Below are 144,179 nucleotides of genomic sequence, written 5' to 3'. Positions count from 1 at the left end.
GCTCATGCACGCTAGATGTGCATGAGTCACTTTTTAGTTGCTCGCGTTTTCCTATAAAATATTCACGCACTCTAAAAATGCATGATTTACCTTTTAATAAAGGTAGGCACAAATAAAGAACTTATAATTATTAAATCTATTTGTATAACACTAAAGATAAGGTAGCATAATGGTAAAGTTGAGGTTTGGTTATGTGGAGGTATAGGGTTCGAATCTTGCCTTATGCATGTGATAAATATTTTGATATATTATTTATTTATTTATATGTATCTAAAATCGGATATATTATTTTATGGTTTTCACGTAGTGTGTGGAATACACTAAGACACTCGCCCCCTCCGAACCCGCACATCCTCCAGTATGTGCCGAAGTTCTCGATTCCTCATATCCGTCTTCACCCAAAGCTTCCTCCGATTCTCCCCTAATGTCGACTATGGGTTGTAATTCACTTTCTTCGCTTCCCGCATACCGTGGTCTTCGTCCGATTCCTCCTCGTTGTCGGCCTTGGCTTGGATCACATAGGGTTTGTCGTCGGTCCGCTTCTTGAAAATCTTCACCCGCTTCCCGACTATAGGCACTCGTAGTATTGTTCCATCCAACTCGGACAGTCGGTACGTTCCGTTGTCGAAGAATTTCCGAACCTCGTATGGCCCGAACCACCTTTTCGCGAATTTCCGCATCGTTGTATGTTGATGGTCCAAACTACTGTCATAGACGACCACCCAATCTCCTTCTTCAATCCTCCTTGGTCGTAGTCGGTGCTTTGTGTCGAACCGGCTTTTGTTCCGGAACCGTGCTTCTTGTTGTCGGCGTATTGCTTCCGCTATGTCTGCCAGTCTTCCCTCTAGTTGTCATATCCGGACCGCTAGTAGTTCTTCCCGGCTCATCTCTTCCTTCCACGGTAGCACTGTCCATGTTGCGATCGCGGTTTCCGTCGGCATTACCGGTGCTTGTCCGGTCATGAGTTCTACCGGCATGTAACCGGTTACGGAGCTATGCGTCGTCTGATCCGCCCATAGTGCATACGGAAGCATCTGCGGCCAGTCCTTCACCTTTCCATCGCATGCCTTCGCAAGTGCTTTCACAATCGGACTATGTCCTCGTTCGATTTTCCCGTTGGCCTCTGGATTGTATGCCGTTGTCAGCGATAACCGAACTCCGTGTTTGGTGAAGAATCCCCTAGCTTTGTTCGAGTCGAGTTCTCCCCGGTCCGCAATCACTTGTCCTACGCACCCGTACCTGCAAAATACTTCCTCCAAAAGAAATTGCCATACCGCGGAACACGTTTTCCTCTGAAGCGCTCGACCTTCTACTTGATTCGTGAGATCTTCCCGAGCTAATACCAAGTATTTCTTTTGTCCGATCCCGGTCGGCATGGCCACTATGTCAACCATCCACTTGAAGTTGATTGTCGGTGAGAATGTCGGATGTAACTCATCTCGATGTCGAACCCCGGAGTAGACTTGACATTTCTCGCAGCTTTTCGTGAACTCCGCGACATCTTTATAAATTTTCTTCCACCAATATTTTTGCTTGATCTTCACAAATGTTGCCCATGTTCCTCAGTGTCCAGCCCAATCGGATTCGTGAAACTTTTGGACTTGCCTCTTGTTCCTTCGGATCTCGGCTCTTCTTCCTTTATCGTTTGTTGAGTCCTCGGCCTCTTGTAACATCTTTCCGATCATCAAACTTTCTCCCTCGTATTCTTCTTCCCGAAATTCTCAGATTACGTTCACTCGGCATATGTGCTCCGAAGCGAAGTAGTCTTCGGAAACTTCTTCATTATCCGATTCGGTTATGTCGTCTCCGAACCGAGCCCTTGATAACATATCCGCTACCGCGTTGTCCTTCCCCGAGATGTGTCGAACCTCCGGATTAAGCGACTTGACATATGCAACCCACCTTAGCATAGCTACATCCGGTATCGTACAACACCGCATCATCCCGAGTATCGGAAGACAATCCGTCTCGATCACCACTTCGGCTCCGATCAAATAATCCCGATCCGATTTTATTGCCGACACGACTCCCCACAGTTCTCTTTTGACTTGTGCATATCCACGTTGCCTTTCGTTGAGAACCTTTGCTCTGAATCGGATCGGATACCGCGAACCATCCAAGTCGGCTTGATTGATGACCCACCCGATACCGGTTGGACTTGTATCAACCGTTACTATGATCGGTCGGTCGTAGCTCGGCTTCTTAAGTGCTTCCGCCCTCCGAAGTGTCTTCTTCAATTTCTTGATGGCTTTGGTGTGTTCCGGTTTCCATTCGAATTTCTTACCTTTCCGCAACAAGTGGTAGAGCGGATCCGCTATATGTGCATAGTGCGGAATCCATATGTGATAGAATGCACATGCACCGAGAAACCTTCGGACTTCGGATGTTGACTCGCATATTTCCTCCATAGCTTGAATCGCATCGATCTTTGTTGGTGACGGTCTTCGGCCGTAGGGCCCACATAGATGTCCGACCACCAATATTTCTTCTTGCCCGAATGCCGATTTCTCCCCGGAAAGTGTTAGGTGCACATCTTCTAGCTTTCGCAACACTTTCTCGCAATCATGAATATGGTCGACCACGAACTTTCGGCATCCCCGATCATCCATAGTCTCATCTTTTTCTTCTACCGTGCATCCTTTCATCGGAATGTCATCGAGGAACGCCATCGTTATCTCCGGAATGCAGTCTCGAAGCACCTTGTTCATCGCGTTCATCATATGAGCAACCGAGTTTGTCGCTCCTTGTGGTAGTGTGCACATTCGGACTAATCCTATTGGTGTTCGCATGGTTGTGATGTCTCGGCTCTCCACGGCTAGTTGGAATTGGTCATACCCCGAGTATAGGTCTCCGATGGAGTATATCGCACGACCGGCAAAAGCTTCCGCAAATTCGTCCACTATCGGACCGACTCCTGAGTTCCGGATCGTGACCTTATTCACCAGTTGCAAGTCTTGGATAAATCGGAGTGACCCATTCTTCTTTAGAACCGTAAACCATCGATTTGAGTACGGAGCAGTTGATGGCTCTAGAATCCCCATCGCCACCTTCTCCTTGAGCAAGTCAATGACTTTCGGAATATGCGCTCGTGGCACCGGAATCGGCTTCAGGTTCCACGGTACATGGTCAATCGTGAAGATCACCATCGGCTCCACTATTCTCGGATCGACGCACCCTATCTCCCTTGATGTAAATGCAAACGCTTTACCGTGTTGCTCCAACATCTCGCGGAACCGTTCTTCTTCTTTTTGTAATAGGAACCCACCTCCACCGATCCGAAGTTTCTTCCGGGTCTCATCCGTGAAGGCATGTCCGATATCCACGGACTTCCGAAGTGTCGGATCTCCCGAGACTTCTTTCCTCTTTTGTTCGCTATCGGCGGGTAGTGGTCCCGCGGTCAGTTTCACCTACTTCTCCATGGTCTTGTATTTCGTACTTACCATTGCTTCTTCTTTGCAGAGCGTATCTGGCTCCATTTTCGCAATGATCTCGTACATCTCGACTGATTCCACCGGGACTACCCGGTTCCCTTGGCTTTTATCTTCCGCAAGCTCTTCAAGTCGTTGTAGCGTGCTCCCATAGAACACTTCTTCGACTATCCCCATGATTTCTTCATCTTCTTTTATTATTGATGCCGACCGCAACTTATCCTCCACTTGTCTGGTTACGGTCGTGTACGTAGATGCCCCATCCGGACCGATTCGTACATGTTTTGCTCCGAGAGTTTTCTTCCTGTGTGGGGTATCAGGACTTCTCGGACTATCACTTCCCCACTCCGCAACAGTCCGCTTTAAAAATCCATTCTCACTTGGGACAAGAGTTCCCTCTTGTTCCTTTCGTGATTTTCCGGCACCGTTAGGAATTGGACGGATTTCCCACCATTTTGGCTCTGAATTCGCGCAAAAGCCGCACCGCTATCGAGCACCTTCGTCTCCATCTGTGATGCTGTGATAAAGGGTTGGCCGAGGATGAAGGAATGTGAAACCTCATCTTGCAAGAAGAAATTTTGGTCGATCTCGACATCCCCGATCTTCACCGTCACATCCGGACAAGCCGCAAATAGATCTTTCGTTGCTTTGGTGGCCACCCAAATGTTCCATCCATGGTTGGTGTTAATAGGCCACTTCCCCTTCCGGTAGAACTCCTTGGACATCAAGTTGACCTCCGATCTGTGATCAATCAATGCTAGCACGGGTTCTTTGATGTTGCTGATTCGGACCGGAGTCTCCGTAGTCGCGCGTGCCCAATGTGGCCTTGTATAGTGGGAGTTCGGAATTTCTTCCTCCACTTCGGTGTCGTTCATTAAAACGGTGTTCACATTCACCCTTGGAGCATTTTCCTCCGTACTTTGTCTTTTTCGCTTCACAAGATCGACGAGAGGATCGTGGAACTCCTTCTTTGCTATTCCGAGTAGCTCCCGAAGCGAGAAATCTACCCGGCTATCCAAGATCCTTTCCTCGAACACTCTTTTCAAGTCGGTTTGTTGTTCTATGTCCGAGGCAAGCTTGAATGCCAGAGTTTCCTTTTCTTTTCCCTTACCTCCGGAGTTCCAGCTTTCCGGTATCTTCGATGGCCCGCCCGCATCCTCCGTGCGTCGTCGTTTCTCGTCCACATACACCTTATGCAATTGACACAGGGCGTATACGCTATTCTTGTCGACAGGGCACTCCCATCCCGTAGCTTCCCGGACGCCTTCCGCGGTGCTTCGGATCTCGTTGGAGTCGGTTTTCTCGGTGTTTTCTAGAACTTCCGGCCAAAAAGACGTCTTTGCTCTCGATGACTCCCCGACACATATTCCCGTGGTTGTCGCATAGTTGCTTCTTGCCGCCAATTCCTCCTCGAGCAACTTCTTCATGCCGCCTTTCTGGAAGTTCGGTCGGAGTAGCTTCTGAGAGTCCATCGAATGAATCCGGTTTCCCTCGTAGTAGATGAGATCCCGCCGTAGCGCCTCCTTATGCTCGTCGCAATCCCTCCGATCGTGTTCGGTGCTATCGCACCATATGCACCGTCGGTCCGTATACTTGGAGCTTGTGGGGCAGTCATCCGACTTCTTCACCATCGCGATCTTAAGATTCTCCATCTCCTTCAATAGTTGCTCCACCGTAGATGCATCAATCCCCTTCTCGGTTGTAGTCTCCTGAGCCCTCGGTTGATGGTCTTCCAATCCGGTTCTCGGTTTCGGAATCGGTTCCGAAACCCTCTTTTCCTTGTTGGCAAGCCATTGCCCCCGCTTCGTGTATCGCGCGACGATATCCCGCACGCTTTCCCATGTTTCGGTGAGGCCACTCTCCGTGGTCATGTCCTCCAAGAGCACTCCGAGATCTTTCCGGTCCCGAACGTCCACGGCTCGCAAGAACATGATCACCTTGTCCGGTACGAGGATAGCTTGATCTCTCGCGGACAACCTCCCGAACCGGCTTTCGAATGTCGAAAACACATCAACGACCTTCAATCCCTTGTCCGGCGTCTCCACCCAATCTTCGAATCCCCTTCGCGTCGCCTTGGAGGAATCCTCGATAGTGAACGTCCTCTTTAGCTCTTCTTCAAACACCTCCCATGTCGGATTTTGTTGTTGTAGCCCATGGATGCTTGCTTGAAGCCCGTCGGTCGCCACCCGGTTGAAGGACGTCACTTGCAGTCCTTCCGATATTCCGCACCGTAACATCTCCGCCTTGTAGTCCCGAAGATACCGCGGCACATCTTTCCCGTTGAATTGCCTGTTTGGTTGCACGAGCCGCTCCACTGATGCCGCTATCTCCGATATCGCGCGTTGTTCTTGTAGCATGCGCTCAAACATCATCATCATGTTGCTAGCCTCCGGTTGATTTTCCATCTCCTTGTCACCCGGTTTTCACGTCGGGTTCACCAACTGTGTCGTGCCTTTCGGCTCCGGATCGTTGCGTGAGTCGGGTGGGAACCGTCGAGGTTTTGGACTAGGAGGAAGAAAAATACAAATAAGGCTAGTAAAGAATAGGTATAAAGAGTTATAAGATAAGAATCTTGTGAATCCCACGAGTTTAGTATATTTAGTCAATATTTAGGTAGTAAGAGAGAATTATTTTAGCAAATTCGTGAATGCCACGAATATTTTAGATTGATTGATCATTATAGAAAAAAAATCAACAAAACTACAATGTGCTCCCCATCCTTATATAGTGATGGGAGAGACTAAGCATAGCTACATGCTTTTTTCTAATATGTTCATGCACACTAAATGTGCATGTGATGCTTTTCTAATCCTTGCTTTTATTTGTTAAATATAGTGCTCATGCATGCTAGATGTGCATGAGTCACTTTTTAGTTGCTCGCGTTTTCCTATAAAATATTCACGCACTCTAAAAATGCATGATTTACCTTTTAATAAAGGTAGGCGCAAGTAAAGAACTTATAGTTATTAAATCTATTTGTATAACACTAAAGATAAGGTTGCATAATGGTAAAGTTGAGGTTTGGCTACGTGGAGGTATAGGGTTCGAATCTTTCCTCATGCATGTGATAAATATTTTGATATATTATTTATTTATTTATATGTATCTAAAATCGGATATATTATTTTATGGTTTTCACGTAGTGTGTGGAATACACTACGACAACGGCTGGATATACGAGCAGGTTTGAGCATCGCACCTCATTCGAATGCTGCTTGATTCTTTGCTTTTTGATCTCGTCATAATAACCAACTGTTATATATATTCCATTGCGTTGATGAACCGAAAAGTCGGTCCCCTATTTACGTTGGTTTTAATCCTGACCATTGACAAAATAGTTATAAGCAGTTTAAATTATAATATATAATTCCTATTGAGATACAATGCTTTCGATAAAATCCTTACCAAGCAAGGTTCTCAATTCCATGGCAACGAGATCTCAACGCTTGAGCCATGGAATATCCCTAATCCATGCTATGAAATATTACAATTCTCCACAAGGAAGCGATGGTCAAGTCGGCGAAATCTTTTACCATTTTTTCCAACTGCTTGAACCTAAAATGTTCGTCATCGTAGATCGAACCAGCCATATGAAAACCGTATGGAATATCAGCTACCATTAACGTATACACTTTCTTTGGCAACTTGTGGATCTTGTCAGCAACATCCCCACAATAAACATTGTAGTACAGATCTCTGGTGATGTCTTTTCTATGGCTAAACTTCTTGAAGGTACCATCATCTTCCACCTCAAACGCCCTTACCAAGCGTCGATCCTTCTTTTTTCTAGCCCTTTCAAGATGCGCAAGAAAGGATGTTGGAAAGTCATGTATATCCTTTATTTCACCAGGCCTCTTACTCCGACATGGTTTCTAAAAAAAATAAGACATCAACAAAGTGATAGTGATACACAGGATGGACCACCAGAAATTGATCAAACAAAGAGTTATACTCACCCAATCCTTAAATGCAATGAATATTCCGATAACGCCTTGTGCGAAGACGTTATCGGATATTCTTCAGTCACTTGTTCCCACGATAAGCAACCTAGTTGCTTCATCATTACTTCTTGTATTTTCATATAGACTTTGTCGCTGAAAGTTTATAAACCAACATTAAAAATTCATTTCTTAAAACAAGATAAACCATAAAAAATTTAGTGAGACCTTACTTGTTGAACTCCGTAACCATTTTCTCTAGGCTCAGCTCCTTCGCTACAACTCTTGAAAGCACGGATATAAGAAGTTGCTCATCTTTGATCCCTTGCATTGCCCTCCATAAAGACTACTTCATATCATCTGCCGCTTCCTCAATGGTAAGCTCTATCTTCTTCGCAGCTGAGCTCTTCAATTCTAATTGAGGGTCAACTTTCAACTTCTTCTGTCTTTGACCCTTTACTTCCTTATTCTCCCACATCGTAAATATTTGATCTTGGAGTTCCTAGACTCCTCCATCCCTAAATGCTAGTTGAAACTACGGCTCATACTTTCTGATTCCATCAGACTTCACCGCATCGTCCACCACAATTCCCACTTCGTGGAGACATTGACGTCGTAGAGCTGGATATAATTTCGCTCCATATTTGGTTTTCCCGTCGAGGTACTCGTGGTGAAAAAATCTAATGCGTTCGATGGAGGACATCGTCTGCCAATAGTCATTGTCGTTATTGTGGTCCCATGCTAACAACTTCGCCTCCTCAGTTATTAACCCCACATAAATTTTGCATTCCGCATATTTTAAGAAGAACGTTGTGGGATGCTCGCGGACTAATTGTCGTCTGGCCTCCGCCGAGTGAGATCCTCCAATCACAAAATCATTGTATTGGTCGTGCTTCTTAATATCAAAATCCTCTAACTTAGAGCACTCAAGAGGATCCACCATTACAATAAAAGGCATGACCGTTGCATGAGGGTTGATTTTCATCTTCTTCTTTAAATTTTGGACGTGCAACTTATGTGTTTCCCTGATCTCCAAAGGGCAACGTCTTGTATGGTCATCCACCGGGGGGCGATGAATATGGGTTATCGGAAGGTTAAAAACTTGCCCCTTCTGCACTAGTTTTCTATGTATTAAGTCCCTTCTAATTTTATTTTGTTCTGATGAGAACACACCAGATGCCAGCTCTGCTCTTGGTGTAGCTTGAGCCTCTTCATCCTCTATTGAACTCGATGAATCAGAATCTGACATTCTCATCACCTTCTTGTTTCAGGGCCTGGACTGCACCGCAGATTTCCTTATTGGTGCTTTTTTGGGCGATAAGGAGGCTATCTTCAAATTAACATGACCTTGAATATATGGCCTCAGTGTTGTTATTAAGTTAGTACTTGTCTCAATAGCATGTCGGAAGGATTCTGGCCCGCATGAATCCTTCAACAAGTAGTCCTTGGAGACCATCATCTGTCAGACTCCTTTCGTACAATTGACTGATACAATCAAATTAGTTGAGTCTGCATCTTCATAGTCTACCCGCAAGATTTTGCCATAGCTAAATGCACGATCTTGAGCAAGCATACCACGTCCAACTAGTCTGGTAACTAACAGTACTACCTTCTTTTTCGAGTCTACATATTGCATTGCCCGCTCATATCCAGTTAAGTCTATATCTAATTGGTCATCACTTTCTCCAACCACGGCAGATGTTTTCTGACTAACCTCGTCAGACGGCTGCCTCACGACTTCGTCTTCAAACATGAGTTTCTTTCCCTTTTGTGGATATGTCACAACAGGGATCTTTGTGTTGTCTGGAGGTGAACTTTGATATTTGATCCAAATTCGGCTTAATGGCCTCTCGTCCTTAGTGTCAGCCGACCTGCATAAAATAATACAACAAATGAACCTAAACCTATAAACTCTCAAATTATGGGGTGACAAATTATATACAGTATGCAGATTGGTAGTTTGGAACGTCAAATTAGCAATCCAATATACTTATGGATGTGAAACCTAGGGATTGGATAGAGGAAAATGTATATTTAACGTCTCATAGTCCACCAGACACTAAAATCAGTAAGATTTTGGTATCCCCAGCAGTACCTAAATATCAACTGTATTTACCCAATTTGACCGTATTTTGACCTAATTTAGAATTGTTGAACCTATTATACTACTTATTTTTGGTCTAATATGTGTTATGACCCCCAACTCGATACGGCGTATCGAGTTTAAGTCCTGGGAGCCCCAACTCAATACGCCGTATCGAGTTAAGGCCCCCGCATATTGAGTTTTAGCATTGGGAGCCACAACTCGATACGGTGTATCGAGTTAAGACACCCAACTCGTTACGCCATATCGAGTTTTAGCCCTAGGAGCCACAACATGTTACGCCGTAATGAGTTAAGTCCCCGCATATCGAGTTTTAGCCCTAGGGGCCACAACTCGATACACTGTATCGAGCCGAAATGAATTGGGAGGCATAACTCGTTACGGCGTATCGAGTTATGTCCCCCAACTCAATACGGCATATTGAGTTGTTGCCCTAGGAGCCACATCTCGATACGCTGTATCGAGCTATGTCCCACAACTCGATGCGCCGTATCGAGTTGTAGCCCTAGGAGCTACAACTCGATACGGCGTATCAAGATATGTCCCCCAACTCATTACAGCGTATCGAGTTGTAGCCCTAGGAGGCATAATGCGATACGCCGTATCGAGTTGGGAGTCTTACCTCGCTACAACATATCTAATTCTAGCCTTAGGAGGCACTAGATACGGTGTAACGAGTTCTAATACGAAATAAAAAGCATGTAGATGGTCATATGTCCGTACAGTTTAGGGTTTAGATCCTACCTGCTGTCAGAACGGGTAGTCTTTTTGCTCGACATGATGATGGTGTCGGTTCGGGGATGCGTGAGGTATCTTGGGAGTTCTCGCGTCTGTGCTTTGGCGCTCTGGGCAGTGGTTACACTCAACTGTGGGGAATGAAAAAGAGAGGTCGGTTCTATTTATGGGAGGGGAAGGGATCATAGCTAAAAAGGTAACCTCGGTTAGAATTAAATGCCAATAGTGCCTTTAGTTATTTATCTTAGAATTCGTATTTATTATTATCATAAAATAATGATTACCTTTATACTTTATGTGTAATATGATCATTATGATCTAGTAATTATGATTTCATACTTATGTGTATTATGTTTTAGTACCTATTATGAGCTAGTACTTATTATGATTTAATACATGTGCAAGGTCAGTCCTATGATTGAGTATACTTATCTACATTTATGGTAGTGTAATGATTTTGATTTTCAGAACATTCACTAATTGGGTGAGGATAGTGGTATTATGCAATTATGTGACGTGTACACGTGATCAATTTTTATTTATAACTAATAGAAATATAGAAAAAATTATATAATAAAATATACAAAATACATATATACTTCCTTGGAATTCTATTTGTAGTTTAAGTATGTCTTACAATATGTATGCTTAGGGAATGAAATATAAAGGATATTAGAACCTCAAACAATGGGAAATAATTCACCCTTTTCTGTTGAGGAATATCAACTGTCATCGTATTCCTCACCTTCTCTGGGGTTTTCAGTAGAAGAATACCATTGGTCTCAAGATTCTAATTTCTCCGTTGAGGAGTATATAATCTCCGACAGTCCAGTCAATATGACAAGATGCCTTGAATTCTCAATTGAAGAGTATGACCCATACGCGGACTCGGGTGAGAATGTAGGTGATTGTCAAAGTCTCGAAAGTATTTCTACCCAGCAACAGAGAACAAATGTGCGCCAAGAGGAGGACACACCAATATCAACTAAGGATGACAATAAGTTAGTGAGCCCCTTATTTTTCAAAAGGGTCTCAAGACATATTAGTCGAGAAAGATTTGCTTTAGTGACATCTGAGGCCCAACTTACCGTAGATGTTAAAAAGACATGTTGCGCTCGTGGGTGTATGGCGATTATTAGAAAGCAAAACTTGCGGTCTTTGAGACGTTACTATTTTTCACTCACTGGTGATGAACAAGACACCTATCTTATGACACACTTACAGATGGTGTCAGACAAAGCCTCAGATATCTCAATCTCTTTCGAGTATTACCTTTTTACGGCACGACAATGTTGTAGAGTGGCATTCAAGATCGCACTTTGTGTTAGCAACATGAGATTACATAGAGTGAAAGAGAGAGTTTTAAATGGCAACAATCCCATTGAAGTTGATAATTTGCCAAGTATGACGGGTGCATCAGGTAGAAATGCGATCTCCTGGATGAAGACATACTTCAAGTTCAATTGTGAGATAATGCCAACTACCGGTAAGTTGCATCTCTCTGACAATTATACACGTCGAGAAGTTTATGATTCCTATAGATTGGAAATGTCAACTTGTTGCGACAAGTATGTCACCTATTGTCAGTTCACAAGGTTGTGGACATTGCACTTTAGTAATGTTATTATACCTCGTAAAGTATGTATGGGGTATTGTTCAATATGTGCAAACCTAAAGAGCATGTGTAAAGGGGCAAAGACAGCGATAGAGAAGGAGCTAAACAAGAAATTGTTACAAGATCACCGAGAAGCCCGAGCATTAGAGCGAAAAAGAGCTATGCACCATAGGGAAAAGTCGATAAACAATCCAACTAAGTACATGTGTTTAATGATAGATGGAATGGACCAAAAGAAGATTTGTCTACCTCATCTTAAATGTCTTCCTAAAGATGTCAACGATGATTGTCTCCTGCAGATGCACTTGGTGGGTTGATTAGCCTATAATGGAAGTGTAAAGCCTCATGTCTTCGTCACCTACCCAAATGTCCACAATGACCCTAATTTAACAGTCACTGTGATTCAAAAAGTATTGATGTCTTGGGGGCAGTCTTTGCCGCCGGTTTTACATATTCAACTAGACAATACTACTCTGGAAAACAAAAATTCTATGGTGTTTGGTTATCTAAGTATGCTGGTGAACCAAGGAATTTCTAGGAAAGTGAAAGTTAACTTTCTATTGGTTGGTCACACACATGACCATATCGATCAGATGTTTAGTAACTTCTCTAGGCAGTTATCACGATATGATGCTTTTACGTTACCTAAGTTGTTCAACATCATTCGTGATGCATATACGCCACGCTCAATCGTAGAACACTTAAAGAGATTTCAAGAGATACATATTAGATGGTGGTGAGCGAAATGCCAAAGTGTTAGCACCCTTAAATAATATAAGCTTCAACCACATATTCTTAATAAATAAAAATGATCATAGTGGTTGTACATTATTATATGCAAAGCAGTATTCATCCTCCCCCCAATGGGAGCCTGAAGGCGGCTGCCAGTTTCTACTTCATATGCCTTCCACTTTTGTTTATGGTGTAGGACAAATGCCGATTGAGACTAAGAAATTTGTCACCAATGTACTAGCTGATAATCCAAAGGATGTTTGGATGCAAGCGCTGCAAGACAAACGCAAGCACATTGGGGTAAAAGCATGCGAGTGGAAACACTATTATAGCTAATTAGCTACTAAAATGGCCATAGCTAATTAGCTATTTGTTTAGCTAGTCTTTTTTGTGGGAAAATCAAATATTTGAAAAACTAATTTATGAAAAAACTCAAATATTTGAACTTCTGTTTCAGACGTAGTGGAACTTGGGGAATATCACCATCATCTAAGGTCGACTTCAATGTCATCAATTTCCTGTTTAGCCTAAGTCTGATTTTGAACGCAGATGGAGTACTCAGAGCACGAACGCAGACGTAGCTCCCGCAACAGCAAAAAATCGACATTGCAGATTGAGAGCTACAACACAGAACCCGCTCGATCATCGTCCAGGTATGTTTCAGTTACAGAAACCCCAAACATTTGTTTTTTCTTTTTGACTACTGTCTGAACTTTGGTGCCGATTCATATTTCCCCAAAATCGAATAGGGCGAAGTCCTTGGAGTCCCATACAAGGATGTCTCGCAAATCGGGGAGTAGCAACAGGTGTGTTTATATTACTTTTTTTGTGTTTAATCCTGTCTTTAGTGATTAGGGTTTGTGATTGAAATTTCTGATTAGGGTTTGTGATTGAAATTTCTGATTAGGGTTTTTGATTATAAATTTCTGATTAGAATTTTTGAATAGGGTTTCTGGTTACAAATTTTGATTACAAATTAGAATTTCTGAATAGGGTTTTTGTTTATAAATTTCTGCTTAGGATTTCTGATTAGGGTTTGTGATTGAAATTTTTTATTAGGGTTTCTGATTGAAATTTCTGATTAGGGTTTTTTATTATAAATTTCTGATTAGAATTTCTGAATAAGGTTTCTGGTTACAAACTTCTGATTACAGATTTTGATTAGGGTTTCTGATTTCAAACTTCTGATTACAGATTTTGATTAGGTTAAGTTAAAGATTTTGCACCATTTTTGTTGTTGTTGATTGGGGTTTTTGATTCTCACATATTCTGATTTTGCACTATTTCTGATTTCTGAAATGATATTTCAGATGGCTCGTTCCTCCGTATACGAGAGTGCTAAACTTCGCAAAATTTTGCGAGACAAAGGAGGACTTCCACAACACCTATGGTCTGTCACTCGAGGGTGTTGACCCTGCTGTCCTAAGTGATAAATTGATCAGTGATATAGACTGGATGACAGTATATACAGTGCCTAGAGTCAAAGGCAAGGTCAAGCTGAAGCATGTACGAGCCGACTTGTACGATGACTGCATGAGACTGCACCAGAAAGTTCATCAGGAGATCCCAGTCAACAATGAGTTGTCAGTTTCATTTGCTAGAGCATTTGCATATGAGTACTGCAAAACAGCGAAGGAATCTAGAGACCCTGAAATGTATAGGGTAGCTTGGGCAGTCTATGGTGAGGCATCGGTAAAAAGATGCCGAAAGATGGGGACCTTGGCACAAAAAATAGACAGATTTTGGAGCATGGCAGCTGTTGATGCAACTGCCGACTCCCAGCAAGACCGGGGGCATACACCACACCGACACCCAAGGAAAGCCAATGTCGATGATACAGGTGAGACATTGGTTAGCTATATGCTAAAAAATGTCCATGAAGCCTGTGAGACATTGGCATTTTTTAAGACTGATTTAGAGAAAGCCACAATGGCTTCTGCAATGGAGAGCAAAGTTACTTCTGCTGTTACAACAATTAGAAATAAGATTCAGGTAACTATTGTTTTGCTGGTATGTGATTGTGTTATAAATAACGGGTAAAATGTGCTAATCAAGCATTATCTGGAATAGGTTGCGCAACAGGAGCTTGAATTAGAGGGGCCACTGGATCCCCAGCGTAAAATAGAACTGCAAATAGAGATCCAGGTTCTTTTAATGAACCTGGACCTTCTAGGTGTAAATACTGTTGCAGATTACAATTTGGATAAGCTTCAAGTAAGTTAACGATTCCTGAGCAAAGTTGGTGTATCTTTCAACAACAAGAATAATTAATCGGTAAATTTCTCTGTTGCGTTGAAGGAACAATACATTCATCAAGAACAGGTAGTTAGCTGCCTTAAGAAGAAGCTACATTTTGTGGAGGGAATGGTAAGGACCAGACAGGATTTGGACCTGAACATTCTTGCTCCCTTACCAAATGAAGTAGAACCAGAAAATGATTTATTGACAGTTCAAGCACGTTGCATCGCTTGCGGATTAGGTGTGGAGGACAAAACTGCGTCTTTGTTGGTTCACCTACAACCATGCAACCACACATACCATCTGCTTTGTTTTCAACATGCCTGTCGAATTGCTGCATTCTGTTTGGGAGATTGCAGTACAACTCTACCAAATGAGTGGAGAAAACAAACAGGTATACCATACTGTAGCTAATAAGCTTAGTCTTTTCTAATTAGCTATCCTACTAGCTAATTAGCTACTGGCAGCTAATGAGCTACTAGCTAATTAGCTATCCTAGTAGCTAATTAGCTATGGTACTAGCTAATTAGCTAGTACCATAGTTGTGTAAAAAAGCTAAATAGCTATCCTACTAGCTAATTAGCCACTGGCAACTAATTAGCTATCCTAGTAACTAATTAGCTACTGCCATAGTTGTGTAAAGTAGCTAATAAGCTATCCTAGTAGCTAGTTAGCTATGGTACTAGCTAATTAGCTAGTACCATAGTTGTGTAAAAAAGCTAATTAGCTATCCTACTAGCTAATTAGCTACTGGCAACTAATTAGCTATCCTACTAGCTAATTAGCTATCCTACTAGCTTGTGTAAAGTAGCTAATAAGCTATCCTAGTAGCTAGTTAGCTATGGTACTAGCTAATTAGCTAGTACCATAGTTGTGTAAAAAAGCTAATTAGCTATCCTACTAGCTAATTAGCTACTGGCAACTAATTAGCTATCCTACTAGCTAATTAGCTATCCTACTAGCTAATTAGCTATCATAGTAGCTAATTAGCTACTGACATAGTTGTGTAAAGTAGCTAATAAGCTATCCTAGTAGCTAGTTAGCTATGGTACTAGCTAATTAGCTAGTACCATAGTTGTGTAAAAAAGCTAATTAGCTATCCTACTAGCTAATTAGCTACTGGCAACTAATTAGCTATCCTACTAGCTAATTAGCTATCATAGTAGCTAATTAGCTACTGACATAGTTATGTAAAGTAGCTAATAAGCTATCCTAGTAGCTAGTTAGCTATGGTACTAGCTAATTAGCTAGTACCATAGTTGTGTAAAAAAGCTAATTAGCTATCCTACTAGCTAATTAGCTACTGGCAACTAATTAGCTATCCTACTAGCTAATTAGCTATCCTACTAGCTAATTAGCTATCATAGTAGCTAATTAGCTACTGACATAGTTGTGTAAAGTAGCTAATTAGCTATCCTAGTAGCTAATTAGCTACTGGCAGCTAATTAGCTGTCCTAGTAGCTAATAAGCTATCCTAGCTACTACATAGTTGAGAAAGTAGCTAATTAGCTATCCTAGCTACTACTATAGTTGTGTAAAGTAGCTAATAAGCTATCCTACTAGCTAATTAGCTATCCTAGTAACTAATTAGCTACTGCCATAGTTGTGTAAAGTAGCTAATAAGCTATCCTAGTAGCTAATTAGCTACTAGCAGCTAATTAGCTATCCTACTAGCTAATTAGCTACTACCATAGTTGAGTAAAGTAGCTAATTAGCTATCCTACTAGCTAATTAGCTACTACCATAGTTGAGTAACGTACCTAATTAGCTATCCTACTAGCTAATTAGCTACTGGCAACTAATTAGCTATCCTAGTAGCTAATTAGCTATCCTAGTAGCTAATTAGCTATCCTAGTAGCTAATTAGCTGCTGGCAACTAATTAGCTATCCTACTAGCGAATTAGCTATCCTAGTAGCTACTGCCATAGTTGTGTAAAGTAGCTAATAAGCTATCCTAGTAGCTAATTAGCTACTGGCAGCTAATTAGCTATCCTAGTAGCTAATTAGCTGATGGCAACTAATTAGCTATCCTACTAGCGAATTAGCTATCCTAGTAGCTACTGCCATAGTTGTGTAAAGTAGCTAATAAGCTATCCTAGTAGCTAATTAGCTACTGGCAGCTAATTATGTATCCTAGTAGCTAATTAGCTACTGGCAGCTAATTAGCTATCCTAGTAGCTAATTAGCTACTGGCAGCTAATTAGCTGTCCTAGTAGCTAATAAGCTATCCTAACTACTACCATAGTTGAGTAAAGTACCTAATTAGCTATCCTAACTACTACCATAGTTGAGTAAAGTACCTAATTAGCTATCATACTAGCTAATTAGCTATCGTACTAGCTAATTAGCTATCCTAGCTTCTACCATAGTTTAGTAAAGTAGCTAATTAGCTATCCTAAATAACTGTCATGTTATTGTAGAATCTTGTGGATTAAGGACGGCACATGATGTGTCTGGTGCTGATGATGCTGCAACAGATGAGGATACTACTGCCAATGTGGCTGAAAGTAAGAGTCCTGCTATCACATCTCCTTCAGATCAGCTGCACCCTATTCTTTTGGAACAGTGTACTGAATTAGGCAACGATGTGAAATGCCATGAAATAGTGGAAACAACATGTAAAACTGAGGTTCACAACAACAGTGTTTATGAACACTTGATGCAACATTTCTTCGAGTCTCAAGACCTTGATTCCACCCCACCGAGCCCAACTACTGAAAATGTCCAAACAGATCCCTCTGTACTTGAAAAGCTAGTTCAAGAAACGGCTGATGTGCAATTAGCTGCTGAGGCGATGGGAAGGTTGTCGGAGGAGGACACACTTGCGCATTGGGTCCTAGAAGCAAGGCTAAATGGGGAACCAACCAGAAAAAGGCTGAAGAAGGGGCCACGATCGGGAACAAGACCAGTTACTCGGTCAAGGGGCCCAGACGTAGTGGAGCGAAATACTGTTTAGTTGGATATGATTGTTAGCTTAGGGATTTTGCTAGGGTTTTATGAAGTTTTACTATCCTGTTGGACAAGTAAAACCTCAGATTGGTTGTTGCTTGATCCACATTATGTAATGGAACTCTATGATGTTTTTCCAAGATAATTTGAAGAGTGTTGTTCTATGACTGAAACTCTTTGATGTTCAGGATATTGTTTTGTGAGACTAGTAGTTACTTTGTGAGTGTGAATATGTTGGTGTTTTCTGATGTTGCAGAGTCTAAAGGGTTTGATTCTATTGCTCGTAAGGCCAATGGCAGTGTGGATACTGTTGATGTTGCGGCATGTTTAAAGGGCCCCATCTTGAAAGTAGATGTAGCAACTGACACAAGTGATCTGGTCACACAAGTTGATCAAGCATGTAGCACGGATGACTTGGTGTTGCAGGTAGATGCAGCATGTAGCACGGATGACTTGGTGTTGCAGGTAGATGCAGCATGTAGCACGGATGACTTGGTGTTGCAGGTAGATGCAGCATGTAGCACGGATGACTTGGTGTTGCAGGTAGATGCAGCATGTGATACCAGTGGATTGATATCGAGCAGAACAGTAGCTACATGCACTGAGGTAATCCAAGGATTGATAACTAAGTCGACAAAACAAGAGCACCAGAATGTGAAGCTAGGCCCAACACAGTCGACTAGGGGTTTAAAGAGGAAAAGGACACCAGTTGTGTCAGCCGAACCTGAGCTGATTGAGATTGATCGTATCCTACCAGAAAATGGTGTAACAGCGGCTCAGTTTCAGGAATGGAAACCTAAACCACTAGAAGTCGAGCGAAGAGCCTTGATCTTGGAGCTGGATAAAGTCTTGATGAGTGTGAGATATATGCAGCCAAGGAGGGATGCAAATCAGTTTCTAGAGTGGGCTGCGGAGTACTTCGATTTGTTTATTTGGAGTGAGAAACCAAAATCAGATGTGTGGAAGTGTTTGGCAAGATTCTTCCCAAAATGGCGAAGTCGTTTTAAAGGTCAATGGGCACGAGAAAATTGTGAGCAGATGGAAGCTACAAGATTCAAGAGGCTTTCTGATTTTTGGGCTACTTGGCCTGAATATAATGCTGACAATACATTGATTTTGGATACAGAACATTTCCGACACTACTTCAATATTCGGAGATGCTGTCTCATTCTACCCGAGGAAATGCCTGAACAGTACCTGGTGCAAACAGTGAGCTGCCAACTAGGTGCATGGTTGTGGACTCCATACCGAGCTCAATATGCGGATAATATATGTAGACTCGTTCCACTGACTAGCAAGAGCTTAGCTGTTTATAGGAGATTTGTAGACATTTCCAATGGTAATTTATAAATATGTAAAGAGATGACATTATTCAATGAAGAATTTTGTTCCCACTGTACTTATCTACTATGTAATTTGAGGAATATGTTGCAGATTGTTGATTTCATTCTATTGATGACTATTTAGCTATTGACAGCTAATTAGCTACATTTGTACAGCTAATTAGCTGCATTTGTACAGCTAATTAGCTACTGATGAGTCTGTCGCTATAACTTATAACTTAAAACTTAACAAAAAAGACATGATTTTATTGAGAAAGAAGCACAGAAAGCAGACTGTATACAAGAATTTGATTCCAAACGAATTTATTGATCTGTTTTCGCGAAATACATGTTTGTTTTACAAGAGAACATGGTAAGTGCTACTTGTAGCTACAAATTCCATGGCATACTATTGTAAATACATTTGTACAGCTAATTAGCTACTGATGAGTCTGTCGCTATAACTTATAACTTAAAACTTAACAAAAAAGACATGATTTTATTGAGAAAGAAGCACAGAAAGCAGACTGTATACAAGAAACTGATTCCAAACGAATTTATTGATCTGTTTTCGCGAAATACATGTTTGTTTTACAAGAGAACATGGTAAGTGCTACTTGTAGCTACAAATTCCATGGCATACTATTGTAAATACATTCATACACATTAGCACCAACAGTGTATAAACCGGAGCAGCTATTGTATTCTGACATTGGGACGTTGATGCATCTGACCAAATGAGAGTACATATACGCTGCTGGTTTGTCTTCTAACAGCCTGTACACATATTCGTAGTCATCTAGTTTTGCATAAAAAATGCCTTCGATGTAGAATGTCCCGGCAGATACAAAATTTCCCCATGCATCTACAATATTCTGCCTTGCACACTGTTTACTAACCGTGCACTTTAATATATAGAAATCAGCACCCTCTGAATTGCCTTCTTCAGCATTTACAGCGAAGTTATCCCCAACGTTCAGGACATCACTCAAAGTATCTCCAAGTCCCTCATATGTGAAGTCAGCATTCTGCCCTGTTTCTCCATCAACTGCTTCCTTATCATTCAGAGTGTGATACTCCCAATTCTGAATGTATGCTTTGTTTAGACAATATCTCCAATTTCCCTGCACACAATGGAAGCAAAAACAAGTCAATTCTCTAACCGCAATACAATGACCATCCAACCTGGAATAACCGCGAACAGCATGCAGAGATCGCAATTCGGGAATTCCTTGGCACTCCCAGGTCTTCTCCCTATTTACTTCATCTATCTTCACTTCCCAAAATTCACGTTTGATATCTCGAACTTGCGAGGAATAAACACCTGTGGCACTCGTCGACATATTTGTTCTTAAAAATTCAACTACATGTGATGCACAATTCATGTGCACACCATCTGTCTTTAGTTGTTCATGGGTAAGTGCCCGCTTTATAACAGCCCCTGCACCATCATGTTCACCTTTACCATGGCCAGACCCAAAAAAATTCCATCTCATCTCCAAACCTGTTATAGCAGGATACCTCCCCACAAAATAAAATGGACGTCGAGCCTTGAATTGTGACGCAGCTCCGTCAGACCAGACCCAATGTTGAGTAAGCTCCAAACGTTGAGCTAATAACCACTGCCAATGTAACTTAAAACAGTGTTGGACGAACAAGGTATCATGCTTCTTATCATCGGAAATAAAGAAATGAATTACTTTTTTAACATCACCTGAAACTCGAAAATATGTTATGTGCACAAAAATGGTTACCTGAACTGAACACCAATGCATAGATTGAATTTCATTCTGCTGCTTGAAAGTATAATTCTCTGCGAAATCTACTACTGAGACTACTACATCATTTGGGAAATCAGATATGCAAGTCTTAAACTGATGGGCCTGCCATGAATAAATGAAGTTGTGTTTAATGAACTTTCCTAGAGATACTACAAACAGAGACACCAAATCCCTTGGTTTAAGCATCTTCCGAACTAGATCCTTTCTTTTACACAGCTTTCCTTCGAAATTGGTGTTCACTGACTCAAATAACTTCACAGAGATCAATATTTCACTACTCAATTCTTTTGGACACCACCTAAATCTAGTAGGGCCACAATCTTGACATAAACCCATGACACATTTATGAATATGGAAGATAGTGTCAGATTCTCTCGGACACAATATTGAATCTAATAAATAACTCATGGAAGAGATAACGTGCTCAGATGATTTACACTCCTCTTGCGGGCTTGATCGACAGATTTGGCACCCACATGTGCAAACTGTATTAGTTAGGGATGCGCTATGGTGACGTAGTAGATTAACAGAGTCCTTCAGAAAACCCATCTGTACATGGTAAATGCAACAACATGTGTATCGATCCTTTAAGCGTCTCACAAAGTGTGGCTTAAGAGACTCGAATGTTCGTAGTTGAACTTTGATAGTTGGATGCATTCGTTTGAACCTAATAAATAAATCGACCTGCGTAATAAAGGGGAATTAGTTATTCTCGTAACTAGCTAACTATCCTAGTAGCTAATTAGCTATTCTAGTAGCTAGTTAGCTATTCTAGTAGCTAGTTAGCTATTCTAGTAGCTAATTAGCTATCATGGTAGCTAATTAGCTATTCTAGTAGCTAATTAGCTATCATGGTACCTAATTAGCTGTCGTAGTAGCTAATTAGCTATCATGGTAGCTAATTAGCTGTCGTAGTAGCTAATTAGCTGTCGTAGTAGCTAATTAGCTATCATGGTAGCTAATTAGCTATTCTAGTAGCTAATTAGCTATCATGGTAGCTAGTTAGCTGTCGTAGTAGCTAATTAGCTATCATGGTAGCTAATTAGCTGTCGTAGTAGCTAATTACCTATCATGGTAGCTAATTAGCTATTCTAGTAGCTAATTAGCTATCATGGTAGCTAATTAGCTGTCGTAGTAGCTAATTAGCTATCATGGTAGCTAATTAGCTGTCGTAGTAGCTAATTAGCTATCATGGTAGCTAATTAGCTATTCTAGTAGCTAATTAGCTATTCTAGTAGCTAATTAGCTATCATGGTAGCTAATTAGCTGTCGTAGTAGCTAATTAGCTATCATGGTAGCTAATTAGCTGTCCTAGTAGCTAATTAGTTGTCCTAGTAGCTAATTAGCTATCATGGTGGCTAATTAGCTTGTCTACTAGCTAATTAGCTATCATGGTGGCTAATTAGCTTTCCTAGTAACTAATTAGCTATCATGGTAGCTAATTAGCTGGTCTAGAAGCTAATTAGCTATCGTGGTAGCTAATTAGCTAGTCTAGTAGCTAATTAGCTATAATGGTGGCTGATTAGCTTTCCTAGTAACTAATTAGCTATCATGGTAGCTAATTAGCTGGTATAGTAGCTAATTAGCTATCATGGTAGCTAATTAGCTATCACGGTGGCTAATTAGCTGTCCTAGTAACTAATTAGCTATCATGGTAGCTAATTAGCTGGTCTAGTAGCTAATTAGCTATAATGGTGGCTAATTAGCTATCCTAACTAATTAGCTATCATGGTAGTAGCTATTGAGAGTAGCCAGTTACCTATGTAGTAGCTATCATAGTAGCTAATTAGCTATCATGGTAGCTAATTAGCTTTCCTAGTAGCTAATTAGCTGGTAATAACGAAATAGCTAACTAGCTACCATGATAGCTAACTAGCTAGCAGTACAGCTAATTATCTGGTAGTACCTAAATTAGCTATTGAGAATAGCTAATTAGCTATCATGGTAGTAACTATTGAGAGTAGCTAGTTACCTATGTAGTAGCGATCCTAGTAGCTAACTGAGGTAAATGTAACTGATAAGCTAATTAGCTTTTCTGCTAACTGAGCTAATTAACTTTCCGAGTAGAGTCAAAACAAATGTTGAGATAAATGTAAATACCTGAGGTACATCAAGAAGATGAATGGGATGCTCCTCGTATTGATTTCTTCCAACACGTTTCCTGCATAAATCCTTTTTATTGGGTGAAACCCTACTCTCATTAGTCCAAAACATTGTGATTACATCCTTGATTTCAAATGTTATGGGTGTCATTGGCTTACATCTTGTAGTTAGCTTTAGTAGACTAGTTCCTTCACCCGAGGAAATTATACGGTTCATTGTATTGTACACTGTTTTTCTACTAACACCAATTACCTTAGATAGCTCACTGATGTTTATATCGTCAACATCACTATTAAGTAACATCATTAGACTAGACCTTTTTAAGACAAGATCATCTTCTGACCTGCTCATGGATACGAAACTATTACGAAGATTATTTACTAAAATAGATGATATGTTTGCATTAAGACCATCACAATCAACTAAGTCCTTTATCGATGGATCATTACATATTCCATAAAGTACTACCTTCTTTTCTTCATTGCTGATGTGCTTGGTTTGAACATTGAAATAGTCTACAACCTTTCTCTCTATGATGGTAGTCGCATTACTTACATTCTCATCTAAACTATCCTTACCTTTACTGAGTGTGGCTTTCGTATCCTTCAACAATTGACGATGTTTCCTTTTTTTTTCTGCCCAATAGTTTCGTATGGCTTGTTGTGTCCTGATAACATCATCCCTATCCTTATGATCATTGAGGGGTAATTCTAAACACCCTTCTTCCCCTTCCATTTGGCTAGACATGTTAAAACCCTAAATTTCCAGAAAAAAAAACAAGTATTAAAGATGGCTATGGGCAACAACAATACACAAAAATATTCCACACAATACACAAGATTAGACACAACAATACACAAGATAATCAATAGACAGAAAAGTTATTGCAATCCAAGACCGAACAGTAGAGGATTTCACTCTGTTGGATCCAACAGTTGAGGAGGCGATCCAAGACCGACCAATGGCAACAACTGAGTGTAGAATGTTGCCGTTGGATGAGTGAACTCCGTCAAATCGAAATGTGGAAGCAATCCGGGACTGGACAGTAGTGGCAACTGAGTATAGAATGATGGCAATGGAGGAGAGAACCCCGTCAGATTGAACAGTTACCGATGATGCTTGAAACGCACATAGAAGGCACTTGAGAATAGAGTGGCATAGAGAAGAGAACCCCGTCAGATTGAACAGTTACCAATGATGCTTGAAACGCACAGTAGCGGCCCCTGAGTGACAGTGGAAAAGAGAAGAGAACCCCGTCAGATTGAACAGTTACCAATGATGCTTGAAACGCACAGTAGCGGCCCCTGAGTGACAGTGGAAAAGAGAAGAGAACCCCGTCAGATTGAACAGTTACCAATGATGCTTGAAACGCACAGTAGCGGCCCCTGAGTGAGAGTGGAAAAGAGAAGAGAACCCCGTCAGATTGAATAGCTCTTCGATTATGCTTGGAACGCACAGTAGCAACCCCTGAGTGTAGAGTGGCAAAGAGAAGAGAACCCCGTCAGATTGAACAACTCTTTGATGATGCTTGGAACGCACAGTAATGGCCCCTGAGTGTAGAGTGGCACAGAGAAGAGAACCCCGTCAGATTGAACAGCTCTTTGATGATGCTTGGAACGCACAGTAGCAGCCCCTCAGTGTAGAGTGTCACAGAGAAGAGAACCCCGTCAGATTGAGCAGCTCTTTGATGATGCTTGGAACGCACAGTAGCAGCCCCTCAGTGTAGAGTGGCGGCAGGTGGACTCGATAGGGTTTAGCAACAGTGGTAGCAACTAACCCACAGTACTCAACTAGAGATGGCCTACGTGATGTGGCAAAGGATCATGCATAATGGACCTAGGAATTCGATATATAATTTATGGTACACATTTATGGTGCACACATCAATTTATGTTGCACATTTATGGCACTCATTTACATATGTAATTAAAACACTCTAGTATTTTCAATGGTAGTTTTTTGCATACTTAATTTATTAATGATGGCTTTTTACTAAAATGACTATTTATCAATGGTAGCTTTTTGCATAGCTAATTAGCTATGTCAAGGACATAGCTAATTGTTTCCACTCGCATGCTTTCACCCATTGACAATGCGAAGAAGTATGCTGGGGAACAAGAGACATCATGGTGGGATGTGTTCTTTAAAGATCAAGAACAAATTGTTGACAATTGTGTCCTTGGTACTTGGACCGTGCAAATACCCTTCACCTGGAATATACAACAGTGTCGTAATTCTCAGACTTCTCCTCTTGCACCTAATGTGATTAATGATAGCTTGCTCCATCCACCACAAAGGGACATATATGTTGGACCCAGGTTGACAAAAACATCGGAAGCAAGGTGGCAAGGGAACTTGCAAGAATTGAAGATGGGTATGTTAATTGCTACACTTGCTGATGATAATGAGCTGGGACATCAATTTTGGATTGGTAAGGTTTTAGATGTGGTGATGCATGAGAACCAAAGCCAAATCCAGTCTATAAAGGTGCATTGGTACAACACTAAAAGCAAAAATGCCTTTACCGACAAGTATGCTTTAGAGATGATGGAATGTCCACGGTCAAGGGGGAATAGAAAGGGGAAAAGAAATATTCGTAGAACTTCATGCCTAAACATTGGTGGCGTAGATATTATTGTTTATGACTTCACACTAACAAAAGTTGGACGTCTCAAGAAGTCTACAATAGATATTATCAAGGAGAAATTACCTATTCTACAAGGGGTCTCATGTCGAAGGCAAACAAGATCGTCTATACATAACATGGAATGTCAACGTCTAGTTTTAGATGAAGACAATGCCTTAATAGGTACATCCGAAGATGACGAGGAACAATCTGCATTGTATATTAGTTATAGTAGCGACTCTAGATCATGATACGAGTGACTTTTGTAAATTTTACACTCCTCAATGATATTTTGGTATCTAATGTAAGAGAGTGTCGTTTGTAATACTCGAAATATGCATAAATTATGTTTAGAAATATTATTGCTTTGTATAGACATTGTTTGTTACAAAATACATTACTTCTTGACTTCTCAGTGATAGTGAACATTGTACCATTTCGATTATAGCATAATTTTAGCGTTTTTCCAAGTTTAGGAAATGATGATTTTTTGAGGTTTTCCAACGACATTTTGAGAACATGTGATACTGGTATCATTACGTTTTGTGAATAGAGTATATAAACCCCAAAATTTGAGGGAATATTCCTTATCCTTCCATTTTTGCGCGATCCTTCCACTTCTGAACGCGAACATGTTAACTCCTCTTTAAATAGAAGCTCCCTCAATATAATGTCTATATTATTTAATATTATATTAATACAATACATTAAGATATTATTCAACATAGTAATATTAAACAGATAAAGATATAATTGTATTTAACATATTAATAATTACTTAAACTAGTCTGTATAAAGTTAAATCAAGTATAATATAATTACAATCATTATGAAGCCATATATATGTTGGATTAAAGTTAAAATCATTGGTTAATTAATGGCACCCATATTTAATATAGAACTTCTCAGTCATTGGTTCATTCATGCCCACCAATTTAAATATAAGAATTTTCAATCATTGGTTCATTCATGCCCACATCTTTAATACAAAGCAATTAAGAGTCATTAAAATGTTGCTTTGAGTAATCAATCATTGGTTCATTTATTAACCTCTATCATTGTTTCCTTCATGACCTTCAAAGTCATTGTATGTTATTTTGACTATAAAACAATCATCAATATGTTAGTTTGACTTTGTAATCATTGATGCAATCATAAGTAAGTCTGGTTAAAGTGACTGTGGTTACTAACTAACTAACCTCAAGCTTGCCAACCCTGGTTAAAGTGACTGTGGTTACTTTAACCATTGTGGTCAATCCCTATAAATAGGAAGACCTCGTCATATTTCAGTCACACAAAGCACAAGAGCACATAGAGCAAGCAGAGCTAGCAGAGCTAACAGAGCACACAGAGCACGAAGCACGAAAGTGGGATCTCTGCCTAAACATCGACAAGATCAACCATGTCTTCAAAGAAAATCGAGCGCCAGGACTCCAGGTAAGCCTCTCACACTGTGGACATTTTTGTAAATATGTTTTAGCACTCAAGAACTCGATACGCCGTATCGAGTTCCTGTATAAAACCCAAACTTTATATAGGAACTCGATACGGCGTATCGAGTTCTTGTTTGAAGTTTAGGTTTTATACAAGAACTCGATACGCCATATCGAGTTCTTGTATAATGTTTGTGTTTTATACAAGAACTCGATACGGCGTATCAAGTTCTTGTTTAAAGTTTTTGTTTTAAAGAGGAACTCGATACGCCGTATTGAGTTCCTGTATTATGTTTGCGTTTGAAATAGGAACTCGATACGCCGTATCGAGTTCTTGTATTATGTTTGCATTTTAAACAGGAACTTGATACACCGTATCGAGTTCTTGTATAATGTTTGTGTTTTATACAGGAACTCAATACGGTGTATCGAGTTCATGTACACAGTTTGTGTTTTAAAGAGGAACTCGATATGCCGTATCGAGTTCCTGTATTATGTTCGTGTTTATACAGGAACTCGATACGGCGTATCGAGTTCTTGTACACAATTTGTGTTTTCTTGTATATATTATGCGTTTTAAACAGGAACTCGATACGGCGTATCGAGTTCCTGTGTAAAGTATGTGTTTGATACATGAACTCAATACCCTGCATCGAGTTCATGTATAGACACAAACTATATACAAGAACACGATATGACGTATCGAGTTCCTGTATAAAACACACAATTCAAAGAGGAATATTGTGTCTTTGGGGCAACAATTTAGTATTGTGTGAAAAGATATCAAACTTTCTGTCAAAATCAGCCTTTTTTTATGGAGATTTGCCATATTTTGTAACAAATAGGGGCCTTAATTATAGAGGTTTTATGACCTAGTATAGCTTAAAATAGTAGCAAATAACCCACAAATTACCTTTAGGATACCAAAATCAAGTCTATCATATGCAGATTCTCTAGAATATGGATATGGAATCAATATAAGCCATACCTACCCTGCAAGATAATATATATCCTTGTATACTTGTTAAGATATATATTTTCTAAGTTGAATAGCTCTTACTAGAATGGATTTTTGAATAAAGGACTACCATGTTCAATCAATACATGATTGATATTTATAGTTTATCACAAATTGCCTACTAGTTTTTGTCTTCATCTAATTATTTGTATTTTAATATACAACCTTAGTCTACGTGACCACCTAAGTTAAGTTTTCGCATGTCCTTTCTTAAATAGGTCGTTTGAGAACTTGTCAGGCCGACCTGTGAAGAAGATAAAGCTCCGCATACAGGGCTCTCCAATTGAAACACAAACCCTAATAGCTCCCGAGAACATGAAGAGAGGAGAAAAGCTTCTCTTCAACAAGGAGACAAAATCTCAACCACCCAATGAGGTTAGCCAAAAAAAACTATTAGCAGCTACTGGTGGTGAAGACCTTCCTAACCGTGATCTAACGGACCAGGAATGGTGTATGCAATACGTCGACTCAAAGAAAAAAGTTGTGTTGTATACAACAAAGAAGAAGGGCGAGGGGTAGCTTGAAAATGAAACCGCATTTATGTATGGCCTGTATTCTACGATTTGACTATGAAGATTCAGATTCGGCCAACATACTTGTAATGATAGAGTGCTCTAAGGGGGTATGTAAAGTGTTCCTTTCTGAAGATCTTCTAGTAAAGGAATCTTGTGGGCTAGAAGCATTTAAAAAAGATCTAGAAAATGTCATCGATTGAGCGTATAAGGTTCTTCCACCACGAGTATTTGGATGTCAAACAAAAGTTTGGTGTGAAGCTACATCCAGGCCTACGACGTCAATGCTTGCATGAAGTCGGCATTGTGGTAGATGATAATGTTAAGTCCGATGGTCTTCGAAAATATGAGTCTTGGTTTCAACTGGCCTTTAGAGATGGAGAAGTATGGGACCTACAAGATCAAATCTTCTCAATTTGGGAGAATAAGGAAGTCAAGGGTCAATGACAAAAGAAATGTAAGGTAGACCCTCAACTAGAATTAAAGTCACAAGCGGCCAAAAAAATTGATTTGACAATTGAAGAAGTGGTTGACGACATGAAGCTATCTCTGTGGAGAGCGATGCAAGGTATTAAGGACGAGCAACTTCTTGTGTCTGCTTTGTCAAGGGTTGTGGCCAAAGATTTAAGCCTTGAAGAAATGGTCACTGAGTTCAATAAGTAAGTCTTTCAAATAGTGATATTGAAGTCGATATGCTGCAATTGAAAGTTCTAATCATGTTTTCTAATTTCACAGTCATAAGGTGTACATGAAGATCCAAGAAGTTATGATGAAACAACTTGGATGTATAACTTGGGAACAAGTGACTAAGGATTATCCTCTAACGTCTTCATATAAGGCATTATCGGAGTATTTTATTGCATTCAAGGATTGGGTTAGTATTGGTGGTTTTTCATTAAGCTTTCATTATATGTAGAGCTTGTATAATAAAACTTGATATCCTATTGCTTCTATTAGAAACCGTTTCATGGCAAGAAACAAGGAGAAGTTAAGGATATACACGATTTCCTGACATCCTTCCTTGCACATCTCGAGAGAGCTAGAAAAGAAAAGGATCGTCGCTTACTCAAGGCGTACGAAATGGAGGAAGATGGCTCCTTCAAAAAATTTAGCCACAAAAAAGATATTACGAGAGATCTTTACTACAACGTGGTTTGCGACGATGTCGTTGACATGATCCAAAAAGTGCCAAAGAAGAAATATACGCTAATGATTGCGGATATTCCTTACAGATTTCGAATGGTAGGGTCATCATACGACGATGAACCATTTAGGTTTAAACAATTGGTGAAGATGGTCAAGGATTTTGCTGAGCTAACAACTGCATCGTTGTGGAGAATAGTTGTCTTTCATAGTATGGACCAAGGGTACTTGGTAGCTCAAGCTTTGAGATCTCGTTGCCATGGCATCGAGAACCTTGCATGGTAAGGATTATTTATATGTCTCATTCACTATATTGTCTTTCTTAAGATTGTTCAATCTATTCTTAACTCGATGTAATATTTGTTATAGGATAAAAACCAATGTAAATAGAGGGCCAACCTTTCGGTTCGTTAATACCATTGAATACATCACGGTTGGCTACTTCGATGAGATTAAGAAAGAAAGAATCAAGGAGCATTCTAATGAAATGGAAGGTTCAAATCTGCTGATATATCCAGTAGTGACACGGAAATTGCGACATGTCACCACGATAGAATGGGGACTTCTCAACCCATACCAAAAACCTCAACGACTTATGATGCGCTTGATCGAGATGTTTTCTATCGAAGGAGACTGGATATTAGACCACTTTTTTGGCACAGGTATTCCTCGAACTAGGGTAACGATCTTGAGACAACCAATACTGAATCTTTTTTGTTTGAGAACTAATTCTTCTTGTTACTTTCTTCACAAGAACGACGTCCGCATGTGCATTGAAGCTCTTTAGAAACACAGTTGCATTGGAGAAGGACGAGGAGCAGGTTATATTTATAAACATGAGGATTAAGGCTTTGTGGGAGTGCCTAGACCAGGACGAGGAGGTCAGTGCAAAGAACCTCGCTAATATTGAAAGGTTTCAACATGCTTCACGAGAGCCTATTCCTCCGTTGGCCGGGGAACCGGGGGAGCTAATCGAGCTTGATGATGAGCTTATAGAAGAAATTTCATTGGCTCGGCTAACACGGGAAGCCAATGCACGTATAGCTGAAGAGACTTCTATATAGGATGATGAAGAAAATGACATTGATGATTTGATTGCTATGTAATAGACTCTTTTAAAAACGCGAAATGTATTGTTTGGATTTCACATTATTAATACAAATTTTGGGTTTTACTTGGTGGATTCTATTCTTTATAATCTTCTATTTGTTTCAATTTTATTTTTATATACTTGGTTAGTAGACTTATGACATTGGTTTCACTACGTGCATTGCTGACTACCAAATTTATGGAGAAACATGAATTAGTTTAAATTGAGGCTGATTTTGGTCAAAGTTTACCTTAACATAACATGGTCGTAGAATTGTTGCCATGACTGTCCATGTTGTTATTATGGATCTTTGTCTTCTATTGTTAAAACTATTATGTTTCTCTTCCATTGCTGCTGAGATTGTGTAGTGTGTTGATAATGGTTCCACTAGCGTTATCCACATGTTTTTATACGCTTGTAGTTCCACTAGCGTTATCATTCGGAGTTTGATCCCGTGTGAATCACCTAAGCAATATATTAGATCAATTTTAAATACAAGTATGAAAGCCTTAATAGGTTTGTTATTTCCACCACATTATTTCCACAATTATATACATATGGTTTGATCCCATAGGAACAAATTGAGGAATAGATTAGATCAACTTTAAATACAAGTATTAAATACTTTAATAAGTTAGTTATTCCAATCACATTATCCTAAAGTGCACTATCCTACATTGTCCACAATTATATACATGCAAGTATGGGTCAAAGTATAAATTATAACTCATTTTATTAGTATGGTTACAAGTACACCTCATATTTTTGTAAAACTTACCAAATTAATATAAGTCTTTAACTTAGTGTTTCCCATGTCGCACATTAGTGACATATTGAGCCATTGTTGAACTTTATTATGCCTACATTAACTTATCAATATGTCCAAACTTGCATGATTTCTAATGATCTCCACTCGTAGACCTATCATGTATTTTTATATTTGCAAATTCTAATCAAGTTGTGGAACATGTGATACTAGTGCATCCAATTTTTGTAGAGAGGGTATATTTGGATAGTTTCAAGAAGATTCTACAAGTGGAATGCGCAATCCTTCCACTTGTGAACGCGAATGTGTTTCTTCCTCTAGGGGCATGTCAGCCTCACTAGCCTCATCCTCAAAATTCAGAATGGAGTGGATTGGGGTTGAAGGTGAAGGCAAGTAGCACGAAGCCGACTCATTGAAAACGACATCTCAGCTTACTCGAATGAGTCTTTCATTTGGGAACGATAACACTTATAACCCTTCTGCTCATCTAAGTAGCCGACCAAGATACACTTCTCAACTTTCGCGTCTTGCTTCCTCTACTTCTCCTTCGGCACATGCACATATGCAATACTACGGAATACCCTCAAGTGTGCCAAATTCAGCTTCTTCCTGAAGTACAACTTGTGTGGTAGTTATCTCTTCTTTGGAGATACACCTTTGATTACTTCCTGGGTAATCGGGTCAAGGAATCATGGTTACGTAGGAAGGAAATAGGGTTGAACAGCCGATCAACTATGAGAATGACTAGCCACGACCAGTCTTATGACTTATACCTCTAAGTTGGACAGAAAACCCAATAGTAAATATGAATGTTTAATCACATGAAAGATAGACCCACAATTGTCTATTATAAGATTACTGTGTAAACGAGTACACGGCTCACAGCCGAAATTTCTATTCACTTCCTATAATAGGGAAACAACAGACATACATATAAAAATTCTCTCTTCCTAGTATAATAAGACTATTTCCCTCTCTTAAAGGTATATAGACAACTATCTTAAAGGTATATAGACACCTATCCTTCCTGCTACTGTTGCTCGCTTTTTATAGTTTTTGTTTTCCTCTCGTCGCGCTGTCGCGTTTTTGGCCTCCATTCATGGTTGCCCATATTCCATTTATCTACCCCTTCATGCTTGGTTGATTCTCCTTTTCACCTACTTTACGTACTTGTTTCCTTAGATTTGTTTCATACTTCATGCCCTTTGTCCTACGGAGAACACCTAGCACACCTGTAGAACTGTGCCTTTGCACGTCGAACCGAATCAGTCTTCTTCCAAAATGGCCAAGTTGGCATGGTTTGGAGATTGGTCGTGTCCTCGGATGTTGGCTTGGTACTCGAAAGGGCAGGTGGTTGCGTCAGGGTTTGGGACGGCTCTCCAGTTGAACATATGTCGGCGTGTACTCGATTGCTACATCGAGCTGTTGATCTTGAGTGACCATCGTGGATGCTGGAGTTGGTCCCTCCTGTTGGAGTTCTATGGTATTTTCAACCCCTTGTATGGTGTCTACTCTCAGTTGTATTTCCTATTCTTCTTTCTACTCTTGGGTTGCTTCCTCGGTCTTGGGGCCTGTTGATGTCTATGTAGTGACTGTTGCTTCATGTTCAGCTTGGATGCGTTCGCGTTCATAGGCTTCCAATTCCAGTCTTAGTAGCATCTCAACGTCGTTGAATTCCTCAAGGAGGTGTCTGATTGCCGTGGTGTGCGTTTGTGCCAGGGTGTGGAATTCCTCGATGAGGTCTTCGCGAAGGAGCTAGATGTTGTTCTCATCCATCTTGTAGAAACCACGACCCTCTTTTCTCCTATTTTTGGCGTTAGCTTAGAAGACCTGTAATTCGGCTGCTTTAGACGACCATTCATCCCAGGCGCGAGCGAGTGCCTCTTTGACTTTGCGATTCAATTTAAACTGGTGTTTTGCCAATATTGCCTTGATTTGTGTTTCGCACATTTCGTATTTGACATGGAGGGTGTCTAGTTCCTCCTTTGCCTTCGTGGCGTCCTGTTGGAATTTGACTTTGAGGATCTCGCACGATGTGGTAATGTTGGCGAGCTTTCCCTCCATCTCCTTCGTATGTTGGTCATAACGCTGGAAGAAATGGTCCGAATTGTCGGTAGCTCCTGCATATAATGGTTCTGCTGCCGTTCAAATTCTAGGGTCGGGAAGATGTGAAGCTGGTGAAGGGACTCTGCTAATGTAGCTCACTGCTTCTCGGTTTCATCTAAGAGGTGAATGTGCCGACTGGAGCGGACCTGGAGTTCCGAGAGTTCACTCTGCATGGAGTCAATTACTTCGGATTTTTGGTGAGATGCCTTTTGATACTCTTCCTCTGCTTCCGCTAACTTTGCTTATGCGAGGTCCTGAGTGGCCTCGAGAGTCGCAGCGGCGTTCTTTTCTGCGTCCTTGAACTTGGTCGTCGGTGCCTCTAGTAATTGTTGGAGTTCGACCTCGCGCTTTATGGCATGCGCTTGGAATTGGTCCGCTTTGGCTTTGACGATTTCGTATCGATCCTTGGCCATCTCGGCACGATCATCTCTTCGTTGTAGTTGCAGCTTGGGATGACAGCCATTGACGTGGCCAGGGCCGAGTCAGTTAGTTCTTCAGTTTGAGTGGACACATTCATCGGCGTGCGAGGGTTGATGTCATCCTTTTGTGTGGATACTTCAACGGAATTGGAAGCAGGGGGTGGTAAGCCAGGAAGATTTGGTTCGCCGATTTCTTGGAGCCATTGTTGAAGCTCGGTCAGCCAGCTTTCAAAGGTCTGCCATAACTTCGTGGCTGTTTTGGCTTCTATGTGCGCTTGTTTGCTGGTGATGGCCATATCTTTCGCAAAGCAGGTTGCTTTGTCCAATTCACGGTAAACCTCGACCAAGGCCGTGTTGACGTCTGGTAGCTCGATCCGACCGCGTCGGGTTTTCGTTACGCTTTTTTGGCTGGTCTTTTGTAGCTGCGACCCTTATCCAATTTGAGCTCGTTGGCTGACGCCTGCTAGACCATTTGTTGTTCGGCATGGTCTTCAGCCATACCTCCCACGGTAGCAACCTGGAGGCGAGCGAGGAAGTCAATTAGCTCGTACATCGTGCCGTGTTGTAAAATACATGAAGGTCATGACTTCCTCCTCCGAAAACTGGGAAGGTTGTCCTTGCTTCGCAGTTCCTGTGAAGGACAAGGACTTGTCTATGACGACCGCGATGATTTTGTCAGGAGCAACAACGAGTTGCAGGTCCTCGGCCCCTTGAGTTTTTTCTTTGTTGTGGCGTTGCAACCTGCAGTGTTGCTTGGTAGGACTCCTCTATGTATCCGTTGATTCTTCTCGACACCGTATCGATTGCTCTTCGGAGGATTTTCTCCTATTGCCCATGGTTGTCCGAGTCTCCTCCCGGTGGTGTGGTCGCGAGATGGCCATCTTTAGTTTCGGTTTTTCCACCAAGGAAGATAACTTATGTTTTCCGTGCCCTCTTATGGTGATATTGTCTTCAGCTTCCTAGGTCTTGGCATCTGGTATCGGTCGTGGCGATGCAGGGTTTCGAGCATGTGTGTTATCCTGCCATTCCTCCTGAGCTAACTAAAGAGCTTGTTGGCGTTTCACATAGATGGGTAAAATAGGGGGGCTGAGGTTTCGGCGGCATGTGGTCATGGATTAGGGGGGGGGGAGAGGAACCTTTTACCTGCCTGAAAAGCCGTTAAGGCGGCACGAACTCCCTCCCTGATGATGATGCCCCAATCGATTACACCGCCTCTGTATGTCATGATGATGATGCCTCCCTTTTTCTGTGGCATGCTATATGTGTTAGCGTGTATGCAACCAAACTCCAAAAGTATTCTGGCGAGATCGCCAAAGAACTTGTTACATTCACCATGAGTCTGATACACCTTGGCCGAAACCGAGTACTCGCCGAAATATTCTTCGAGGATGTTCTGGGGCGAAGCCTCAATGTCAGGTTCTCCTCCTTGTTGGAGGCCCAATACGGGCTGAATTTTATTGTTAGTGATGGTGTCGGGATGCACTCGGTGTGTGATCTCCTACACCTCAAGGTGGGGGAGTGCATCCACTACATGGACGTATCATCCACTACATGGACGTATCTGCCCAAGCTGTGCCTGTTCAGCCAGGTGTGGATGTCTTTGGACACTTCGAGCGGCATGATCATTTCGGAAGAGGAAAAGGAAGAGTCAGTATGGGGGTAAAGAGGTAGGGAACGGGAGAAAGCTTCTGTGCAGAGAGTCTGAGAGCAGGATAGCATTTTTGCAAAACGCAATAGAGCTTGAGGGCTTTGTGCGTCTGTGCGTGAGTGAGTATTCTGTTAGTAGTGCCCTCCTTTTTTTAGGTATCTCGTTTCTCGAGACGTGGCCTTGTGCCCTAGATTCAGAATCTCTCCTACTATGATAAATTTTTTAATATCACGCATCTCTAGAACTGTTTATACGTTCGTTTCTTGTGTGGTGTGCATGCTCTTTAAATACTCTAGTTATGGGGTCATTTTTTTTCATTTCTGTTTTCCTAGTATACAATTTCGGGCAGTAGGTAGAGTAATTGAGGCGATGGGACCTTGAAATCCTCCATTTCACCTACCTCGGGCTAGTCACGATCGTGTTGTTGACCATTGAAGGGATTGGGTGGGGTCTTGCCAAGGTACGGTATCTCGGAAATCCACACACGCGTGTCGGATCGAGAGGGACCACGGGGGTCACGGACCTGGGAGAGATGGTTGCCGAAAGGTGGATTTCTCTTGGGCCGGTTACACCGGCTATTGCACCAACTAGGACGGTTCTGGATGTGAGCCGGAAGCAACCGGATGGGCCCGGATGCATTCCGGAAGGAACCAGATTGAAGAGAGGGAGAGCACGTGCACGCACACCAGCTTTTCTCACCCTCTTATATACAAATCGACGAGCCTTCGGACTGAAAGAGGAGACATGCCGTGACATACAACGACTCAACACACACACACTATAGAAAGAATGTCAAAACAATGTCAAAAACCTATAGAAAGAAATTTCCTATATGGCTCTTGTGGCGAGGAGAATATGCAAATTTTCAGTTCATGAATCGGAGTTCAAGAGCTCAAGATACAAGCTTCGGAAGGATTAATGTTACTCAGGACACAAATGTAATTATGTTAAAAGAGGGAGGCAAAATTAAATGAGGGCTATTTCTATAATTTCTCAAATGTACAACTACAAAATCGATTTTGTAGAATCAATAAATAATAATAATAAAATATAAAAATACAACCGCCTCAAGAGGGTGGTAGGGCAGTTGACCACCCTATATAAGCCATGCCAATGGTGGCTAAAGGGGAGAACGCGAAGGAGGAGAACGGGAAGAAGAAGAGCAAGGAAAAGCGAGTGAAGAAGCTTGCGTGGGTGTGGGATGCAGAGCTTGCCAAAGAAGGTGGCCTGCATAAATCAAGGCAAGACTTAAAGAAAAGAAAGGAAATACAACAAAAGGAAGAAGTTGAAGTGGTGTATCTCAGACACCTTGTTGTAAACAAAAGGTTGTGAGTTTGAATCCTCTTAGAACAATTTCTTTTTGTAATCAAAATTTGAAATATAAATTTAGTATATATAAAGTCAAAGAAAAAGACAAATAAATAGAAACCAAAGAGATTGAAGTGGTCTATCTCAAACGCTTCCTCTCAAATAGAGTTCGTGAGTTCAAGTCTTGCAAGTAACTTTTGGCAAATTAATATTGTAAGTGGTCATTTTACAAATAAAATTCTTTTCGCAACAACATCGCATCTATCTTGCCTTCTCGGCTTTTTGTCATCGCACCATCTGCAATTAAGCCTTGTCACCCCGATCATCCCCGAGTCACAGAATCCCGGCGGTTGCAACACACAACCACAATCTTCTCCACAAAATTTGGTCAACCCGTCATGAAGTGTTGCTGACAACGGGAGTTTTGGAGTTAACATTTTCCAAAGAGAAGGTTGGAAAATCAAAGAAAATGGCGGATAAAGGTGCCAACATAGAGATGGCGAATAAGGGCTTCAATGATGACGATGATGAATCGGATGCTGCAAGAGCAAAGTGAGATGAATCGGATGGAAAGTGAGTTAACACTCGCCGTACAAACAATCATCGAGAGGATAAGCAGATTTAATGGGGAGGACATCACTCGGTTCCTCGAGGTCTACGAATACGAGATGGCCAATAGAGGGGTCCCCAGGGTACAAATAGTGTCACATATCAACCGGGTGTGCACACTAGATGTCCGAGCAAGGCTAACAGAATTATCGGAGAAATTCCATGAAGATTGGCCCGGGTTTCGTCAAGCATTGCTTGATGAATATATGCTAGATGACCGGACCAGAATGTCAAAGAAAAGCTTTCTCAAATGGACTGAGAAAGGGGGTAAAGGACTCTCAGTGTCAGAGTTTTTGACAGAGTTTGAGAAAAGATATAATGAGCTCTTAGTGAAAGAGCGAGAACTATTACATTTAGAAAAGGTGGATTTATTCATCCAAGCGGTAGATAAATCTTTTAGAAAAGATATCACTATCCTTCTAGGAGACTGGACAAGCACAACTGGTTTGGTGTCCGATTGGGCGAAAGTACCCGAGGCTTGTCGAGTACTAAGAAGGAGGGAGCTAAGGATGGAGGATGGCTATGACAATAGAATAAAGACAACAACCAAAGAACATCCAAAACAAGAATCGGGAACCCGAATGGATGTTGGCAAAGGTGCCAAAATCTGCGATTGATGAACTCGTAAAGGGAATGCGGGATCTACAACTCAAGTTCACAAAGCTTGAGAAGGGTGAAAGCTCAGGTTATAGACAAAAGCCCAATGAAGGAGAAAAGGGTGACTTCATCCGCCGATGCATATGGTGCGATAGCACGGAGCACCCAAAAAGGGATTGTCCGAGCCATATGGAAAAATTAGAAAGAAATGATATATTCTATCAAAATGGGAGAATCCACTCCTCAGAAACCCGACAACCCCTAAAAACCAACTTTGGGAAAGGTGGGATGAAGAAAATGATGGAGGACGAAGAGTCGAAGAATGTTCAAGCAATGTACTTTTCGACTACCTCCGGATTGAAGGTCGATGATCCCTAGATTGGATTAGGATTCTGGTGAAAAGTGATAAAGTCCTCTACTGACAAAAGAGCCCAACCACTGGACTTACGAAAGGCCAGCGACGAAATCAGGAATAGTACTGGGTGGGATGACCCAATACATTCACTCACAACAATCGCAAAGATAGCATGGGTGAATGCCCATGAAGGGACAGTCGAAGAAAAGAGAAGGAGAACTAAATAAACGGGACCTTCAAGAAAACTTGAGACCCCAGAGCAAAAGAGACAGGAAACAGAATGAGCTGCAGTGGAGGCGATGATAGAAGAGAAGGGTAAACAGAAGGTCACCCCGTCATTCAAACTCGCCTCCGACTTAGAAACATCCATTGACCTAAAGCATGTGCTTGAATCTAGGATTCTTGATAGTAAAGTCGAGTTAACACTCCGAGAAGTACTAGGGATCGCGAAGAATGAATTTCATGAAGTGATCATTGATGTGATTTGGAGAAAAAGACAAGTGATTGAAGAAACGGGTGGAGTAAATACCATCATGATACGGGAGGAAGATGAAAATATGGAGACTGCATTGTTAGCCAGGGTACAGAGTGCTGACACACAATGTAGTCATGAAGAGGAACAAAGCCATTACACCCACACACATAGGGCTCGGGCGATCACTGAGGCTCCAATCAAAATTGGAGATCAGATGGAACCATGTGTCAGAGTCATTGACCATGGCTCCTAGATAAATATCATATCATCTGATTTTTACAATCATGGGAGATGGCCAATAGAAAGGAGCCACGGTTGGAAGGTGAGAGCAACGACTGAGATCAAAACTTTATGTGGCGCATGCCGAACTATTAAAGTTACAATTGGGGATGTGTCAGTAGATCAAAACTTCTTCATCCAGGAGAGGTCATTTTATCCAGAACCGTACATCACAGCAGTACGAATGGAGACTAAAGGGATTGATAATGGAGCGGCATTTGCCAGGATTCAGAATCAAGATGGGAAGAGGTCGGTATAGTTCCTTACTGTTCGACCAAATCATGAAAGGAATAGGGAGCATCTACGGGATCATCCACTACGAGATCTGGGGCATTTCGTACACGATTTCTAGAGTGGGCCCTTACTAGAAGAGGTTGTAATGGTACAAGGCAAAAACTAAGGATGAATAATTTTTCAAAAGAGGATCAAAATGAAGTGGTGTGAACTCACCCACAGGTGTGCAAGTTCAGAGGGGGTGGGTGTCGTGAAATTATTACTTCATGATGTGAAAACAATGTCAGAAATCTATAGAAAAAAATTTCCCGTATGGAGCTTGTGGCAAGGAGCCTATGCAAATTTTTTATTCATGAATCGGAGTTCAGGAACCCAAGTTACAAGCTTCGGAAGGATTAATGTTACTCAAGACACAATTGTAATTATGTCAAAAGAGGGAGTCAAAATTAAATGAGGGCTATTTCTATAATTTCTCAAATGTACAACAACAAAATCGAATTTGTAGAATCAATAAATAATAATAATAAAATATAAAATATAAAAATATAAAAATATAAAAATACAACCGCCTCAAGAGGGTGGTAGGGTGGTTGACCACCCTATATAAGCCACACCCATGGTGCTAAAGAGGAGAAGGAGGGAAGGGGAAGAAGAAGAGGAAGGAAAAGCGAGTGAAGAAGCTCGCGTGGGTGTGGGATGCAAAGCTCGCCAAAGAAGGTGGTCTGCAAGAGTTAGAGAAAAGAAAAGAAGTATAAGAAATGGAAGAAGTTGAAGTGGTGTATCTTAGACACCTCTTTGTAAACAAAAGGTTGTGAGTTTGAATCCTCTTAGAATAACTTCTTTTGGTAATCAAATTTTGTAATATAAATTTAGTATATATAAAGTGAAAGAGTATTTAAAACAAATAGATGCAAACCAAAGAGATTGAAGTGGTCTATCTCAAATGCTTCTTCTCAAATAGAGTTTGAGAGTTCAAGTCTAGCCAAGTAAATTTTGGCAAATAAATATTGTAAGTGGTTGTTTTACATAAAATTCTTTTTGCGACAATGTCGCATCTATCTTGCTTTCTCAGCTTCTTGTCATCACACCATCTGTGATTACGGTGTCGTGCCTTTTGGCTCCGGATCGTTGCGTGAGTCGGGTGGGAACCGCCGAGGTTTTGGACTAGGAGAAAGAAGAATATGAGATGAGGCTAGTAATGAATAGATTATTAGAAAGAGAGATAGAAATTTCGTGAATCCCACTAGTGTATTTTATTCGATTAATCAATATTTAGATAAGAATATGTATTTAGATTGAAAGAAAGATATAAGAAACTTGTGAATCCCACAAGTATATTAATCGGTTGGTGTTTTCGGAAATATATCCAATTTCCAAATATTTCACACGCCTATTACATTGTTCTCCCCATCCTTATGTAGTGATGGGAGAGACTAAGCATAACTACATGCTTTTTTTTCTAATATGTTCATGCACACTAAATGTGCATGTAATGCTTTTCTAATCCTTGCTTTTATTTGCTAAATATAGTGCTCATGCACGCTAGATGTGCATGAGTCACTTTTTAGTTGCTTGCGTTTTTCTATAAAATATTCACGCACTCTAAAAATGCATGATTTACCTTTTAATAAAGGTAGGCGCAAATAAAGCAATTATAGTTATTAAATCTATTTATAGAACACTAAAGATAAGGTAGCATAATGGTAAAGTTGAGGTTTAGCTATGTGGAGGTACAAGGTTCGAATCTTGCCCTATGCACATGATAAATATTTTGATATACTTATTTTATTTATTTATATGTAATTAAATCGGTTATATTATTTTTACTTTTTCACGTAGTGTACGAAATACACTACGACACTCGCCCCCTCCGAACCCGCACATCCTCCGGTATGTGCCGAAGTTGCCGATGCTCGTTGTCTCCCCTTCATCCTCCCGTCTGTCCCGCTATGTCAACTTTGTCTCTCCATTTTGAGTAGACCCATTCTTTCCACCCGAACCATTGTCGCCATCCGATCCACCATATTCTTTGTTCTCTCTCGTCATATTCTTGGCCCTTGTCATTCGTGGTAGTGTCTTTTACTGGCCTCTTTCTTGTCTTCATCAACCTTGATTTTTTTTCGGATCGCTCTCGTCCGATCGACTTTCGGTTTGATCGGCTTCCGATCGGATTCGTATTCGGCCGAATCGGAATCGGTTGTTCGGTTTCGATTGAGTCGGTCTCCTTCTGGCCCGGTTTCGATCTATCGGTTTCGGTTTCGGTTGGCTTTCTTTTCCTCGTTTTCACCAGCCTCGACCGGTCCAACCTTCGATTGAGTCGGATTAGCTTCTTTCCGGATCGGTCTCGTCCGATCGGCTTTCGGCTAGGTCGGCTTCCATCCATATTCGCGTTCGGCCAAGTCAGACTCGGTCGATCGGTTTTGACCGAGTCGACCCCTTTTCGGGTCAGCTTTCTTTCGGGTCGTCTTTCGGTCGAATCCTCATTCACCCGGTTCGGCTTTCGTTTGTGTCGTCTTTCGGCCGAATTCTCTTCCTTTCGGTTCGGCTTTCTTTTAGTTCGTCTTTTGGCCGAATCGTCTTTTACCCGGTTCGGCTTTCTTTCGGATCGGAATCCCGTCCGGATCACCTTCCATCCGAACCGGCTTCCGACTTTACCTTTCTTGCCGCCACCTCCTGTCTCTCCGATCTCACGTTGGTTCTCGAATACAACCGCCGAAGTCTCTAGAATTAGTGGACAGGAATCCACGGTATTATCGTCCTCCGTTGTTTCACCCATAGCCACCTCCTTGGCTATCTCTCCTTCGTATGCATCGGCTTCGACCTTCGTTTCGTTGCCGCCACTTTCCTTATCTTCGGTGTTATGTCGACACACGGGCTCGACTACCGAAGTCTCCGAAACAATGGTGAAGGAATCCCTTCGTTCGTGCTCATTTACTTTGTCTTCCTCGTCGCCCTTCCGGTCCTCCACCTTTCCGCCGACACATTCCGTCTCTCCGATCTCACGTTGGTGCACGGGCACAACCGCCAAAGTTTCTAGAACCGGTGTGGGGATACCCTTTCGTCCTCGATCTTCCTCCTCCTCGTCCTTTGTTGGCCTCGACTTTGGTTCGGTTTTAAGCTCCCCTTCAATGTCGACTTGCGACTTTTCATGCATCTCCGAACCCTTCCGCATCAAGCTCTCCTTCAGTGGAAGTCGGTGGCCGCTTCTCACCCACTGTTGACCGCCGTTCATGGACCATGTCCTCGTCTGCTTCGGTCTTAGATAGTCATATGCGTCTCGTATAGCTTCTTCAAAGGACTCCCATGTTGGATTTTGTTGCCGTATCTTGAAGATTCTTTCTTGTAACTCATCCGTGGCTACCCGACTGAAGGATATCACTTGCAATCCTTCCGGTATCCCACATCGCATCATCTCCGTCTTGTAGTCATGTAGATAGCGTGACACATCCTTTCCGTCGAATTCCCCGTTTCTTTGCACAAGCCGCACTACTGCCGATTTCATCTCTGACATTGTGTGTTGCTCTTCTTGCATCCGCTTAATCATCATCATCATCATATTCATCGCTTCTTGTTGATTCTCCATCTCCTTACCACCCGCCTTCACGTCGGGTTCACCAACTGATGTCGCGAAGATTCGCGCGTGTGTGTGCTACTCGAGCGACCACCGGGGTCTTGGACTGGGGAGGACGTTCGCGGAATTATCGAAGAGATGACGATCAATGTAAGATTAGACGGAATTTGTTCACTTGAGAAGAAGAAAGCTTGTACACTTGAGAAGTAGAAAATAATGAAGAAGATAAAAACAAATATAATTTATATTGATGATAATGGTGTTGGTGATATCACATATTGAGCCCCCCTTACACAAGCCCAACTAGAGGCTTTTATAGGTCTTTCCATGCTCGTGACATGCACATAACCATGGGCTAAAACCATGGTTTTGTGCACACGGTTTTGCTTATGTCATGCACAAACCATGGGTTTAAAACCATGGTTTTGTGCACATGGTTTTCTATGGTTGTTTCGTCTATAATTTGTATATGAAAAGGAAATACATAAAATTTACACTATATGATAGTTGTCCTAGTGGTAAGGCAATTATCTTGTATCTTAGCAGGCAATTATCTTGTATCTTAGAGGTGCAAGGTTCAATCCTTGCTTGCACCCCTCTGTATGAACTCAAGTGCCACTAGGCTAGGTTTATTTGCTAAGTGCATGTGCAATGTTGCACATCCTTGGTTTATTCGTCTCACTCGGTTTCACACCGTAGCCGAAAATCGTCACGACAACGCCTTGTCACCCCGATCATCCCCGAGTCACAGAACCTCGACGGTTGCGACACACAACCACAATCTTGTCAACACCGTCAGCCGCCAAGCTGCCAGGTGGGGAGCACACGGTGTCGTGAAGAATTTCGTCCAGAGGCGGAAACCGGGAAATATTGGCTACATCGGCGGGGTGCACCATGTGCACTCACCCTCATGTAATTGTGTGAATAATAAGAGTCAAGTCGGGACGAAGAATCCCATGTAAATCGGGATTTATCCCACATTGTAACGCATCCCTCTCCTTGTTCTATAAAAGGAAGGGATGGTCCCTTGTAGAGGGGTTGCCCATTTTGTGTTAGAGGGTATACCGTTAGATTTAGGGTTAATTCTTCTACTTCTTCTTCCTCTTCTTCGCGGTGTGGGTGGACTATGGAGGGTTCTTCCCACTCGGTCTCCTGTGCAAGACCCCGCTCTACGTGACGAGCCCGAGAGCTCCCCGAACGGCGACATGGCTACAGACTGTTGTTGTAACCTACCCTAACTTGGTCCGGCTCGAAGCCGGGGTTGTATTCTTTCCCTTGTAATACATACTTTTGCATCTGTCTATGTATACTCGTGTCTCTATTGGTGTCGGGTGCTTCACCTTTCCTGCGTTCCTGCACATAAGGGCGTGAGTCGGGTCTGTGTGTGTGTGTGTGTGTGTGTGTGCGTGTGCGTGAGTCGGTGTCAAGCGCACGCTCCGTCTCTATCTCCCTCTCTTTCTCTCTCTCGTTTGGTTGCTTCGGTGTGCTCCTTGGGTGCCCCGAAAAGGGTGAAGCACGACTTCCTACGCTCCGTCACTCCCTAGTCCAGGACCCCCGTGGTCCCGCCTTTCTACACACACGCGCGTAACAACGCGACATATTTGGTGAACCCGATGTGAAAGGCGGCAAGGGAGGATGGAGCCCGAAGATGATGACCTCGCGGAGATGGTGGCCGAAGTGGTGTTGGAGTCTGCACGAGTGGTCATGAGGCGAGAAGCAGTGCAACAATCTATTGAACGAGTGGTCGAAAGAGTTGGCCGTTTCAATGGGGACAAGGTCCCATTTTACTTGGAAGCCTACAACGCGGAAATAGAAGTGCGTGGCGTAGACAAGGCGTTGAAGCTGGAGTTCTTCTGTCGGGTCGTAGTTTTCCGGATGCATGCGGAAGTAAAGGAGCTCCGTGAGGCTCATAGTTCGTGGGAGGCCTTCGAAGAGGCGCTCCTGAAGGCATACGGAGGGTGGCCGAAAGGCCGGGGAAGGCGTGACTTCGACCAATGGATATCGTCGGCAAAGACCCACCGGGGCGCAACGAAGGCATTCCGAGAGTTCGAGCGACAGCTTGCTCGGCTTCCGGAGCGGGAACAAGGTTTGGTGGGGGCGGACAAAGTCCTATTGTTCGTCAGGTCGATTGACCGAGAGGAACGGGAGGCCATCGGGATTGAGCTCGAAGACGACGATGGAGTGAATGGGCTTACGGAGGACTGGTCAAAGGTCGGAAGGGTGTGCCAATGGCTAGATAAGGAGCGAGCCGAGAGGACTAAGAGGAAGGGGCGCGACGGCGTGCCATCATAGCGGGAAGAGGCCGAACGGCAAAGAGAGTCGGCAAGGGTCGGCGTTGGGGCCAGGATTGCGGAGGCATACGCAGCTCTCGAGGTGATGCTCGAGGAAGAGGAAAGATAGAGGCCGCAAGCCGACACTGAGGAGACAGACTTGCCCCACGCAATGACGGAAGGTCGGTACGATGGTACCACGGGAGAGGGTGCGGAACAAAATGCCCTCTCGACTTGCGGAGATAGAACGGCCAAGGACAAGGTCGAGATACCGATCGCGGGATCGGAACATTGGAACCAGCGGTGTCAAGCGTGTCAGCCCGAAACCCCGGTCATTGGAGAAGCAAGCCCAGACCGGGCTTGCGCGATCAGTAAGGAGACGACCGCCGACCACGAAGAGCCGGTGGCTACGGACAAGGGCGTAAAACAGATGGGCGATTCTTTGTGTCTTCCCACACTTGCTCCCGAGACGATGACAGACGGGCCCAAGTGCCCACGTGAGTCCAAAGAGGAGGAAGGCGGTGGCGAGAGACCAAGAATCACCAGCGAGACGATACGGGGAAGGAGCGGACGAAAGCCCACGGACCCGATTCCGGAGAACTCGGCATTCGGGCCCGTATGCCCATGTAAGACCGAGGAGATGGATGGCGGTACCGAGGAGTCCTGGCACGATGCCAGCGAAGATGGATGGGAGATGGCCAGCGAAAAGGGCGACGAGGAGACCAAGGAACGACCTGAACGGGGACCTAACCACACAACGCTCCGATACGGGTGGAGCGTGATCCGATCGCGGATTGTTCGATCGGGGCCGGATTCGACATAAAGGTGCCGATATGGGAGAGGGTGCGGGACGAGCCGCCCTCTTTTACATGGGGAGAAAAACCGACCGGGCGAAGGTCGGGAATTGGAAGGAGGGTGATCAGAGGTTCGGAACGAGTCTGGCAAGATCGGCGTCGGAGCCGAAACTCCGGACATTGGAGAATCAAGCTCAGGCGGGGCTTGATTGATCACAGAGCAGATGCTATCCACCGACACCACTAAAAGGGGCGGTGGCCCGGACGAGTTGCCAAAAGACGTTGCGAAATCGGTTACGCCACATCCTATCCGGAGACTACGGCTGTTCGGCCGATGGGGCAAGACCGAAAGAGATGGAAGATGGAGGCGGGAACGCAGCAAGGAGAGCGACGACGAGTTACGGAGAAGTACGGGGGATGAAGAGGAGAACAAAGACCAGTCCCATGAGATCTTCACACCAATCCGGCTGTCGGCCCGAGTGCTGGCGTGAGTCCTATAGGAGAGGTCGGTGGCGACAGGAAAACGGGTCCCGGCAATCCGGAGAATGACGAACGGACCCGAACGAGAATCGGGCGGAGCGGACTCCCAGATAACCATTCTGGGAGGGAGGAAGAGAGCAGGCCTAAGAAGAGGCCGGGAACACGGTACGTCGGTACCACGGGAGAGGGTGTGGAGTAAGCCACCCTCTCGGCTTGCGAAGGAAGGAAGACCTGGGAGAAGGGTCAAGGATACGAGGATCCCAAGGAGGATCCTTCACACCGAATCTAGAGACTCCGGCAGTCGGCAGCACGGTCGGCGTAAGACCAAGATACTGACGGTGGCGGCGGGGGGACAAGGGCGGGCAAACCGAGGTCCCACGAAGATCCTCACACCGATCCGGCGGTCAGCCCGAGTGCCGGCGTGAGTCCTATAAGGGAGATCGGTGGCGGCAGGTGAACGTGATCAGACAAGGGAAGTAGAGAAAGAAGGTATCAGGCCGGCTAGGCGGCTACAGACCATCTCAAACCTTCTGGCAAGGTGAGTGGGCGTAAGGAAGTCTGGTCCTACGGGATCCCCACACCGAACCAAAGACTTCGGCTGTTCGGCCAACGTGGCAACATGAGACCAAGAGAGGTTGGTGGCGGCAGGAAACGGGACCCGATTACGCGGAAGACATGAGGAGAATCCGCGAGGGACTCAAACAAAGACACCCTAAATTTCGACAAGCAACGAAACGAAGATCGGTCCTATGGGATCTTCACACCGTTCCGAAGACCACGGATGTTCGGCCGACGTGGCAACATAAGACCGAGGGAGAAGGAAGGTGGTGGCAAGGGACGGGACTCGGCATCGACAAAGGTCGGTAAGACGGGATGGACGAAGTGCGGAGCCCTTACCGGCCGGTTACGGTTTCGGAAGGAGCTAGTAGGGGCAAACACGGGAAGGTGTGTCGGGCCAGAAAGGCACACCTAGGGCAGAACAAAAGTCTCGCAAGTGGCCATCGCGGGCCGGATCGAAGCGTGACTACGGGACGGTGTTCGGCACGGGCGGCTCCGAACAAAGGAAGCGGAAGACGGCACACGGAGGTGCTGAACCAGAAAGGCGAGCGCGAAGAATGGGTCGCCCGGTTCGGAGGTCGTGCGTAGAAGACCGGAGGAGGAACCTCCACACTGTTCCGAAGGCCTTGGCTGTCCGAGCCGACGTGGCGACATAAGACCAAGGAGAAGGAAGGTGGCGGTGAGGGGACGAAGGTGGCGGGGAACAACGTGGGACAACGATCAGGACCACACGAATGGTCAACGGAGGCCAGGTGGGCCACAACGGGCGTTCCTCAAGCGAAGGACATCGGACGTACGGTGGAGAACGGAGCGTGCATACGGCCAAACAAGGGCCAGCGGAAGTACGTGTACTACGGAGATCACGACGAAGGACCCATCGACAGGTCGAACGAGCCTACGGAGAGGTAAGCGCGAACGGAGAACCGAAGCCGACGGTTCAAACCGGCAGTGAGCCGGGATGCGGATTACGGAAGACCGGTTTCTCACTGGCCGAAATCTCTCACCCTTCACCGGATTTGGCACGTACCGGTGGACGTGCGGTTAGGTGGGGGCAGATGTCGTGAAGAATTTCGTCCAGAGGCGGAAACCGGGAAATATTGGCTACATCGGCGGGGTGCACCATGTGCACTCACCCTCATGTAATTGTGTGAATAATAAGAGTCAAGTCGGGACGAATAATCCCATGTAAATCGGGTTTTATCCCACATTGTAACGCATCCCTCTCCTTGTTCTATAAAAGGAAGGGATGGTCCCTTGTAGAGGGGTTGCCCATTTTGTGTTAGAGGGTATATCGTTAGATTTAGGGTTAGTTCTTCTACTTCTTCTTCCTCTTCTTCGCGGTGTGGGTGGACTATGGAGGGTTATTCCCGCTCGGTCTCCTGTGCAAGACCCCACTCTGCGTGACGGGCACGAGAGCTCCCCGGACGGCGGCTTGCCTGCAAACTGTTGTTGTAACCTACCCTAGCTTGGTCCGGCTCGAAGCCGGGGTTGTATTCTTTCCCTTGTAATACATACTTTTGCGTCTGTCTGTGTATACTCGTGTCTCTGTTGGTGTCGGGTGCTTCCCCTTTCCTGCGTTCCTACACATAAGGACATGAGTCGGGTCGGTGTGTGTGTGTGTGTGTGTGTGTGTGTGTGTGTGTGTGTGTGTGTGTGTGTGCGTGAGTCGGTGTCAAGCGCGCACTCCCTCTCTATCTCCCTCTCTTTCTCTCTCTCATTTGGTTGCTTCCGGTGTGCTCCTTGGGTGCCCCGAAAAGGGTGAAGCACGACTTCCTACGCTCCGTGACTCCCTAGTCCAAGACCCCTATGGTTCCGCCTTTCTACACGCACGCGCGTAACAACGCGACAATGGGCTCGCCTTGCAAGTGGGGTCTTGCATAGAGGATGGAACTACGAACTAGAGCCTCAAAGCACACGAACTAAGCAAACCCTGGCAGAGATGAAGCAACAAACCCTAATAGAGGAAACTAACAAGACTCCACTCAGAAGAGAAACCCAACCCACATGACGAAGAAGAAGAAGAAAAACCCAAATGAAACCCTAAACGAAAGTAAGAAAGTAAGAAAGTCAGAAGAAGAGACAACTACCAAACCCTAGATCTAAGTGGTATACCCTCCTAACTCCAAATGGGCAACCCCTTTTACAAGGGACCCTCTCTTCCTTTTATAGCACAATGAGGGAGAGACGTTACAATGTGGGATAAGTATTCCCCCCCTCTTTTATTCTACATCCATCTTCCAATGTACATGTGCACATGTTCCAACTTGCCGATTCCGTTGACTTGTCTAGTTTTCTCACTTTGGCCGGGAATATTCATGACAACAGTTTTAACCAAACGCCATTCACCCAACTCCGCAAGACGTTGCCGCCTAAAGTACCTAGCTGGAATGTGCCATTAAATTCATTAAAAATCCAGAAAGGCCGATCCACTGGAAACAGAGCTTCCTCGGCATCGAGTCGAGTTGTGTTTGAAAGATGAGGACTGGTTTTCCAATTCCGAATTATTTCCCTAATTCCTTTCGATGACAATCGACAAATGATTTTCATTTCCATTACCCTTGTTCTAAATGGGCCAGGCTAGCGATCCAGTGTTCCCTGAGTTCGAGTAATTGTTCGAGTCGTTTCCGTTCAAACTCTGACTCGGGCAATCGTTCAGTAATTTGGACTCATAAATTTGGCACCTAGAACTTGATTGGCATGACTACTTCCAACCCAAAAGCCATCCGAAAAAGAGTAGATCGGATACTCGTTTTGAATGTCGCTCGGTAAGCCCAGAGAGCATATGCAGTTTGTCATCCCAATCGGTTCGATTTTTGTTCACGATCTTTTTGAGGATGGTTTGCAGAGTTTTATTCGTTGATTCGGCTAGGCCATTTGCCTAAGGGTAGTATGGTGTGCTTTTCTTATTTCTTGAAATTGATCGGAGGGAGATTCCCCGATCTATGTTTAAGCCTCCTTGTACAGTCTCTTTGTAATAATCCTACCTAACTAATGGGAAAGTAGCTTAATTTTGGAAAAAAGAAAAGAATAGATTTCAATATATTAGGTTTTGCTCTTATGAACATTCCACCTTATTGATATAGTCCCCTTGAAGAGGATAAGGTCACAAAACAACTTCAAGATTACTTAAGGATGGTCACATTCATCATAGTAAATCTTCTTGGATTTGTTAGTTATCTTAGTCAAGAATAAAGAAGGAACATGATAAATGTCATCACCATCTAAAGAATATTCATTGCCACACGTTGATAATTTGATTGACCATTTGCATGGTGCTTAATACTTTACCAAAAGTCGAACTAGCTACCATCAAATAAGAATTATTCAGGAAGACGTTCATAAACCCCCATTTCATATATACTATGGCCATTATGATTTTTCTGTCATACCATTTGGCTTGTCTACTACTCTAACCACTTTTTGAAAAGAAATAAATGACACTTTTCGAGACAAAATAGTCATTTTTTTGTCCATTCCTTGGATGAATTCTCCTTTATAGGCATGCATTGGATGACCATTATCCTTGTACTATCCGAGAACTTTGTTCATTCCTAGGTTTTGTTTGTTTTCTACAAAATTCTATTCATGACTTTCCTTGGTTGAGTGTTGTTGTCCGCCAGAATAGTAACTGACGGACAAGAGCGCAGAAATATAGAATATAGTAAAAACATAACGCATGTAAACGGTTCACGCGTGAAGCGTGAACGGCTAAAAGACCCTGTGTATATAAAGGGCAGAAATCCTCTGATAGAGGTAGCGTGTAATTTTGAATGCAGAAAGCGTATCTTAATAGAGTTCTATCTTCTCTGATCCCTGTGCGTATCTGTGGTTAATCTACTGTGTGTCTATGCTTCTTGGTGGCGTAGCGTAATCGTAAGAGCGTAGGTGTGAGTGACAGTGCGGTTACTAGTGCACGGTCTAAGGAGTTCGGTTGTAACCCTCTCCCTTATACGCTACTAGGATACGAGAGGTATCCCATTAAGTATTACGGTACGATGGTACCATTCGTTGCAACACAGTCACTTTGAGGTCTAGCTCGAAGGACTGACTGTAGACCATGTTCCTAATCGGTAACACTTTTGGCACGCCTGGTGATCTGTGTCTCCTCACAGACGAATAGCGACGAATGGATGTTTAGTCATCGACATCCCAGAGAACCAACACGACAAGACCGACCTATCACAAGGTCCATCACACGCCAGGCAGAGGAACGCGCATGGCAGAAACCTCACCTCAATGACCTCAGAGATACCTGTTGGGACCACAAAGACGATTTCTCGCTCACCAAATACCTCGACGACAAGATGGAAGCGTGCTCATCACATAAGCACTGTGGTCTTTCCTTGCCCGTTGTAGCGTCCAGCATGGCCTTCTCTTATCCCTACTTCAATGGCGAAACCAACGCTACAACCCACATTCGTCTGTTCCTGAATGTTTGGAATGCAAATCACATGGCATAGAAACTTTCCGAAGAAGTAGTGCACCAGTCCAAAATTATCGAGTTCGGATTAACCCTGGATGGGAGAGCGGCGTTTTGGCATTCCCAGATGGATCTACTAGCAATCATGACCTTCGACCAACTACAATCGGCCTTTCTGCGTTTCTTTGATCGGAGGGTGCCGCAACGCGAAATCCTCGGGCAGTTTTATGCAATTAAACAATTGTCGACCGAGACTGTAGTGGATTTCAGTTTACGCTTCCAAAATCTACGGCGGAAATTAGAACGAGGCCCAATGGAGGACGAGGCTCGGGAAACATTTCTAGCAGCTTTACGACGACCGATACGGACAACGGTCAACAACAATAGCGTGAAAGGAGAAACGGTCGATATGGTCATAGAACGAGCGCTACAGCTCGAGTTGGACAAAGAAGAGGAAAGGTTTTCCATGTCCTCATTACGGCAAGCGTTACCTCAGGACGAGGAATGACATTTTTGCCAGGCAATCCAGTGCACAATTTGCTTAAATTCTGGGCATTCCACAGTTGAATGCAACATGCGAATCCACTACCCAATCTGTCACTCAAAAGCTCACACGATCGATCAGTGTGAGTACAATATGTTGAACAGATCCACACCCACAGTACGAAGCGTGGAAACACAACGCCCCCCTCGCCGTAATGAGCAAAAGCGCCAAGAAGAACGACCCCGGTATACAGATCGAAACCCACGCGATGACCGACTGTTATTCCTTAGGGCCAGACAATGGCCTAACTTAGGGTGTCTCCGGAAGACACTTCACCAAAGGGTGTTACGGCAAGATAACTTACGACACAACGATTACTTCGACTTAATTAGCTACTTAGCAATAAGGCATACACTTAATACACGCGTAAGATATAACAATTAATTCAGAACGGTAATCAATACGTGAAGATAAAACAAGAAGCTTATATTAATTCTCCGTTAAAGTTATACATTGTAACCGGGCCTTTATATAGGTCCCCGGTGCTGCGTACAAAACGGTGCCAACCGGAAGCTATTTGGAATAGGTCTGGATCCGGATCGGCATACCGATTCCGGCTCGTCCGTTCCCTACATAATTATAATCTAATCTACTTAATTAAATATCTTCCGAATAACCATCCCTTTCACATTCTGGTCTCTGCTCCTTTGTCGGCCGGGTAACACATAGCACGCCCATGGGACAGTACCTTGTACGTCGAATCCCACTATCTAGCCCTTAGCTTTCGTCCAAGATGTCCAGAATACTCTGCTCCAGGGTATCCAATGGTTGTTCAGAATTCGGTTGTTGCCGCGGCTGTTGTTGTTGTTGTTGTTGTTGTTGTTGCGGTGGCTGCGGCTCCTCCGACTGTTGCTCCTGAGCGGGCGTCTGTTCGGCTCTCGGTACCGGCGATTGTGGCGGTGATTCCTCCGTTAGCTGCTCCACCGGATTTGACTCCGGTTGAGTCGTCCCGGCTTTGTCTCCGTCCGGTCCTTGCTCCGGTGATGGCTCCTCATCGCTGAGGTTGACGGTCGCCGCCTGCTTTGCTTCTTCTCTCCGTAGCCTGGTCCGCTCATAGCTCTCAAACTAGATTTGAGCATCCAGTCGATCATCATCTAGCTGGGCTACAAGTTGTCGGACCACTGCTGCCTGCTCCTCCGCCATAGTTATAAAATCTTCAGCTAACTCCTCTCTGATGGCAGTGAAGTCCTCCTTCGTTAGCATGTAACAGTCGTCGCCATCCTTCTGCCAGTTTTCCGCATCTGCCCGTAGCAACTGGAGCTCAGCTGTGTGCTTTGCCCATTTGTCCCACCATTGCGCAGAGCTTTCGTCAATCAAGCGTTTGATCTTGTTCCTCCATGCCTGGACAATGAACTGGATCCGCTCCAATCCCATCTTTGATTTGTCCTTCGCGGCTTGTCGTTCGTCCTTCAACTGCTTGATGAGTGCCACCGTATCCACCTCCTACTCCCGGTAATGTGACAGTTGGGTTTCATAAGTGGTCTACAGCCTTTGCAAGATCATCGTCGCTCTTTCCTTCTCTTCCTAATGTTGCTTATGCAGCTCCATCCATTCTTGCGTGGCTTCCTCCAGCAGCGTGGTTTTTTCAGCCCGTTCCTCCGCCAGCGTCGTCTCAACCCGATGTACCTCCTACCCGAACTCTACCATCTTCTCCCGCTATTTCTTATGCTCCGTATCCAGGTGCTTGTAATCACGATGCAGGTGCTCAAAATCATCGGTTTTCTGCTTCAGCTTTTGGTTGAGTTGCCGACGAGCGCAGTCTACCCGGTCCTTTTGCTGACGGAGTTCTTCTTTCAGCCTTTCGATCTCTATTTCCGCCATCCGTCGCAGCTTCTCCTTTTCTTGCAGCGCCTTCTCTTTCTCCTCCTTCAGCCGGTCGTAGGCCTGATGTCCTTTCCGCAGATTCTCTTCTGCTCGGCGAAGGTTCTCAACAGTCTTTCGTTGCTCTTCTTCTACCGCTTTCTTCAAGTCCCGCTCTCGGGTGTGTAATGCTTCCTGTGCAGCCAGTTCATCTCTTAATTCAGCAAGCTCTTTTGCTTGCGCTGCCACTATCTCCGGGGTCTTATTGCTATGTACAGGTGTTGGTGCTTCTTTATTTTGTACATCGACCGGGGTCACCGGTGCTTGGAGCTGTGGTCCGGTTAAGGCCATTTTGGCCAATTCTTCTGTGGTCAGGTCCAAGTCCTATTCTAGGCTCCGGATCCTTGACCGGGCCGTCTCTAGTTCTCCGGTTGTGACGAGCAACTGGTCCATCTGCACTTTCTCTTCCGCCTCTATGTAGTGTACCACTCCAGCAATCTATTCTCCAATCCACCGGAGCCATTGGCTGCCGGTGCCTTATTGTTGCGTCTGCCCGGAGGGTTGGCTGTTAGTGTCGCTGGCCAGTGGTTGGTTTTGTCCAGTTGCGTCGAGCTGCAACTCTGGCTCTTGTTGGTGACCACTTTTCCGTTCAAGTTGCAGCTCCATTGGCCGCTCCACCTCTGAATGCTCTTGGCTTGCTGGTGGGGTCAGCAACTGTACTTCCGGCGCTGGCATATCGGATCTTGTCGTATCCTGACCCGCCAGTAGAGGTTGTTGTGCAGGGGGCTCTGTGGCCGGTTCTGTCCAAACCGGTTCCGGTTCCGGTTCCATCCTTGGTGCGGGCTGCTCAGGGCGGGGTACAGGCGTTCCATCCTTCTTTGGGTCCGAACGCTCCCCGGCATGTTCAGAGGTGCTTGCCTTCTGGCGCCCTAACGGTTCCTCATCCGTTTCCTCCTCCTGAGTCCCGATGTTGATTTTCGCTACCAAGGGGTCCGGCGCTTGTTGAACCAGTCGGCTAAGCCTGATCTTGATTGGCCACACCAGTGGCTCCTCCTGCGTTTCAGCTTTCCGCTTCCTGTTGGCGCGCTCCTTTGCCGCCTGGTCCGTGTCGTCCGCCTTCCTTTTGGTTGCCTTAGATGCCCACAATTGCTGCCGTTTAGAGGCCGTCTTCGGGGTGCCCTTAGTTGTTCTTCCCCGCTTCGTGGTCTTGACGGGCTCGATAGGTGGCGCCAATAGAGTGAGCCATTGCGCCACCGCCGTCCATATCTTCCGACCCTCTTTGCCTCTGACAAAGTCGATGACCGCACAAAGGCCATCCGCAATTAGTACCGCCCAGTCCACCTTCACGCCTTCATATGTGGCTATGATTAAGCCGGCCCGGTTCTGGGGCATGTAGGGGGGTCGAGGGTATACATGTCCAAATTCATGGAGCACCCGGGCAATCTCTTGAAAGAGAGGATCTTCGCCGCCCTAAGTCCGGTAGGCCTTGCTTGTCAGAGAGTATTCCCCAAAGTATTTTCGGAGTTGTTCCAAGGTAGGGTTATCGATAGTGAAGATTCCCCCTTCCGGAAGGCAAATCAACGCATGGATGGCCTCCTCAGTAATCAGCTCCGTGTCGATTTCTTTGACTATCTTCTCCGCCTCCCGGTGCGGTGGCGCCTCCATGATGGTGAGGAAACCCTCTAAGCTGTGTTGCCTTAGCCACTTCTTGGCTGCTTCAGAGAGTGTTTGGCAGTCCATGGCTTCATCGAGGTCGGTGAGCGCTGGTGAGGGTTGTGTGTACGGAGTCTCTGTGTGCGTGGGTTCGCGTTTGCTGATCTTCAATCACCTGTCTGCGTTTGTGCTCCTCTGTTCGCGAAATGTAAGGGTTTCTATGTGGCGGGGGTCTTCTTGTTGCATGTTCGCACCTGTTTTTTTTTTTTCATTACCCGCACATGTGATAACAGTACTTTTAGCGCCCGGTAAGCCTGGTTTTTTGTGTTCATCCATTGGAACGGTGTCCGATGTACCGCGGCATGCAATGGTGTAGCCAGGTCTATCCAGATACCAGAGCATTCGGCTATGCCACCGAATTTGTCCTAAAAACCCGCTTAATGCCTTTGCCGTGGCTGGTGCCGGTGCCTCCAGGATTGCTTTTACTTTGTCCAGATCCACTGCGATACCGTCCTTGCTCACTATGTGGCCCAGTAACATTCCGTTGGTTACTCTGAACACGCATTTTGTCGGGTTAAGGCTTAGCCGGTAAACCCTACATTTCTCCAAACATAGTCGGAGGTGCTGAAGGTGATCCCCTTCCCGACTATAAACAGCAAAGTCGTCCAAGAACACCTGCATGAATGTCGGAATGAATTCCCCGAAAATTTCCATAATGATCCGTTGGAGGGTTGCCAGTGCCGTTTTCAGTCCGAACATCATCACTACGGCAACAAAGACTCCCCATTCGGTGACAAAAGCGGTTTTCTCCTGGTCGACGGGGTGCATCCGGATCTGATTATAGCCGCTGAAACCATCTAGAAAACTGTACACCTTATGACCGGCAACTTCATCCAGGACTCCATCCGTGAATGGAAGTGGGAAGGTGTCCGTTACCGTAGCCGCATTCAATTTCCAATAGTCGACGCACACTCTGATCTTACCGTTCTTTTTGGGTACTACCACTATCAGGCTGAGCCATGTGGCTTTCTTTACCGGTCGGATGAAGCCTACTCTCAGCAACTTGTCGATTTCTTCTTTGACCTTTGTTGTGTAATTCGGGTTCATCCAACAACGTCGTTGCGCTACCAGTTTGGCGTCTTTGCTCAGATATATCTGGTGTTGATATAACTGAGGATCGAGTCCCGTCATGTCTTCATAGGACCAGGCAAACACATCGTGAAACTCTTTTAGGAGTGTGATCATTTCCGTTTTGTTCTCCGAAGTCATTTCCTTGGCGATGTGCACCTGCCTTGTGTCCTCTATGGTACCTAGGTTTACCTCTTCTAGTTGGGATGCTTTCACGCGCTCGGATACTGCCATTTCTTTTTCCAGTGCCTCCTGTGCTTGCCGTAATTCCCGGATTCCCTCTTTATCCGGTTCCTCGACGGTCCCATCCGATGGCAGTACGTACAGTGATACTACTTCGACTACATCAATCTCGAACAGAGGTACGATTTTCGGATTTTCTTGTAAGTATTGATCGACCTCTTCGTCCGCCAATCCTTCCAGCATGTTAACACATTCCGCATATAGTGGTGTTGATTCCTTGCCGGTACCGGATCATGGTTGAGTCGGTACTCGTACTTTCGCTTTTCCACGCCGGAACATAATTATGTTCTTCCTCCAGTTTTGTTTTATGTGTGCCGTTTTTAACCAGGGCCGTCCCAACAATAGTGGGTAAGCTCCCTAAGCTTGTAGCTGGAGAACTGTAACTGCGGAAATGCGAAATGTGTGACCCCCGATGGTCACTTCCAGATCGCGTAATAATCCGGTCGGCCGTACTGAGCTAGTGTCCGCCATCCGAAACCAAAACGGACACGGTTCCCAGTCCTGGATTCCTAGCGTGTTACACGTTCGGAGGCTGATCACGTTCACGCCAGATCCTCCATCGATAATCGTGTCGGGTAACTCTTTTCCCTTCACGATGGATGTGATTGTTGGACTGCTTGTGTCCACCACTGTCGGTCCTTCCTCCGGATTTGAAAAGAATGTCGGAGCCGGTGGTGTGTCAGCTGTCGTCCTTCCGGTCTTCAGTCCTTCCGTAAACTATGGTACCAGTTGCAATAGTCGGCCTAACGGCAACGTGATTTGGCATTCTTGTAACTCCTACCATGTTTGGGTTTTTGGGTTGCCCCAAGCCGGTGAGCTCTTCGGCATTCTCCTTTTGTTGTTCGAGCTCGGCCGCATTCCATTCATTTGCCTTCTTCACCCATTCGGTTGCCTGCTTCCGGATGGCTTCTTGAGTTTCCCACTCCGTGACTTTGCCTTTTGATCTTGTAGTGACCTGTTGTATGTCTGCGACTTCCGCGTCTACCATGTTCACTGCCGGTCGTTTGTCGTAGCTCTTCGCCGGACATTGATTACTATAGTGACCCTCTTGCCGGCAATAATAGCAGTACGGCTTCCGGGCGTTCCTGGATTCCGCGTGTTTGCTTGGTGGCGGGCCAGGGGCAAGTGCTTGGTTTTGGTCGGGTTGGTTGCTCGGAGCACCCTTTTCCGGTTCTCGTGGATGACCCCCCTTTTTGTTGAGATGACGTTTCTTATTGAAATTCTTTTTGGTTTGGTATCCTTGCCAGGGCTGGTCGTCATCCTTGCCATAGTCGTCTCATCGGTGGTTGTAACCAGGGGAGTGATCCCGGTTATATCTTTCATACCGTCCATTATAGTCTCGATATCTATCCTGTCTATCATACCGGTCATACGCGTCTCTTCGGTCACTATACCGGACATCTTGTGCCGGCCAGTAGCGCTCCTCTCGCCGCCAACGTTCTTCTTCTTCCTCCCGGTTGCTCCGTGGTTCAATTTGCCGGACCGGTGGTGCTTGTCGATTTAACAAGTTATACTCACACCGTTCCATTGTGTGACTTCTGGAGTGGCAGAGCAAGCATTGGGAACGCATGGTGCATTCCAGCGCCAAATGTCCGACATTCAGGCATACCGTACATTGAACTGCTTGTTGGAAACGGAGGTCCTCTTCCATCGGTAGCGTACACTGCAGTGCGCCCATGGTTAGCCATGAACTTGAGTTTTCCATTTCCCGAACTCGGTCAATCACTTGATCTATGTTGTTGGTGCGGAAATCGATGATGGTGCACACCGTCCGTAAGGGTTCCCGGAGTGCTGCTAAGAATATGGCCTTTGTTTCTTCCTCCGGTGGTGTCCGACTGAGCTGACTGTATATCCGCTGGAACCGGATGACAAACTGTTGGATGTTCTCCGTTGGTTCCGGCCGGATACTATGAAATAACCCGACCATTTCCCGTTGGTCCATCTCCTTGTGGAAGAAATGCAAGAATTTTTTCTTTAATGTTTCAAACGTGGGGATGGTGTTGGGATCCTGTGTTCAGTGCCATCTAGCGGCCGGTCCCTCCAAGGTCATGCCGAACTCTGCCCGTTTTGAGCGTTCCTCTTCGGTTGCATTTAAGCGTTGGGACACATGGTTCGCTTCCCAGGTCTGCTGAAACACATGAACGTGGGCTTCCGCGTCCGGATCATCCCGGTATCTGGGATATTGAAACGGCATATTGTCGTCCGGTGTTGGTACACGGGCTGGTGGTGTCGATGGTCGCTCCTCTAGTGGTGACGGAGGTTTTCCCCGGTCTTCTGTCGCCGTCGGAGGTCTTTCCTGCTCCCCTTGTGGTGTCGGAGGCTTCTCCTCCTCGACTTCCGATGTCGGAGTGTGGTCGACTTCTGGTACCGGAGTTTCCAGCCTTGTTGATTCGGGTTCTGGTGTTGGCAAAGTATCCGACTCCTCGTCCTCTAGTCCGCCTGGGGTGCCGTTACTGCTGCGGTAGTTCGTCTGTGCGTTGTATTCCCCGTCTGAACCTGATTCAAATGCTGAAAATGCTTCGGATTCGCCTTCCCCCGCTGCCAATGCCTGGAGAAGGGATTCTGCTTCCCAGAGGCTGCTTAGGCTGCTTCCTTTGTCCGGGTAGGCTTTTTGTGGTAGCCGAAGTGATTCCTTGGCCACTCTCCGGATCACTTTCAAAAATGAGCGATCCGCTCTGATTTCTTTTGCCGCTTGCTGGAAAGCCTCTCGCTTCCTCAGCCGTTCAGCATGTCGCCTTGCTCGCTCTGTAACCGGGTCGTTCGTTGGTCGCGTCATCCATTCCCGCCGTTGTTCGCTACGATTGTGCAGGAATCGTGGTCGCCAAAAACTGTGTTATTCCTTAGGGCCGGACAATGGCCTAACATAGGGTGTCTCCGGAAGACACTTCACCAAAGGGTGTTACGGCGAGATAACTTAAGACACAACGATTACTTTGACTTAATTAGCTACTTAGAAATAAGGCATACACTTAATACACGCGTAAGATATAACAATTAATTCAGAACGGTAATCAATACGTGAAGATAAAACAAGAAGCTTATATTAATTCTCCGTTAAAGTTATACATTGTAACCGGGCCTTTATATAGGTCCCCGGTGTTGCATACAAAACGGTGTCAACCGGCACTTGTTCGGAATCGGTCCAGATCTGGATCGGCATACCGATTCCGGCCCGTCCGTTCCCTACATAATTATAATCTAATCTACTTAATTAAATATATTCCAAATAACCATCCGGCTATTAAGTTGATATTACACGGTCAAGAAATCACAGGATGCGTAATCGACGGCGGCTCTAGCGTCAATGTAATTAGCGCGAAGACATGCGAACAATTGGGAATTTCAGAATGGGAAGCTTGCCCGTTTTGGCTTCGCATGGCGGATACCCGCTCCGTACGGCCTTTAGGCTTAATACGCAAGTTAGGCATTATCGTTGGAGGACATCGCTTCGACATCTCAACGGTGATCCTCGCCCTCAACGCCCCAGGAGCGTATCCTATGTTGCTTGGCAGACCGTGGCTTCGTTTAGCAAATATCAAACAGAGCTGGCAACATAAGTGCATGAGCTTTCAACGCAGACACACCAAGGTTCGCATACTAACAGAGGAAATGACGGCACAACCCAAGGGCATCACACTATTATACGTGGAAGACATAAATATGTTGGTTGGGGTGGATGATACGGAATTAGAAGTATACTTAGACAAGCACCCCCGGATCATTCCGTTATTCGAAATCGACGTCATAGAAGCCGTGTCGGAATACGCCACGCCCGCTGCGCTCCACGACAATGCTTACAAACCAGACCCGGAGTCAATATTAGAACTAAGCAGAGCACGGGCAGCATTCGAGAGGGAAATGGAAATTTCACGACGAGTCACTACCTCAGCCCTAGAAGAAGTAAACGTGGGTACGGCGTCAAAACCCCGATTCCTCTCCATCGCAAAAGAATTATTGCCAGATCAGAGAGACGCGATGGTAGCACTACTCAGGAAGTATAAAGATGTGTTCGCCTGGTCCCACGAGGACATGAAGGGGTTGGATCCAATGTTCTATCGACATAAGATCAATTTAACGACCAATGCGAAACCGGTCCAGCAACATGGATACTGCATGAACCCAAACTACACGGCTTGCGTAAAAGAAGAAATTGACAAACTCCTCAAGGCCGGATTCATTCGACCAGTCAAACAAGCTACATGGTTAAGCCCAATAATAGTCGTCCCAAAGAAAAATGGCAAAATACGTGTATGCGTGGACTACCGGAAATTGAACGTCGTAACCATTACCGACGCATTCCCTTTACCGTTCACTAACAGCGTATTGGACATCGTCACAGGGCATGACATGTACAACTTTTTAGATGGCTTTAGTGGGTACAATCAAGTACGCATGCACCCCGACGACCAAGAGAAGACGGTGTTTGTCACGGACTGGGGCGTCTATGTCACACTCGTCATGATGTTCGGGCTAAAGACGAAGACGTCGGCTACATTTCAACGGACAATCACGGAAATTTTGGGGGAATATATACCGGCCTTCATGCAGGTTTTTTTAGACAATTTTGCGGTATATGGGACAACAACCGACCATTTTTCGCATCTATAGCTTTGCCTGGAGTGTTGCCGAACCGCGCACTTAAGCCTGAATCCCGCCAAATGCGCCTTCAGCATTACCAGCGGGGCTCTCCTCGACCACATAGTCAGTAAAGAAGGGATAGTGGTCGATCCGAACAAAATCTCCGCGATTACTCACCCGACAACACCAACAAACGCGAAGGCACTTAGCCGGTTTCTAGGACAAATATGATGGCACAATCGGATGATACGCTATTTGGCGAACTTCGCCATGCCATTACATGTCGTCGTTCATCGTACTCCTTTCAAATGGATAGCAACGGAAGAGAAGGCGTATGATGCGCTAAAGATAATGCTAACGCAAGCACCCGTCGTACAGCCACCAATTTGGGCAAAACCATTCCACACGTTCGTGGATGCCTCGAACATAGCAATAGGTAATGCGTTAATGCAACTCACGGAGCCGAATTGGTACCGATCAGTGTACTACGCTAGTCGGAAACTATCAACGGTTGAGCGTAACTATTCCACAATGGAACGTGAAGCATTGGGTATGATATACAGCATCAATAAGTTCTGGCATTATCTGCTAGGGCGGAAATTCATGTTTCACGTGGATCATTCAGCATTGCTATATTTGGTAGGGAAACAGGCGCTGACGAGGAAATTGGCTAGATGGATGTTGCTGCTTCAAGAATTCGACTTTGTAATTTAGCACCGACCAGGTACGCAGCATGGCCATATTGGTGCAGGAACAGCGGCAGCGCAAACCATTCATGGACCGACACCAGCATGCGCAGGAAAAAGATTTGACAGTTGGGAAAGCGATATTAGTTTTCCAAACACACATGGGGCATATGCCAAGAAAATTAAGATTCTGCTAGACAGGCCCATACTGGATAGTGGGAACAAAACTGGGTACGTTTCAACTTGGCACGTTGGCCGGGGAAGTGTTACAACAAAAAGTGAATAGATTTCACCTTAAACCTTATCTGGGACCTGCGCCACCTAACCCGTTGCCCGCCGGACAGGACAAAGCCGAGAAATCCGCGGAGTAAGTATGAGGCTCCATTTGTACTATAGTGTAAAAAGAATATTGTATGTAACCGTTACAAAAAAAAAAAAAGAGAAGATAGTGACTCTATTAAAAGGACTTAAGGCATGCACAGACTTCTAGGCCAAGAACACGCAGCACCACGATGGCTCACCGACCAATGAACCCTAGGCCACAAAAAGAAGGAAATAGAAGGTTTTCTGCACAGTACAGAAACCAACCTTCTAATTCTCATTGCTCTCATCGCTCCCCTCCCTCACCCTCTTCTCCTTCCTATCATAGAGCTCAAGTTCTTCATAGCCAGAAGACCTCACCCCTTAGCCACGAGCCTAACCATCCGACTATGCCGATACCTATTTCTGCCACCTTGCGTCGATGGCTCGTGGAGAAACACTTGGATGGATACATCAGATTCACCAAGGCACCTCCCCACCCTGACGCACTGAACATCGCTAGGAAGCTCAATATCGACACGGTCACTAACACATCCATCCGAAAAAAGCTTGACCTGTCATCACTAGGAGAAAGGCCTTTCGAAATTCCTCCTGTGGAAACTTTGCAGAGATATTTTGGGCCATATTCAACGTCCGCCAAGGCATACAAAACGAAGGAAATCTCCGACCCCTTTTTCCGCGAAATAGCCAAGTTCCTGTTGGAGGTCGGATGCGTACATAATGCATATGGGATGCCCAAGCAGAAGGCGGGTATCATCATTGATACCTTTGAAGGGCGCACAGTCGATTGGGGGGTCATTACGGGACCAGCGTTACGGGAAGGCCTGCACGCATATCAAGGAGGCAAAAAGCTCAAGCCTATCATACAACAATATCTGACAATACTATTCCCACCCTGAGGACTGTCGACACTGCAGCCCAGCAAACCCACGCCGCCACCACGATCCGCAAAGCGAAGGTTAGTGGAGTTGGCCACCACAGAGTGGGAAGATGAACCCCAATTAGCCTAGACAAACACGTGAACAACACAAGAAGAACAGGTGGAGCGCAGTGAGAAAGCCATGCAGGAGCCAGAAGCCGACCCAAGTCAAGGAAACCCGAGGCCAAAACGGCGGAGCTTGGACAGAAAAGACTGGGCGCGGGTTAGTTAAAGACATACTCGCGACCACAGAGACAACGACCGTGATCGACAACTCCGTAGCTACGGAGCCCAACACCACCTTCGAAATAATCCGAGAACCACGGTCGATCATTACGGCCCAGTCACAGAGGGGGAAAGGCGTATTTACGGCGGAAAGCGAGGTCCTAGCGTACCCGAACATTCCGGACACGGCCCATGAGTTCGGCGCACTATTACAATTCGGAACCACTTTTGAACTCATGGAATTTTTGGTAACACAACAAATAAAGGTCTCACAACGAATGGCTGAGGAGCACGCAGAGTGCCAAATGATCGAGCGTGCGTTAACACAAACAGCGGAAAGCAATTATGAGAAGCATTAGGCCATAGTCGGTAGACAACGGAACGCCGGTATACGCCAAATGGGGATGGAACTACCCCCATTAAACGCAGCCCTTGTCGAAGTTCATAGGGAACTAGCGAAGGTCAGTATGGGCGCCAAGGATGTGGCGATTAAAAATAAAAATGTCTGGAAGACTGTTAAACTGACCCAAGCCGAGCTACAGAAGGCCAACGCACGCATCGCGGAGTTGGAACGTAACGCAACTACGACGCAGCAGGTAGCTCAACCAACAGCCAACACTGTCAAGGCCCTGAGAGAAGAAATTGAAGCCCAAACCGCCATTGCCTCGAAAGCAAAACGGGTCGTGCAACTGGCGGACCGTCTCCACTCCGAACTTTGCCAGTCCTCGGACAGAGAAAAGGACATCCGGGCCAACGGCCGAAAGGCAATTAAGACCCTTGAAGAGAAACTCGTAGCGGAGGCAACACAACACACCCACACGAAAGAAGAAAACGCCAAACTATGGGAAGAAGCGAAAAAATCGGAAGCGGCGATTACGGGATTCCGAGCGTTATTAGACAAGAAGAAAGCATGGTTCGACGAGCAGTTAGTAGGGGAACATGAGAGGAGGCATCAGCTCGAAATCTACCTGAACAATGAAATGGGAAAGCTAGAAGAATTACATTCGAAGGAATCTCAACTATGGGCAGGAATGAGGAGCACTTATGAGGAAGCGGTGGCGGCTAGTAAACAAGAAATCGAGAACCTCAAGAAAACCGTAGAAGAAGCACGCAACTGTTGCCAAATAATATACGACAACGTGCGCATACTTCTTCAAACAAATCGGGAGAGGTTTACGGCGCAATTAAAAGCAACGTTAGACAAAGGCTAGATGGCATGGGCCGCACAAGCAGCGGAATTGCATACATACGGGGCGGACTGGGAGAACCGAAGGAAAGACGGCCGAGGGTTCTACAAACTCAATGAGGAAAGCATTGCGGCAGTACGCGAGGACCTAGCGTAGGACTATCGCACGCTAGCGGACCAACATTCCGAGGAACTCGCGTACTTCCTCCATTGCTTCTTCACCATATTTTGTTTTCTTGTAGCAGAGACAGAGCACATCATATGGAAATCATCCTTGTGAAGGACTTGAATACTAATCAATGCTTCAAACAATCCTTTATCTTCTCTTGTAATAATCAGTTGTTCCATCCTCACCCTCATCATTATCAATGTAGTTGTGATCAGGATGAGCTGAATCTCTTCTTGGAAGGCCCAACCTTGGCATCTGCATGGGAATACCGCCACCAGATAAGGCCACCCAAGGATTCATCATATCTACCGGAGATCCATGAGTTTAAATTCAGCATACCTTTCTCCGAAGAAATGAGCGATTGTTCGAAAATGGGAGCCCTCGGAAGAAGTGAGCAAGCTCGATCCGTTGGGTTGGGTTATGCGGTAGACCATAATGCACCTTCTAAGGATCATATATGGGCTCTAGGTATGGAGAGGTTCAAAGCACGGCCTAATGTCCTAATCTCTACAGAGGACTGCAATGGTTCTCACCCCCAAGAACATGTCTGTGTACAAGAGGCTTGTGCTTCCAAATCATTCATCACTAAGGGAGAGGAGTTGGGAAATACGGTTATAGATGCCAAACATGTTACAAATGGCACAAAGTTTGAGCTGGGTTCAGGTAAATCACCATCACCATCATGCAAGAGAAAGTGTGGTGTCAGATTAAGCAATCATGGAGAGAAGCTGAGAGGAGGACACCATAGATTTCTCATAAGGAGGAAAGGAGGCCTATGCAATGATACCGGAAATCCGAGCGCATTCTATGAATCTCCATCATTCCGCAAGAGAAAATGTGGTGCACGATTAAGAGATGATGGGGAAGGACGTTCTAAATTTGTCATGAGTCGGGAAGGAAGCTCAGCTCAGCTCATGAAGTATGTGGCAAGGCTTAAGTCCTTGTTTTCACTCAAAAAGCATCATGAAATACCAAGAAATCCTCTGTTTTCCATTTCACCTGAAGCAGACAATGTTGATGAGGATCATCCCACGCCGTCCATTGGAGCATGCTCTCTAACCTCTTCATCATCCTCATCTTTCTCAAGTTCTTCTCATAAAATCAAGCAAATACCACTGATGTTTGATCAGACCTTGTTCCGTACAGCATCAAGCAAGAAAAAACATTCCTTCAAATCCCCGAGCAGATATCGAAAAAGAGATGAAGCACAGATTCAACGAGGTCTGAATGCTGGGTCCTCATACATCGATGTCGAGGACTCCATCAGAGGAGCCATTGAACATTGCAACAAGTCTTCCTCTACCCAAACAGGTAAATTCCTCATTTGGGTAACCCTTAAATCCTTTGGGTAGATGACCATTTGGAATCTGAAGGTGGATGTACGTTGATATTAGATTCAGTTCAAAATTAGCCTGCATCTTTTGGAAGGTTTATGTTCTGTTTGGAAAATGTAAATGCTGTAAACAGGAAGACACAATTTCATTTTTATTTGATTGAACATGTAAGAAAACATGCTCATACGGCAAAGAACAGCTATTAAAAAGACATCTCATTCTTGGCCCTTCAGCCAGTTAAAGATTTTCATTCAGACACCTTCCGTTGAAGGGGTTTATTAATTCTCCGAATTTATAAGACATATAAAAGGAAATAAACCTCGAAGAATAATTGAGTTTTTACAATTTGTACATAGCTTGTAGTTTAGAAGAAATATTCCATAACAGTGTGGTAGAAATACCAGCGCTTTTGGTGATGGATCCCTGCAGCATTGTGGCTAGAATCTCACATCAGATCTACAACAAAATGGATCCCATATCCACTTATAATGAAGTTCATCTTTATTCTTGAACTGTTGGAAACCCAACTGGCACTCAGAGTGTGATCCATCACGAGCATCTACAATAGATGATCAGAAAAAGGAAAAACCATTGGTTAATCATTCCTTATGGAAAAAAATAGCTTAAAATGAAACATCTGGCTCGTAAATGTGGATAGCCCATTTTAAGATCAATGGTAGTTACTCTTAACAAGAAGAAAGAAGACACCACACCAGCTTATGAACAACTCAATCTGCACAAGCATTTGGGAGGAAATAATTTGAAAGAACTTGTCTATACCTTGGTGTAGGTTTATTATTCAGCTTTGTTGAACGTATTTCAGGTACTCAAAGCTTTTACTAGTTTTGTCTTCCCATTTATTTTCCAGCGCCAATAGTCTTATGCATTAGTTTCAAGCTCAGGGCTCTCTTCTAGAATGACCCCTGGCTCTCTTCTTGAATGGCCTGTATGTATGCCATTCTTTTTGTAAGCATCATTGAAGCAAAAAACAAAGGATGTTTGCTAGGCAGAAGCAAATGTTGATATCGCTGAAAAGAAGCAATACCTAGAGGTATTTGTATGCACCTTTATAAGGTGGACGTTTGTAACATTGACCTGCTGCCCTTATTCCTCCTGTTATAGACCAGAAGAACCATTGGTTTAGATTTCAATGCTCAAAGCATGGTCATTGTAGTGTATGTTTTTTTATGTTAGTAGTCGTGATCTCTGGCTTACATTGACATGTATTCTCCCTGAAACCATATGAAAATCTGTCCTCTGGGAGTTTTTGACTGGGCTGGAGTGGTTGTTACTGCTTTCAGGATTGCTTGCTGCAGAGGAACCAACGCACGCTTTGGAAAGACCTTGATCTCTATGTTTGAGCTTTACTGAAATGGATTCAGATGCAGGCCAACTGTCTTCAGAATCTAGAACATTGACATTGCGACTAGCCATATTGTATGCTTTCTTGTTGGATCATCGTTTCCATGTGACCTAGTGTTTTGGCTCTCACTGCTTCACCTTCTCTGTGGAGAGCAGAGAGTTCACTCTGCATTTCACTGATAACCTTCTCCTTTCCTGCACAAGCAGTCTCCATGAGAAGTGAGAATTGCTTCTCGAGTTTTCCCTCCAGCATTAGGTTTAGCTCTGCTGCTGCTCTCTCACAAATATTTTCCTTAGCCATCTTTTCTTTTAAATCCAGCTCAATGTCTTTCTTCAAATTCCCTACATCAATCTTGATGCTTTCTTCAAATTTCTTCATAGATTCTGCCACAGCTTCATCAACTTGCTGCTTTATCTTGGTCTGTAGATTGTTCGAAAACCATGAATCAATGTGTCCCTGAGAAGAGACATCATGACCACAACACAATAAGCTAAAATTTTATCTACAGGCTTTGGGTGAGCTTTTAGCTAAGAATTACATGCATGAAAAATGCAGTTTCTCTTGTTCGGAAGAAACAAACATAAGCCTCTGAATTAAAGTTACTACAAGAAAGAAAAGCAAGTCAATAATAACCTAGAGATACTTACTTCAATAAGAAAATTTGTGGAACCAACAGTTGATTTGAATTCATCTGCAAACAAGAAAGGACATGAATTTCTTTAGTATTCCATGCTCAATCAACATAAAAAGATAAATGAACTCTTCATCAAACAAGCCAACCTAAGAAACTGTATTGTATCTAGTACATTAACAGCTGTATTAAATATAATCAGACATGCCATATATGAATATGTAGTTCACCAATATACAACAAACAGCTATTTTGATCATCAAACAAGCTATCTATAGCTATTATAGCATCATCAAAATATATTCACACAATCTTTGGAGGATAACCTTCTCCTTTCCTCTGAGAGGAGTCTGATTGAATCTGTTTCCTTCTCTGCTTTCGACTGAGTAATGTGAAGTCTTTCTAATTCATTTTCAAACTCTTGCACAACTTTGTTTATCTTCTTCTTTGCTGTAGTTGCAGCTCCAAGAGCAGCTTCTTTCTCTCTATGGATATCCTCACACATTTTCATCACCTCAAGCTGTACAGAGGATGTGTCTTTGTCAATGTTGAGACCATCCTGCAATTTCCCACTTTTTTTCTCAATGTTATCTTCAAGCTTATCCTCCAAAGATTGTGTGAATATATGGCCCTGCTGAAGCTCAAGAATTCTGGTTTGTAAGCTTTGAGCGGAAGTTGTCTGCATGGACTCTTCTCTTTTCTGTTTAGAAACTTGAACATGCCTTTCAAGTTCATTAAACCTAGCTTGAACCTGTGATTTGAGATCTTGGATTTGGGTTCTTACTTCATCTAGCCCGCCTAAGTAAAGCTGAGATAAGCTCTCTACCCTCTCCATGATCAATGTTCCTTGTCTTGTTGTGAGTTCACTGTTTAAGAAGCTTCTTCGCCCTTTCTCAACATCATCCTTGAATTTTTTCAATGCCTCCAGATCAGAGAAGCCTTGCTTAAATGATTTCTCTAGGGTTTGCACCACATGCTTCAGCTCTGAGTCCCTATTCCACATGCTTCTGCCTTTCTTAACATCAGCAATGAATTCTTTCAATGATTCTACATCATATTCATCTTGCTTGCATGACTTTTGCAAGTCCCCTACCCTGTTCTTCAAGTCATTTTCAGTATTAAAATGCGCCTCTTTCCATAGTTGGTCTAAATCACCTATCCTGTCTTTCAACTCTTTTTCAATCTTCACGATGTTCAATCTATTTTTTTCTATATCAGAATGACTGTCTTTCCATGACTTTTCCAAGCTCTTTGTCACTTTCTTCACATCCATGTATTCTTTATAAAGCAATTTCTCAAAGCTTTGCATTCCTCCAATTTGATCCTTGCATTGCATCACACCTTCTGTGTTGATCTTATCAATTGCCAATCTTATCTCACTCATTTGAGCCTCGGTTTCTTTCTTCAGACCATCAAGAATGCATCTGGAGTTCATTCCATCTTTTCTTATGGTTTCCAACTCTTCTTTGAAAGCCTTATCATCTTTACACCTCATACTCTCTTTATCTAATTTGGATTTAACTTCTTCAACCAAATTCATCATCGTTTCCATGTGACCTAGTGTTTTGGCTCTCACTGCTTCACCTTCTCTGTGGAGAGCAGAGAGTTCACTCTGCATTTCACTGATAACCTTCTCCTTTCCTGCACAAGCAGTCTCCATGAGAAGTGAGAATTGCTTCTCGAGTTTTCCCTCCAGCATTAGGTTTAGCTCTGCTGCTGCTCTCTCACAAATATTTTCCTTAGCCATCTTTTCTTTTAAATCCAGCTCAATGTCTTTCTTCAAATTCCCTACATCAATCTTGATGCTTTCTTCAAATTTCTTCATAGATTCTGCCACAGCTTCATCAACTTGCTGCTTTATCTTGGTCTGTAGATTGTTCGAAAACCATGAATCAATGTGTCCCTGAGAAGAGACATCATGACCACAACACAATAAGCTAAAATTTTATCTACAGGCTTTGGGTGAGCTTTTAGCTAAGAATTACATGCATGAAAAATGCAGTTTCTCTTGTTCGGAAGAAACAAACATAAGCCTCTGAATTAAAGTTACTACAAGAAAGAAAAGCAAGTCAATAATAACCTAGAGATACTTACTTCAATAAGAAAATTTGTGGAACCAACAGTTGATTTGAATTCATCTGCAAACAAGAAAGGACATGAATTTCTTTAGTATTCCATGCTCAATCAACATAAAAAGATAAATGAACTCTTCATCAAACAAGCCAACCTAAGAAACTGTATTGTATCTAGTACATTAACAGCTGTATTAAATATAATCAGACATGCCATATATGAATATGTAGTTCACCAATATACAACAAACAGCTATTTTGATCATCAAACAAGCTATCTATAGCTATTATAGCATCATCAAAATATATAATCAATCAGCTGTATTGTATCATGAGTGGTAAATCTCAAGGAAAAGATGTATCACCATCAGCATTACGAGAATTGAACATTGGTCTTGAAAAGTTGTCATAATCAGGCAGCTGATGGTTGAGAGTAGAATCATAGTCAAAAACAGGATTGCAAAATGTCATTTCTTTTGAATTAGAACCGGCACCCATACTGCGATAAAACTCATGCGATAAGAATTTGAAAGGCTGGTGTTGGGAAGTGCTGATAAGAGATGAATCTGAAGCTGGGGGTGAATTTTTTCCTAATGAATCACTCAGGCTTCTAAAACTCTTATTATTATTGCATGGTTCACATTTCACACCACATGAAGCAGAGGAAGACACAGAAGAATCTGACATGGCATCTTGTGAGAATGAATTTCTAGATATAGTGAATCCTTGTTTCCTGCATGGCTTTTCAACATTTTCATCAACATCACCATCATTGTGATGTCGTGTGTATCTATCAATATCCTTGTCTATGAAATCCTTCACTTGAAGCTTCCCTAATTGATCATGTTCCGATTTGAAACTCGAGAATGTAGTATTCATACCTTCTGCTTCTCCGGCTTCAGATCGTATTTGGTCATTGGGGGGATTACTAGTACTACTCCGCTCAGGATGATCGTCAAGCTCAACATTTTTTGCTAAGTTCCAATTACCCTCGTTAAACTTCACCTTTTTCTTTAACACAAGAAGCCAACGACACCATGGGAAGCCTTACCGAGCAAGTAGTGGAACCACACAACAACGTGTCCCCGGACCCGGACACTAGAGCAAAACCAAACATCAGGGCCTTTTTGGAGGAAGATTAAAGGGGTGGGTCCAACGTGCCATGGCACTGTCCCACAGGCATGCCAGGTGTTGTCCGTCGGAATAGTAATCGACGGACAGGAGCGCAGAAATATAGAATATAGTAAAAACGTAACGCATGTAAACGGTTTACGCGTGAAGCGTGAACGGCTAAAAGACCTTGTGTATATAAAGGGCAGAAATCCTCTGATAGAGGTAGCGTGTAATTTTGAATGCAGAAAGCGCATCTTAATAGAGTTTTATCTTCTCTTATCCTTGTGCGTATCTGTGGTTAATCTAATGTGTGTCTGTGCTTCTTGGTGGCGTAGCGTAATCGTAAGAGCGTAGGTGTGAGTGACAGTGTGGTTACTAGTGCACGGTCTAAGGAGTTCGATTGTAGCCGTCTCCCTTATATGCTACTAGGATACAAGATGTATCCCATTAAGTATTACGGTACAACGGTACCATTCGTTGCAACACAGTCACTTTGAGGTCTAGGTCGAAGGACTAATTGTAGACCGTGTTCCTAATCGATAACAAGTGTAACATCATTTATTGATCATTTAACATGTCAAAAGCATACATCTACTAAAATAATTCCTTAGAATGATCATTTGCAAGAATTCTTTACATCCATACTCAAGGAACATGTTTGTGTTGCCCATACGATTACACTATATAACCCCATCTAATGAGTAAGCAATGGGCATCGTTCTTTACAAAAGCGAAGAACCTATTGCTTTTGGGAGTAGGAAATTTTATTCTACTCAATGTCTCTATGTATTCAATTCAAGAAAAAAACTTCTAATGGTCATTCATGCACTTAAAACTTGGATGTACATTATTTATATTGAAATTGTTATGTAATCAAATGTTTGCAATGTCAAGTGAAATAGGTTTTAGAGTATATTATAGGCGTAAACTAAGGAACATTCTATAACTAGTTTTAATGAGTTAAGTGTAGGATAGCTGGGAATATAAGTGAATAAGCTTGAGTATATTATAGGCATAACCTAAGTACCATTCTATAGCTAATTTTAATCAATTGAGGGTAGTAGAGTTACGAACATATGTTGGATAGTTGGGTTAACTAGAGTAGGATCGCTAATTTTGCATTACCAAGAAAAAATTTTGTGCAGAATGTATGTAGTCGCATCAACATGATATGCCAATCAATGTATCGCGTGAGACACGCACATTGTAACTTTGCTAATGCAAAAATGAACCTACATGATGCCATTCGCTAAATGTACGGTCGTAGACATTCGCCTGTTGACTCCACCAATATCAGGGCAAATGAACCTATGAAATCTCATCAGTCGAGCAATATATACCTGTCAATATGGTTGTTAGAATCGTAATTAACATTAAGCAAAAGTTAAGAGGAAGATTAGGAAGAAAGGGCGCCTAAAACATCTGATCGCCTCCTAGCAAAGGTGAGAGACGGATTCAAGGACGCGAGGGACGATTGTGTGTGTAGGTAGATGCGGGCATGAAGATATGTGAGCTTGTGAGGCCGAAACCATGGTGTCATCCTCCGTGAAACATGCATGTGGCAGGCCATTGAGACAACATTTGAGGTCGTTCCTCAAAGGCCGTCCATCCAAGCTAACACTGCAAATGCATGGCCCATTTTTAATTACAATCTCTCTTTCTTTCTTTTTATCGTAATTAGCTTACCCTATTCGTAAGTTGTTACGAACTACAAGCGTCTACGTCCTGGGTTCTCGAATCGAGACCCGATTTTCTCGCCCTCTCTATGATATACACGTCATACATATCTCTTAATTCACTAGGTGCTAGTGTGGAAGGTAGCGAGGGGTTGAACCCAAGACCTCGCGGTCTCTCCACTGGGTGACCTTTTACCAACTGAGCTCTCTCTCTCTCTCTCTCTCTCTCTCTCTCTCTCTCTCTCTCTCTCTCTCTTTGTCTCCATTTCCTATTACAATTTCTTGATGGCGGCAAAAAAAAGAGAAGGTTTCCTCTTCTTCTTCCTTTTCTTCATTCATGTCTTCCTTTCCCATGGAGAAGAAAAGCAACCGTTGAAAGACCGTTGCCAGCTGACATCCTTCTCTCTCTCTCTCTCTCTCTTCCCCTGTTCTTAATCCTCCCTCCCCTGTCGTCTTTAATCAGCACAGCACAGCCCAGCCGCGGCTTAGCTCTCCATGGAAGCTCCATTCCTTCATACGACGCTTGCCTCTCCTCCCCCTGCTGCATCCATCCTCCACAGTGACACTATGCTTCATGACCTAGCCCTAACCCTAACCCTAACCCTAACCCTAGCCCTAGCCCTAGCCCTCTGATTATGATGATGATGATTCATCATGAGGACTCTTCCCCCTGACCTCCCCTCCCTCGTCTCCAATGCTCGCTTTTCTCTGCAGAAAGCAGCTGCTGCCCGGAGCTCCCGGATCATCTCTGAGGAACTCGAGTACCTTCGCGATTTCCAAGCCCTTGTCTCCAACACGTTGCCCCTGCACCCCCTCTACTCTACCTCCAAATCCAGAGGTGAAAGGGACATTGTAGAGCTAGAATCCTACCTTCAGGACGTGCAGAAACGGGTCTCCGAGATCCAAGGGACACACCCTTCCTTATCCTGGAGATGTCATCATACTAGAGGTGGGCCTACTAATCATGTGAAAAGATCATTCGCATCCTCGCCTGAGATTCCGAATCATCGTCCTCTGCAATTCAGCAGTATACGTGGGTCTCATGTAAAAAGATCATTCACATCCTCAAATGAGCTTCTTAAGCCATTAAAGAAGCAGATTAATCTAAGCCCACCTCATTCGCATTCGCATTCGATGAATAATAATATATTAAACCCTCCTTCCTATGCAGCATCATCTCCTCACACTCCTAGAACTGCTAGAACAAGGTCTAGATCTCCACCTGCATATGATACGAAAACAGCACCTTTATATCATAACGAGAAGAGAAGCCACATGACTCGACCTCGGTCTTGCTCTTGCTCGCCCGCAGGTACCACCCCAAGCGAAACATCAACTAATTCCGACCAATCAACTAGCTTTAGGAATTTCAAGAGGTCCATGTCATTGAATGAGGCCACATCGAACAAGTATATTGACAAGATCACACATAAAAAGAACTTCTCATCACGAGCATGTGGATATCCTCTATCATCGGCTGCTGAAATGGAGAATGAAATAGCCACAGAAATGTCAGGTGGTGATCACTTGAGGGGAAAGGTATTGTACATTGTGGATGATGAATCCAATCGATGTCCTCATGATTCCTTAAGTGGTGATTCAGTGGCCTTGAACCTTTGGCCACTAATGCCCCTTCGAAAGCAAGTCACGGATGACTATAATGATGATGATGATGATCTTAACTTTCCCTTGTTACCGCCTGGACCCTCAAAACAAACAGAGAAAGAGAGAGAGAAAACAAAATTAAAAGAGAAAACTGAAGTGGAAGCATGTTTTTCGGGAGACAATGGGTTCAAATCCATGGTGCTACCAGATGGTTCGATAAGGCGGTTGAAGTCCCAGGTTGAACTTGAACGAGGCTTTGCTTCTAGCCTACAAATCCCTGCTTCATCTTCTGATGATGATTGTGCAAGTTGGATAGCAGCTGCTACTTGTGGATTGAAGACCAATTCAGAAGACAATCATGTTTCTCTTGAGGAAGAGCAGGGCATCTTCTCAATGGACGAAGGAAGAGATACTCATTATTCATTAAGCCACCCAAAGATTGGTAACACAAGGGTATCTCCATTTCCACAGGTACATGTTCAGAGGAGATCATCTCCCTCGTTACAGTCAATTAATAACAATGCCAATCGACAAGAAGAAGAAGAAGAAGAAGCTGTTAATGCTTTGCAAAATAGATTCCAGGAACTCTTCTATTCTAATGAAGAAAACAATTTATACACTGCAAAGGGTGTAAAAAAGTTAAAGAAAGTGGACATAAAAGACTCTCTAAAGCTGTCTGCGAATATGGAAAAAACCCTAGAATGCCTCGAGTCAAGTTTGCATGATAGTGAGGGTGGTGAAAGTTTATATCAAGAGATTATGAATGTGGAGAGGAGGCTTGCCTTGAAAACGAGCTCATACAGCTTTCCACCCGAGGTTCCATCAAAGGATATCATTGAAGAGATGCTCAAAGGAGATAGAGCTACTCAACGATATGTTTCGTCTTGTGCAGTCACACGTGGCTCAAGAAGGGAATTGTTTACTAATGATGACAATGGCAATGATGATAACGGTGATCGTGCCAAAAGAATGCATCAGTATTATCCAACTTCATGCCAAAATGAATCACAGAATGGATTACCTCTTCAACATCTTGAAGGTAGTGACTATGATGAGGTAAGGGCATCAGAAAGCTCTTCGAAAGCAAGGTTGCAGCTAGGCAAAGAAATTCAAGCAGAAAAGCTTAGATATGATTTGAAGTTAAAGAAAAAGGTGAAGTTTAACGAGGGTAATTGGAACTTAGCAAAAAATGTTGAGCTTGACGATCATCCTGAGCGGAGTAGTACTAGTAATCCCCCCAATGACCAAATACGATCTGAAGCCGGAGAAGCAGAAGGTATGAATACTACATTCTCGAGTTTCGAATCGGAACATGATCAATTAGGGAAGCTTCAAGTGAAGGATTTCATAGACAAGGATATTGATAGATACACACGACATCACAATGATGGTGATGTTGATGAAAATGTTGAAAAGCCATGCAGGAAACAAGGATTCACTATATCTAGAAATTCATTCTCACAAGATGCCATGTCAGATTCTTCTGTGTCTTCCTCTGCTTCATGTGGTGCGAAAGGTGAACCATGCAATAATAATAATAAGAGTTTTAGAAGCCTGAGTGATTCATTAGGAAAAAATTCACCCCCAGCTTCAGATTCATCTCTTATCAGCACTTCCCAACACCAGCCTTTCAAATTCTTATCTCATGAGTTTTATCGCAGTATGGGTGCCGGTTCTAATTCAAAAGAAATGACATTTTGCAATCCTGTTTTTGACTATGATTCTACTCTCAACCATCAGCTGCCTGATTATGACAACTTTTCAAGACCAATGTTCAATTCTCGTAATGCTGATGGTGATACATCTTTTCCTTGAGATTTACCACTCATGATACAATACAGCTGATTGATTATATATTTTGATGATGCTATAATAGCTATAGATAGCTTGTTTGATGATCAAAATAGCTGTTTGTTGTATATTGGTGAACTACATATTCATATATGGCATGTCTGATTATATTTAATACAGCTGTTGATGTACTAGATACAATACAGCTTCTTAGGTTGGCTTGTTTGATGAAGAGTTCATTTATCTTTTTATGTTGATTGAGCATGGAATACTAACGAAATTCATGTCCTTTCTTGTTTGCAGATGAATTCAAATCAACTGTTGGTTCCACAAATTTTCTTATTGAAGTAAGTATCTCTAGGTTATTATTGACTTGCTTTTCTTTCTTGTAGTAACTTTAATTCAGAGGCTTATGTTTGTTTCTTCCGAACAAGAGAAACTGCATTTTTCATGCATGTAATTCTTAGCTAAAAGCTCACCCAAAGCCTGTAGATAAAATTTTAGCTTATTGTGTTGTGGTCATGATGTCTCTTCTCAGGGACACATTGATTCATGGTTTTCGAACAATCTACAGACCAAGATAAAGCAGCAAGTTGATGAAGCTGTGGCAGAATCTATGAAGAAATTTGAAGAAAGCATCAAGATTGATGTAGGGAATTTGAAGAAAGACATTGAGCTGGATTTAAAAGAAAAGATGGCTAAGGAAAATATTTGTGAGAGAGCAGCAGCAGAGCTAAACCTAATGCTGGAGGGAAAACTCGAGAAGCAATTCTCACTTCTCATGGAGACTGCTTGTGCAGGAAAGGAGAAGGTTATCAGTGAAATGCAGAGTGAACTCTCTGCTCTCCACAGAGAAGGTGAAGCAGTGAGAGCCAAAACACTAGGTCACATGGAAACGATGATGAATTTGGTTGAAGAAGTTAAATCCAAATTAGATAAAGAGAGTATGAGGTGTAAAGATGATAAGGCTTTCAAAGAAGAGTTGGAAACCATAAGAAAAGATGGAATGAACTCCAGATGCATTCTTGATGGTCTGAAGAAAGAAACCGAGGCTCAAATGAGTGAGATAAGATTGGCAATTGATAAGATCAACACAGAAGGTGTTATGCAATGCAAGGATCAAATTGGAGGAATGCAAAGCTTTGAGAAATTGCTTTATAAAGAATACATGGATGTGAAGAAAGTGACAAAGAGCTTGGAAAAGTCATGGAAAGACAGTCATTCTGATATAGAAAAAAATAGATTGAACATCGTGAAGATTGAAAAAGAGTTGAAAGACAGGATAGGTGATTTAGACCAACTATGGAAAGAGGCGCATTTTAATACTGAAAATGACTTGAAGAACAGGGTAGGGGACTTGCAAAAGTCATGCAAGCAAGGTGAATATGATGTAGAATCATTGAAAGAATTCATTGCTGATGTTAAGAAAGGCAGAAGCATGTGGAATAGGGACTCAGAGCTGAAGCATGTGGTGCAAACCCTAGAGAAATCATTTAAGCAAGGCTTCTCTGATCTGGAGGCATTGAAAAAATTCAAGGATGATGTTGAGAAAGGGCGAAGAAGCTTCTTAAACAGTGAACTCACAACAAGACAAGGAACATTGATCATGGAGAGGGTAGAGAGCTTATCTCAGCTTTACTTAGGCGGGCTAGATGAAGTAAGAACCCAAATCCAAGATCTCAAATCACAGGTGCAAGCTAGGTTTAATGAACTTGAAAGGCATGTTCAAGTTTCTAAACAGAAAAGAGAAGAGTCCATGCAGACAACTTCCCCTCAAAGCTTACAAACCAGAATTCTTGAGCTTCAGCAGGGCCATATATTCACACAATCTTTGGAGGATAAGCTTGAAGTTAACATTAAGAAAAAAAGTGGGAAATTGCAGGATGGTCTCAACATTGACAAAGACACATCCTCTGTACAGCTTGAGGTGATGAAAATGTGTGAGCATATCCATAGAGAGAAAGAATCTGTTCTTGGAGCTGCGACTACAGCAAAGAAGAAGATAAACAAAGTTGTGCAAGAGTTTGAAAATGAATTAGAAAGACTTCACATTACTCAGTCGAAAGCAGAGAAGGAAACAGATTCAATCAGACTCCTCTCAGAGGAAATATCTAGTTTTTCCATGAAAGCTAAATATGTTCTCCATGACATGACTGAACTGAGACAGAAGACTTTAAGGCTTTCTGATGAAGTTCTCTCCGAGTTAACTCAAACAAAATGGAAAAATGCCTCCACAAACCATCGGTATATCATTCTCAGCACATAAAATGAGATTCATTGTCTTCTCTTTGATTATGCTTCGTTTTCTAGTTTTCATGGCCATGGCATCATTATGTTAACTGTGCCATTCAGAACATCATTCATTCACTTAACATTTGAGAAAGAATTGCATCTAGCATGAGCCTACAATTTATGAATCTCAAAGATATGCAGATAGATGTCCATATTGTTAAGTTCACAAACATAACCTTGATTAGGAACCAATATGAAGGCTTGTCCTACTATCTCTAGCCTTATATTGAGTCCTAAACAAGGCCTTATATGAGCACATATCACATATCCATCAACTCAACATACTAGATCTATAAATTTCTCTGGAAGCAGTTACTGTGATACTTAAGAGCACCTCATTGAGCAATCCTACTATGAGTTAACATAGGAACCTTTATTAGGCTTTTAAACCATTATTCCAAATTTTCATAAAGCATTAGAAGAAATATAGCAACAGTTGGATCAGAAATATAGCATATATCTTGACAATACCTCTTCAAAATCATTTTCTGTATTCACTCATAACTACCAAAATTTTCCAGCATATCATTTTTCTTATCATATTTGTCATTTGTTTGATCAGATGTGATGATATGTATAAAAAGGTTCTGAGCTTGGAAGGATCACAACTAGATTTATCTAGTAAGCTTGATGAATTTTTGGATAAGATGGAAGGATTAGAGAAATCTGTTGCAGAATGGGTTCCGAAGTATGATACAGCTGCAAGGGTTTTGAATGAAGTTGAGACTAGACTAGGAATGCTCGAAACATCAAGCACGCATGATGTGAACATTGAGAAAAGATTATCCGAATTAGTTGATAAAGATCCCTTTGTAAGCTACTACAAACATATGTCAACAAAAATAAATTCAGATGAAGGCAGATGGTCGCCACTAGAAGCAAACAGGAGTTTAACTAACTTGGATACAAGGGAAAAGGGGGTTGGAATGTCTGTTGACACAAGGATAATTATAGTTGAGAGCCGTATCGAGCACGTTGCATCAGCCACTTATACAAATCTTCGGTAGGTTGTGAAAACATTGCTTGATAACTATAATAACTTTGAAATTGTATTAGTTTGTCTTATAGAAAGAAAAGGATCACGTGGTGAGGTGAAACAAACCATAAACCAGCAAATTGCTCATGCAATTTTTCTTACATAATAAAACTCAGAGATCTGGTTTTAAAGAAGTCAGTCTTATGTTAAAGGTTGTTGCATTATGTGAGTCGATTAATGTCTGCTTATTTAAACATCGGATATATTTGATTGCAGTATACTTGACACAAAAGTTCAGCATATCAATGGAAATGTAGAAACAGCTTTGAAATGTGCGACAATGGCAGAGAAAAAGTGTAAAATTATTGGGGCAGAACTTGTCAAAGTCTTCCGGATGCTAGCAAATTCTGCAAAATCCTATCCTGGAAAGAGACATGTGTCCCCATCAAGAGGTGGCGGTGGTGGTGATAGTGAACACCACCATCACCTACCCAAGACGGAAGCATTCAGAATTAGAAAAAAAAGTCCACTTTCAAGAGTTCAATTAAGTCAAAAGAAGCACCTTCCAATTGTTGAAAACAAGCACTCGGATGGAAGGAGTATTAAGCTTTCCGAAAAGAATGATGATCGAAACAGGGTGGCAATAAACAAGAATGAAGCTTTTGGTACTAATTCATCCACTAGAAAATTTACCACACCAAAAGCTGGAGCAAATTCGCAGCCTTCTCCGATGTCTGTACAAGGAAATAGTGTGGAGGCCAGATCCAACAAGAAAGCATACAATATGGCTAGTCGCAATGTCAATGTTCTAGATTCTGAAGACAGTTGGCCTGCATCTGAATCCATTTCAGTAAAGCTCAAACATAGAGATCAAGGTCTTTCCAAAGCGTGCGTTGGTTCCTCTGCAGCAAGCAATCCTGAAAGCAGTAACAGCCACTCCAGCCCAGTCAAAAACTCCCAGAGGACAGATTTTCATATGGTTTCAGGGAGAATACATGTCAATGTAAGCCAGAGATCACGACTACTAACATAAAAAAACATACACTACAATGACCATGCTTTGAGCATTGAAATCTAGACCAATGGTTCTTCTGGTCTATAACAGGAGGAATAAGGGCAGCAGGTCAATGTTACAAACTTCCACCTTATAAAGGTGCATACAAATACCTCTAGGTATTGCTTCTTTTCAGCGATATCAACATTTGCTTCTGCCTAGCAAACATCCTTTGTTTTTTGCTTCAATGATGCTTACAAAAAGAATGGCATACATACAGGCCATTCAAGAAGAGAGCCAGAGGTCATTCTAGAAGAGAGCCCTGAGCTTGAAACTAATGCATAAGACTATTGGCGCTGGAAAATAAATGGGAAGACAAAACTAGTAAGAGCTTTGAGTACCTGAAATACGTTCAACAAAGCTGAATAATAAACCTACACCAAGGTATAGACAAGTTCTTTCAAATTATTTCCTCCCAAATGCTTGTGCAGATTGAATTGTTCATAAGCTGGTGTGGTGTCTTCTTTCTTCTTGTTAAGAGTAACTACCATTGATCTTAAAATGGGCTATCCACATTTACGAGCCAGATGTTTCATTTTAAGCTATTTTTTTCCATAAGGAATGATTAACCAATGGTTTTTCCTTTTTCTGATCATCTATTGTAGATGCTCGTGATGGATCACACTCTGAGTGCCAGTTGGGTTTCCAACAGTTCAAGAATAAAGATGAACTTCATTATAAGTGGATATGGGATCCATTTTGTTGTAGATCTGATGTGAGATTCTAGCCACAATGCTGCAGGGATCCATCACCAAAAGCGCTGGTATTTCTACCACACTGTTATGGAATATTTCTTCTAAACTACAAGCTATGTACAAATTGTAAAAACTCAATTATTCTTAGAGGTTTATTTCCTTTTATATGTCTTATAAATTCGGAGAATTAATAAACCCCTTCAACGGAAGGTGTCTGAATGAAAATCTTTAACTGGCTGAAGGGCCAAGAATGAGATGTCTTTTTAATAGCTGTTCTTTGCCGTATGAGCATGTTTTCTTACATGTTCAATCAAATAAAAATGAAATTGTGTCTTCCTGTTTACAGCATTTACATTTTCCAAACAGAACATAAACCTTCCAAAAGATGCAGGCTAATTTTGAACTGAATCTAATATCAACGTACATCCACCTTCAGATTCCAAATGGTCATCTACCCAAAGGATTTAAGGGTTACCCAAATGAGGAATTTACCTGTTTGGGTAGAGGAAGACTTGTTGCAATGTTCAATGGCTCCTCTGATGGAGTCCTCAACATCGATGTATGAGGACCCAGCATTCAGACCTCGTTGAATCTGTGCTTCATCTCTTTTTTGATATCTGCTCGGGGATTTGAAGGAATGTTTTTTCTTGCTTGATGCTGTACGGAACAAGGTCTGATCAAACATCAGTGGTATTTGCTTGATTTTATGAGAAGAACTTGAGAAAGATGAGGATGATGAAGAGGCTAGAGAGCATGCTCCAATGGACGGCGTGGGATGATCCTCATCAACATTGTCTGCTTCAGGTGAAATGGAAAACAGAGGATTTCTTGGTATTTCATGATGCTTTTTGAGTGAAAACAAGGACTTAAGCCTTGCCACATACTTCATGAGCTGAGCTGAGCTTCCTTCCCGACTCATGACAAATTTAGAACGTCCTTCCCCATCATCTCTTAATCGTGCACCACATTTTCTCTTGCGGAATGATGGAGATTCATAGAATGCGCTCGGATTTCCGGTATCATTGCATAGGCCTCCTTTCCTCCTTATGAGAAATCTATGGTGTCCTCCTCTCAGCTTCTCTCCAGGATTGCTTAATCTGACACCACACTTTCTCTTGCATGATGGTGATGGTGATTTACCTGAACCCAGCTCAAACTTTGTGCCATTTGTAACATGTTTGGCATCTATAACCGTATTTCCCAACTCCTCTCCCTTAGTGATGAATGATTTGGAAGCACAAGCCTCTTGTACACAGACATGTTCTTGGGGGTGAGAACCATTGCAGTCCTCTGTAGAGATTAGGACATTAGGCCGTGCTTTGAACCGCTCCATACCTAGAGCCCATATATGATCCTTAGAAGGTGCATTATGGTCTACCGCATAACCCAACCCAACGGGTCGAGCTTGCTCACTTCTTCCGAGGGCTCCCATTTTCGAACAATCGCTCATTTCTTCGGAGAAAGGTATGCTGAATTTAAACTCATGGATCTCCGGTAGATATGATGAATCCTTGGGTGGCCTTATCTGGTGGCGGTATTCCCATGCAGATGCCAAGGTTGGGCCTTCCAAGAAGAGATTCAGCTCATCCTGATCACAATTACATTGATAATGATGAGGGTGAGGATGGAACAACTGATTATTACAAGAGAAGATAAAGGATTGTTTGAAGCATTGATTAGTATTCAAGTCCTTCACAAGGATGATTTCCATATGATGTGCTCTGTCTCTGCTACAAGAAAACAAAATATGGTGAAGAAGCAATGGAGGAAGTAGCACCTGAAATGGGTCTATATATATGTGTGTGTGTTTGTGTGTGTTAAGATGCTTTTTCATAGAAACCATGAAAGGAAGGAAGGAAGGGATTTGAAATAGGTTTGCTTTTATGAGGTGGAAAGATGGGTGGGGTATTCACGCATTCATTCATTCATGTGTGATGGCGATGCTTTCTGAATTAACAGAGACTAAGGAAGGATGAAAAGGACGTCCACTGCAACTGCAAGACAAGTCACAAATTACAATACATACATATGTACATATATACATATATGTAAAGAAAACACACATTAAATAAAAAGCCTTGAACCAAATGCTTTCCAATTCTCAGAAATAAATACCGAGAGGCCATTAAAAAGCTATTACATATATATATGTGGGCTTTAAATGCTGCAGCAGAAGAAGAAGAAGAAGAAGAAGAAGAAGAAGAACAGAGTGTATTATTTTCAATAATAATAATGTCTCTAAAGCAGACTGAGACAGAGAGAGAGAAACAGAGATTTGGCAAATCCATGGACCAGAATTTTTCTCTTCCTTCCTCTCAGAATTTGAGTCAATCAATGGACATTCCAGCAAATCATGTGTAGTACTACCCAAAACTATATATACTTACAAGTTAGATGCATACATACTGATACATACATTGAAATTTGAAGCCTTGGTTGGTTTTTTTATTTCCAAAATGAAGTTACTTTCCCATTAGTTAGGAAGGATTATTACAAAGAGATTGTACAAGGAGGCTTATACATAGATCGGGGAATCTCCCTCCAATCAAGTTCAAGAAAATGAGACTAGTTACATCGCCATTCGGACTGAATACTTAATGTAAGTACCCAAGCTAAAAACGGTGCCCTTCGGTGATGGCTAGTACGAGACAACTCCTGAGGGTGGTAAGTGAGTCAGAAACAGCCAGCGTGGGGGCTGGTAGTTCCACCTCGGTTACTCACCATTTATGTTATATACATGTATGTGTGTTCTCCCTTCTAAGACTCATCAAATTGAAACACTAATGAGCCATTAAAAGAGAAGACATAGAAAGGAGGCCAGAGAGTTATGGAAGCCTCTCTCTTTATAAGTTCCTAAGCATATGTTGTTGGCGTTCACGTGCACGTGTGAAGGCATTAGCTTTGATGTTTGTCATAGATGTAATGTCCTTCTGCCAAGCTCTATTGAATCTATTGTACTCACTCACTATTGTATCAATCCTTTCTATTGTCTTCTTGCCTCCTTGTTCCTTCAAAGGTTCCAATCTCTAGTTGCCTTTTCCTGTAGTGACAACGATCGAACATGACCTATAAAATCTATCACAGTTGTTGCATGTGAGTATTTGTTTTTAATATTCATCAATTGATTGTTGGGCATTCAACAAGGAGATGAACTTATGTTCTGGTCAAAGGGGAAATTGTTCATGTCAAAATAACTTATGAGATGAGTTCTATTCAGGACCATTGCAAACAACCATAAACTTCTTATTTTGTTGGAGATGTGGCCTTAGTGGGACATAATTATCAGATGAAAGAAGGATGGAGGACACAAACCTTGCACAAGAATCTAGCTATCTAGGCGTGTTCAAGGAAGAGACACACTAATTTTAAGTTGATGGAAGGCTCAAACATTGACAAGAGAGTCTAACTCACCTCTCAGTAGTCGAATTTATAGCCATCTTCATCCAATTTAATGTTCTCGACTACTAACAAGTTGTGTTTCCTTGAAAAACAATCCTATCTTCATGATCTTCGTAGAAATACATAAAACTAAAATCAATTGAACACCGTTGCCCATGAAATTGAATTGTTTGATAGTACCTTGATGAAACATTTCATTGTTCTTATCTGCCGTTTAGTAACCGAAACCTTCGTAGTCATTAATCTTGTAATAAACATTGAACACATTATTCTCTTCATTGTTTTTTTCACTTTATGGATCATTAATGACACTTTGTCGTGCAAGGTCAAGCTATTCAAATAAATTTATGCTTCTTATAAGTTGATTAATAATTGACACCACCCCCTCATCATCCTCTTAATGAGCATTCAACATTGGTACTCATTTCTCTCTTTATTGAATTCTTTTACTTTACGGACGTCAAAGGGTTCTATGCAAAATCCCTCATGTCACCAATGAAAAACGACGAGAAAATGGACTATGTTATCTAGAAACCATGACAATACTTAGTGCTTGCAATAAACTTCGAAAAAAAGATATTCGTAGTTCGCAAACCATCGTAAAAAGGACCAATCTTATTCGAGAGACTTAAGCCTTACGGTCTTCTATAGCTCCTATTTGTGTCTTAATAATTCGAGAAATCGTGCAAATCGATGGACCAAAACTTATTAAGTAACATTTAAAGCCTTGTCAAGATTTGACAGGGTACTCTCGCTTCTTGCCTTAATTGAAGTTTTTAAATTAGTGGACATTTCATATGTAATAAAGGTCTCCTTTTTCTTTAGTATGAGGATAATACTTGCACGCGAAACCTCGGAATAAATGATACTTTATCTTAGAAGGCCTTTTGAAAATTACAGCTTATGAAGCCATACGAGAAAAAGAGAGATTCATATACTGTAAAATCTCTACTTGCTTCAAGTCTCATTAATGATAGCAAATTGTATTTATTCTTCAAAATGAAAATTTATTAGTAATATTCTACAATGACTTAAGTAAATTGTTTGTTAGATAGAGAGAGAGTGTGTGTGTGTGTATGATATATTTCATGAACCCAGAAACTACATCACAAACATGCACATGCGCACACACACACACACACAAATTTTATTAGAGCTATCTAATATTTTGAGAATGTGACCTTATTTTCTACCTACCATCATGCTTTACAAATTGTAACTTATTTACTCTCCATCTTAAATTGTTACTTTGTAGCTTACTATGTTTTGGACAAGGTCTTATCTCTTTATGACCTATGAGGGCCTTTAGACATTTAAAGTGTTCACATATATGAGAATAACTTATTGAATAACCTAAAGATGTTAGAATTCAAAAGGGTGGGTAAAACAAAGTTTCATCAAGACATGGACTTAGAGCATATCTCTAAAAGCTGATGGAATATTGGTGTGGAAGTTTTGTTTATCAGAGCAAATCAAAATTCTTACATTAGTGGAGTGTTCACCTTACCTATTGGCAATTCAACATGTCCCATTACCCATGTTGTGGTACTATTGTAGTGTTTTTACTAACATTTATTAATATAATTGTATGTTTTCACCCAAACAAACATGGAGAGAGAGAGAGAGAGAGAGAGAGAGAGAGAGAGAGAGAGAGAGAGAGAGAGAGAGAGAGAGAGATTCTATTATCATCTTGGGAGGTCAAATATGACTTATGAGACCAAAAATATTGCATTTCACATAATACATGTGAAAGTGGCGGCAACTCTCGATGTTCAAGAACTTTAGCAATGAATGTTGTAATCGAGAGTGCCCATTGTGGTTGTGCGAGGATTTCGTACAAATATTGGGTTTGGCTGAAGATATGTGGAAAGCATGGACAAATATGATCAAAGGTAGAGCATTGTATCAAAGTGTGATCCTCATTGATGTGACATGGAACGATGTCCCACTATCAACAACCCAATTACTTTCATTGTAAGAAAGATTAATTAGGTTTTCATCATAAACAACGAGCAAATCATCTGAGGAAGTTTTATTAACACAAGTAGAATTATCATCATTACCTTTCTTCTCATGCTTAACACCAGATGTGTGGTTTTCATTTTTCCATTTGAAACTATACCTCAAAAATGACATTCTAAATCTTTTATACTTGGGCTTTGATTTACTCCTACTCCTCCCTCGGTTGTTTTGACCTTGGCTTGTATGCTTACTCCATTTGTCAACCATCAAGACCTCTGAATGTGGTGATGTCCCTTGTGTCCTTCATCACATCTCTTCATTTAGCACACCGCTCTTTGCATACTCCATAATCACAATTCCGTTCGAGGTTGCATTAGGAAAATATACCCTAAAAGTTTCCCATGAATTAGGAAGGGTGTTTCACAACCAAAGTGCAAGAATTTCATCATCCAATTTTACTCCCATACCAAAAAGTTGTCAAAACATCCTTGAAATTCATTTAAGTGATTAGAGATGGAATTACCTTCTTTATACACTAAATGCATCACTTGTTTACGCAAAAACAATTTATTGTTACCTATCTTAGATGCATAAATGTTTTGAGTTTGTTCCATAGAACTTCGACATCTATTTCATTCACAACATGGTTTACGACATTATCTACTATCCATTGTCGGATATAAAACCACATATCTATTGGTTCTCAAAAAACCATTCCTCGGTGGTTTTGCTCGCAAGTTTAGTCGTTGCAAAAACAAGGAAGTGTAGATTTTTAACAAAAAGAAGATCTTTCATCGTACATTTCCATTTGTGATAGTTTGTGCCATTCAAGGAAACCATTGTGGTAAAATTTGCCTCCATAAGAAAGTGCTAAAATCCTACTCCAATACCACTTGATTAGAATCTCAATAGCACGTTATCACTTATTTGAGACAAAGATTACGTTGTGCAAAATTATTCAAAGAAAACAACAAGATACACAATGAAAACTATGCACGATACATTTTTAACGTGGATAACCCTCAAGAAGGTAAAAACCACGGAACCTAGTCTAGAAATAATTCATTATCAAAGTAAAACTTGTACACCAAAGTTCTACTATAAACAAGTTAGAGTACTATGTGTTAAGCACTTGGATTGCATCATGATCGGTTGTGAAGAAGGGCGCATTAACAAGGACGTTGTACGGCGAAAGGAACTACAAAGAGGAAGTAGTAGGAAACAATCAAGGGAAAAGGAAGCCAATAGGTAGCCAAATGTGAAAGGGCCAGACCCTAAACGTAAAACCTATATAAACCACACTATGGAGTCTTTGTAAGGGTTCTTCCATTTGTAAGCTCAAGCTTCCTCTCTTCTCTTCGTATAATCTTTAAACTTACGAGACATTACTAATAGTGTTTAGTAGAGAAACACTAATCTCTCTTCCTTGTTGGTGCTAGATGCCATGGTTCGTGACACTAGAACTCTTAGTAAGACGGGTAATAAAGATATTCGTTGCTTCTATTGTCTATGAGAGTGAGTGAGGAGAGATATTGTTCTTAAGCATCTTTTAATTGTTAAGTGAGTGTGAGGCTCAAAGGTGTTCAACAACCATCTTTGCTTGATTCGCCATCAAAAGAGTATAGGCCGGTCCGAGCCCTGCAAATGACATCAAGGAGAGATTAACTCCGTCGATACATAGATCCTACACACTATGTAAAAAGGAATGTCATATTTCCTCTAACAACTAAACCCAACTAACAAGACACAAAAACAACCACCAAAGACTCACAACACATGGTTATGGGGGCCATTATTGAAATGTTGGCATTCAATCGTGTACACAATAGTGTTGATGGAGCAGACCAAGAAGGAGAGTATAATGTCTACAATACCCGCTTTTCTTTTCTGCAATAGAAAAATACCCATTCCCCCCCTTTATCTCACTTTCAAAAGTGAGTATAGATGTGTAAATACATCTAAGTGTGACCCCTTTTCACACTGTATTAAAAAATAAAAAGATTTGGGCATCCAAGGTCCATCTACACACCAAAACAATGGCCAGAAATGCTAACAATCCCATAGTATAACATAAACACGGCTAATTGATAGTTTACTCTATGTTGTGAAACAGGTCCCTCCGGATGGGAAGCGAGCACAAGCCGGATCAGTTGGATTCGAGGAAGAAGAAAGACCGGATCTGAACCAGTATCCGGATCAGTATCCAGAAATGGCCATATTTGTAAATAGGTTTTGTCGCACTAATTTTGGGCCAAATTTGTAAATAGCCTTAAAGTTGTAATAGTATAAATACAACTAGGGCAACTCATTACATGGAGAGGCCTATGTAACTAAGAGTAGGAGAGCGTTATAACTTTGTTGTAACCGTCGTCTGACAAAGAGGAGCTCAAGGTTGTTGCTTGAGAGTCTCTTGTGTATTTTTCCTTCTACCATAATAATATTGTTTGGAGTTTGTGGCCTCCTGTGGTTTTTCCCTTTTAGATTTTTCCATGTAAAATATCTATGTCTCTGTACTTAAGTCTTTCGTATTATGTTCTCTGTTATTTTGATCTTTGCACCCACATATGCATTAGTGCGAACTGGTTGTAGCCGATTGGATCCTCACAAATTGGCATCAGAACGATGGATGGACATCTCAGAGGAATGTTCAAGTTAACCGACTCCAACTACTCTATGTGGAAGTCGAAGATGCGAGACATGTTGGTGTACAAAGACTTATGGTTGCCAGTGCAATACTGTAAGACCAAGCCTGACAAGATTGATTCATCGACTTGGGAAGTCATGCATCTGAAGGCAGCAACTTACATTAGATGTTTTATAGACATGAGTCTATATAACAACTTCAACGAAGAGACCAAGGTGGATGTCCTCTAGGAGAAGATCGACATTATGTTCGAGAACAAAAATGTTGTCAATAGAGTCTCAGTATTTCGGAAGATTCTGAGACTTTGGTATCACGATGGTTCCAACATGGTAGAGCATCTGAATGCCTTCCAAGGATTGATCAACCAAACCACCTCTCTAGAAGTACTTCTTGTTGACGAGGTATTAGCGCTATTGTTGCTAGGATCCCTTCTGGACAGTTGGGAGACGTTCATTGTCACTTTGGGCAATGCCGGACCAGACGGGAAACATCTATCCCTAGAGATAGTGAAGTCGAGCTTGCTAAATGAGGAAGCTCGCTGGAAAGACAGAGAATCTGTAACCGACCCGAAGGCCTTAGTCACAGAAGGCGACATGAACTGGGGAAGAGGCTAGAATAGAAGTCCCTAGAACCGGGAAAAGTCGTGGACGAGGTCGAAGTTTAGGGGGAGGCCTACCTACTTCTATCGTGGGAAGCCTGGGCACTTCCAGAAGAATTGCCAACACTTCCAGAAGAATTGTTGACACTTCCAAAAAGAGAAAGGGGGAGCTAATGGTGCGGAGCCAAAGAAGATTTCAGATAGAAAAGCACCTCAACTATCGCGACAAGTGAGGAAGAATTGCTACTGATCAGTGAGTAGAATGAAGTGCACCTTGTCAACGATGAAACCACGTGGGTGATTGACTTTGGAGTGTCGTTCCACTTTACCCCCGATTGAAAATACTTCTCATCATACACAATCGAAGACCACAGTCTTGTGAAGATGGGAAATGAAGGAGCATGCCGAATTGTCAGTATTGGAGCTGTGTGCTTGTTAACTTCAACCGGGTGCTAACTTGTGTTGAAAGATGTGCAACAAATTCCGGAGGTCAGATTGAACTTGGGGAATGTAGGTATACTGTTCTTACTTAGAGTTTGTCTTGTATTCTTCCCTCTTGGGATCTCCTCAAATGTTTCAAAAGGGGTTGAAGGTGCCTTGCTCTAATGATGTTTGGTTGTGGATCTTCACTAATAAGAGACATTTGGCGCCTCTATATTCTCATCAACTCACATTCAATAGAGTCAAGCCTTTCTAAGAATCTCTCATGGAAGTTCATTTATCAATTACAAATCTAGTCCCACTAAATAACTTGATGATTGAACAACTTTGAACCATAATAAGATTTTGGATCCACTATGTATATGAGTAAATGGATAGAGGCAAAAAAGATTTCAGATGGATTCAATTATATGAGAGAATAGTTAACAGGCATTGCTTTAATCAAATTATACAACAATCATGTCATAATAATTTGAGAATGATAAGAATGTTTGGACCTTAATTGACCTAGTAGGATCTTCAATCCAACCAAATGCTGGTCAACCAGTTCTATTGCTTTCTACTTGGGGCCTATATTTTTAATCGTATAAGCTTTCTACGTTATACAACAATCATGTCATAATAATAAAAAAATATTTTAAGAATGATAAGAATGTTTGGAGCTACATTATAGTAATGAAAGACAACAAAGCTCAATATATATTTGAGATTCAATACATACACCTATTTATTTTAAAGGATTAGAATTTGTTCAAAGCTAATCCATATGATAATATATGTTTTTTAAACAGAAGTCTCCATCTATTGCTCATTATAAGTTCCTTCTAAGAAAAGGACAATCATGATTAACAAAAAATGCTGATATGATTGTGTATCAACAAAATACAAACAGTGGTGAAACTTGTGAAGTGTTGCACATGGTATGGCTCCATATACAAACTAGTGATAAAGGAATGATGGCAGTGGTAGATAAATTTGCTATGACGAATCTTTTTTCTCTAACACACTCGCTTTCTAAATGCTAAACTCGCTCAATATCTTAACCCCGATTGTAATACAAAACTGGAAAAAGAAATCTCTACTTGAGACAATTTAGTTCAGATGGCGATATTAGCAACTTGTTGTCGATGAAACATGGTATGAGCATGAATTCCCAAACTTTGAGGTAATATGCTAGTGTCCATATATTTCTAGATATATAATTGATCATTGACCTAACCTTTGCTATCTATTAAAAATAGGTACTCGGAAACTGGAATCCGGCAAGAGAACTCTTCCCCTCAAACATCCTCCCCGTTTTTGGCATGACATGCCAATACATTGTAAGATTGAACTCTGCACCTCGTAAATCATTTCCCTAAGAAAAACAAATATTGGTGTCAAATGTAAGAAATATATATATACTCTTTAATAAGAAAAGAATGAAGTAATAACGTTGCAAATCCACAGCCTCAAAGCACTACTTGATCAATCATTGAATATTTGTTGTAAGTGAGAAGCTTAAATTTTGCATCCTTTTTTGATGTGACGATGCTATCCCACAATGAAATCTGTTTCAATACAAAAGCATCAGGGAGGACTGTCTTGAAATCAAATGAAAGCGACAGCAGCGATTTAAAAGATTATCCTTACCTGATTCCATGAATTCTTGGGAGTTACATATTCAGCAGCCACGAACACAAAAAGCTGTGTAGTGGAAAATGAGTATTACAATAACACATCCATTCAAAACAGAAAAGGATTTATGAAAGGGACTTGAATATTTTTATGCATGGATACATTTGAGCACCTGTTTTGTGTTCCATGTAAACAAAGACGTCAAATCTGCCGATATATTTAGTAACATCCGAGTCTGGCAAAAAAAATGGAATTTTTTTATCAAACAGTAGTGTGTTAAACTTCAACACTTGTGCGTTGCTCTAGTAGACTCCTACCTGATTTTAAAGATAATTTGGGAACAAAATCAGATAGCAATCTATATACTGTTCTGTTACTTTCCTATCTTTGCGGTATCCTCTTATAATGCATGAGACTTGGCTGATTAGGAAAGAAAATTTTCCCAAACACTTATCCGAAGCTTCCAAATAGAGCCATAATAAACTGTACAACCTCCCTCCACATTACAAATGCTGTGAGGTCCTCTTATAAATTATAATGCATGAGACTCAGCTGATTAGGAAAGAAAATGTTTCCAAACACTTATCCAAAGCTTCAAAATAGAGCCATAATACACTGTACAACCTCCCTCCAGATAACAAATGCAGTGGGACCCTCTTATAATGCATGGGACTCAGCTGATTAGGAAAGAATATTCCCCCAAACACTTACCGAAAGATTCAAAATAGAGCCATGATACACTGTACAACCTCCCTCCAGACAACAAATGCTGTGGAATAAACCTTATGATCATACAAATTTCTAAATTTTAATATATAGAAAATGCAATACGATAATGAACAATATGAATCCAAACAATGTGGCCCAAGCTGAATGTTAATGATCATGAAAGCATGTGCTTTCCATACTACTAAACTATGTACTTCAATGTTATGTAACAATTGTCCCTTATAAATGGTTTCTTTATATAGTTCAGGCATTCCTAAGGAAGATTGTGTGCCTCCTTCGAAGATAAATCTACATCATCGTAGATTAACCTAATCAGTAGATGTTTTCTTTGTATGCCTTATGGTAGAAATATCTACGACATCAATCCTTTGTAGCTAAAAAAATTTCCTTTTGCAGATCAACGGTAAACGGTACCCAACGATTAACCCTGAAACAGTTGTATAAATGGATTGCATCTAATTGGAATAGTGTTGTTATATGCAAACTTTTCTCTGGATACATATGCTTCCCTATTTAGTTTGCCATCTTGCTCACAACTAATCTTAGGATTTGACACTGTATTGATGGTATATTTAGCATCTAACCTCCTGATTACTCCCCTTCAGAAATATCCAGGAAATCAATCCTTTGTATCTAAAAGATTTTCCTTTTGCAGATCAACTGTAAAAGTACCCAATGGTTAACCCTGAAACAGTTGCATAAATGGATTGCATCTTATTGGAAGATTGTTGTTATATGCAAACTTTTCTCTGGATACATATGCTTCCCTATTTAGTTTGCCTTCTTGCTCACAACTAATCTTAGGATTTGACACTATTGATGGTATGTTTGGCATCTAACCTCCTGAATACTCCCTTCAGAAATGACTACTAGCTTTACATTCCTATCAGTTGCTATATTTTCCAATAGACCATTAATGGATATGCATTTCCAATAAACGACCTTGCCAATCATGATGTGTTATCATCAATCATGATCCTGATAAATTGGTTAATCTAATTTAGCATTTACCCAAATAATGGTTGTGCATTTATGTTTTATGTAATCCAACAAAATGCATGGACATAATATTCCATTCCTCTCCAGTAATTTCATGCGAATGAAGTAATCCCTTTTGTTCTTAATCTTTCAACTTGCCTTTTATTACTATTTATTATAACATCTTGATTGTTAGATTCTGAACCTGTATATGTTCTTTCAAATAAGATATATAGTCTTGTCAACTCCTGAATGCTGCCTCTTAGGACTCACAGGATTCTTTACATTGCAATACCCTATCTTTCAGGACATATGCTCTACCTTTATAGAGTAAATGACAATCATCAATCGTCATGGTGGATAAGTATCACTGTTTTTTAACTCAAATATAAGCTAGAAAAGAATAGAAACCTCATTTAACATAGAAATTGAAGCAACCATAGAGAAGTCTAATAGACATGGAATCAACCAATATGTAAATCTAACACAAAAATACCCACTTGACTCCATATTGAACACTTTCTAATAATGCCTTGAGTTCCCATCCCAGCAGGAAAAAGTTACACCAGACATTTTCATGATTATCTCAAAAAAGTACTAGTTGAGACACAGATTAATCAATTCACCTCATCATTCCCTCCATGCGTCCTCCGTAATCCTTCAAACTTCACAACCTGCTCACAAGATCAAGAAAAGTGAAGGGAATCAATAATGGCAAGTGTGCTGAAGCCACAATTCGAGAAGTGATTAAGAATGTCCTTGATGCAAGACAATCATTAGATAGTCACTTTGAGATTCTTTTGCACATAGCATGTTCACATTCTTTAGCTTTTCGGCGTATTATAAGGATGGGTTCACATTTCTGAAAAAGCTGCAGGATGATGATTACAAACTCAATACCCTAATTTTATGTTTTCTGCAATAGGGTAAATGCTAAGTGATGATTAGATAAACTTCTAAAACAGGATGCTTTCTCCAAAAGATGTTCCTTACACAGAATCCAAATCCTACTTCATCTTCCAGCAATTAATGATGCTTAAACATGCAGAAAGCTAATTCCAGTTTACTGAAATTAAGGACGTGACGTTTATCAAACCCAAACTTTACTTCATGTTCTCTGCAATAAGCTAAAAGGATAATGTTAACAGAAATAAAAGTCTAATTTACGAAAGTATAGCCACAGTTCATAAGAAATCCATGTATGAAAAATACACATAAAAGTTATCGCAATGCACTATGCAGAGAAGAAACACTGTTGAGGAAAAAAAGGTAGCTAATTTACAATGGAAGCCGTAAATTTTTTGAGATCGTGACATGCGCCACAAGGTTTCGGATCTGACGGATTCATCCGAAACCCATGTACAAAAATACACACAGAAGTAGTCAAAGCAATCTAGATCGATGAGAAAAAAAAATCAAAAAGTCTTCAGAAGCAGAGGAGAAGAAGGAAATGGGGTTTTTTTTTACCTTGATATCGACAGTTGGATTGGAAGTGTGGATGATATCAGTCATGGAAGCAGAGAAGCAGATGGCGCCGAGGGCCAACACAGAGAAGGTGAGGACAGCATTGAGCCTGTAGAGAAAGGAATGCATCCTCTGTCTTGTCTTGCCTTCTTCTTCTTTCTTCTTCTTCTTCTTTCTTCTTCTTCTGTGCTCTGCTTTATTCTGTGTTGGCTTCCTTCAGTTTTCCTCTGTTTTATTTTCGTGAAGAAAGGAAGAACAGAGGAAGGGGTGCAAATAATGACTTGACAGAAGGAAAAAGTCATTCATTATTGAAATTTTTCATTCTATTCCATAAGTATGAACCATACGTACCATACGTGCATTCGCAGTTGAGAATGGTTTAAACATTCTCGTGTGGTAAACCCCCCTCGATATGTATGGTAAATACCTTAATTTTGTATTCTTTATTTATTATAAGGTAAAAAATTTTAAGGTAAAAAGTGTATAAAAAAAAAAAAAACATAAGAATGTGTTGATAAACTTATGCATTCGTTTTCATTCGTATGGAAAAGAATGGGTGCCAATGCATTCGAGTATATTACGTACTATGTTCTATTCTATTCATTCTCTCTCTTCTTGGAAAAATGTTAATTCTCGATATATGTATATGTATATGTATATGTATATATGTATATGGATATGTACATGTACATGTATATGCTTCATATTTGTTAAACAAAACAAAAACCCGAAACCATGAAATGCTTTTTGTTTCAATAGACTTACAATGCCTTCCTAGAACGTTAAACAACTTGTGCTTTTTGTTACCATATTCATAGAATATCATCATTAAATGATTTCCTGGTTACAACGTCCACGGATAATAGCCCCACTTCTTGTTAAGGTTATAACCATAAATATAATTTTCATATATACTGAATAGCCGTAAATAGGACTACAACCTTCTTTATTTAACACGATACTATTTTTTCTTAATAGTTTCTAAGAATTGACGTCTTTGTCAACATAGCTAAGTGCTTGATGGACTACTTTGTCCACATAAGGGATTTCCTTTCATGTTTTAGCACCACTAGTGTGTGTCAAAGTTTGTTTATGAATCAGAACTCTTACGGAAGACAGGAGATGTGAGCATTCATCCTCTTGGACCTAAACCTAAACACCTAAATAGCTCATATGTAAAAAAGCATGAAATATGCATGATCTCAATGAACAAACAAACTTAACCCGAATCAGACACACGCAAAGTGACAAAGAACTCTTACCTAGAGCTCGTGACAAGACCGATTACGAAAAACAAACAATTACACACAAATAAAGTCGATTTAGCACTTGTATTGATTATCTAAAATTACAAGAATATCCTTAAAGGGAGTTTGCCCTCTACACGCACACACATACATACGTACATACATACCTGCATACATACATACGCCCACATACACATGCACATGTGTACATACTCTTATAGCTAAAAACATACACATACACATGTGTACATACCATTACAACCAAAGTCTATATTGGGCCTAATCCATTCGTGATATTTGATGCCACCACACCCCCATTATCATGTTTTCATGATCATTGCTTCCTTTGTATTTACCATTACGTTTGTCATGGCAAACTCACCTCTTGGACTTCTTACTACCTTTATTGACGATCATAGTCGTAAGTTGTGGGCTTATGTGTTGAAGAAGAAGGATCAAGTGTTGAGCTTGTTCAAGGAGTTTCAAGCAAGAGTTGAGAGAGAAACCGGACGGAAGTTGAAGGCGATCCGGACAGACAACGGAGGAGAATACCAAGGGCAATTTGAGGAGTACTGCCAATCTCAAGGTATTCGGCTTGAGTACACAGTGCCAAAGACGCCGAAGTTGAATGGGCTAGCCGAGAGAATGAACCATATTATCATGGAAAGGGTCTGATGTATGTTAGCACATGCTAAATTGCCGAAGCTATACTAGGTTAAGGTGTTGATGATGATCATTTACATAATAAATAGGTCTCCCTTGGTACCACTGGAAGGTGACATACCATAAAGGGTGTGGTTCGACAAAGAAGTGGCATATCGGCATCTGAGGGCCGACTAAGAAACAAGAGCAACCGGTTGAAAGGAGACAGTTGGTTGAACGAGGTTTCGAATCCGACTCGGATGAAGAGCCGACTAAAGAGGCCGAACAGGAGCCAACTGCTTCGAATGGAGGCAGAAGATACCCTTTGAGAGAGAGCCTATGTGTTGTTAACCAATGAGGGGGAGTCGGAAAGCTTCGAGGAAGCAAAGAGCGATACCCACAGCCGAAAGCGGTTGAGTGCCATCCAAGACAAAATGAATTCCTTGCATGAGAACCACACGTATGAGTTGACCGAGTTGTCGAAAGGGAAAAGGGCACTCCGAAATAAGTGGGTATACAAATTGAAGTCGGGAGATGGCGGGAATCCACCTAGATACAAAGCCCGAATTGTCGTAAAAGGCTTTCAATAGAAGAAGGGTGTAGATTTCGATGAAATATTTGCCCCGGTAGTAAAGATGGCATTGATACGGACGGTGTTGAGCATTGTGGCCAGCATGAACCTAGAACTTGAGTAGTTAAATGTTCAAATTGCCTTCTTGCATGGAGATTTAGAGGAAGAAATCTACATACACCAACCAGAGGGATTTATGGAGAAAGAAAAGGAGAACCTGGTATGTGTTATCTCTTCTTCGGAGATACACCTTCGATTACTTCCTAGGTAATTGAGTCAAGGAAGCTTGGTTATGTAGGAAGGAAAATAGGGCCGAATAGGCAGATCGTCTATGAGAATGGCCGACCACAACCAGTCTTACAACTTATACGTATAACTTGGACAGAAAACCCAGCAGTAAAGATGAATGTTTAATGACACGAAAGATAGACCCACAATTGTGTATTATAAGATTATTGCGTAAACGATTACACGGCTCACGGCCGAAATTTCTATTCACTCCCTTTAACAGGAAAACAATAGACATACATATAAAAATTCTCTCTCCCTAGTATAATAGGAGTATTTCCCTCTCTTAAAGATATATAAACACCTCTCTTTTTTCCCCCCGCCCTTCCTATTGTTGCTACTCGCTTTTTATAGTTTTCGTTTCCTCTCGGCGCGATGTCCCGTTTTTTGCCTCCATTCATGGCTATGCGTATTTCCTTTATCTACCCCTTCATGCTTGGTCTTTTCACCTACTTTACCTACTCGTTTCTTTAGATGAATTTCACACTTCATGCCCTTTGTCCCATGGATAACACCTGGCACGCCCGTGGGACAATGGCTTCGCACGTCAAACCAAACTCCGAAACTTGCAAAAGGTTAAAATCGAAAAGATAAGAAGCCAAAACATTACTATGGTACTTTCAATCTTCTTCCAAAAATGCAAGGATGTCCTCTGGGTGTTGTGATGACTTGGTTTGGAGATTGGTCGCCTCTTCGGCCGTTGGCTTGGTACTCACAAGGGTAGGTGGTTGCGTCAGGGTTTGGGATGGCTCTCTAGTTGGCCATATGTCGGCGTGTAACTCGCTCGTTACGTCGAGTTGTTGATCTTGAGTGACCGGCGTGGATGTTGGAGTTGGCGCCTCCTGTTGGAGTTCTGTGGCCTGTTCAATGCCTTGTTCGGTGTCTACTCTCAGTCGTATTTCCTGTTCTTTTTTCTGCTCCTGGGCTGCTTCCTCGGTCTTGGGGCTTGTTGATGTTTGTTCGGCTATTGTTGCTTCATTTTTACCTTGGATGCGCTTGCGTTCATAGGCTTCCGATTCCAGTCTTAGCAATGTCTGATCGTCGTTGAATTCCTCGAGGAGGTGTCTGATTGTCGTGGTGTGTGTTTGTACTAGGGCGTGGAATTCCTCGATGAGGTCTTCGCGGAGGATCTTAATGTTGTTCTCATCCATCTTGTAGAAATCGCGACCCTCTTTTCTCCGATTTTCGGCGTCTGCTCAAAAGACTTGTAATTTGGCTGGTTGAGCCGCCCATTCATTCCAGGCTCGAGCGAGTGCCTCTTTGACTTTGCGACTCAGTTTAAACTGGTGTTTTGCCACTATTGCCTTGATTTGGGTTTTGCCCATTTCGTATTTGACACGGAGGGTGTCTAGTCCTCCTTGGCCTTCGCCGTGTCCTGTTGGAATTTGACTTTGAGGATCTTGCACGACGTGGTAACGTTGGCAAGATTTACCTCCATCTCCTTCGTATGTTAGTCGTAGCGCTAGAGGAGACAGTCTGAATTGTCGGCGAACTCCTGCATATAACGGTTTTGTTGTCGTTTGAGTTCTAGGGTCGCGGAGATTTGTAGCTGAAGAAGGGACTCTGCTACTACGTCTTGCTGCTTCCTTGGTTTCGTCTAACAGGTGAATGTGCCGATTGGAGCGGACCTGGAGTTCCGAGAGTTTGCTCTACAAGGAGTCAATTTCTTCAGGTTTTTGGCGAGATGTCTTTTGATACTCTTCCTCCGCTTCCGCTAACTTTGCTGATGCAAGGTCCTACACGGCCTTGAGAGTCGCGACAACGTTCTTCTCTACGTCCTAGAGTTGGGTCGTCCGTGCCTCTAGCAATTGTTGGAGTTCGGCCTCACACTGTGGCTTGTGCCCGGAATTGGTTCGCTTCAGCTTTGGCTATTTCGTATCACTCCTTGGCCTTCTCAACAATCGCCATTTGGGCCGCGAGCTCTTCATCGTAGTTGCGGGTTGGGACGATGACCGTTAACGTGATCGTGGTCAAGTTGGTTAGTTCTTCGGTTTGAGTGGACACATCCATCAATGTGGGAGTGTTGGTGTCGTCCGTTTGTGTAGAATCTAGATATTTTGACGAGATTGGAAGCGGGGGGTGGTAAGCCGACAAGGTCTACCATAACTCCGTGGGCAATTTGGCTTGGAGCCGTTGTTGAAGCTTGGTCAAGCAGTTTTCCGAGGTCTACCATAACTCCGTTGGCAATTTGGCTTGTATGCACGCTTGTTTGTTGTCGACGACCATGTCTTTCGCAGCGCGGGTTGGTTTCTCCAATTCATGGTAAACCTCGACCAAGGCCATGTTGGGGTCTGGTAGCTGCGACTCCTCGTCCGATTCGAGCTCGTTTGCTAATGCCCGCTGGACCATCTGTTTGTTCAACATGGTCTTGATCCATGCGTGCCGCGGCAACAACCTGGAGGCGAGCGAGAAAGTCGATTAGCTCGTACACCGTGCCGTGTTGTAAAATTACACCGAGCTTGTAGGACTCAGCGGGCAAATCCTTGAAGGTCATGACTTCCTCCTCCAAGAACCGGGAAGGTTGTCCTTGCTTCGTAGTTCCTGTGAAGGACAAGGACTTGTCTGTGGCGATCGCAATGGTTTTGTAGGGAGCAACGACAAGTTGCAGGTTCCCGGCCCCTTGAGTTTTTTCTTCGTTATGGCATTGCAACCTGTGGTGTTTCTTGGCAGGTATTCGCAGATTCTTCTCAGAGCCGTATCGATTGCTCCACGGAGGATTCTTGGCTATTGCCTGTGGTTGTCTGAGTGTCCTCTCGATGGTTCGACCGCAGGTTGGCCATTTTTAGTTTTGGTTTTTCCACTAGGGCAGATAACTTATGTTTTTTGTGCCCTCTTATGGTGATATTGTCTTCAACTTCCTAGGTCTTGGCATTTGGTATCGGCTGCGGCGATGCAGGGTTTCGGGCAGGTGTGTCATCATGGCATTCCTCCTGAGCTAACTAAAGAGCTCGTTGGCGTTTCGCATGGGTGGGTGGAATAGGGAGGGTGAGGTTTCGGCGGGATGTGGTCCTGGATTGGGGGGGGGGGGGGGTGGTGTAAAGCACAACTAAGTAATGTGCTACAACAATGTTACGGGCATGACCATATAATATCCTGTGGTGAGAATTTACCGTAGTATTCTATACACGTGGATAAGTGTGAGGGTTAAACGAGAGTGTAAAGAAGGGGAGGATTACTTTTAATCCTCGGGATTGCGACAACCCATTAGGCCAAGTGTGAACTTGCCTGGGGGCCTTGGGTATCGCTATAAATAAGAGGCCTAGCCACCCTCATTTCATTATCTTGTTGACTACGTCGAGACTTTGTCTTGTGGTGGGTCAACTCTTGTAGCGAGCGCGCCAGCACCAGGTACGACTCGACGCCATGGTGGTGGTAGGGGACGCCGATCGAGGCTCAAGTCTGTCTCGATCCCTTCGCTCGGGGGTGGTCGTGTGGATCGACACCCTTCTTTCTCTCTCTCCTTTCTATCTATTTATCTATATTCTATCCTTATCTAATGCTTCCATTAGTTCATGTCTCTCATAAACAAGTAAGAACCTTTTACCTGACTGAAAAGTTGTCAAGGTGGCACAAACTCCCTCCCCGATAATGATGCCCCAATCGATGGCACCGCCTCTGTATGGCGTGATGATGATGCTTGCCTTTTTCTGTGGCATGCTATACGTGTTAGCGTGTGCGCAACCAAACTCCAAAAGAATTTGGCGAGATCACCAAAGAACTTGTTAGGCCCACCACGAGTCTGATACGCCTTGGCCGACACCGAGTACTCCCTGAAATATTCTTTGAGGATGTTCAGAGGCGGAGCCTCGATGTCATGTTCTCCTCCTCGCTATAGGCCCAACACCGATCAAATTTGATTGTTGGTGATGGTGTCAAGATGCACTCGGCGTGCGATCTCCTGCGCGTCGGGGTGGGGAAGTGCATCCACTGCACAGAGGTATCTGCCCAGGTCGTGCCTATTTAGCCAGGTGTGGAGGTCTTTGTGTTGGGAAATAGGTCCCTCCGGATGGGATCGGAATGTGAACCAAACGAGACGGATCAGACAGGACGAAGGAAGGATCCATACCGGATGAATCCGGAGGGTATCCAGAGACTAGATCGGATGGATTCAGAAGGAGTTCGGCCGGATCCGGTAGGAACCAACAAATAGGAACATATTAGTAAATATGTTTAGACGTGACCGTTGAGGTCATATTTGTAAATAGCCCCAAAGTTATATAAGTATAAATATAAGTAGGGCAACACTGTTATGTGTTGTGATCATCATTGTAGTTGTTGTGTTGTATCGTTATACAGATATAGAGATAAAGAAAGCTTTTATGTTGTAACCGCCGGTTGGGAAAGCTAGAGCTCGAGGTCGTTGCCTTTGAGTCTCCAGTTGTACACTTCCTCTCATAGTGATAGTTGGAGTCCGTGGGCTCCCATGGTTTTACCCGATTAGGGTTTTCCACGTTAATACTCGGTGTCGTCTTATTACTATTTTTCTATTTTCTTCCATTGAGTGAGTGAGACTCAGTTGTGGCCGAGCACTATTCCGCACACTTTGGACACTTCGGGTGGCATGATTATTTCAAGAGAGGAAGAGGAGGAGTGAGTATGGGGGTACATAGACAAGGATTGGGAGAAAGCTTCTGTGCATAGAGTCTGAGAGTGGGATAACGTTTGTGCAGAAGACGAGAGAGCTTGAGGGCTTTGTGTATCTGTGTGTGAGTGAGTGTTATGCATGTGGTGTCCTTTTTGTAGGTATCTCATTTCTCGAGACGTGGCCTTGTGCCCTGGATTCCAAATCTATCTTGCCATAATAAGTTTTTAATACCACACGTCTCTAGAACCGTTTATTCTTTCTTTTCTTGCGTGGCGTGCATGCTCTTTAAATACTCCAGTTAGCGGTTTTTATTTTTATTTTTTACATAGGATACAATTTCGGGCAGTAGGTAGAGTAATTACCGGAATTGAGGTGATGGGCCCCCGAAATCCTCCGTTTCACCCACCTCGGGCTGGTCGCGACCGTGCTGCTGACCAACAAAGGGATTGGGCAATCGTTCGGTAATTTGGACTCGTAAACTCGGCACCTGGAAATCTATTGGCATGACAACTTCCCACCCGAAAGCCAGACAAAAAGGAGTGGATCTGATACTTGTTTTGAACGCCGTCTGGTAGGCCCAGAGTGCACTACGGAGCTTGTCGTTCCAATCGGTTCGGTTTTCATTCACGATCTTCTTGAGGATGGTCTGTAGTGTCTTATTTGTTGACTCGGCTAGGACGTTTGCCTATGGATAGTATGGCGTGCTTTTCTTATGTACTACTGCATAGTGTGTGGTGAGTTCTCAAATAGGTCGATTGAGAAAGTGACCTCCTTGGTCACTAATGAGCTCGATTGGATAGGCAAATTGACACCATAGATATTCATAAATGAACTTGGTGGTAGACATGACTGTGTTGTCGCACAATGCCTTTGCTTCGACCCATTTTGTGCAATAATTGGTGGCCACGATGATGTATTTATTGCCGGTTTGAGACGTGGCCAGTTTGAATGGACCAACGAAATCCAATCCCCACTTCTGGAAAGGTTCTAATGGGAGAATCGGTTGGTGAGGCATACAGGTTACTTGGAGGGTTGACCCATGCGTTGACATAAATCACATTGTCTACAGAATTCGTGGGCATCCTTTTTCGTTGTGGGCCACCATAACCCACTTTGCCAATTTTTTTGTGTCGTGGCATCTCTGGCATTGTGCCCGCCGGTGATTCCATAATGTGCTTCCCGTAGGATCGCATCTTTTTCAAATTGTCGCACTACGCGGCGTCGGATGCCGTCCGAGCCCTTGTGGTAGACTATTTCCGCTAACAGGCAACAGTTTCGGTTGTGGACTACCAATCGTTTCTTGGCATCTAAGGTCAGGTGGTCGGGTGGAAGTCCGATGCTGAGGAACTACATCATGTCATTTATCCATTCATCCTCGCTTTCGGTATGTGGTATGGCCGCAACAATGCCGAAGAGGTTGGCATCGGGCAAATCATCATAAACCGTTTCCGTTGGTTCCCCCGATTCGAGCCGACTTAGGTAGTCTGCTACCATATGCTGCACGCCTGGCCATTGGTGTATGTCGAATTCAAATTCCTGGAGGAGTAACATACACCATTCCAATCGGCCAGTTAGTGTCAGCTTGTTGATGAGGTATAGTAACGCCGAGTTATTCACATGGAACGTAAATTTTCTGTCGAGCAGATAGTGCCGAAATTTTGTGATATTGTATACCATGCCTAGTGCCTCATGTTCCGTTGTCGAATAATTCTTCTCGGTTGTTGAGAGACGTCGGCTAGCATAGTATGTTGATCGATACCAATTTGGAGGCATCTTTTCCATGAGGGCACTCCCGATGGCCACGTCGGACGCATCCACAAAGACGTGGAAGGGTTGTGACCAATCGGGAGGTTGCACCACTGGTGCGTGTGATAGCATTACCTCAAGGGATCGGTAAGCGTCTTCTTGCGTTGATGACCATCGAAATGGAACCCGATGGACCGCTGCGTGCAAGGGTGTGGCGAATTCGGCAAGGTAATGCAACATTTGAATGTGCCACCTAATTTGGCCTAGAAACTAACAAAGGGCTTTTGATGTGGTCTGGGGCTGGAGCATTCAAGATGGCCTGTACTTTGTTGGGGTCCATAGCACCTCCGTCGCGGTTGACAATGTGTCTAAGTAGAGTGCCGCTCGACACGTAAAATACACATTTGGTGGGGTTTAAGCTTAGCCGAGCTTGCTGGCATCACTCAAGACAAAGGCGTAAGTACCCGAGGTGCTTAATCTACTGGTCGTACACGGCAAAATCATCGAGAAAGACTTGCATAAAGGCCAGAATGTAATCGTCAAAAATTTCGGTGATGATTCATTGGAAGGTGGCCGGTGTCGTCTTTAATTTGAACATCATGACTACTGCCACGAAAACGCCCCATTCGGTTACAAATGTTGTCTTTTCTTGGTCATCAAGGTGCATGTGGATCTTATTATACCCGTTGAACCCATCTAAAAAACTATAGCATTCATGGCCGGCCACCGCATCAAGCACCCCATCTGTGAACAGGAGAGGAAAGGCATTCATGATGGTTGCTGCATTCAGCTTGCGGTAATCAACACATACCCGTATTTGACCATTTTTCTTTGTGACGACAACAATAGGGCTTAACCATGTTCCCCATTTAACTGGCTGAATGAACCCTACCCGAAGGAGTTTGTAGATTTCGTCCTTTACTTTGGCCGCGTAATTGGGGTTCATGCAGTAGTGTCGTTGCTGTACTGGTCGTGCATCATGCTGAAGATGAATCTGGTGTTGATAGTATTGGGGATCTAACCCTTTCATGCTCGGTCTTTTCACCTACTTTACCTACTCACCCTAAACCGGTTAAGGAAGAGCTTATACAAACCGAAGGAAGCTCCCCTGGCAATGGTACCGGAAATTCTAATCCTTCATGGTGGATCACAGGTTCAACAAGACACAAGCTGATCATTGTGTCTTTGTTAAGAAATATGATGGAAGAGACTTTCTCATCCTCTTGTTGTATGTTGGAGGATTCAATGCTCGGAATCGAAAGTGGAGAAGGTTGAGATGAATAAGGTCCCCTATGCCTCAGTCGTCAAAAGCCTTATGTTCGCAGTAGTATGTACAAGGCCGGACATTGGATACGTTGTCGGAGTCGTCAGCCGGTATATTAGCAATCCCAGAAGAGAACATTGGGTTGTGGTGAAATGGATACTTCGGTATCTGAGAGGCACCTCGAGTGTGTGCCTCTGATTCGGCTCAGGTAACCCCATAATGGAAGGTTATACTGATTCGAACATGTTGATTGATGTAGATACCAACCGATCCACGTTTGGATACGTAATGACATATGTAGGGGGAGTTGTCTCATGGAAATCGAGTTGTAGAAGGCCGTGGCGTTATCAACCACGGAAGCCGAGTACATGGCTCCTGCAGAAGCCGGCAAGGAAATAATCTGGATGAAGGAGTTTGTTGAACGGGCAAGCTCAATCGGATCCGCAGTGGCTGAATAAGCCAGAGCTGGATCGGTAAACAGAACGAATAATCGGATTGGTGTCTAGATAGATCGGTATTTGGAACCTAGAGCCGGACTGGAGAACCGGATCGTACTCCGGAATAGTGTGAACCAGTAGGCCGTTGGAGGCATACGGTTCGAGCCTAGTACGTAGGCATATTCCTTGCAGTTAGTGTCAGTCGCTCGTACGAGCATTGAAGTACATGTTAGTACTTCGGTTAATCCTTTTAAGGACTTGTATAAAAGTTCTCTCTAAGTACATTGTATGTACAGAGTATTATTTTTGAAATTGAGTTTTGTTCTGCTCTCTCTCCGTCTCTCCCGTGTATGTGTGTTTAAGGTTTCCATTAAACCTTCATCTCTGTTTTCTGTTGTCTGTTGTTATCCGGACGAGCCGATTGTCTTAGCTTCCGTACGCTATCATTTTCAGAGTTCATCGGAGAGCTAAAAATTTGGCAGGAGGAATTCTAACTCTACTGTAACAACCAAATTACCATCCACCTTGTGAAGAATGCCACATATCACTCAAGTACCAAGCATATATAGAGGAGATACCATTGGCTCTGAGAGCAAGTAGAAGAAAATGAGTTTGCTCTAGTAAAGATCCATATGAACGACAAAGGATCGGATATGCTGACGAAGGTCCTACCAACAAAGAAGATGAATGCATGCCGACAAAGGTTCCGATTGACGAAGCACACCATACTGGAGTGAAGGGGGAGTTTGTTGGGAGAGCTAGTCCCTCTGGATTGGAAGAGCATGAGTCGAATCGGATGGACTCAATAGGTAACTCGGTCGAGGTCGAATAATCAAATGATTGATAATCGAACGATAATCGATTCAGTTGATAGATGAATCGGCCGAATCCAACTGGGCTATATTTGTAAATAGCCATATGTGCATATGAGTATAAATATAGTTAAGGCAAGTAGTTATGAAAGTGGGTAATGATCATTGTTAAATAAGTTATAGTGAGTAACTACCTCTGTAACTAAGTGAGTGAGAGAGAGACAGACACAGAGAGTGAGAGTTGTAACTGTACTGCCGTTTGTTAGATGAAGACGAGCTCAATGTCGTTGCCTACGAGTCTCCTTGTATTCCTCTCACTATAGTGATTCGTTTCTTGGAGTTTGTGGACTCTTTTGGTTTTTCCCTTTCCGAGTTTTGCATGTAAAACATCTTGTGTTTCTGTACTTCTGTCTTTTATTATCTGTGTATTGTTAACTTTGATCTTCGCACCCATATACACACACGAGTGTTAACTGGTTGTGTCCGGTAGGATCCTCAACAAAAACTAACAATCTGCTTGTGAAAGCCAACTCACTTTTTCTGCCTCGTGGTGGCTGAATTTTCCACAATATCCGCACTAAACAGAGTTGTTTTGTCGGCCTGGTCCAGCATGATTGCTCCCCCTTCTACCAGGCGCTCCTCGCATGTTCGAGACGTCTTGGTGGTACTAGAAATTGTGCTCATGGGACTACCCTTGGTTGTGTCGGCCTTGGCCAAATTGACCACTTCTTCCATAGTCATGTCCCCTCGCTCCATTTGAGTTCGAATAGAGAATTTGTCCTTCTTGTATACGTTTCCCCTCGTTTGGACGTGATTTTCATCGACTGGAGATTGAAGAAGGAGGAAGGAATCTCCCTTGCAAGGATGGCCGACCTTATTGTGTCGAAGCGGGGTGGTAGGCTGTTGAGGCATATTTGCATCATTTCATCGTCGTCAATGTTGACATTGATCGACCTGAGGGAGTCGCACAGCTCCTTGATCTTCAAGGTGTAGCTTCCAATCGACACATCCCTCTGTTGAATGTTATTCAAGTCTTGACGGAGTTGAAGTTTCTATGCAGTCATGTTGGCCGCAAAGATCTTTTTCAGGTTTCCCCATGCCTCCTTCAGCATCTTGGCCTCTCAGATATAGCCAAGCATGTGATATCATGAACGCATGATGCAAGGCTATACAACACACTACTTGCCGCTTGCTCCCATGTTGGGTAGGGTTGCGATTCTTGTACTCCCTCAATGTAACTCCAATAGCCTTGACCAACAAGGTATTGGTGCATCTTGTACTCCCAAGATGCGAAGTTATTTTTGTCTAGTTTTTCGTTGGGGAGAGAGTTTCCCACATTGGTGTTCATGATGGTCGACTTGTGATTTCTTCTTCTCTATGATATGAGCTATGCAAGGTTGCTGCTACAGTGATCGGTCGGTTCTTCGTGAACGTTGGCGTAAGCACAACACACACAAATGGGCTTGGATCAAGCTACCAATCGCTCTAATACCATGTAAAGAATCAGGTGTGGTTCTGTGCAGCGAAAGAGGTGTGGTGTGTGTGTGTGTGTGTGTGTGTGTGTGTGTGTGTGAGAGAGAGAGAGAGAGAGAGAGAGAGAGAGAGAGAGAGAGAGAGAGAGAGAGAAACCACATGATATACAGAAACAAGAAAATTGTATTAACAAGAGAATAAACAACCAACAACTACAAGGAAGAGGAGATGGAGACTTAACTAGTTAGTAAGTATGTGTCGTAGGACTTAACTTCTATGACACATAAGTTATGATACAAAGTGGTGGGAAGTTCACACACTTGGCTATTCCTAAGGTGTTTTCCCACACTAAGGACATTGAGTTTGATTCTCAACACCCACAAAAGTCTGAATGGACTAAGCCGAGTGGATTCGACTCTCTCGGTTCTTTGGGCGGATGTAAGGTTGTGACGTGCTTGTTGTATTGGCAGTGTTCACAAAATTGGTGGTTGTAGAAGGAGCGTTTAGGGATGTCGCCAGCTCTCAATAAGTGTGTGATGTTGGCTTTGCTTAGTTGACTGAGTCGGCCATGCCATAGGGACAACATTGGAATATCTACCTAAAATCTCTGAGACTGACATATAGTGGGTGCAATGAGTGTACCTTTGGTCCTCGAGTAAGCAAGAGGTTCCCTCTATGGAGTGTCCACCCTCTTGATGAGAAGTTGGCACGCATGCCTACTTCATCAAGTTGTCCCACTAAAATGTGTGACCATGTCAGTTCAGTAACATGCGAGACGTTGTGTAGTACTAAAGTAGAACCACCCGGAAGGTTAATTTCTATTGTGCCAATGCTGACTATGGCACTATGAATTGCCAGCTCGGACCGAGTCAGCATTCTGACTTGAATAATGCTAAAACTATGACTAATGAGGGGTCACATGATAAGAGGCTCCTAAATTCAGAAGCCAACTCGTGGCTTCCTCAGTTGTATACAAAACTTTTGAGTCGACCATGTTTTCAATGACTAGAATATTTGGGTTGTCCGAAAGAGCTTCGGCTGAAAAGCCCGACAATGGAAGTTGCGCGGAAATTTGACTTCCTTTGTTATTTTCCCTGGTTTCTGAACTTTTTCATTTTTGGCCTTAAGAGCATGGCATTCGGCTTTCTTGCAATAGTTGCATGTTCGAGTATCCCCAATTTGCTTCAGCTCTTAGCATTGTTCGGCCCTCTAGAAGAACTTCTCCCCTGATTGTTTGGTTGGTTGGGCGAACTCCGTACTACAAAGGCATCACTAACTGACTCGTGTACGAATGATTTCCTCTGAGCATCTTCTGACAAGATGGAGCTGGTGATCTCGGAGTACGTGACGATCGTAGCAGACACATTACACACGATCATAACAAAAGTTTCCCATAAAGGGGAAGACTGCTCATGAGCAAGAGCTTTTCGCTCATTATCAATGGTCATCCCCTAAGCTAAAAATTGGGAATTTATGCTTTCGTATTCATTAAGGTGTTCCTGGTCTGAATTGGATTCCTTCATCCTAAGATTGTAGAGGGGTTGAATCAAATAAATCTTTGTGACGGCCGCCTTCTTTTCACATGTATTCGTTAGCCTCTTCCATAGCTAGTATGTTATCAGACATGACTACACCGTATATTAAACCGATTCGGACATGTGCATCCGAATGGTGGCACGGGCCACACAATCAAGCTTCATCCACTCATTTGGCTTGTATTTATCTGGATCAAATTCATTCTCGATTGGGTCGATCTGACCCTTCACAATCATGTAATCCTACATTTGCTCCTTCCAGAAATTGACGTTCATGCCCTCGAACTTCTTAAGACTCATCTCCGACGAGCCGGATGTGGAAGCCTTTTTTTTTTTACATGAGTCGACTAGTCGGAAGTCCTTTTCGAAGTAACTACAATCAGGGGAAAGGGTACAACCGTCTGTTTTACTAGAAATATTATCTAGCCGAATTGAACACGAACTGAGTCTACTGATTCGAGGTTCTTCTCCGAGTAGTGTGGCTACGACAGAAAGAAAGGCACAACCGTATGATTTACTTGAAGTATGGTCTAGCTGAAATGAGCATGAACTTAACAAAGTGCTTCTTCCTCTCACAAGATGTAAATCTGCAGTTGTTGAACAAAAGATTTCAATCCAATTGAAATCTTGTAGATCTTGTTCAAGAGATCCGACAAACGTAAAGTCTTTAACAGTCAAATCAAAAGTGTTGATGATGGAAGGATGAATGACGACCATCAGCGAGAAAGAACATGTGGCTCTAATACCAATTGTTGAAAACTAAGTCGTCAAGTGAAGCATGTACATTAAAGCATTATATGCTAATAGACTACAAGTTCATGAGAAGAGATCGAGAACAAAAATGTAACAGAGACAACTTGCACCAAAGGAGAGAGTGACAGAGAACAACAGAGAGGCACAAGATATAATTGTATTATTTAAGAATGGTAGTTACAACAATAATGGCAACATCAACATCAAACTAGGTTACAAACTTGGTTATATACTAACCAAGTTAGGGCAACTGCCCTTTGTGCTATTTACTAAAATAGCTTATACTAGTTTGTAGAATGGGATAATGTTGAATACATCCATTATATCACCGTATTCGGCACGCCATCCTTGACTTCTGTAGTAAACTCTATTAGGGAGGTTGTGTTTGTAATTTCATCCTTGTCTAAAAACACATGTACATACCATTAGTCATACTTATTAGTTTTACCACACTCAAAGTATGTGAGAATATGCATGACCAACCGTTATAGGAAATTCTGCATTTCTTCCCCTTTCCATAAAATTTCCATACAACGTTACACTTCTTCATAGGCTCTTGGTGACCTTTCATTGATAGAAATATTAGAAATTAGTACACACAATTATAAAATCAAGAATAAACATGTCAACTTTACCCTTACAGTGTTAGGTAGAGCTGAGCTTGGAGAATCTATTTTTGTTGTGAGATGTTCTACAATTCCAAGGGCCCTTTCATACATTCATCTTCATTATAATCATAGATTAACACATGCATGCTATTCGTGATATTCTTCATGCGTGATATTCGCAATATTCAAGAATAAGAAATGGCCCCAAGAAAATTATAAAACCATTCGTTTTGGAAAAAAATAAATTTAATTCACTAAAAAAAGAACAATTACTCATTAATAGAAATAGGGTCCAAAATCACACCGACATAAGAAAAGTTGTAGTTAAAGACTTCTAACTTCTAAGTAATTCTTCTAAATTTACGAGTCTATGCACTATCATATTCACCATCCATATCTTCAAGCTCATCAATAATATCCTCACGAACTTCATCATTATCTTGGTTTTGCATTCTCAGAAGCTTTTCATCATCATCATCTTTATTGATCATATCTAATGTTACTTCAATGAGGCATAATCCCCTTTCCCTTATTCTTCTTCTAATGAGACAATGATTTGTATGTATATAAACCAATTTCTCAACATGACATGAGTCAATCTATTTCTTCTTTGGTATATATTAATGAGAATGTGCTCCAATTTTTTTCACAAGAAGATACAAATGAACCTTGAGAAAGCACACAAATTGCAAGTCTTTTTAATTTTCAAGTGCATCCTCCAAATGTTTCCCACCCCTTAATTGCATTATGCATTCTATTCGAATCATTTTCCATAAGAACTTGAAACGTACTTTTTCTTGAGTTCTATAAGCATAGAATTCATCCAATAAAACACCACATAGATATACACCACCATTAGTATAACACATAATAGTTTCCATCCAACTTGTGTTGGCCTTGTCATCAATATCTTGAATTTTCTCTCTCCAAATTGGATGCAAAATAAAACCGGTTGCATGCAACGATGATTGTAGCATTGTCTATCTTTGCATAAATATTCCTCTAATTTCATCAAGCATTATGTTGAGAATAATGCAAAATATGAAGCCGGCCACAACCGGTCCACATGTGCGAGTGAGATGTGCAGAGATCAAGACAACCACGAGACAATAGACAAAGTAGAAATTAAAGACACACAAGATTTTACTTGGAAACCTAAAAGGGAAAAACCACAGGAGTCCACAAACTCCAACCGAGTCACTAAGGTAAGAGGAATACACCAAAAATAAGAAACTCTAAGGCAATAACCTTAAGTAACTCTTCTTCGTCTGATAGACGGCTACAAAGTTACAACTCTCTCTCTCTCTCTCTTACATTCTAGTTGCACACACATTGTTGCACTAGTTACAACAATGCAAATTGTACATGTCCATCTTTTTTATAATGATTTGCCCGAGTTGTATTTATACTAATACAACTTTAAGGCTATTAACAACTTTGGCCCAAATAGATGCGACATAACCTATTTACAAATATAACCCAATCACCTTTAGCCGATTCGGTTATCGATCAATCAATTTTTCAACCTCAATCGAGTTAGCTATCAACTGATTCGGCTTGTCTCTCTAGTCAGTGCCTAATCGACTCCATCCGACCCGACTCGTGCTCTACCCATCCAAAGGGACCTATTTCCTAACACATGATATGTTCTACATCTAATGTGGTTTATTTCTTCTATGATATGTTTGAGTACATTCATAAACTAAACCCATGGTTGTGCCTTCTCTAATAGATGAGATGAGAAGAGAGACTGACTGATTTCAAAGTGGGGTGAATTTCAACCAAACCCTAATTTGCAAGGAACAAAGTGCAGGTGGAGGCAAGGATGTAGGCGCATACACAACTGTTCATTGTTCACTGTTTGATATTTGCAATTCATTGTTCGTTGTTCATTGTTCGTTGTTCTCTATTCGCAGCTCTATGAATGAGTACTTTTATTTTTGTTTTAAATGAATATTTTTTCATGCATTCATATTCGTATTCGTATGTATTTGTGGGGGAGACCCCATGAATGCGAATATGTCAATCTATAATTATAATATTCACGGGTTAAAGCCAAGGAACAACCTTGAACTTAGGAATTTACAACAAATTCTATACACGGTAGCATGGGCGCTAGTTGGTCAATGCCCTTCCCTAATGTTGTGCTTGGTTGGTAACATTCATTGCAAGAATCAATATGAGTAATTAATACATTATAAGTCCTCCCTACAAGTATAGTCAAACAAACCACTTAAATAATAAATAAATAAATAAAATAAAGGTTCATAAACTCCCCGGCTTTTTATTTGACACCATAAAGGAGGCTTACTACTAATCATATTGTGAAATGCACATAAGATATCAAAACCAGTCTACTTAGCTTCTTACTTCTTAATCAATTTATAGTTGATACAACGGAACCCATTTGGGTTGGCTTGGCTAAAAAGGGTGTGCTAAAAGGGTGGGTCGACTTGGGTACATGCAACCTAAAAAGGGTGAGCTAAAAGGGTGGCACAAAGGAACACATGCATACCACAATATTTTTACAATCTATTAATGAATGATTGTTCTTTTTTTAGTGTATTAAATATTTGTTCTTATTCTTTTTTCAAAAAATAAATAAATTATTTTTTTATACTTATTTTGCAAAACGAATTGTTTTATAATATTCTTGGGGCCATTTCATATTCTCGAATATTGCAAATATCAACATCGAGAAGAGGACACATGTGTCAATCTATGCATCCAAGGAATCTTTAAATGAACCCATTGCAATTTTGGTCAAAGACTTCTTACTTTAGGATTTACCATTGGTAACAAGGAATGCCAACACCACTATTGGCAACAAGCAAAAGGAATGCAACGACTAACATGATACAATGCACATGGGCCATACCAACCATCTGTGGAACTAGAAGGAGAACACTCAAATAGGTTTATATTACCTGGTTATGCTCCATAAAGTGCATGGAGTGAAAGAATGACCAAAACATACCACGAATTTGTTGCACATATTACTTACTACATACTAAAAAACTAGTGGAAATATGCACAAATTTCTACATATAATTCATATACAATACCCATTATGAGAGAAAGATAAGATAACATACTTTATTTCTCTTCTGCGAAAGTGGATTAAATATTAATTAGTTTTGTACCAATGACTGTTTTAACTAGGATCCAATTGACTCCTTTTCTGTTACCATATTGCAATTAATTAATATATAATTCCGATTATAATAGAGAAGGGACAACATAAGACGAATACTTTAATCCTCAATTTGTACAAACTATTTTATTGGGCTACAAGAAAGTGGATTAAGTATGACTCCACACCAATTTAGCACCAATGACTCCATTTAACTACGATCCAATTGACATGTCAGCCTCCTTAGATCTGCACAATATTAACCACATAATTGATGATAGTCCATTTAGCTAGCTCCATTTAAGAACCTTGCCTCTACTGCATCCACTAAATCCAGATATCACCTTTCTCCAGTTCGCATGGGAGCCTGAAGTGGTTACATCAATTCCAGAAACCATATAAATGATACCAGTCCATGCTTGCCACTTGTGAGTAGCACGTCAAGAAAGGTGCGTTCGATCTCATCTGGTTGATAGATCATAGTGTACCTCAAGCGGCTTCTCTTTTTTTCAATATTTCTAATTAGTTGTACATTCTTCAACCTCTGAACACAATGAGTTCGATCAGTGGTCTTAAGACAATTACAATTGCCAATCTTCAAGAGGTAAAACACCACACCAACATCTATTATACAGGATCCATCAATAAGAGATGTTTCTCTACCCCAATACCGTGGCACTCTGAATCATAATGCGATCATTGTACCTTTGCAAGCTTTACATTGTACAACATTTTCATATCATGATACAAAAACACCCAATCAAATTCAAGAAGGTAAGCAAAAACTAGTTCAGGTTTAAGCTTTATTATTCATCACTTTCTGAATCGTACATTCGCCTTTTTCGTTCAAGCTCTTCATTCCCACTATCAGACCCCTGTGGGTGGTTATCCCCTACTTCACCATCACTAGCTCCAAATGCTTCTTCAATTTCATCTCGTCCCTTTCCTGAAGCTGATTTTGCAGGAGGAGCAAAATCATCTTCAGACTCAGAGAGAGCTTGTTGCTTCCTTGATTTCTTCCCCATTGGTGTGTCACGTTCCTCATTGTATTCATCCTCTTCATCAGTATCTTCCAGGCCAGCAGCTGCAATTGCATTCTGAGTACCAGCATTCTCATCATCCGATGAGTACCGTGTGGCATTTGCATCATCCTCGACCTCCTGTTCTTTGTCTAGTGAATAAGACTTCTGTTTCTTCTCACGTTTTCGTTTCTTCTTCTCCTTTTTCTTCTCAGACATGCCACCATCACCCTCATTATCATCCACCTGGAACCTATCGCGGCTCTTTACCTTCCATGCCTCCTGAAATATGAATGTGCATGTAATTATAGAAGAAAGAGAGTTTTCCAAATTCAACTTGAAACATAATCACAGAATTGTGATGCAAGTATAACTTCTATAATGTCCTACATAGAATACACCGAGTTTTTCTTTTCTAATTTGATCAATAATCCCCTAGTTTTAAAACACAATATTCTTCGGTTTGGCTTCCAATAAAGATCCATATACTTTAGTCGATTTGTCATTTTCCTCTTTTCCAGTATATCTACCAGAAATATATATTCATGATTCAATTCAATTTATAATACCAGTCTGAAAAAATCTACACAATGGGATGCCATAGAGCCCAGGAAAGAATCAGATTCTCCGCTAGCATATAACAGATATATGTATTTACATGTGTATGCTTAACTGAATGTATTTATATATGCATATGATTCCTTATCTTTAAATTGAAAAATAGGTTAGGGAGGCCAAAAATTCAGCATGTCACCAGTATTAATTTAAGTTTTTCATGAAAAATCAAGAATCATGCGTATTACCTTCAACCGTTCAAAGTTCTCTTGCTCTTCAAGGACCCTTCGCATCTCATCTTCTTGTTTCCTTCTTTCCATCTTCCACACATATATGCAAAACATGAAAAATAAGAGCTCGATTCAAATCTATCAACTAAAAACAATATTTTCCAAAACAGTTCACAGGCAACAACCTCTATCTTCCGTTCTTCTTCGGCTTTTCGTTTCGCTTCCTCCGCCATTGCAAGTTGCCTCGCAACCTCCTGTTTTTGTTTATGTTGCTGCTCCTCACGCTCTGCAGCCTCAAGGTGAACTTTTGCAGCCTCCAGTAAATGCTTACAATATTCTACATGCATCTCAATTTTCTTGCCATCGAAACCATGAGAATGATGACCAGTCATCCCAGATAGTTGACTAAAAAGGCGCAAAGCATTTTTAAGCTCTGATACTGATTGTCGGACCTGAATAACAAAAATACACAATTTTCAATTATGTTTAGAGATGCATGCCATGAGCGTTGAAGTGAGTGATATTAACCAGCTTCAAAGAAATTGATGTATGTTGACCTCATCAGCAGTACGTTTTTCTTTCTGGAGGGTTGCAGTGGAGAATTTCTGCATGGCAATTGCTGCATCAAACCTAAGCATATAATTTGAAGGTGCAAGGTGGATTGCACGTAGGAGTGAACATTTGCAGTCTTGCCATTGTTCGGCTTCATAATATGTTCGTGCCAGATACAGAAGTATTTGTGGCTCTGTATTATGATAAAACTTGCGCAAACAATTTTGATACTGAAAAAAAGAAAATGAGAACAAGAAATTGCACTTAGCACCAGGCATGGTTATGGTGAATAATAGCATCTATACTGTTGTACATATGCTCGACTTCAAAAGAAGAATTTTAGAAATCCATCAGTGGACCAGTTCCAATAACATTGTCCTTAGCTTTGAAAATAACGTTGAAACAAATAGCACTATCCATTAAAGGCATTGTAACAATCAGAAGTCAAACATCTCAAAAGCTTTGAAAATAATGTTGAAACAAATAGCATTATCCATTAAAGGCATTGTAACAATCAGAAATCAAATATCTCAAAAATGATAAACTTGTATGAGAAATCCAGACGTTACGTAAAATGACTAAAGATCTTTACTACTCTTCAATGAATAACACTTGACTGGTCTGACAAATATAATCAACAGCATTCCATCTCAAACATCACAATCATCCAGCTATGGATCCAGATTTGACTAGCTATACTGGTGGAGTTATAGCCCAATGATACACATGCACAGCAGTAGAGAATCAAGACGAATAACAATTAGGAAAAGACATAGACCTATTTTCCAGACACTTTCAGCATCAAGAAAACAACGAAGTACATCTTTAATCCACACAATCTCATATATTAAATCAGCAAAGTCCAAAGAGACTAGCTAGTCATTTGGACTCATCATTATTATTCAAGGATATTCATGCACCGTGAATTTAGAGATCTTGATCAAATTACAGGTTGGAATAAAAGATGCAGATGAGATATCTTAAAACACCTTCAAAACAATCAAGAAGACCAACTCTCGAAGCTCAAGACCCTGAATAAAATGTGCTGGCTGAATACTAAGCAAAACACTTTCCTTTTCCATAAGAATATATTGGTATTCGGAAGCATTACTTCCTATCATTCTTCTAGACTGATTCCATATACATTGCATGGATATAGATGCAATTCCACCATTTGACTATGGCCTGAATGGTCCATCCATTTTTGGATATGACTAAGTCAGAAATAAAAATAGGCTAATGTGTTTTAAGATGCCAAAATCGACGATAAGACCAAACAAGAGATAACATCTTAAAATGTTGTCTCATTTTTTAGAAGCAACAGCCAAAATAAATGTAGTTACATTATAAGGAAGTATAAAGTGACAAGTGAAATTCATTATCTATACATATAGGCTTCTCAAGTCAAATAGATTATAAATTTGGTTTCAAAAGATCTCTCCCAGCAATCCAGAATGGAGAGAACTTAGAAGAAGTGAGGAAAGCACCTGTGATGGCAAGAGATAATAGTTTTAATTTGTCGATGACAAGGGTGGCAAGAATGTCCTTGTCAACGGACCATTTGTATAGCCCTTCATTAACTTGTAGCATGAGCAAGTTATGAAGACCATTTGTATAGCCCTTCAAGAAAGTTGTGATTGTTCTTTGTTAATGAGCTTGTGTGATTGTGATTGTGATTGTATTATTGTCACCCATGCTTTGCTCCTTATCATGCAACCAATCATCTACACTGGTCTCTCAAAATCTGTCCAGCTACTTATCTTATGAAGACTCAGTCCTCAGATTCTACTTTGTAGAAAAAAGAAAGATATATTAACGTCTTTTAAGATGCCAAAATGGCCTATAAGACCAAACAAGATATTACATCTTGAAATGTTGTCTTGTCTTTGAGAAACGACAGACCAAAGTAAATAAATGTAACTACGCAAAAAAAGTAAATTGAAATAGACTAAGATGTTTGTAAAGAATCTCGTCATCATACATGTAAGATTCTCAAATCAGATATATTGTAATTTTTGCCTTCGAAAGATGTCTAGCCCAGATCGATCAAGAATGGAGAGGTCGCTGAGCCAAAGGAATCACCTGCAATGGCGGAAGATCCGGTTCTTTATCTATAGAGAAGATTCAGTGTCACAAGTGTATAAAATAGTCACAATTTAGTTCATGGCTCTCGAAACTGCATATGTGCACAATGTCTTTCAATAGCACCAAGGATTACAAAATATAGCACAAGTAGCCTTTTCCATAAGGAGAAACAAGGCCCCATGAATGTTACTCCTAGATATGTGTAGAATCATGTGTACCAATGCATATCTACAGGGACACCAAGAGCTTCTAGACACTGCATGAGCAGTGTTAAAGACTTTCCAGAAAGCAGCAATAAATCCTCTTTTTTATGGGCTCTGGACCTTCCTCAGTAAGGGCTTAAAGGATTCAAAATTGTGAACGTGTTTCAAAAACCATTCCTCTATGTCCACACTCCCAATTCTGATTCTAGGATTGAGCCATATAGTTTAGTCAAGTAATGGCCAATCATTATTCTCCACTCTTGAAGATTGGTATAATGGAATCTTCTGTTCAGCTAGTAGGAAAACTTTAACGCTTAGCTCTATTAAAGAGATATGCCAAATGGGGGAGAGGTATCACATGCATAGATAAAGTGCTCACCTACCAACACATTACGATGTTGGACCTTCCCAAATTGTAAGAGATCAATGGCATTTCTTACATTCAAAGGTAGATTCATGTAATGTGAGCCATGGGGATGGGCAGTGGGAGCTGCTTGGGATAATCATTTAGTACCTTTGCAATTTGTGCCATACCTGAAGTTAAATCAGTTGTGTGGTAGGTGATGAAGGTACATCATGATCCAGAAAGGGCAACTAGGTACAAAGGTGCACGATACAAGTCCACCTTATATGTATTCCCAAATGGTTTCATTATTCAATCTTAAGTATATGAAGAACAGTTACTTCCAGTGTACACAGTGATATGCAAATCTGGATATCATCTTATCAGCCAAGGAAAGAGATTGTATGATATACACATGCACTGAACTTTCTTTCCAGATTCAGAAGAGAAAAGCAATATCTTACCATTTTTACTGCCAATGCAAACTGGCCTTGACCTAGATAAACATGTGCCAAGTTCACCCATACATCAGGTATCTCAACAGTTATGTTACCTGCTGCTGCTTCTTGCACCTATAAATTGTAAATTCAAGTCGCAGTTCAGTAGACAGTCACTTATGAGTTACAGAATGGAGGCTCTTTTTCTGTTATCATGTGTGTATGTAGCACCAGTACCTGTGTGAATATCTCTTTTGCCATGTCAAATTGACCCTTTTCTGCTAGCACCATACCAATACCATTTGCTGCATACATATTGTTTGGGTTTTGTGACAAAGCCTTCAACCATATAAATTGCTTAATGTTAGCAAAATAGAAGAAAACATAACATGATATTTGTTCTAAGTTAGTTGGTAATCCTCATAAGGATGTATCTTATCTTGAACTTATGGTGCATGACTGAATCATGACATAACTTTTTCTCAAGTTATACAAACATTAATCTGCATTATATTGTACTTTCTAAACAGATCACTTGATGGTTAAGGTTAACACCAGTTGATTGTATGTCATTAAATATTTCCTTCCCATTTATTCCATTTAGGTCACTGTTTTGAATTCGACTTCCAATTTGGTGTTTTTAAAATATTTCATTGCAAAACTTCCTTACAAGCATTACCCTCCACTTTTACCATTTCTCCAGTAAAGTACCTTATGAAACAGCTCCCTTGCTTTCTCCAAATGAGTCGCTTCTAGTTTAGAATCCCGCTTCTCACCTCTCCCAGCTGCATAGTAATTCCAATTTCCCTGTATAATAAATTGGCAGATATATAACAATGTAATCTATAACCAAAGAGCTTTAAATTTTGATGCTTCGTTACCAAAGCTAGCAAGGAATAAGCATCTTTGCCATCTGTTTGCTGTTGAACTAATTTGAAGGTCTCCTTAGCCTTCAGCCAGTCATCTGCCTTCAATTCTACATTTCCCCGAAAAGATAAAGCATCCAAATTGTTCTCATCCATCCTGATTGCATCAGAAATCTGGCAGCACACATGTAGGTTATCAGATACCTGATTCTTCTCAACAAAGATTACATTCCTGTACTATATTCCAAGGCTATAATGTTGATATGTTGTGGTAGTGACGTTTATGGACACATAGGTTGCTATGGTCTTTTTCCCTCACTAAGGTTCTTTACCCTAGCCTACAATATATTATTTTTGTATCACCTAACATTAGAACAGGAGTTACATTTCCTTTTTCTGTTTTTTCCCTCTCTGCTTTCTCTACACAAGGCATCCCAGCAAAACGTTTGTGACTAACATTGGTATCAGCACAGGCTGGCATTCTCAACAAATCAGCCAGATCACCATCAGCAGACAGCATGCAATCAAGGTTCACATTTTCTTCTCTGCGCACTGTCAGTTCAATTCATTTTCTGCACATTGATCACGCCAATTCCTTCTGCAAGCCCCCTTCATTCATCTGCTGAATTACATGACTCTTTTGAGATGTCAGATTTGGGGCATTTACACCATTATTTGGGCAATCAGTTCAAACAGGTTGATAGTGGAATAGCTCTATCTCAAACTAATTATATTGACATATTATTGCAGCACTTTGGGTTTGAAATTGTAAACCTATTGCCACACCTATGGAAACGGGCTTGCAATTGACAATTCATAATATTGGTGATGCATTTGATGTTGTTCTCTATCAGCAGGTTGTTGGATGCTTGATTTATTTGTGCATCACTCGGCCTGATATTCAATTTTCAGTCTCGCAAATGAGCTGGTTTATGCATATTCCAGGTGTCAAGCATTGGCAAGAAGTCAAGCGTATCTATCACTATTTCTGTGATACTGTTTACATGGGTTGTTTTATCACAAGGGGGGATCATTACTACCAGATCTAGGTGATTTCTCTGAAGCAAGGATGCCCACTATCCCCTACTCTATTCGGTCTCTATATAGATGAGGTATCACATTACATAGAGAAATTCGGCGGTTCTGGAGCACACCTAGCAGGTATAGCTATACCAATATTACTATATGCTGATGACAGTGTGCTGATTTCTGACTCTCCGGAGGAACTACAAAGACATCTAAATGCCTTAAAACTATTTTGTACAGACAAAGGTTTGTCAATCAACATGGACAAAACTAAAGTGATGGTGTTTAACACCACTCAAGCATGGGCAACAAGATCAGAACCAGAATTCTTCTTGGGAGAGGAAAAGGTGGAATACACACGCTCCTACACATACCTAGGACTAACATTTACAGGACCTAGGTTCTCCTTACAGGAGACTGCTTGTGCCCGACTTTCTCGTGGATATGCAGCCCTTGGTGCTCTCGAGAGACAATGTGCACATCTGTAGTTCCAAGAGCCACGGACTAAGCTATGGTTATTTGATACACTTGTCACACCAACTCTTCTCTATGGAGTAGAAACATGGGGACTGAGTCTTAACAAGGCAAATCATTGGAAAGATTTAGAGAGACCTTTGGTGTCAATGATTGCTCGCATGATAAGGAGCAAAGCATCGGTAACCCACGATATATCCGGGCAGAGATGGGAGCAGCACCTATAATAATCGAGGCATTGTTCCGATTAGTGACATTTATCCAACGTCTTTGGGAGCTACCTAAACGAAGGTACCCAAGGTTGGCATTTATGTCATCAAACAACTAGCTGAAAATGGAGACACTCATTGTTGGTATGCTGAGGCCTTCCCAAATTGTAGCCGATCACTGGCATTTCTTACATTTTGTGGAGTAAAAAAGGTTGATTCAAGTGGGCGAAGATTTATTGCTGCTTTGTGGATTTCCGAAAAGCCTTCGACACTGTGCCATGCGCTCAGCTAATGCATCGGCTAGAAGCCCATGGTGTTCCTACAAATATGCAATGGGGAATCTATGCACTCTATGAATCCGTGTCAAGAAAAGTGCGGTCTTCAAGGGCTTGTCCGAGGCGGTTGCTAGCACAATTGGAGTGAAGCAAGGATGCCCACTATCACCCACTCTCTTCGGTCTCTATATAGATGAGGTATCACATTACATAGAGAGATTCGGGGGTTCGGGAGCACGCCTACCAATATTACTATATGCTGATGCTATTGTGCTGATTTCTGACTCTCCGGAGGAACTACAAAGACATCTAAATGCATTAAAACTATTTTGTACAAACAAAGGTTTGTCAATCAACATGGATAAAACTAAAGTGATGGTGTTTAACACCACTCAAGCATGGGTAACAAGATCAGAACCAGAATTCTTCTTGGGAGAGGAAAAGGTGGAATACACACATTCTTACGCATACCTAGGAATAACATTTACAGGGCCTAGGTTCTCCTTACAGGTGGTTGCTTGTGCCCGAGTTTCTCGTGGATATGCAGCCCTTGGTGCTCTCGAGAGACAATGTGCACATCTGTAGTTCCAAGAGCCACGAACTAAGTTGTGGTTATTTGATACACTTGTCACACCAACTCTTCTCTATGGAGTAGAAACATGGGGACCGAGTCTTAACAAGGAAAATCATTGGAAAAATTTAGAGAGAGCTTTAGTGTCAATGATTTCTTGCATGATAAGGAGCAAAGCATCGGTGCCCCACGATATAATCCGGGCAGAGATGGGAGCAGCACCTATAATAACCGAGGCATTGTTCCGATCAGTGACATTTATCCAACATCTTTGGGAGCTCCCTAAGCGAAGGTACCCAAGGTTGGCACTTATGTCATCAAGACAATTGGCTGAAAGTGGAGACACTCATTGTTGGTATGCTGAAATGCAGCAATGGTTCGGGTCACATGGCATGAGTATAAATGCACTACCCCTGTTCCAATATAGCTTGGACTGTCCCCATCTAAATATGACCAAAGTGGAAAAGAATAGAGTGATCCGAATTGATATTATTAACTTGAAAACAAGATAACATGGATCAGCCCCAAAATACCACTTGGTACAAAGATGGCCCACTATAAGACACACTTCTTACACACATCGGATGATGGATTCATCATCAGGCCACCTTATATGGACATACATATATCCTATGCGTTGCGTAGTGTGATAGGGCAGCAAAGAACTTCATCACATCAGTTACAGATTGAGGTAGGCAGATATACACGACTACCTCTAGAAGAGAGAATTTGTCAATTGTGTCATTAAGGAGTGGAATCTGAAGAACACTATGTTTGTCATTGTAGTGTCTTTTATGAAATCAGGGGGAGATATCATTGCCTCTTTAAACAAGGCTTTGGCCCACTACGCAAGGTAACGGAATATGAGGACCAACGATGCCTAGGACTTTTCTTGCTAGAGCTCAAGAGACATCGGGAAAAGTTGTTGAAGAATACAGCCATACAATCTCATCCAAAAAGAACAATCACAACTTTCCTTAGCCCCATCACTCCTACTATTGATGCTAAAAGTCAATCATGGGATACATAAATGGGCTCCAGACCAAGACATAACAAAGGGGTTACAATTGATCGGGCAATAGCAATTTGTTGTGCACGTAGACCCCGGCCCCATGGACTACGAACTCGATACCCTTGCCATCGACAGATAAAAGCCATTATCTCCCGCCATCGTCGGTGCTTCCCTCGCTTCGGAGACATTTCCATTCTGGACTGACCTATGCCAGAGATCTTTCGAAGACAAAGCTACAATATATCTAACTTGAGAATCTCACATGTGCCAAAAACCAGATTCCCTCGTTTCTTTTCTTTTCATCTTATTTACTTTTATATTTACTGTGTAATATCTATTTTATTTTGATTTGTGCTCAAAGACGAGACAACGCTTAAGATGTAATCTCTTGTTTGGTCTTATAGGCCACTTTGGCCTCTTAAAAGAAGTTAATATATCTTTCTTTCTTCTTTCTTCTTCTTTAGCTGTTTTTTCCGTCTCTGTTTTCTCTGCGAGCCTAGGTTCTCCTTACGGGAGGCTGCTTGTGCCCAACTTTCTCGTGGATATGCAGCCCTTGGTGCTCTCGAGAGACTGTATATAACGTCTTTGGGAGCTCCCTAAATGAAGGTACCGGCACTCATGTCATCAAGACAACTGGCTGAAAATAGAGACATTCATTGTTGGTATGCTGAAATGCAGCAATGGTTCGAGTCACATGGCATAAGTATAAATGCACTATCCCCATTCCAATATAGCTTGGACTCTCCCCATCTAAATATGACCAAAGTTGAAAAGAATAGAGTGATCCGAACTGATATTATTAACTTGGAAAACAAGATAACATGGATCAGCCCCAAAATATCACTTAGGTACGAAGATGGCCCACTCACACTTTTTACACACATCGGAGGATAGATTCATCATCAGGCCACCTTATATGGACATACATCTATCGTATGTGTTGCATAGTATGATAGGGCAGCTGCGAACTTCATCAAATCAGTTAGAGATTGAGGTAGGAAGATATACATGAATACCTCTAGAAGAAAGAATTTGTCAATTGTGTCATCACAAAATGGAATCCGAAGAACACTATGTTTGTCACTGTAGTGTCTTTTATGAAATCACAGGGAGATACCATTGCCTCTTTAAACAAGGCCTTGGCTCGCTATGCAAGGTAATGGAATATGAGGACCAATGGTGCCTAGAACATTCCTGCTAGAACTCAAGAGACACAGGGAAAAGTTGTTGAAGGACAATAATACAACCACATAAACCATCCACAAAGAACAATCACAACTTTCTTTAGCCGCATCACTCCTACTAATGCTACAAGTCAATCAAGTGATACACAAATGGGCACCCGACCAAGACATAACAAAGGGATTACAATAGATTGGGCAATCACAATTTGTCATGCATGTAGGCCCCGGTCCCATAGACCACGACCTCAACATCCTTGACATCGACAAATAAAGGCCATTATCTCCTGCCATCACAGGTGCTTCCCTTGCTTCGAAGACCTCTCCACTCTGGATCAATCCATGCTAGAGATATTTCGAAGAAAAAAGTTATAATGTATCTAACTTGAGAATTTCACATGCTTCCCTTGCTTTGGAGTCCTCTCCATTCTGGGGTCGATCCATGCTAGAGATATTTCGAAGACAAAAGTTATAATATATCTAACTAGAGAATCTCACATGTGCCAAAAACCAGATTCTTTTGACTCTTTTTATCTTATTTACTTTTATATTTACTAAGTAATATTTATTTTATTTTGATTTGTTCTCAAAGACGAGACAACACTTAAGATGTAATCCCTAGTTTGGTCTTATAGGCCATTTTGGCCTCTTAAAAGACATTAATATTTCTTTCTTTCTCTCGTCCAGATATTCTTGCAGGCCACTGCAAGTCAAAGAGCAATTAACGTAATAAATTTTAGCTCTATACTCAGTCTCAACTATGGGGTGTGTCCTGAGTTAAAACAAGATTAACTCTCTTTAAATAACTGATGCCTACTTACCAGCTCCAAACATGCACTCATTTTATTACTTGTTCGAGCAAGTGCAGCAAGTCGCAAGCATGCATCCACATAGTTTGGATACTGCACAAACAAATACAACGCTTCAGAAAATGCAACTTTGTAGTTCATTGTAAATTCTTCTCCTGGATACATACGCATAACAAGGGAGGGGAATGGAATTATATCTGTGTGAGTGGCTAAGCTACTGCAAACAGCTCATAAGATAATTGTAATTTAACCTTGAAAAGAATCAATTTATATAGAACTGCCGCTTTCTCTATTTGATGGGTTTGTTCATAAAGTCTTGCTTGATTGAAGAGAATTGTAACTTTCCCTGCAGGTATATCTAGAGAAATCCCTTGATCTTCGAAGCGATGGAAGAAATCATTGCCTGCAAAATCATTTGAAAAACCAGAGAACCCATATATGTCCATGCTTTTAAGAAGTACAGCATCAAGATCAGTCCATACACCTTCTCCTAATGCCTCTTTGAAAGCTTGTTGAGCCAACTACAAATAATATATAATTATGTCAAAAGTAGTATGCATAATTAAACAAAAAGCTAAGAAGAAAGAAAAACTGCTCGGAATCTCTTACATCATATTCCCCTCGCTCAAAATGTAGCAAGCCTATGTTGTTATGTAGCTCGATTGACACTTTTGCAGGGTTCTTTTTCAGCAAGTTCAATGCCTATCAAAATTCCAGATATCTTATTCCAGATTTCATGAACCACCATACAAAGAATGAGAGAACATGTAATGCTCAAAAAGAATATACCATCTTAAATGCATCAAGAGCTCCACTTATATCAGTTGATACTAGAAGTTCCCCCATCTCTATCCATGCCTTAAATATAAAAAAGGAACTGATTTTGAAGCTTCCAGGTTCAAAAACCACAATTACTTTAGAAACAATGTTACATGAAATATCCTATAATTATAAATACTTTGGTACAGGATCTTGCCAAAGTCATCATGAATCATAAATAGTTGTTATTTAAAATCAACTTTATTATCCCCTATCAATCAAATATTTTTTAAATGCTTATATCCACCATCCAACAGTGCATTCTTTTAAATGGAACCTCAGACCATTTCTTTCATATTACTCCTCTTACATATACGACAGGATAAGCAGAATGTGGAATGTCAGCCTACACCTGACACTTCTTGCACCACCTCTTTCGTCTTTTTACTACCCATTTCTTTGACACCTTATCAAGCATCCAAGTAAGCTGAGAAAGCAACTAAGATCCATGTCGTTTGCATTGACCTCCAGAAACATTTTGAATCTGAGAACCCATGGTTCTTCTGAATTACAATATGGACTTAGACAATAACAATGGGACATATTATATCTCTGCTGATTTGTAGAAAATGCCAAATAAATATTGTTGAGAAGAATGAGATACATCCTGAACCGTTACAAGGCCAACTTTGTCATCCTCAACCATTACAAGGCCAACCTTGTCATCCTCAACCGTTACAAGACTCGACCTTGCCATTCAATGATATCAACTTTTGAGGTGATGTCAAGATGACAACAAAAGCTCTATATGTGGAGAATTAATCTCTTCCATCAGCCAAGGGTGCCATTCCACAAGGTTCAAACTATGTTGCCTCGAAAGTGGTGATGTAAGAGCTAACAGAAAGCTTTGCTCAAGGATTCATGTATGTGAACATTAATGGCTTTGCCTTTGAAATCTACAGAGCTTTTCGGCCTGACATATGTGGTCCATTGAAAGTTCATGGCTGTGCCACATTTTCTCAGCTTTGGTTTCCGACTGATAGCTTGCATTGGATTTTCACCAAGTGTCATTTCTGCCTTACGAGGCTAGGAAACCAAGAGTTGTCATTACTTGAATCATCACTAGAAAACTTGAAGGGTCCATCCCTGAGTGTTTTCTACCATTGTCATTACTAGAAAAATTAAAAGGGTCTATCCCTTAGTGTTTTCTCCCCAAGGCCAGCCTCCCCTTCTACCCATGCTATTTCTTCCCATACCTTGCCTCCTTTAAGTTCCATATCTGCATTTCTGCCCCCCCAGAGCCCATAACCAGTCCCTATGTGCTTCATTCTTCAGAGCCTACCCTCTCACAAGTTTTAAATACATATATTTAATTCAGAGTAATAAAAAATCTTAATTGTGCAACAATATTCACATTTTAACGAAATGGACGTCTTTAAGCAGGATGTATTATATGCTTACACTACCATATGCAACCCATTTTGTGGTATCTCATGGAGCTGCTGAACTACAAGAGTGCGAAATTAGAATAATATATCATAAGTAGATAGCGAAACTTCATGATACCTCAGCATCATGTTGATTTATTCTGGTTGCTTTCTTGAAATTTTCTAAAGCTTTTTCATGGTTCCTTTGCTGAGAATGTATATGTCCTATAGCCTTCCAAGAAACACCAGATAAAATACATCATGTAATCCAAAATGGTATCAAGTAATTCAATTTCAAGAACAGTAAAACTAACCTTGAGACACTCACAACTCTCAGGTTGAACCTCCATCACTTTTTCGAAGTTTGACATCGCACTTTTTAGGTCATTAAGCTTCAATTGAACCTGGCCCAGGCCTGTAGTAAGTTTCAAAAAACAGTGAAAAACTTCAAAGGCAAATAAAACAAACTACTCATTATTGATTAAATTAATAATTCTGAGCCTAAAGTCATAAAGATATGACTTTTTCTTGCTGACGCAATCATGAAATGGATGGGTATCGTGTTCACTCAACACGTCTCAATACAAGTTCAGGGAACAGATTAAATAGATTAAAACAACTCAAACACATGCTCATGATTCCATTTCCACTTTATGATCCAATAACACAAATATCGAATGTCACCAAGAATTTAACCAAATCCATGGGACTAACATCACATACTCACCATAAAAAGGTAGAACAAAGTCTTTTGGGCTCTTCAGTTCCTTCACTGATGCCCGGTAATAAAGTGCTGCTGTCTCATAGTCACCCTGAGTACAAAATAGTGAATATAGTTCCTGTTTCTTTGTGAACACAATACAACCCTCTATTTCCAAAACTAGTTTCCTAATTTTGCATCCCCATTTTACAATACAAACACGGTACCAATAGTGGTATTGAAAACCTTAGTCTGTTAATAAAACCAGAAAGTAAACAATATAAATTTTATGACAGTCCAAATTTAGCATAAAAATGTTAGAAAAAACATCAATTATTGGGATCGCATACGAAACCAAACATATTCAGGAAGAAAACAAAAACACCACTTCTAATTCATGCCTAACCTTTGCATGATAAGATCTTGCAAGATTGTAAAAAGAATGAGATTTTAGAATCGAGTTGTCTGTTGATGCCAAGGCAACCTCCATAAGCTGTTCCACCAAAACGTGTTGCCCTGTGAAGAAGTAATGGTTTGCCAGATGATTCAATGCCATGGCACAGAATGGATATATTTCATAAGCTTTTGCTAATTTCTCTAACCCTTCCCGAACCCCTTCAGCTGCATTATAAAGTACAGAAGTGTCAGTAAATCAATCATCTCAACAATCGCAAAGCATGAAGTTCAGCATTAAACTCACGTTCATTGGTATTTAAATCCATCACACCCAGAGCTACCAGAGCTTCGACATTCTCGGGATCCAACTGCCACATGAACCAACGCAAGTAACATATTTACATTTGCTAATTGTGGTTTCAATCAGGAGAGCAAAGAGCTGAAATCTAAACGGAGAGTGAATATATTTTTCAGATCCAGAACTAATGATTATAATTTAAAACCAATTTAATGGGATGATGACTGAATTGAACACAAGTATTGGATATCCTATGTTTATTTCTTCATATGCAGCTGAATCTATGAGAAAACGAAATGGTGCTTAAAATGTGTGTGAAAAGGTTCAGGAACCCAAAACCTGAAAGGCATTGGAGTCATGGACTCCACAACCGATTAGATTAACATATGATCCGTTGAAGTTGGAATACAGTTATAAGTATATACCTTCACCACCACACAAAATTCTAGGCTTAAATTTTGACCATAGGGGTACCACAAAATGCACAATAAGAATTTAAATCCAGTTAATTGTAACGAACAAATCAAATCACAATAAATAAAAACAAGCAAAAAGCTCATGCCTATCAGATATCTACATTGCCTTCATAGAAAGATATATTAACATCTTTCTTTATGCCCACTATTCCTACTCATGCTGCAAGTCAATCAAGGGCTACACAAATAGGCTCCTGACCAGGACATAGCAAAAGGGGTTACAGTAGATTGGGCAATAGCAATTTGCCATGCACTTAGGTCCCGGCCTCACCACCCCAACCTCACTATAAGATGGCCCTGGCCTCATGGGCCATCCTGAAGATTTGCCATGCACGTAGGCCCCGAACTCATCAACAGATAAAGGTCATTATCTCTCACTATCACAGGTGCTTCCCTTGCTTTGGAGACCTATGTGAGAGATTATCATGCAGGCAATAATAGACAGGATGATATTTATTAAGGAAGACGGTTTTATGATCAAACTATTCAGTAAGATCCTGCTATCTAATAGAGCGATGGAGACAAATATATCATATAACAGAAGATGCATTTGATGCCTATCAGCAATTATTTGTTAAACATTAACACAGCCGCAATACCTGCAATACTCGCTCAAAAGCTTGCCGAGCTTTCTTCATTTGTCCAAGACGATAGCGGCAAATGCCTAAACCAAGCCTTACTGCAGGTGGGCAACGTGGATGGGCACGCAATGCTCTCTGTTATGATAGCAATCAAGGGCATTTCAACAAGGATACCATGTCAAAACTGTTAGCACAATCTGCCTACCTTATAAAGCTCTAAAGATTCTTGAAAATGTCCACGATTGAACTCAACACATGCCTGTGCATAATACCAAATTAATCTCATTATACGACCAGATAAAGGATAATTTAACAAGGCCATATGTGCACTGAGAAATTTACCTGACCCAATAATGCAGGAACATTATCTGGCCTACCATCCAACACAATTTTAAAAACATGCGAGGATTGATCAAGATCCCCCTTCGCCAACAATAACTGTCCTGGAAAAACATAATATGAAATCTGAAATGTAGAACAATTGACAAACAACAGAAACATTCCAGGGTCTATTATGAATAATACAACAATGGAATACCAACCTTTACCAACAAATGTTGTCGGTTCATCCTGATCTATTCTAGATGCCTTATTATAGTATTGTGTTGCTCGGATAAAATATTCTTCCCTCTCACGTTGTTTTGTTTCAACTTTCCCAAGATTGCTGTAGTATGCTCCTAGAGCATTGAGGATTGCAATGCGGTCATATTTGACATCACTATAGTATTCATCAATCTCTGTTCCAAGAGAGGCAGGTAGGGTATAAGTTCTAAAATGAATAAACATGGGCATTCATTATTAATGAAGCATTCTTCATAATGTAATACAAAGTGTATCCTGAACCAGACAGTGGTAGTTACCAGCGTCTAACCAAAAATATTTTTCCTTACACATGCAATGTCTTTCCCAAACAGTAATATCACCTATTTCTGTATTTGTAGTGTTATATTAACTATTGTATTGGTTATGGCATGTCGATATTACATTCAGTAATAATATACAAATATGCAATACCTATTTTGAATATTAATTAAAACATCCAATTACTTTCCGAACCACTGTGTCTACAAACAGAAAGAACGAAGAAATGAAAGACATAATAACATCTTTCCAGATGCAAAAATGGCCTATAAGCCCAACACGAAAGAAAGATATTAGTGTCTCTAAAAGAGCATGTAGCCTGGGAGACTTAACAAATATTACAACGGTTTATGTTAACATGTCAATGTGACTTGGTCATGTACCTCAATAGTAGGTGATTACTAACAGTTTTGATTGGATGGATGAAATCTGTTTCTACACTTGGAAGCATTTTGAAGTTTCAAGGTTTTCCTCACTGTGGTCAAAGTATGCTTTAGTCCATGATGAGAATCATCCAAAAGTGGATATTCTGCTTTGCCAAAAAGTGGCAAGGTTAATGAACTAGATCAATTGCATAGGTAGCACAAAGAATCTGGAGCTGTATTCTTTGTGGCACTAACTGATTCATGGAACTTTGCTACACAGACTTGCTGGTTGTGGCCAGGTAAGGCGGGAGGCTCTGAGCTCCAGCATGCACATAATCTGCCAGAGGTAAGCTCGCCCAAATGCAGCTGAATATGGATGCAATGTAAGTCTTCCATCCTACATATTGCACAACCGTATATAAACCTCAAATTAGTCTTGATTGAAATGCTATTGATATCTCTAGCCATTTGCTTGGCATGCCCTCTGCAAGAGCCTACCCATCTTCTACTTTGAAACTGAGATGTGGATATTCTTCTGGCTGAGTGATTAGATTTACTAAAAGATGTAATGAGAACACAAAGATGTATAGTTTGTGTGCGTACACAAGTGTTTCACACTCACGTAAATTCGCACTTCACACCAGAAATTCGTAAGTTTGAATGAGATCGAAATTCACAGAAGGAAGTGATCAGCAATAAAACAAGTAGGGTTACATACGTGAGCTTTAAAAAGTTACAAGAATTATCAGTTCACAACAATGGTATAAATTTGAGCTATTATCAGCTTTCACACATGAATTGCATGAAGGATACAATGAGTGTCACTATCACAGAAACTCCACATATAATCATCACATCCTTTCCATACAAGTCAGTCAGACAGGTCCTTGATTCCTTCCATTCTGCATTAGTCAGTGCACATACAGCAAGTATCTACTTCGTGCACTGTGTGCCACAATGCACATATCTGCTAGGAGTTATATTTAAATTTACTTAAAAGTAGCCAAACAAACAAACATATGATATAGACACATAAGGGGCACTCAAGTTGATAAGCAGTAATGTACCTGGACTTGAACCTTCTTCCAAAATCTGTAAAAACTCTTTGATTTTCCCTTGTTTGAAATATTCTCTCTACAAGTATGTAAGGTATAGCAGAAAAATCAGCATAACTGACAGTGTTTAAGTCTTGGGGAAGAAAAAATGCAAACTTTCAAAATGGGAACCACTATATATATTTATATATATACATTAACTTCTGAGAGCACAAAATGGACAGCTATACATGAATTATAAGTAGACTGGGCATCAGCAATTGCACAAAATCCTTGTGAGAGAGAAAATGATTCCTAGAATATATTGTAGCACAGGCAATAATCAGCATAATATCCCATGCTAACATTTATGTATCCAAAACGAGAACACTCGGAGCCTTACTATATACCATGTGGAATAAATAAATTTCTCGTGGAATACACAATGCTTACAGATAAAATAGCAATTTTTTTCAGGAAGGCTTCCAGCATATACAATGTCAGGCATTGATTTTCCATGAAATCTCTATTAATTTTCTGTATCCTACCTTCAAATCAATGATAATTCAGTATGATGAATCAACTTGCGAAATGAATTATCTCTTGCTCTTTCTGCATTTTTCGTTGAAGATGGATGCCTACCAAAGAAAAGTCCAGTATAGCAAGAATAAACTTGCAACATGATTTCTTCTTTTAATCTTCTGTAATAATTAATTTTCCCACAAAGGAATTCAAATCAAGGAAATTCTAGTACTGTTAATCAGCTTCGTATCCCTCTCAAACCTAATCTCCCCCCCTTCAAAACGGGGGGGGGGGGGGGGGGCAAATGTTTCAGGTTTCCAATTATTTTCCTTTCCATTGTAGCATATATTTCAGGTTTCCAATTATTTTCCTTTCCATTGTAGCATATGTTTCAGGTTTCCAATTATTTTCCTTTCCATTGTAGCATAGAGAGGGAGGGAAGCTTACTGCGAAGACGAGCCAGAGGTTAAGGGGGGCTTGCTCAGCCTTGAGGATGTCGAGGATGTCGGCTGCGTCACGAGGGAGGAGGTCTAGATCCACACGCACCTCCTCCGACGAGTTCTGCACGGGGATGTACACGCACGCCATCGCGGCCTGCCTCCCACACACACACACACACAGATTCCACGCACAGCAAAACCAAACACACTCTCTATCGCACAGAAGAGACAGAGACAGAGAGACAGAGAGATTATTCTTTCCCCTGTTTTTTTTGTGTTGTTGGGGGGGGGGGGAGTGTGGCACAACTAGTATGTACAGATCAATATGTAAGTAAGTAAGTAAGAAGTAGAGCTTCTTCCTTTGTTAGCTTTAATCTTAGCTTTAGCTTTGCTTCGGGATGGATTGATCGAAATTCGCAGTGTGCTATTATTCCAATTTTGACACTCTCGCGTTCCATCCTTAGCACCCCTAGTAATCTAATCTTTCGTCGATAATCGCACACTTCATGGCATCGCCCGAGAACTCTTCCACTCCCCAGCTTTTAAACCATTCCATAATGTCGACAGCACACCCAGCCATATGATTCATAAGCATATTAGTTTTTGTGCACCTTGCATCCAACATTCCTAAGCATGTTTCATCATATATAGCATTCACTTGATAACTCCAATAACTCTTCCACTCCCTAGATTTTAAACCATTCCATGATGTCCCACACCTAGCTAGATGAGATAGATTTTGATCTTAGTAGTTTTTTGTACCTTGCATCCGACATTGCTAAACATGTTTGAGCAATCTATGTGATCAAGCATATTATCGACTTTTGGGTTATGCTTTGTATACTTTGCGCATGGGCTAACATCTCTATAGGCCGAGCACTTGTTTCTAATATCATGACAAAATAGGATGTTGAGGATTTAACTCCCATGTAAGAACATTTTTTGAACTTTCAATATTTTACTCCATGCAATAAGTGAGATGGTGCCATTGAATGACGTTGTTGAAAATCAAACTCAACTTCCCTAGTGTGGGAACACACCTTAGGAATAGCGAAGTGTATGAGCACCCCACTACTTTGTATCATAACTTATGTGTCATAGAAGTTAGTCCTATGACACATAGTTAGTAGGTGGTTAAGTCTCCACCTCTTTCCCAAGAGGTGGTTGTAGTGAGAGAATATAGAGCGATGGTGACTACATAAGCACATTCTCATCTTCTTTGTAACTATTGGTTATTGTTTTCTTGTGTATATAGTTTTTTTATTTATAGAGCGATGGTGACTACATAAGCACATTCTCCTCTTCTTTGTAACTATCGGTTATTGTTTTCTTGTGTATATAGTTTTTTTATTTTTCTTGTCTATCTTGTGTGGACTCTCTCTCTCTCTCTCTCTCTCTCTCACACACACACACACATCTCTTCCACTGCACAGAATCACACTCGATTCTTTATATGGTATCAGAGTAAGGTTAGCTTGATCCAAGCCCATCCGCGCGTGTTGTGTATATGCTGGTGTTCACGAAGAATTGACCAATCATTGTAGTAGCAACCCTACACAGTTCGTATCATAGAGAAGAAGAAGAAAACTTGTTTCAACCAAGTAGACCATCATGAATACTCAAATGGGTCGTTCTCTCCCCTGTGAAAAGCTTGACAGAAATAACTTTGCATCTTGGGAATACAAGATGCACCAATACCTTGTCGTCCAAGGTTATTAGAGTTATATTGAGTGAGCACAAGAAGCGCAACCCAGCCCAACACACGTTGACTACTCAACATGGGAACAAGCGGGAAGCCATGTGTTGTATTGCCTAGCATCATGTGCTCATGATCACATGCTTGGCTATATTCGAGAGGTCAGAACGTTGAAGGAGGCATGGGGGAACCTCAAAAATATATTTGCGGCCAATGCAGCTGCATGGAAACTTCAACTCCGTCAAGAGTTGAATAACATTCAAAAGAGGGATATGTCGATCGGAAGCTACACTTTGAAGATCAAGGAGTTGTGTGACTCCCTTGGATTGATCAATGTTAACATCGACGACGATAAAATGGTGCAAATATGCCTCGGCGGCCTAGCAGCTCAGTTCGGTGCAATAAGTTTGGTTGTCCTTGCAAGGGAGAATCCTCCCTCCTTCTTCAATCTTCAGTCGATGATTAAAGGTCAGTAACGCTTACAGTTCAACGTCTAATACGTAATTTTATTTGGGGGAACACTATTTCAGACAATTCTGTAGCAAAGGTAGCTTGGCCGGTTCTTATACAGTCTAAACAAGAAGGAGGTCTAGGTTTGATTGATCGCCTTTATGCAAAGTAAAGCCTTACTTGTTAAACATGTTGTTAGGAGTTTATTGCCAGGAGAGGAGTTATGGATTCAACACTTACATAAGGTTAAGCCATAAGTAGGTGGTCAATGGGATTATAGTCTTAGATGGTTCTTTAATTCAAATTTTTCGTTACCTAAGTCCATTGTTGGGTCTTTAGGTTTCTTTAATGGAATTTTTTGGGCATGCGAAAGTCTTCGGCAAGCACTTGTTTTCTTGCCACCAAAAAGTTATCGTCAATTCATGTATCAACCGTTGATATGGAACCTTTATTTACTGATAATGTTGCATGTGTTTTGGGTCTACACCCTAGGTTATCTTGGGTTGCAATGGATAGTGGTCTAGCCCGTACGATTTGTGGACACTCATGTTGTCTTTGTAGGTACAAGATTTTGGTGATAATCGATGACAATGAGATGGTTGATGTGGACTTGAGGAAGTTGGTTTCTGTTTTTTGACCAGGATGAGTGATGATGGTGTGGGGGTTGAAGCATATTATCATGAGGAGGTGAGGAAATTTTTTTAGACTTATTTGGTGTTGTTAGTACAGAATTTTGGTGGAAATCGGTGAGATGGAGAGATGGTTGGCGAGATGGTTGATGTGGACTGAATGAAGCAAATGTTATGTTTCTCATAAGGATGAGTGATGATGGCATCGGGGATTGAAGCATATTTCCATGAGGCGAGGTAGAGAGGATTCTCATTTTGTTTCTGTAGATAAAAAAATTCGATGATAATCGACGAGAGCTAGATGGTTGATGTGGATTAAATGAAGCTGATTTTCTGTTTTTTATTAGGATGAGTGATGATGGTGTGGGGGCTGAAGCATACCATGAGGAGATAAGGAAACTTTCTAGACTCATTTTGTTGTTATTCATACAGGACTTTGGTGGTAATCGGCGAGATGGTTGATGTGGACTGAATGAAGCAGATTCTTGTTTTGTGATAAGGATGAGTGAAGATGGTGTGGGGGTCGAAGCATACTTTCTTGAGGAGATGAGGACACTATATCATCTCGTTGTTATAGGTACATGATTTTGGTGGTAACCATCGACATGGCTGATGTGGGAACATGAATAATACTTCTTGAGGTTTTGATAAAGCTGAGTGTTGATGGTGTGGAGGTTTCATAGAAGTATATTCTCGATGGTCGTGGAGATGAAGGAGACGGTCAGTTTCGACATGGGAGAGGATAGTTGTGGGCTAACCAAGGCGGCCCACAACTATTGTCCAAAAAGAAAGTCCTTCGAGAAGGTATCAAGGTTCATGCTCATATTTGACAAAAAGGTTTTTTAACAAAGAATACCCATCTTGGAAGTAGTTTAGTATGGATGTATGCAAAATATGGTAAGAAGCACAGAAAGTGCTACTACAGCTTCCTTACTATGATACGACTTCATGGAATGTTGTAAATGTAGGATATGCTAACCAGAAAAAGGTTATAGAGTGTTGAATTGCTTTGAAGTAATGCAAAAAGAGGGTCTCTCTCCAAATGAAGTGACTTTGATTTGCATCTTGAAATCTTGTGGCAACATAGAAGGAATAGTAGATATGAAGAATCAATTTCAAAATGAATTTGCGAGTAAGAGCTTATTAAGGGAGAATATCATGCTTGGCAGTGCTTTGATTAATATGTTTAGAAAATGCGGTGAGCTTGGAAAAGCACAAAATATTTTTGAAGAGCTTCCTGTTCGTGATGACATTTCATGGAATTCACTAATTGCAGGGTATGTTGGACATGGGGCTATACCATTAAGCATTGAATTGTTTGGAACTTATGCAAAACAAAGGCCTCTCTCCAAGTATACTAACCTTTTTTGGCATCGTGAGAGTTTGTGGCAACACAGGAGATATACAGAAAGGAATACTAATCCATGGTATATTTATAAGCAAGGGTTTTCTGGAGAAGAATGCAGTGATTGGAAATGCTTTGATTGACATGTAGGTGGAATGTGGTGTACTCATGAAGGCTCAAGAAGTGCTCGAAGGGCTTCTTGTCCGAGATGTAGTCTCTTGGTCTGCATTAATTTCAGGGTATACCCAATAGGGGCAAGATCTTGAAACACTGAAGAGTTTTGAACATATGCAAGGGAGGGGCTTTCTCCTTATGTGATCTCATTCATTTGCATTTTAAAGGCTTGTGGAAACATAGGAGCTCTATACAAGGGTAAACAAATGCATAATATGATTCTCAACTCAAGGTTGCTAAAAAATGATGTTATGTTTAGAAATACCTTAGTGAATATGTATTCTCAAAGGACAATATATGCATGCAAAGGCCATCAAAGTTGGTTTTGATGGAAATGTGGTTGTGGGAAACTCTTTGATTCATATCTACATAAAATGTGGTCTGATAATGGATGTAAGAATGGTCTTTGATGAACTTATTTTCCGTGATATCATTTCATTTAAATGTGATTGCATCTAGATATGTTGACTATGGGTTCGAAAAGCAAGTGTTTTATTGCCTGGAGCAAATGCAAGTAGAAGGATTTTCTCCCAACCCTACTTCATTCATTTGCTTTTTGAAAGCTTGTTTTCGAACATAGTCTCTAACAAGGCAGAACATGGAGGTCACAAAAACAAGTGCTCTTATTGAGATGTATGCAAATTGTGGAAGTATACTTGAAGCTCAACAAGTCTTTGCTATAGGACGAGCAAGAAGTCTTACTGAATGGACTAGTTTAATTTCGGGATATGCTCCAAATGGAGAAATTGTACAGAAAACATTTAGCACTATGATGGTTTCAAATATCATCTCATGGAATGCACTGAAAAGAGGCTATAGAGACCGTGGATATGCTGAGGAGGTGTTGTATTAGTTTTGAACAAATGCAAGACAATATATGTATATTGTTTACTTTATTTTTAATACCAATGGAGGATATTTTTTATGGAAAAAAAAATCATAGAGTCTGCTTCATTGAAAAGAAAGGTTGAATTATCGTTCATGGTCAAAGGGAAGGCCGAATGTTTATCCTCGAGTTGAATGGGCAAAATCGACCATGTTCACAAAAGGCCATAAAGTTGACACCCACATAGAGCTATGACACAAAAGAATTGGCCATATCAAACTCCACAAGCACAAAGGCATGCAAACGAAAGGAGCCGTTATCGGACTCCCGACTTTTACAGAGAAGGAGATTGCTGGAGTGTGCGAAGCTTGCCAATTCGTCAAGCAACATCGACAACTGTTCCTAAAAGAGAGGAATGTAAGCAAAGGAATCCTAGATGTAATACATTCAGATGTATGGGAGCCATCTCAGATGGCAACATTCGGTGGTTGCCGATATTACGTCACATTCATCGATGACTTCTCCAAGCACACTTGGATCTTTCCTATGTGGCAAAAGAGTGAAGTGTTCACACACTTTCGGAAGTTTAAAAACGAAGTTGAAAACGCAATCGGTCAACATGTACGATGTCTACGGTCAGACGGAGGTAAAGAATACTTCGCGAACGCCCTTCCCCGCATACCTTCTACAAGAAGAAATCCAGCGAGAGTTTACCTGCCGACACACACCTCAACAGAATGGAGTAGCCGAACGAAAGAATCGGCACATCCTCGAGGTAGCAAGGCCCATAATGAATGAGAAAAACCTGCCAAAGTTGTACTAGGCTAAAGCGGCAAATACTTTCGTCTGTCGAATACAAGTGTATAATGGATGTATTCACACTATCTCTTTGTATAGATCAAGTTTGGGCCATTTGTGTAATTAGCATAAATGGTAGTTGCCCTAAGTCGGTCACTATATAAAGTGACCTTGTAACCTTTTTGTAAGGTTGGTTGTATTATAGTCTTATGGAATAGAAAGACTCCTTTGTGCTCTCTCTCTCTCTCTCTCTTTCTCTCCATCTCTGTGCACGACCTTAGAAACTGTCATACGCAGGTATTCAACAGAATCGAATGGTGTTTGATCTTCCGCATTGACGGCCTTGTCTCCAACATCTGGTATCAGAGCCTGCACAGTATTCGGTTCTTCAATCCGCTGTCGGCCGTCGTCTCAGCCTGCACAGCATTCGGTTTCCTGCGTCATTCGAAGAAGAGAGAAGAAGAAGAAAAACGAGGCTTGCATCTCATCGCGTTAGATCATCTTCGCTTGGAGTAAGCCAGCCGGTTGTACTCTGTTCCTTGTGATCGTAACCGCTCGAGGTGAAATCCCCTTGTGCAACATTGACACGATCGTGCTCCACTCGGTTAAACGGCATCCGAAGAGGTCATCAAACGCTGCTCGCCGCTCATTGTAACCACTTGGTGCAGATCGGTCTCAAGACAACAACCCCAATTCGTGCTTCATCCGGCTGATCGACATTCGGGAGGATCAGTTGGATCCGTCTCTCTCATCGTTGCAGTCACCCGAAGCAGAATCGGTCCAGACAATCGGTTTCAATAATCGGTACTTGGCATATATATTCGGAAGCGAACCGGGCTCACTCCGACTCGGCAACATTCGGGAAGACCAGTCGGTTCTGTCCCTCAAGTTACCGGAGTCAATTCGAGCAAGTTCAACAATACATATATCCGAAGCCGAACCGACTCGGGTTCAAATCCGATTAGAACGATATCGGGTGAGCCAACCGGCTGCACTCCAACAAGGTTCGTAGTCAACTCCAAACCGAGCTTCGTCAACCGAAACCAAATTTGATGACATCAACATCCGGCTCGTCAGAAATGAGTCTACGAAAGTTCGATGGATCGAACTTCAACTTCTGGAAGGAGCAAATGCAGGACTATCTCATAGTCAAGGGGCAAATCGATCCCATCGAAAATGAAGAACCTCCAGAAGGATACAAACCAATTGAGTGGCAGAAGCTGGACAGAATCGTCCGCGCCACGATTCGGATGCACCTATCGGAATCGGTATACTTTACGGTGCAATCGTGTACGACAACATTCGAACTGTGGAAAACACTGTCGGACACTTATGAAGAGAAGGTCGCTGCAACAAAGATGTTTCTGATCCGGCGCCTCTACAACCTGCGAATGACAGAATCAGATTCGGTTCAAGCACATCTCAATGAGTACGAAAGCATAAGCTCCCAAATCTCATCTCAGGGGACGGCAATCGAGGATGAACTCAAACCAATGATACTCATGAGCAGCCTTCCCTCATCATGGGAAACTTTCGTCACAACCGTGTGCAACGCGTCAACCACGGCTGTTAAATACTCCGAAATCACGAGCGCAATCCTGACCGAAGCAGCTCGGAGAAAGTCTTTCGCCAAAGACTCAACAGACGACGCTTATGTAGTACAAGGTTCGACAGAACGATCGAACATACGAGGAAGAGATTCCTCACGGCAGCCGAACAATCAGCGAAGACGGAGCCAGTCACGGGATAATCGAATCTGCAACTATTGCAAGAAACCCGGACACATCAAAGCCGACTGCCGCGCACTCAAGAACAAGAATGACAAGTCTCAGAAATCAGACAAGAAGAGTGGCCGGCATGAGGAGATCAATTACGTCAGCTTCTCAGCTGATGTGCTACCAAACGACCCGAATATACTATCAATCGAAAATCCAGTCGGATCAGAAGTTCTGCTCACGACTGAAGAATCGAGCACATGGCTCTTAGATTCGGGCGCGTCATTTCACGTGACTCCTCATCGGTCCCAATTTCGGCAATATACGATCCGTCACTCCGACTCAGTTCGAGTCGGCAACTCGCAACACTGTGACATCATTGGAATCGGCACAGTAGAGCTCAACCTTGCAGGTGGCTCTACACTTGTACTTCACAATGTCCGACATGTACCCGAGCTCTCAAGACCATTGATCTCAGTCGGACAACTAGATGAAGACGGCATTCGTGCCGGTTTTTCTTCGGGAGGGTGGACACTCCACAGGGGGAACCTCCTGCTTGCTAGAGGACCCAAGATACACTCATTGTATCCGTTACATGTTACGCTCAGAGAGGGTAACCTGTTTTTGGTGGATATACCTGTGTCATCACTATGGCACAGAAGATTAGGACACCTCAGCAAGGCCGGCATTACGCACCTATCTAGAGCCGGATACATCCCTAAACTCTCCTTCTCGGACCATCAATTCTGCGAACATTGCCAGTATGGCAAACAAGCAGCCGCATCACACCCGACATCAGCACCAAGAGAAACAAGACCTCTCGATTTAGTCCACTCGGACGTCTGTGGCCCAATGCCGCATCAGTCTCTCGGCGGTGCCTCTTACTTCGTCAGTTTTATTGACGATTCGACTCGAAAGGTGTGGGCTTATCCAATTCGCACCAAAGATCGTGTCTTCTCGATCTTCTCCGATTGGCTCGCTATGGTAGAAAATCAAACTGACCGAAAACTGAAATGCTTTCGGACCGACAATGGGGGAGAGTTCAAATCAGAAGAATTCGTCAAATTCTGCCGACAACGCGGCATCCGACGTGAATTTACGGCACCACACAGTCCGGAGCAAAACGGGATTGCAGAACGCATGAATCGGACAATCCAAGAACGGATAGTTTCCATGCTCCAACACTCCGGACTGTCGGATGGCTTCTGGGCAGAGGCTCTACTCACGGCAGTACACATAATCAATATGTCGCCAAGCAGACCTCTAGGACTTCAAATTCCTCAGGAACTATGGATCGGCAGTAAGCCGAATTACGACAAGCTGAGGATCTTCGGATGCGAGGCGTACGCCCTTATTCCGAAAGATGATCGCCGAAAACTTGCACCTCGGTCCAGGAAATGCATTTTCCTTGGATATGGATCAGACGGCGAAATGGGATACCGACTCTGGGACCCCGAACGCAGACAAATCGTTCGAAGTTCGGACGTTGTGTTCAACGAGTCGGCTATGAATCCATCAGTCGAAAAACCGATCGAAGTCCGAAGGGTAACATTTTCCGATGTGCCGACCCTTCAAGAAGGCCCCGCTCTTAACACACGGTCAGCTTCACGGGTAGCTGAACCTTCCACTACCGACTCGGACAACTCCGACTCGGCACAGCAGAATAATTCGCTTTCGGACCATCCGACCTCGATACCCGATACGACTAGTCCAATCATACCTCGACAATCCGAGAGACTGTCGCAACCTCCGGAGAGGTATTCTCCTGGAATTTTCTTCACCGACGCCGGCGAATCGACGTCTTACGAAGAAGCATCGACATCTGTCGATTCAGCCACCTGGCATCTGGCGATGGAGTCGGAAATGCACTCCATTCGGGCAAACAAGACTTGGGATCTGGTCGAATTACCTAAGAATCGACGTGCTCTTCCTTGCAAGTGGGTTTATCGACTAAAAGAGACGTCTGATTCGACCACCCCAAAGTACAAGGCCAGATTAGTTGCGAAGGGCTTCCGACAAGAATATGGCGTCGACTTCGACGAGATTTTTTCACCAGTGGTGAAAATGACAACCCTTCGTTTTCTACTCGGCGTAGTGGCAGCCGACAACTTGGAGCTGATTCAGCTAGATGTCAAAACAGCCTTCCTCCATGGTGATCTTGAAGAGGAAATTTATATGGAGCAGCCAAAAGGCTTCGTTGCACC

The 144,179-nt window shown here is 42.0% G+C and overlaps 6 protein-coding genes and 1 long non-coding RNA gene across 9 annotated transcripts; 4 read left to right on the top strand and 3 right to left on the bottom strand.

The window, feature by feature from the left end:
- The first annotated feature begins 65,173 nt into the window (after positions 1 to 65,173).
- On the top strand, positions 65,174 to 67,894 carry LOC147864239 (uncharacterized). Its single transcript, XM_087319184.1, has 2 exons — positions 65,174 to 66,419; positions 67,744 to 67,894. Exons 1-2 carry the CDS (start codon positions 65,201 to 65,203, stop codon positions 67,788 to 67,790), a joined length of 1,266 nt encoding a protein of 421 aa, XP_087175310.1. The 5' UTR covers positions 65,174 to 65,200; the 3' UTR covers positions 67,791 to 67,894.
- A 4,807-nt stretch (positions 67,895 to 72,701) lies between these two features.
- Positions 72,702 to 83,480, bottom strand: LOC147864237 (uncharacterized). Of its 3 annotated transcripts, none has more exons than XM_087320010.1 (2): positions 82,203 to 83,480; positions 72,702 to 72,961 (listed from the first exon to the last, which is right to left on the bottom strand). In XM_087320010.1, the coding sequence occupies exons 1-2, from the start codon at positions 83,419 to 83,421 to the stop codon at positions 72,930 to 72,932; spliced, it is 1,251 nt and encodes a 416-aa protein (XP_087176136.1). In that variant the 5' UTR covers positions 83,422 to 83,480; the 3' UTR covers positions 72,702 to 72,929. The 3 variants fall into 3 exon arrangements, with proteins under 3 accessions (XP_087176136.1, XP_087176137.1, XP_087176135.1); XM_087320011.1 differs by lacking the exon at positions 72,702 to 72,961 and adding an exon at positions 74,000 to 74,252; XM_087320009.1 differs by lacking the exon at positions 72,702 to 72,961 and adding an exon at positions 80,303 to 81,311.
- Positions 74,432 to 80,994, top strand: LOC147864238 (uncharacterized). The gene is made up of 6 exons (XM_087319278.1): positions 74,432 to 76,697; positions 76,997 to 77,054; positions 77,198 to 78,937; positions 79,090 to 79,141; positions 79,405 to 79,988; positions 80,238 to 80,994. The coding sequence occupies exons 1-6, from the start codon at positions 74,432 to 74,434 to the stop codon at positions 80,992 to 80,994; spliced, it is 5,457 nt and encodes a 1,818-aa protein (XP_087175404.1).
- Positions 83,481 to 91,529: 8,049 nt separating the features above from the next.
- On the bottom strand, positions 91,530 to 95,732 carry LOC147864236 (signal peptidase complex subunit 3A-like). Its single transcript, XM_087320074.1, has 6 exons — positions 95,546 to 95,732; positions 94,705 to 94,752; positions 92,544 to 92,606; positions 92,387 to 92,440; positions 92,218 to 92,304; positions 91,530 to 92,111 (listed from the first exon to the last, which is right to left on the bottom strand). Exons 1-6 carry the CDS (start codon positions 95,669 to 95,671, stop codon positions 91,986 to 91,988), a joined length of 504 nt encoding a protein of 167 aa, XP_087176200.1. The 5' UTR covers positions 95,672 to 95,732; the 3' UTR covers positions 91,530 to 91,985.
- Positions 95,733 to 114,695: 18,963 nt separating this feature from the next.
- ELF8 (binding protein) lies at positions 114,696 to 134,551 on the bottom strand. Its single transcript, XM_087320006.1, has 23 exons — positions 134,350 to 134,551; positions 133,414 to 133,480; positions 131,663 to 131,857; positions 131,463 to 131,563; positions 131,326 to 131,379; positions 131,139 to 131,255; positions 130,070 to 130,133; positions 129,776 to 129,990; positions 129,397 to 129,481; positions 128,984 to 129,084; positions 128,809 to 128,901; positions 127,273 to 127,341; positions 127,093 to 127,185; positions 126,735 to 127,004; positions 126,496 to 126,576; positions 120,942 to 121,100; positions 120,772 to 120,867; positions 120,298 to 120,399; positions 120,088 to 120,195; positions 116,998 to 117,222; positions 116,626 to 116,892; positions 116,459 to 116,530; positions 114,696 to 115,937 (listed from the first exon to the last, which is right to left on the bottom strand). The coding sequence occupies exons 1-23, from the start codon at positions 134,488 to 134,490 to the stop codon at positions 115,443 to 115,445; spliced, it is 3,270 nt and encodes a 1,089-aa protein (XP_087176132.1). The 5' UTR covers positions 134,491 to 134,551; the 3' UTR covers positions 114,696 to 115,442.
- Positions 133,647 to 134,535, top strand: LOC147864235 (uncharacterized). The gene is made up of 2 exons (XR_015529834.1): positions 133,647 to 133,676; positions 134,332 to 134,535. It is a non-coding gene; the product is annotated as an uncharacterized LOC147864235 (long non-coding RNA).
- A 3,667-nt stretch (positions 134,552 to 138,218) lies between the features above and the next one.
- On the top strand, positions 138,219 to 139,489 carry LOC147864233 (putative pentatricopeptide repeat-containing protein At3g15130). Its single transcript, XM_087319739.1, has 5 exons — positions 138,219 to 138,498; positions 138,613 to 138,701; positions 138,804 to 138,868; positions 139,096 to 139,150; positions 139,217 to 139,489. Exons 1-5 carry the CDS (start codon positions 138,219 to 138,221, stop codon positions 139,487 to 139,489), a joined length of 762 nt encoding a protein of 253 aa, XP_087175865.1.
- Positions 139,490 to 144,179: the final 4,690 nt, after the last annotated feature.

This window comes from Azolla caroliniana, unplaced genomic scaffold (genome assembly GCF_043228905.1).
Source record: "Azolla caroliniana isolate FFs.n. ecotype wild unplaced genomic scaffold, voAzoCaro1.0.p SCAF_5, whole genome shotgun sequence".
In the NCBI taxonomy this organism is placed as follows: Eukaryota; Viridiplantae; Streptophyta; class Polypodiopsida; order Salviniales; family Salviniaceae; genus Azolla; species Azolla caroliniana.
The sequence above is the reverse complement of the archived record's forward strand: the minus strand, read 5'-3'. Positions and strand labels throughout refer to the sequence as shown.

Coding starts and splice junctions, on each gene's coding strand:
- LOC147864233 (XM_087319739.1), top strand. CDS start 138,219: ATGAAGAATCAATTTCAAAATGAATTTGCGAGTAAGAGCTTATTAAGG. Junction 138,702..138,803: donor TGGTCTGCATTAATTTCAGG/GTATACCCAATA, acceptor TGCATTTTAAAG/GCTTGTGGAAACATAGGAGC. Junction 138,869..139,095: donor AATATGATTCTCAACTCAAG/GTTGCTAAAAAA, acceptor GATTGCATCTAG/ATATGTTGACTATGGGTTCG.
- ELF8 (XM_087320006.1), bottom strand. CDS start 134,490: ATGGCGTGCGTGTACATCCCCGTGCAGAACTCGTCGGAGGAGGTGCGT. Junction 131,380..131,462: donor TTCCTGCATTATTGGGTCAG/GTAAATTTCTCA, acceptor TATTATGCACAG/GCATGTGTTGAGTTCAATCG. Junction 120,196..120,297: donor CAAAAGAGATATTCACACAG/GTACTGGTGCTA, acceptor TACAATTTATAG/GTGCAAGAAGCAGCAGCAGG.
- LOC147864238 (XM_087319278.1), top strand. CDS start 74,432: ATGAATAATAATATATTAAACCCTCCTTCCTATGCAGCATCATCTCCT. Junction 77,055..77,197: donor ATTGAAGTAAGTATCTCTAG/GTTATTATTGAC, acceptor ATAAAATTTTAG/CTTATTGTGTTGTGGTCATG. Junction 79,989..80,237: donor GCCACTTATACAAATCTTCG/GTAGGTTGTGAA, acceptor ATTTGATTGCAG/TATACTTGACACAAAAGTTC.
- LOC147864237 (XM_087320009.1), bottom strand. CDS start 83,421: ATGGAAATCATCCTTGTGAAGGACTTGAATACTAATCAATGCTTCAAA. Junction 81,312..82,202: donor GTCTTCCTCTACCCAAACAG/GTAAATTCCTCA, acceptor TTTATTTTCCAG/CGCCAATAGTCTTATGCATT.
- LOC147864236 (XM_087320074.1), bottom strand. CDS start 95,671: ATGCATTCCTTTCTCTACAGGCTCAATGCTGTCCTCACCTTCTCTGTG. Junction 92,305..92,386: donor CCAAGAATTCATGGAATCAG/GTAAGGATAATC, acceptor GTATTGAAACAG/ATTTCATTGTGGGATAGCAT. Junction 92,112..92,217: donor AATATTCAATGATTGATCAA/GTAGTGCTTTGA, acceptor TGTTTTTCTTAG/GGAAATGATTTACGAGGTGC.
- LOC147864239 (XM_087319184.1), top strand. CDS start 65,201: ATGGAAATCATCCTTGTGAAGGACTTGAATACTAATCAATGCTTCAAA. Junction 66,420..67,743: donor GTCTTCCTCTACCCAAACAG/GTAAATTCCTCA, acceptor TACTGCTTTCAG/GATTGCTTGCTGCAGAGGAA.